The 117,500-nt window shown below is 37.2% G+C and overlaps 3 protein-coding genes and 1 long non-coding RNA gene across 10 annotated transcripts; all 4 read right to left on the minus strand.

The window, feature by feature from the left end:
• Nucleotides 1-3,650: 3,650 nt before the first annotated feature.
• Nucleotides 3,651-14,687, minus strand: scgn (secretagogin, EF-hand calcium binding protein). Its single transcript, XM_046846833.1, has 11 exons — nucleotides 14,500-14,687; nucleotides 14,347-14,417; nucleotides 12,365-12,457; nucleotides 10,587-10,676; nucleotides 10,436-10,492; nucleotides 9,511-9,588; nucleotides 7,194-7,249; nucleotides 6,353-6,398; nucleotides 6,201-6,260; nucleotides 5,612-5,680; nucleotides 3,651-5,112 (listed from the first exon to the last, which is right to left on the minus strand). Exons 1-11 carry the CDS (start codon nucleotides 14,567-14,569, stop codon nucleotides 4,984-4,986), a joined length of 819 nt encoding a protein of 272 aa, XP_046702789.1. The 5' UTR covers nucleotides 14,570-14,687; the 3' UTR covers nucleotides 3,651-4,983.
• A 3,288-nt stretch (nucleotides 14,688-17,975) lies between these two features.
• Nucleotides 17,976-67,802, minus strand: LOC124384181 (F-actin-uncapping protein LRRC16A-like). Of its 5 annotated transcripts, XM_046846831.1 has the most exons (39): nucleotides 67,399-67,802; nucleotides 65,464-65,561; nucleotides 52,796-52,846; nucleotides 51,793-51,852; nucleotides 51,456-51,577; nucleotides 51,239-51,336; nucleotides 50,033-50,103; nucleotides 49,868-49,941; nucleotides 49,656-49,731; nucleotides 46,389-46,477; nucleotides 46,129-46,223; nucleotides 45,842-45,928; nucleotides 43,765-43,868; nucleotides 43,091-43,168; nucleotides 42,786-42,862; nucleotides 42,562-42,666; nucleotides 41,272-41,341; nucleotides 39,495-39,576; nucleotides 38,334-38,433; nucleotides 37,345-37,399; nucleotides 36,353-36,525; nucleotides 36,037-36,105; nucleotides 35,036-35,129; nucleotides 34,833-34,931; nucleotides 34,570-34,698; nucleotides 33,666-33,797; nucleotides 32,115-32,290; nucleotides 31,462-31,549; nucleotides 29,792-29,932; nucleotides 27,491-27,557; nucleotides 25,992-26,185; nucleotides 25,611-25,717; nucleotides 24,938-25,322; nucleotides 22,923-22,971; nucleotides 22,162-22,374; nucleotides 21,935-22,063; nucleotides 20,985-21,107; nucleotides 20,796-20,827; nucleotides 20,308-20,446 (listed from the first exon to the last, which is right to left on the minus strand). In XM_046846831.1, exons 1-38 carry the CDS (start codon nucleotides 67,436-67,438, stop codon nucleotides 20,808-20,810), a joined length of 4,020 nt encoding a protein of 1,339 aa, XP_046702787.1. In that variant the 5' UTR covers nucleotides 67,439-67,802; the 3' UTR covers nucleotides 20,308-20,446; nucleotides 20,796-20,807. The 5 variants fall into 5 exon arrangements, with proteins under 5 accessions (XP_046702785.1, XP_046702784.1, XP_046702786.1 ...); XM_046846829.1 differs by lacking the exon at nucleotides 20,796-20,827 and having other exon boundaries at nucleotides 17,976-20,446; nucleotides 25,611-25,714; XM_046846828.1 differs by lacking the exon at nucleotides 20,796-20,827 and having other exon boundaries at nucleotides 17,976-20,446.
• Nucleotides 67,803-78,034: 10,232 nt separating this feature from the next.
• On the minus strand, nucleotides 78,035-78,931 carry LOC124384996. Its single transcript, XR_006925661.1, has 3 exons — nucleotides 78,639-78,931; nucleotides 78,388-78,452; nucleotides 78,035-78,294 (listed from the first exon to the last, which is right to left on the minus strand). It is a non-coding gene; the product is annotated as an uncharacterized LOC124384996 (long non-coding RNA).
• A 28,932-nt stretch (nucleotides 78,932-107,863) lies between these two features.
• LOC124384878 (tumor necrosis factor receptor superfamily member 6B-like) lies at nucleotides 107,864-112,126 on the minus strand. Of its 3 annotated transcripts, none has more exons than XM_046847859.1 (4): nucleotides 112,090-112,126; nucleotides 109,992-110,376; nucleotides 108,770-108,946; nucleotides 107,864-108,641 (listed from the first exon to the last, which is right to left on the minus strand). In XM_046847859.1, exons 1-4 carry the CDS (start codon nucleotides 112,090-112,092, stop codon nucleotides 108,328-108,330), a joined length of 879 nt encoding a protein of 292 aa, XP_046703815.1. In that variant the 5' UTR covers nucleotides 112,093-112,126; the 3' UTR covers nucleotides 107,864-108,327. The 3 variants fall into 3 exon arrangements, with proteins under 3 accessions (XP_046703815.1, XP_046703816.1, XP_046703814.1); XM_046847860.1 differs by lacking the exon at nucleotides 112,090-112,126 and adding an exon at nucleotides 110,622-110,642 and having other exon boundaries at nucleotides 110,079-110,376; XM_046847858.1 differs by lacking the exon at nucleotides 112,090-112,126 and adding an exon at nucleotides 110,622-110,642.
• Nucleotides 112,127-117,500: the final 5,374 nt, after the last annotated feature.

Genomic DNA, 117,500 nt, shown 5'->3' on the forward strand with positions numbered 1-117,500 from the left:
TGCTCAAATGTATGTATATATTTTATACAGGTTCATGTGATCATATTATAGGGTGACAGGTGAAATTATTAAACGCAATATATAATTAAAAGTAGTAGTATTTACAGAATAAAATATCTGAATGTACTTTGAAAGAAAACTAAAAATTACAAGTCATTCTATACTGCACATAAATCTCCTTCTTCTTTCGGCTGCTCCCATTAGGGGTCGCCACATCATCCGTCTTCATATCACCCTGTCCTCTACATCTGCCTCTTTCACACCAACTACCTGCATGTCTTTCCTCACCACATCCATGAACCTCCTCCTTGGCCTTTCTCTTTTCCTCCTACCTGGTGGCTCCATCCTCAGCATTCTTCTACCAATATAACTCATGTCCCTCCTCGGCACCATCTCAATCTCGTCTCCCTCACCTCGTCACCAAAACATCCTACATGGGCTGTCCCTCTAATAAACTCATTTCTAATCTTGTCCATCCTCGTCACTCCCAACAAAAACCTCAGCATCTTCAGCTCTGCTACCTCCAGCTCCACCTCCTGTCTTTTACTCAATGCCACTGTCTCTAATCCATACAACATCGCAGGTCTCACCACAGTCCTATAAACTTTCCCTTTTATTCTTGCAGATACCCTACTATCACAAATCACTCTTCTCCACCCATTCCACCCTGACTGCACTCTTTTCTTCACTTCTCTAACACACTCTCCATTACTTTGCACTGTTGACCCCAGGTACCTGAACTCCTCCACCTTCTCCACCTCTTCTCCCTGTAACCGCACCACTTCACTGCCCCCCCTCATTTATGCATATGTACTCTGTCTTTTCCCTACTGACTTTCATTCCCCTTCTCTCCAGCACATATCTCCACCTCTCCAGGCTCTTCTCAACCTGCTCATTACTCTCACCACAAATCACAATATCATCTGCAAACATCATAGTCCAGGGAGACTCCTGTCTGACCTCGTCAGTCAACCTGTCCATCACCACTGCAAACAGGAAAGGGCTCAGGGCCGATCCTTGATGCAGTCCAACCGACTTTCCACTCTTTATCCTCTTAATCGCTGCTCTCACTTCCTCCTTACTAATCCTATTCACATCCTGCTTCACCATCTCCACATCATCCAACCTTCTTTCTATCCAATTTTCCTCATTCATCAGCTGCTCAAAATACTTCCTCCACCTTCTCAACACACTCTCCTCACTAATCAACACATTTCCATCTCCATCCTTTATTGCTCTAACTTGCAACACATCCTTCCCAGCTCAGTCCCTCTGTCTGGCCAATCGGTACAAATCCTTTTCTCCTTCCTTAGTGTCCAACCTCTCATACAGCTCCTCATATGCCTTTTCCTTGGTTTTCGCCCATCCCTCTTTACCTGCTGCCGCATCTTCTTGTACTTCTGCCTACTTTTCTCATCACTCTGTTGATCCCACTTCTGTTTTGCCAACCAGTTTCTCCTTATGCTCTCCTGCACTTCCTCATTCCACCACCATGCCTCTTTGTCTTCCTTTCTATTTCCAGATGTCACACTAAGTACTTTTCTAGCTGCCATCATCATTACTCCTGCAGTAGTTACCCAATCATCCAACACATCTTCACCATCACCGAGCCCCTGTTTGACCTCCTCCCTGAACCTCACACTACACTCTTCTTGGCTTCCTGGTCATGACGTTACCCCTTATTCTTCTTTCAGTCCTCATTCCCTCCTCTTCCTCTTTACCTCCAAAACATCCTACAGACCACCATCCGATGCTGTCTAGCTACACTGTCCCCCGCCAACAACTTACAGTCTCCAATCTCCTTCAGGTTGCATCTCCTGCATAAAACATAGTCCACCTGTGTGCACCTTTCTCCACTCTTATAGGTCACCCTATGATCCTCCTTCTTCTTCAAATAAGTATTCACCCCTACACCATTTCTCTTTCCCTCCACACCATTATAGAACAGTTCCTCCTCTCCTTCTCCTCCTTCGGCCAACAGTAGCCCAATTTCCACTGGTACCCTGTCGGCTAACGATACCTAATGGCTGGGTTTCACTGCACATAAATCACATTTGTAAAAAAAAATGTTTGTTTGTTTGTTTGTTTGTTTGTTTGTTTGTTTGGTTGGTTGGTTGGTTGGTTGTTTAAATGCTGAACTCAAAACTGCTCTGAAACATTGTCCGTTTATGGAACTTTTTCCAATATAAATATGGCAGAAATATGTATAATGTGAAATTTATGTAATAACCCATGCTGTATAATACTTTTTTTTTTTAAATTGCAAGCACTTTATAAATTGGGGTTTGGAAAGGTAGTGGATAAATAAATAAATGTCTTTATAAAATTACACAGTCATGTACATGGAGTCAAACAGCTGATGTTCAGGATCATATCAATATTGATAATGTTATATTTAAACACACAGAGCATCATCATTTTGTGTGTTTGCTGTGGAACAGCTGCTCTACGCTATGAGCAGTAAAGCAGCACAAAGCAAACACTCATTTCTCTCTCTCTCTCTCTCCTTCACACACACACACACACACACACACACACACACACACACACACACACACACACAGTATATGCCATTAGCATGTGTGTGATATGCACTATTATTGTGGTTTCTAAGCAGCAGATGAACATTTGCAATTCACAATGTGTGTGTGTGTGTGTGTGTGTGTGTGTGTGTGTGTGTGTGTGTGCGTGTGCGTGTGTGTGTGTGTGTGTTTTCTGTCACTACTCACTGAAAAGCTTTTTTGAATCTGTAAACACTCAACAGAGTTAATTATTAAAAAAAAATATCCTGCGGGGATCAGCACTGGGTCTGTAACACACACACACACACACACACACACACACACACACACACACACACACACCTGTGTTGTCCTTGTGGCCTTACAGTGTACCTGTTGATTATAAATTATAAACAATCATAAACAGTCTTTAAATTGTTTGAATGTTTTTGATGCTTGCGATGGTTTTATTATGAATTTGATGATGTTGTCCTGCAGCCTCGAGTGTTTCTGCACATTATACACAAAACTACATCCTCTTCCATTTCTTCTTCCTCTATGTCAAATTCCTTTGCTCTTTTACTGCTGTCTTCACTGTTTCATCTCCATCATCTCCATCATCATCATCATCATCATCATCATCTTAATCGTCATTTTTGTCACCACCATTATCATCTTTTAACCCTCCTTCATTTACAGATTCCAAATAGAATTTTATAAATGTAAACAACAAAAGTCACTTTTTTAACAGTAACAGTTTAACAGTTATTTATTACTGTTTTATTCATTTATGATATCTTCTGGTTTTTATTCCTCCAAATTCCTTCCAGTTGACCTGCAATTACGTCACAATTATTTTAAGTTCTTTTATTTTTTATTTTAATAAACCCTTAAAAGATGCTAAATGCTTCAGCAGACAGACTGTAAAACCTTTCAATGAACCTGAAAATTGAATTATCCAAAATAACTTTTAAAGAACTCCTGAAGAATGCTTTTTCTTAAGAGTGTATAGGATTAGGACAGCTTGTAGATATTAAGAAGAAGCCATTAATCTTGTTTAAAACATATATTAAAATGCTTATATTAGGATATTATTTAACACAACAAATTTATTTTATTATTATTATAAATAAATAAAACAGGAGTCGCTTTATACCTACAACCTTCTTTATTCAAAATCACACCACTTCAAAGAACATGCAAAACAAGATGTGTTGCTCTTCTTTAAACATGCACTCAGTGTAGAAATAAATGGCAGGGCGTGTCGAGAATAAATATGTTGCACAAATTCTACACAGTTAAATATGTAGGGCTGCACTCAAACCACAGCACATGCAAACACTTGCTAACCGCTAACAACGCTACATGTTTTGAAACTACAGTACAGACACATGCTAATAATCACACTTTTACCATCACTTACATGGCTTCTCTAATGTTTATTCTCATATCTGTCCATCATGTTGTTTTATTTCTGTCATGGAAACGTCATACAATGAACAGAATGATGGGATTTGCTGTTGATTGCTATTGATTGATATTTTAGCATTGCTGTGTGCAATCAAATGAATTGAAGATCTGGCATGGGTAATTGTGAAAATAAATCTTTTGTGTTAAATCAGTCAGAATTTTGTATGAACAACACAGCTAACTTAAGCATTATATTCACTTCAATTGATTTTGTTAGCATTAACACATGGCAAGTAATGAAACTGAATCCGTTCCTGGACTTAAACTGTAGTTAAGGGACCATGAAATCCAGATCAATTCCATTAGGCTGATTCTCATTAGGAGCTGAAATAGTACTACAAAAGTATTTTATAGGTTTCAATCTCTCTCTCCTGTATCTTTATTAACACACATGCTTAGTGTTAGCTAGCTATTATTATTAACTATGTGCTGCTGGAGTAATACAATAATATCAACTAAGTGAACAATTCAGCTAGTTAGCATTAAAAAGGTGGTGACATTTGGACAAATTAGGATGTGTGTAAAGAAGAGGAAAAATAACACGGTTACAGGTAATGAGTTTGTATAAGCTTGTTTAGAAATAAACAATTTGAAGCCCGAAACATATTTATTATTAAACTGAATGCTGTAGCTATCATAACAAAAATGAAGAAGCTCCGGAATACAGCTGTTGTTTGTTTGTGCAGCTTTGTGCTGACACACACGCATGCACTCACATGCACACTCACATGCACACACACACACACACACACACACACACACACACACACACACAAACACAAAATAAAGGTGAGTAATGAGTGACAGTTTTTTTCTCCTGGATATTATAGCATCTGCTGAAAACTGATGTTAAATGAACCCCAGGACCAGTGATGTCAGAACAACGCTGTTAAAAACATGAAATTATTAGCATGTGTCTGTAACAGTATTTAAACAGATTATAAAAAAGCACACATTTTTGTAATAAACACTCCCACAGATTGATGTTGCGTAATTAACTCCATCTAAGATACTAGGGTTTAATTTTCACCCCTAAACACAGGGCCAGCTCATTCTTCTGAATCTTTCCATCTTTATTCATGTCACAATGACGCAGCAGCACAACTCTGAGCTGGTCCAGCTCCGGTCCAGATATACTTGGCTGAGAAAGTAGAAAGAGTTAGGAGATGTTCATAATTTTAACACTTTCATTATATTTAAAAATTATATATATATATATATATATATATATATATATATATATATATATATATATATATATATATATATATATATAGTATTTTTAACAATATATTATTATATCCATTACCAATTAGTAGATCCGTTTTTTTTTTGTTTTTTTTCCTCATGACAGATGATGAGGAGATTGTATTTCTGCGTACAGACTGTTTGGTTAAAACAGCAGGAATTTTTAAAGTTAAAAATAAACTCGTTAGATAAAGATAAAATTCTTTAGCTCAGAGAGATTGAATTAAAGTGTCTGTTAAATAAATTTAAATGTGGAGAGAAAGGAAATTTAAATGTGTCTCTTGCAAATCTGTTCCACTGTTAAGTATTCACACACACACACACACACACACACACACACACACACACACACACACACACACACACACAGGTGTAATGATTAACACGCTCACCCTGACCAGCTCCATCATGTCTTTGACAAATCCGTCCACCTCAGGTCCCTCAAGAGCACCTGTTTTACTCTGTAACAATAAATCAGCAATTTTTTTGACTTAAAGAAAATATAACAACTTACACCACAGTAATTTGAAAATAATTAGAGTTTTATTTTAAAAAGAACAACTTTTAATATGCAACACTATCCTTTAAAAGTTACAGGTCTGCTGATTATTAATTCCATTCCACAGTCAATTACATTATAGCAGCTATAAACAATCATCCCCTCAGCAACCCCACTACCTAATTCCCTCTCTTGTAATTTATAAGACAACAACGGGCCGTTCCTTCCAGCAAGAAGCCTAATTACATTACGTTACTAGGTGGGTCCTCAATCATGTTCACATTGTTACCACAAATTAAAAACCAATGCAAATTCCATTAAATATAATGAAAAAGTAAATCACAGCATGATCAACAATACAACAGGCATAAATTAACAAACTGTGAAAAAAATATTTGTATATCTGATACATAACAGTCTAGTTTACTCACCAAACAGGGCAAAATTAGAAAGAAAAGACACAGCATGCCAAAGAAACTTACAACATCGTAATGAGTGAAGATTTTTTCAAAGTCTTGTTTTCTTTCATCTAGAGTGTTTGCCTGAGGAGGAGTAAAAAGTAACAGAAAGGATAAGTGCATTCATCAAACCACAATCAGTATAATAACAAAAAGGAGGCTGAAAGAATTCTTACATCCATCTTAAACTGCAAAAGGAAGTTCTCCTGTAGAGCCAGGATTCTGAAAGACAAACAACAATGACCAAAGTAACACCATCAAAAACACAATTATGATCTAGTTTTGAGGCATCTGTGCCACACTCACTTTACTGTGTCTGACACAGAGACCACACCTCCTTCACTGAGAATGACAGGGACAGAGACTTTATCTTTTTAACTAAGACTGACAGTCACAGGGACCACATCCCCTTTACATGACTTTAACAAAGGAGTTTTAGCCACTAGCCCTGTCAGTTTCAGTGTATGATGTTGGGTGTCTGTATTAGCTGGTTCCCTTTAAGTTGTTCAATGTACCTATAAATGACAGTAAAAGGTGTGCCATTTGTATCAATTACAGTAAAAGAGATGTGGCCTAAGTGTCTATCATTTGTTATAATAGAGGTATGGCTATGTGTATCATTCACATTAAAGAAGGTGTGGCCTCTTTATGTTACCTTTATAAAGAAAATTAGTTGTAACCTCTGTGCCTGTCAATGTCAATTATAGCAGAAGGTGTGGCCTTTCGCAAACAGTGAAGGAGACATGGTCTCCAGGCCATTAATTTGCAAATAAGTATAGAACTGAATGCTTAAAAGACTTAAAAACTATATTTTGTGAACTTTTAATATGGAATTTTTACTGATTTGGACATTTTTGCATTTGTCATTTGTTAATATTAACAAATTAGACATGGCACATCTGTTTTGAGACAGAGCTTTTATTTGTGGTTGCAGTAACTGCTTATACTGTATAGTTTACCATATGCTATTTATCAACCTCATTAATCTGTCCACAAAAGCACATTAACATGTGTTACCTAGCTAAATCATTCAGATCCAAGCGGCCATCTTTGTTCTTGTCAAATATATTCATCTGCCAAGCAACAGAAGAGAGAGAGACAAAGAAAGAGAAAAAAAATAAACATCTAACACAATAATATTGAAATATATTCCAAAAATTCTGCATCTAATATCAAGACCTGCCTTAAATGGATATAAAACATTACAGTAGGAACAACACAGTGAACCTTTTGACCCTACTATATGTTCCATCATATTACTATCATGCAGCTAACACAAGACTGGAATACATTTATCCGCCCTGCCGAGCAGAGAGACAGTGATTGATCAGGTGGTGTCTGCTGCTGTGTATTCTAGTCTTATATTGAATTGTCTTCCCATAAACAGTGTCTTGGGCCATACACACACACACACACACACACACACACACACACACACACACACACACACACACACTCGAGCCAGACACACCATCATCTTTGCAACATCCATCAGGTATGGCAATAAAATACAATTTTGGTGGTTATCTGTTGCAGAATGAAAAAGCAGGGGTGTAGACCAAGGCTCATGGATGTTGAAGCAGAGATGGATTACATTAGATCAGGAGGTGTAGTCTTAGTAATTCGTGTTTCTCACAGCAAGTACATGTACTTTTATCTTGAGTTTATTGTATATAATAATCAATAAGCATCTAATAAATTAAGAACTAAACTGCCTGTTTTATGCAATGTGACCCAAATTCAATTATTATCCATATTTGGATTCTACAGTTTTTGCTTGGCATCATTAGCCATTCTTTGACAAGAAGCTATTTACATTCAAATAAAGCTGATTCTAATGTACTGTCTGCTTGGGGAAATTACTAGAAGTGTAGCTTAGGTATAGTAAGGTACCTGGGGCTACAAGCATTCAATTTGCCTCCAAAGGTCAATCAATAAAATTGTTCCATTGTTAAAATATGGATTCCTTAACAAAGAATGGAGCTGTCAACAGTGCTGCTTATAAAAGCTGGTTTACGAATTTGCAATGCACATTTTTGTTGTTGTTAAGAAAGTCAGTAAATTGCACCGTTTCACAGCTGTGTGGAACTGTGCAATTTAAAAAAGTTATGAATGTATTTGGGCCAGAAAAAAAAAAATCACAATGCAAATTAATTTTGCCTGGGGCCCATGACAGTCTCAGGAACTGACCCTGACCCTAAAACATGGTGGTGGTAGTATTATGGCTTGGACTTGGCTCTAGTGTACTTGAGTTTCTTTAGTAATTACCTGATGTACTGTGACCCACTTTTAAGCAAACTAAAGTGTATTTTATAAGACATTGTTTATGCCCTCTACGAGAAGTTGCCCCAGGTCCAGGTCTGGTAAGACCCAGTGGATCCACTGAAGTTAAAGTGAAAAATATGGTGGACTGTTGCTTCATCTTACAGCACAGGGCAATGACATAAAACAATATAATTTTTTTGTCTAGGTTCATGAGTTGCAATGATCTCAACTGAACCAACAAACACAAATCCAACAAGCTCTAAAACCAAGCAAGAACTAAAACAAAGTTAAATTACAGGTATGGCGGAGCGTTGTTTTATGCATTTCAAGACTTGACAAAAAGTTGTTAATTACAAAGACACACTAACAATGAATATTTTAATCAAGCCTATGTTCTTTGAGTCTGTATAATGTATAAAAAGTCTATGATTCCAGTATAGGTTTTAATCTCCTTCATTTATAGCTGACATTCTGCTCTTTGCCCTCACGGTCATTGTTCCATGTCATTCCACTTTTAGATATATGGGCTCGCTTTGAGTGAAAGCATACATTGCTGACGGATTAATGACTGAAATTACCGGCTTGCATTTCACCAATGTCTGCTGAAGTGAATTATAAAAAGCCACAGGATGTGAATCTGTCAAACTAGAGGCTTTTCAAAGTACTTATTCAACATACACGTCTAAACAACAAACCTCACTGCAAATTGTAATTGCTTTAAAATCAATTAGAAATAAATGTCAGTCAACAAGCAACAGGAAAGAGTATGGGAGAAAATGTTGCACTTTAAAAGCACCAGTGCATCACGTTGTGAGTTGTCTGTTCAAAGCACTGTAGGTGGTCGCTTTGAGAATTTATTAAAAGCTCTACATTCGTGGAAAAAGAGTGAATTATTGGCTTTATCTTTCTTTATTTACAAGCCAGACAATAAAAACAGACCTTATTTTCAGATAGGACTAAACAGAAGCTCTACAATGCTTATCATATCACGTTAATTAGTTTTAAGAGCTTGATATCCTGGAGACTATTGATTAGTGGGTGACAAAGAAAAAAAAAAAAGGAATGTTACCATGGCATCTGTGTATTCGTCCAGCTTGTTAGAGGACACTTCCTTTTTGTGCTGTTGAAAGAGATCCTTCAGGAAATTCTGTAAGAGGAATTATTATTACTACTGTTAGATATCATTAATAAACTGAATTTTCCTAAACCTGACAAGTTCTGCACTAGTGAGTTAGGCCATAATATTAATTGGCTTGATCTACCAACTTATTCAACCAATTTATGACTTAAATGATAGCACAAGTCTCCATCAGTTTATTTAGAGAAAAAAACAAAATACATGTATCAACAATGAAAATTTTTAAAAATCGGAAAGGTGTGACTGATCAAATTTCATTAAACGAGTTTGACATCAGTTGACATGCGATTTAGTGTTAACCGATGTGCAAGATCTCAAAGGGTTACCAAACTGTGACTTAATATTCTTTGGAATCCTTGAAGAAAAACACGTCAAGGCATAGAAAGAGAACTTAACTCGCAAGTGAGAGGCGTAAATGTAAAAACACTCACAGGACAACATAAAGAGTGGAGCAAACTCTACACATAGTACCCCAAAGACCTTCTTTGGGTTGAGGTTTTCCCAATCTGTATTCTGTATTTAAAATAAAAATAGAACTTTTGTGAATTTGTTGTGGAGGAAAACAAATTAGTATGTGTGAAACATGGTGGTGGTAGAGTTTTGATTCAAAATCAAGTCAAGTCAAGTCAAAAGACTTTTATTGTCATTTCTACTATACACAGTGGTACACAGAACACAGTAAAAACGAGACAACGTTCCTCCATCGAATACTGCTCAGCAGCAAAATTCTCAGGTAAATTTTTTATAACAATCCATGCATTGTTTGGAATCTGCCTCAGTTGAATGTCACATTAGATAAAATTCCCCATCAAATAAATAAAGGTCAATGTTACTGTGATTAGGTGCCTTTTCTTACCCTCAGCTCGGCTGCAGAAATATATCCACTGCTGTCTGCATCATACTTTCTCCAGATCTGTTAAGAGAAAAAGGAACCCGATTTATCCATGAGATAAAATATTAAAAAATGTGAAAGCATCATAATGATTATAATGATGATGATAGGGGACCTTCATAAACTCCACGCTGTTGTCCAGAAGAGCCTCACGGTGGAACAACAACAGAAAGTTCTCTTCTTCTGGTAGGATCATATTGGCGAGCTAGAGCAGACCACAACACATGGAGAAGATAATATAAAGGGTAATGCCTTAGAAATCTATTCAGGAGGTTGCCCCGAGGCCATGTCGCTTCCTCTAGTGGCTTTGTTTTTTTTTCTGGCCATGGTTTATACTTAGATTAAAAAAGCTTTTAATGTTTAAATGATGGATGGTTCTGATCTTCTTAGAGGATAATGGACAGATAAAATAAGAAGATAGAAAGTCACATAATTGTTATTATTGCCCCTGGTTCACTGAACTTTCAATTATTTTTGCTATTTTGGTACAACAACAGCCTCTGTGATTAATATTTTTTCCTTCTTTTTCTTAATACCACCATCCTACACGATGACTCACTCCTTTCCTTCAGTGAATACAAAATTTTTTCTTTTGCATTCATGTCCTATTGCTTGGCAACTGTAACTCAGATTTTTAAGGAACAACCACAACTTGACCAGATTCCACATAAGATTAGATGATGTCTTCTTTTAAGTAAAGGACAATAATAATTGTGATTGTGATTGCCACTGGCATGAACTGCACAACAGAGTATGAAATAAATGTCAACTTTTGTCTCTTTGGCTCCGTTACAGAAATCACTTTGGTCGTGATCAACTCTGTGCTACATCATGAATACAAAACTAGTCCTTTCTTCCTTTTAGGAGCCATAAAGACCTTCTGAAACATGACCATGCAAGCAGTTACCGCTTGACCTTCAACACCTAAGTGTGCATGCTTTTAGATTTCCAATGGTGCACTCAACTTATCCAGGTGAATAAGGCTACTATGATGTGGGATTTTTCTAAATAAGGTTTAAAAACCAACCCAAAATCCATGTTTTGTTCTACAGAAATCCTACTCTGGTGCATGCTTGTAGTTAGCTACCTGCACAACTAGTCGAGTTATTAAAATCTTAGTTGTGTTAGATAAGCAGTGTTTGTGATTTGAATATATACACAGCCACAGTAGTTCCTACCCCCAAAACACGTTTGCCACTATGGCAGCTGAACATTATTTTTGGAAGTAAATTACCACTCTACGTTCTACCATGCAGGAGATTAGAAGATACAAATCTTAAACAATAAACAAGATCATGTACTACTAAAAAAACTAACAAATGTGCAAAAAATCCCAGAATTTGTTGACTACCACAATGACTAAAACACTATCAATGTATCTGTCAGACCTGTTGTAAAATCACAAATCTGCTAAATAATGATTTAATGATTGGTAGACTAGTGGTCTAACCAAAAATACATAAATTAATTTATAAAAAAAAAAGCTATTATTATTCCTTAAATAGCACATTACCATAAAAATTAAGAAATATACAGTATAGTATTCTTTCTGAAGTAGCATGCTTAAAATACAAATGTGTCCAAACTATCATTATTTGTGGACTGGCAGGTTTACTAAAAACTTGAAATTTTATTATTTGGAATATGGTAGATGCTCTTATCCAGGTTTACAACGCACTTTTTACAAATGAGCAGTTGATGGTTAGGGGCCCAGCAGTGACAGATTGATGGTGCATTCCACATCATATGCTGGTGTACAAGTCACAGCTAGAGGGCAAAAACCTATTTCAAATTAAACTTTCTGTCTCTCACTGAACAATTCTGGAGCTAATCATCCGGCTGAGTTTTGCTTCAGTCTCACAATATATAAAAAATTGTTGATTAGGGTCTCACTTCCTGAATCTGCAGGCGACCATCAGCTGTAACATCGTAGGCAGACATGAACCTGGCCTTCAGCTGCTGCACCTTCTCCTCTGTTATCTTATCCTAAAGAAGCAAAGAGAAAAACAAGCTGGTTACTATGACCACTGGTCGCCTGTTTGCCCCACACACACACACACACACACACACACACACACACACACACACACACACACACACACAAAATATATAACACCAACAAATGTTTATCTACAACCACAATATCTGAATAATTATATACCTGCTTCCTTTCTTATATATTTGTTATTTGTTGATTAAAATGTTTTGCCAAATTTCTATTTTTTATGAATACACTGTCAGTACTACTGTGGTTGAGACTATGCACATGATAAACTAAATAAACATCATTACTTTAGACCAGTCATGTTGAAGATCAGACAGTTATGCTCTAAAACCTGTAAACTTGAGCCAAGCTGCAATTTTAGATTGCATAACCTAGATAATGCTAGTGTCAAACAGGGGGTTGTCATGGTAATGTTGCAATATATGATTTCTTATTGGCAATGTACCCTTATATTATATATATTATGCACATTTATTAAGGACTATACATATTCATTTTTGACAGATTTATTTTTGACTTTGATAATAAAACCCTACTCATTTGAATGTATTGAATATTTGACTGTTTGTGTGTGTGAATTAGCTAACAGCTAGCAAAGTCTTTCTAATTTGATATTTCCTGTTTCCTGTAGTTCAACCATACATTTCTGTCAAGAAGCATGCTTATCTTTTAACAGATCTGTGTCATGTTTGATGCAGGGGACTCATGTAGTGACAAAAATAAAATTATAAACTAAAAAATACAAATAATAAAGCACATGCTGAACTCATCACAATTACACATCATCATAATTTCATCTAATCAATTCCGAACAGCTCCACCAAATCAGATCATCAGAACATCAGCAGGAGTTTGTGCAGCAGTAGAGGTGAGATAATGAACATTTTGTTTATCTTGATAGAGCTGACTACAAAAGCTTGTGCACCCTTATTTTACTTAGGCTACTTCGGCATCAACAAGACACAATATAATGACAAAAGTATTGGGACACCTGATTTTCCCAGTCATATATGGTGCTTTTCCAAACAGTTACCACAAAGTTAGAGGCACACAATTATATAGGATGTCTTATGATGTAGTAGCATTACATTTTTCCTTAAATTAGTAGACTAAAACCTGTTCCAGCATGGCAATGCCCCTGTGCACAAAGGCAGCTCTATGAAGAAATGGTTTACATGGGTTGGACTGGAAGATCTTGAGTGGCTGCTATAGAGTTTTCTTCTTAACCATAATTCATCTTTGGAATGAATTTAAATGCTGATTGCACCCCAGACCTCCTCACCCTATAGAAGTACCTGATGATACCAATGCTCTAGAATGAGCACAAATCTATACAACCAAACTCCAAAATCTAGTGGAATATCTTTCCAATAGAGTGGATGTCATTACCATTATATGGGGACTAAATGTGTAATATAAAGTTCAAAAAGTACATACGAATCTTAGAGTATGTGTCCACAAATGTTTGTCCATATAGTGTATTTAATGTTTGTTTCTGGTCAACACTCTCTTAGCAGCTGTTAAAGGTACATTTTGCAGGTTAAGGGTGTGTAAAGCCATTTTCCTGATTCTCATTTTTTCTTAAATCATACTATTTGAGGGTTTGAAGTTGTTAAAGCTTGCATTAATTCTGATTAATAAAATAATTAATAAAATATTTTAACATGCCAGAGGGGGTATAACCTTTTGAGCATGTTTGTACAGAGAACTGGCAGACTATGTAGTAACAACAAAAAAAAAAGTAAAAAAAAAAAAGAAATCAGTTCTGTAATGTATAATAATCTATAAACTAAAGGGAAAGGTGGTCAAAACTTGCACCTGACTATCTTTATAAAAATAGAGGATTCATTTTAGTATTTTTGTAACGTACCCCAGGTCCCAGTTTTATCAGAAGGTGGCGAAAAAATGCATCTAGCTCGTTCCCTTCAATGTAGCCATTATCTGAAACACACAAGAGAACATCTAGAGTTCAGTCATTTAATAATTCTTTAAAAAAATTTTTTTAGAATCTTTATATTCTCACCATCTGCATCAAAGTGTTGCCAGATGCGCAGAAATCCTGCAGCATCCAGTTGGTCCAGAGCGCAGTCCATGTCCAGAGGTGAAATTTGTTATTTTTACAGAGAGGAAATAATGAACTATAGTGGAGGAAGTAATAGAATTACACTGCTGTTTCACCCACCGAGAGTCTGAGCTAAGTGGGAGGGTGAACTAACCACTAACTGTACAACTCTATCTCCACCCTCCTCCCCCTCTCTCTCTCTCTCTCTTTCTCTCTCTATCTCTCTCTCATGTTTTTCTCCCTCTAGGGCAGCATGTTTGAGTGTATATGTGTGTGTGTGTGTGTGTGTGTGTGTGTGTGTGTTATCCATTATATACAACAGAACCATCATATTGAGAATCCATTATTATAATAAACATTAACTTTACATTCAGTCTATAGATAGATAGATGGATGGATGGATGGATGGATGGATGGATGGATGGATGGATGGATAGATGGATGGATGGATAGATAGATAGATAGATAGATAGATAGATAGATAGATAGATAGATAGATAGATAGATAGATAGATAGATAGATAGATGTGTATTTCTTTGTTTGTTTGTTTGTTTGTTTATTATCCTGCACACTGTGAAGTTAAGAGTTGAGTTTAGTGTCACTTTGGCACCATCTAGTGTCAGTTCCCTGTGTGTGTGTGTGTGTGTGTGTGTGTGTGTGTGTGTGTGTGTGTGTGTGTGTGTGTGTGGTGTTTTTGTAAAGTACCCTTGACTGGACAGCTAGTGACTGATGGTCCACACTAAAACATAAATCCCACATTGCAGGCAGAATAAGCCCACAGAAAAAAAAGAAAGAGAGGGAGAGATAGAGACAGAGACGCACAGAGAGTCCGCCAGTTGGCAGGGACTCTAATGGGGGCACACGGATGGAGAGGAGAGAGAGAGAGAGAGAGAGAGAGAGAGAGAGAGAGAGAGAGAGAGAGAGAGAGAGAGAGAATACACCTCCTTTACCTATGACTCCCAGACTGTGATGACAATAAAGTACTAATTACTCACTCCACATACAGCGGCGTGTCTACGCACAAGCACACAAAGTTTTGGAACCTCTCCTAAAATTACCTGTAAAACAGTTTGTGGAATCTTATTTGTTTCCTGGAATAAAGTGAAGGTAAATATAAATGTTATTACTTTTTCAGCACCTTGTATTTTTTTTACTGCAGCTAACAGTAACTTTACTGCACCATAAGCACCTCAGTTAGAGGACATGGACTAAATTTGAAAAAAAGAAAAACTTAAAACTTAAAAACTCAGAACAGAACCTTTTTCTGTTAATATCTTACTTGTTTCTTGAGTGACACTTGTGAATGCTCTTTTGTTTTAAGTTTACTTTTTATTGTAAAGCAAGTTGTAATCGGTTCATAATACAAGGTGTTTTATACAAAGTTTTATACAATATAGAGTGACATGGAGGGAGAGAGATTAATATGTTATGATAAAAGTGGCAGGCGGTCAGGGCCAGCAAAGCGTTCTCTGCTGGCCTAAACACTATCAGAAGCATTGACCTACATTTACTACCTAAATTCTAATATTTGTTCCATGACATTGTATTAATTTATTCCCAACTGTTTATTTTCTTCATCTTGTAGAGTTTCTCTTGGCTACACTGCTTCCAGTACGTGTATGTGGAGGTTAGATTTTTTGTCCAATCAGATTTCAGCCTCTATGTTCTGCCATGTCAATCTAATCCGCCCAGGGCCTGCAAAGTCTATACTGCTGGCCTTTTTACCATAGGTTCTTTAAAAAAATAGCTCTGTTTCTTTAACCAATCAGATTTTAAATTCACCTCACAGGGCTAGCTAGCTAGAACAGAAAAGTTCGACTGGTAAAACACGTCTGTAGCTCTGCAAATATGAATACATCTGAATTAGACTTTTTTATGCCTATGGAGGAAGACAAATTGATTTGGTCTCGGACATACGTAAAAAAAAAAAAAAAATTTCAAGAAAAGCTAGACATCGTGAGAAGAGGTCGGCCAACCCCGAAGCTAGCTCGCTTGTCTCAGCCCAGGAAAGGGTTTGTTCTCCACTTCCAGACCAGTGAATGTGAGCAGTACCACTGGCTTACAGCCTCTGAGGAGCGGTGCAAATTATGAGTATGCATCTCTGGTCAGTAGGTTGTATTTTATCAAAATATTAATGTTTTTGTCTTGTTATTAGACAAATATTGATTCTGAACTGCTCCAGATGATGTAGGTGCACAGTTGCGGTTGTAGTGTAGAGGTTTGGAGTTGTCTTAATGGGGTTACTTGCTTTAGTTAAACGGTATTCACCCTCCATCTGTGAAATGTCTCTCTGTAGTGCCACGCGTTGGTATATTGCGTTTTTGTATAGTATTGGTGGTTTCTATAATTGGGACGTGATAGTGGTGGTCTTAAGAGGTGGATTAAGTTGGGTCCGTCCCCACTGAAGTCCTAGGTACCAAATGCACGGCCTGCCACTGTATGATAATCATTTAATATAATATTTATATTTTACAATAAAATTATAATAATATATTATTAATATAATACCAATAATATAAATTATAATTAGTGTAAGTATTTGGAAATACCCAAGCGGGTGCCTTTGTTTGAGCGGTACGGTAAACAGATGACCAATCAGAGTACAGGATGGATCTCATGAATTTCATGATGATAATGAGAGCAATATGAAGTGGGTGATAAATAGATTGTTGTACCATACATAAATAAATGTACTGGTAGATTGTTGTACATGAAAATATGACATCCCCATAAAATAAGCCGCATCTTTTGAAGCAAAGATTAATACAAGACCCGGTCTTATTTTCAGGGAAACACAGTAGTACATTTTATTGTAAATGACTTTGTTAAAGGCTTAATATAAAAGGTGTTTTATTAATAATCGTTTGATTGCTTGACTGATTGATTGAATTACACTACATGGACAAATGTGTTTGGACACCTGGCCATACAATTCATGTTAGATTTAAGTCTGCTTGTGAAGATTTGAACTCATTCAGCTACAGGTGTGTTAGTAAAGTCGGGTACTGATGTAGGATGAGGAGGCCTGGTGTGCAGTTAGTGTTCCAATTATCCCAAAGGTGTTTAACAGGGGTGAGGTCAGAGCTCTGTAGAAGGCCATTAATGATCATCCACTACAAATCATGTAAAGCATATATTCATGGAGCTGGCATAGCATAGGTTTGGGTCTCCTAGTTCAAGTGAGGGGAAAATGCAATGCTACTGCATCCAAAGACATCGCTTATAATTGGTTGCTTCAACTACTGCAATAACAACCACATATGGCTGTAAAAGAAATTTTAATGCCCCAATACTTTTGTCCATATAGCTTTGAGCTGAGGCTGTACTTTTAGCTCCATCTAATGGACGAAAATATGTCAAGATCAAAATAAATAACACCAGAAGCCGATATAAATGGGCTGCATAAACTTCTGCAATAAACACACTACACCACAAATGTGTAAAATCAGTTTTAATCCGATCGATAGAAACGTGTCCGCAAAATCAAACGTCCACAAACTACAGAGAGCACGAGTGAAACATTAGTTCAAACGAGATCAAAATACTGTCATGAAAAAAAGAGCTGATTTTAAAAGATCACATGATACATTATATATTAACACTGATCAGCATACATACAACAATCAGTTCATCTTAAACCATTCAGGAAAAAAAAAAAATCATTCATATCAACAACATGTACATCTTACAGGACAAGGAAAGCCTGCTGTTAAAAAAACAAAAAAAAAAACAAATGATGAAAGCACCAACTCTTTTTGAGTTGAATGTGCTTTAATACCTTTAATCGTGGGCATTAAATTAAACCTTTAAATACACCAGGAACAATCAAAACCACAATTTCTGAAAAAGAAAAAAAAAAATTTTGAAAAATAAAGAACTTGAAAAGTGTCCTTATTAAAAAAATATTTTATTAACACGAGTCTGGAAATGTACTGAAGTGCAGATGAAACATCAACATTTATGCGTGGTCAGTTATCAGTCGTTCCTTCTTGAAACACAGAGTGCAAAACTTTCGAAATCTCGACTATTTTATTTTTCACAAAGTGATTTTCTTTTTGTCATTTTTCAGATGCTTTATGTTCAGATTTCTTGCTTGATGTTTATGAAATGGTGTGTATGACAAAAATCTACTTTCAATTTTTTCTAATTACATTTGAATGTATTTAAATAACATTTTCTGCATGTTCACAGCTCACATTGGAACTCATCATAGGAGCTACATTTGTTCGTGTTTAAGAATTTTCTTGTTATTTCAATTTAATACAAAATTAAATTACTGTAACTGTGTTCTTAGTTGTAGAGTAAGACCTTGAGACCTGACAGTGTATGTGTAAATACACACACACACACACACACACACACACACACGAAAGTTTGGAAGAGAAAGATGTGATATGTGGCAGAAAAAGAAAAAGAAGACTGGATCTAGGATTATAATAAAAAGTAAAGCCTGGTTTTACAGGATTATTAACAGCCAGGAGAGTTTGTTCACTCATTACTATAACTCAGTTTTTTTTTTTTGATCAAAATTAATTCTTAGTCTGATCTTAACTCATTGCAAATAGAGAAATCACTCATCCCTATATCAGATTCTTAATGCACAGAAGAATAAATACAGGATAAACAGAATATAGAATCTTAAATCTTAAAAATATGTCCAATCTGATCAATGATCATCTTTTTTAAATGAAAGAAAATCATTATAAATAAATCCAAGTCTGAGCCTAGATGAATTATTTATCATAAAACTGGTCTGAACTTAATCAACAAAATTAAGGAAAAATATTCCTGGAATACCATAAACTGGAGTAGTCTGATCCCAGATCACCTTGAACTGAATGTGCCTAATGCCAGACCACAATTGACCAGAGAAAAACAAAGGATTAAACACCATATAAGTGGAATTATAGAGATGGATACGATCCCAAATCTGATTTTGGGTCAAAAAAGGGAGAAGTCTAATTCTAATTTAAGATGAATAATTCAGGAAGTATTTGATCTTAGATGTGAACTCAAGTCACAGCCAAAGTCAGATCTACCATGTGTAATCTTGGATCAGTTTTCCTGTATTTCTTAAAAATGTCGTCTGAGAAACAGCAGGCAGATACACGACAAACATGCATTATGACTTTAAAAAGCAGGACACCGAAATGTTAAATCTGATCTCTTACAGTATGTGGAGTCTGATCTATTCATCATAAACCACAGACTAAAAAGTCCTGACAAACACATACACACACACACACACACACACACACACACACACACACACACACACACACACACACACACACACACACACACACACACACAAAACTGAGAAATCTTTTGTACTTATTATGTTTGTTTTGTTGAAAGGATAATTAAACATGCACATAGTATGAGAGAAGCCGTCAGTGTCCTGCTTGGTCTGATCACAGTATAGTGGAGCTCTAAGGCACAAGGGCAGGAGAAAATTGCCCCCTAGTGTCGGTGCAGAAATGAGAGATCGTTCAAAGCTTTAACAGTGTTTCAGCCCTAATTAGCAAAATAGTGAGGAGGATATTAACACAAGACACGTCATACGGCAAAATCTTTCCTGTCCGGGGTGAAGACACCAGATCAGAGGTTATGGAAGAATTGAAGAAGTGTGTATTATGAAAACACACACAAACACACACTTGTGTATCCAAGAAGAATGCATAAGTACTGTTAACAGTCTTGATTCCTAAAACAGGCGAAAACCCAAAGTGTTGTGGTCTCTCTCTCTCTGATGTTATATAAAAATAAAATCTTTATCTGCTTCCTCTCCAGAATCTGCCGATTTGCTGCTCTGGCTCGAGTCCTTGTCCTTCTCGGCAGATTTGTCCTTGACTTTTGACCCGCTTTCATCTGAGCTCTGCTGGTTTGAGCTTGAGGTTCTTCTTACTGCAGTCCAAAAAACGTGCCGGAGAAAATTATTAGCAAATAACAAATCTTATACAATTTACATAAAATAAAACAGCATTATCTTTATAACAGCAACTCTCAAACACTACAAAACTAATATCAATCATATGGTTTTATTCTAGATTTGATTAAAGTGTGTATTTTCAAAACATTAGTTTGGTGTTACTTTACACAAGAAAGTACACATCAATGTGTACATCGTAAGCAGTATATTCTTGTCAGGGTGCCCCCACTTAACACAGAGTTGACAAAAAAAGGCCAAGTACAAATACAGCACAATCATCACAAAGACAAAGAGTAATGTTCCAGCTAACACTGGGACACAAACCGTTAAAGCGCATCAAGTGTCCTTTTTGTTATCTGAAACAAGGTCAAAGATAAGTCTGATTAGTCAACAGGGACAGTGGAGTCATAGTGAATCAGACTTGTCTTTGACCTAATAAATGTTAAATGATTAGAACTAAAAATTGCTGAAATGGGGTATGAGAGGTGAAAGTTCAGAGATGAGAGATCTAACCAGGTCTGGAAAGGGACGTCCTGCGCTCTCGCTCGGTCTCTGCCTCCTCTGCGGTGTGTGCTGCTGTTTTCTCCAGCTCAGGCTCCAGTTTATATACGCTAGCATCTCCACCACTCATATCCACTGGGGAGAGGATCAGCGCTTGGTTTAGCCTTTACCCTCATTCATCAGATTATCTTGAGGTTTGATTTTTTTTCATTATTTAACCTTATTCTTACTTTCTTCTTCATTTATCAGATGCTCATTTGCCCTAATCAGACTTCCTTAATTTGACTCTCTTCAGCTCTTTATCATCTGATATTCAACCAGATATTGTCCCAAAGCAGATTTACAGAAACGAATAATTCTGAACATACATTTTTAAATGAATAAATTGGTCCCTATACATTAAACACGAGTGATCGATCCAATCCAATAGCAACAGCAGAATAGAAAAACTCCCCTGAGGTATGAGGAAGAAATCTTGAGAGGAACCAGACTTAAAAGTGAACTCATGCTCATCTGAGTGACACAGACTGTCTATTCATTATAGACAATTCATTTATTGTTGAGGTTATCAACTGTTCAATGATGGATACTTGAGGGTGTGGCAATTGTGGCCCAGAGTCATTGTAGCAAACTGTTTATATTAATTACAGTCCGAATTCACCTTCATGGTACTGGAGCTTAATCCTCCACAATGGTCTCTTGAATATGACTCTCTTTAGCTCTTAATCAGACTCTAATCCTGTAGGGTTTTGTAGTCTGTATGAGATGCTGATGGAGCTGTGGCAGATGGTAGATGTTATGAGTCAATTGACAAAACAAACATAGTGACTTGGGTGAAAACATGGGAAGACAGACGTGAAACAAACACATGAAAGCAACTGGGGAAAAAAAATGGACTACTACACTGTACTATAGCTACAGGTTTGTAATTAAGATTATTAATAATGTAATTAGTGTTCTACCTTCCTGAGTGGAGTTCTTGGAGCCTGGAGTGCTCTGTGGAGGATTTAAGGATCCGTCCTTGTCCCAGGGCACTTTCCGAAGTGCAGGTGGAACTTTCTGTCCTCCTCCAGAAGACTCTGAGCTTTCGTCTGGAGAAGAACCAGTGTAAAAACGTGAGAGTAATATATATAGCAATGCATATGCTGTACTTCATACAGCATGTGTGTGTAAATGATTTAGAGTGTACCCATGTTGCGTGTGCTGCTGCTGCGGGGTTTTTGTGGAAGTGCCGGTCGAGGGCCTAGGCTAGGTTTAGCACTCTGAATTGGAGGTTTGGGACTTGTTGGCGTTGGGCCTGACCCTCGGCTTCTCTGTGCTGGCTCGGGTTTAGCATCTCCACCAATCCGAGGAATCCTGTCAGGGAGAGTCACAGTACTGCTGACTTCCACCTTACTCTGACCTGGAGAACCACAGAGAGAGAGAGAGCTGTAACACATACAATAGAGTCTCACAACATTAACTCAAAGGTTTTTTAAATTATGAATAAACACATAAGAGATAAACTTAATTGGACTGCTTTATAAACTAAACATTGTAATTTTTTTTTTATCAAGCTAGTTCTGTAAAGCTGCTTTGGGACAATGTCCATTGAAGTGCTCTACAAATAAAACTGAATTGAATGCTTTAAGGTATTAACTTTCTAACCAGCACATCTGTGATAAGGCTAATCTGTAGTGTTTACCATATACTAACACCCTGCAGAATTTTTGGTTTTGTCCATCTTCACATATACGGTCCAAAATTTTAAATGCTATAAATAATATTAGATATAGATAGAGAATATCACTCCACAGACCCTTATTGACATACAATTTGTCATGGACATGAATTCACGATCAAATATATCAATGTTAAGCAACATTGTAATAAAGATTAAATGTAAATTGTTTTAATATGGACAACCGAGAAATCAAAAGTTCTGCACGCTGCTGGGCAGAGAATCTTCACCTGATGTAGGTCCGTCTGGCTTCTCTGGACTTGATGAGGAGTCAGAGATCTGGCATTAGAGGCGTAAATAAGAACATTAGAGAGTGATGTTATGACAAAACAACAAATATCCAGTGTTTTTCTATGTCTTTACACTGTCTATGTGTAAGACAGCAAAAAGCGAACTAGCTAATGTATTAGCATCACATTAGAAAATGCAGAAACTCAGTAGACAGTAACTCATTTTATAAAGCTTCCTGAAGGAACTTGGCTCCCAGAAAAAGGTGATCAATCCAGATACATTTCCAATAAACTCTCTCTGGCTCATTATAAAAGATCCTCCTGACATGATGCCAGATGGATGCACGGAGCTTTAGGTGAGCACAGTGAAATTTTTAGCTGACAAAGGCCTGGCAATCCACAGTCTCCTTCTATGTATTGATTTTTATGTAATGAAAAAATGCATTAAATATATTAAATGCATCCTGCCAATATTTGAGTGTTCCACTACATCTTCTACTTTAGCAATGCCATTAAATATTTTGCATGACTAGGGTGTACACGTGTTAATTTAACATCAACCCACTTTGTTTCATAGTGTTAGGACATTACAAATCTTTAATAAAATGCATGGTAATTAATTTGAATATAGACTGCAGTTCGGACGATAACTTCCAGATGGCGCCATGTTTTTTTTTTTTTCTTTTTTAAATGCAGTCCGTCTGGAAAGTATTCACAGCGCTTCACTTTTTCCACATTTTGCCATGTTAAAGCTTTATTCAAAATTGGATTAAGTTCTTAATTTTTATAATAAAAAAATATATATTTCATGTACACAAGTATTCAGAGCCTTTGCTCAATACTTTGTTGAAGCACCTTTGGCAACAATTACAGCCTTAAGTCTTGTTGAGTATGATTCTACAAGCTTGGAACATCTTTTTTTTCGGGTAGTTTCTCCCATTATTTTTTGTAGAACCTATAAATCCTATCAGGTTGTATGGGGCATGTCATTGCACAGCCATTTTCAGATCTTTCCAGAGGTGTTCAATCAGGATCAAGTCTGTGAATGTCTTTAAGTGCCCAGCCAGAGCCCAGAGTTTACCGTAGACACTCCTTTGTTATCTTGACTGTGTGCTTAGGGTCATTGCCCTGTTGGAAGATGAACTGTCGCCACAGTCTGAAGTCCAGAGCTGAAAAGTAGTTGGTATTGGCCAGGTGATCAGCAGTACCTGGTTTCCCCCAGACTTGACACTTGGTATTCAGGCCAAAGAGTTACATTTTTGTTTCTCATGGTCCGAGAGTCCTTCAGGTTCCTTTTAACAAGCTCCAGTGCTTTTTACTGAAGAGTAGCTTCTGTCTGGCCACTTGACCATACAGGCTTGATTGGTGGAGTGCTGCAGAAATGGTTGTTCGTCTGGAAGGTTCTCCTCTCTCCACAGAGAAACACTGGAGCTCTTTCAGAATGACCATAAGGTTCTTGGTCACCTCCCTGACTAAGGACCTCCCCCGATCGCTCAGTTTTGCCAGGACGGCCCGTTCTAGGAAAAGTCCTGATGGTTTCAAACTTCCTCCATTTACGAATGATGGAGGCTTCAATGCTGCAGAGATTTTTCTGTACCCTTTCCTGGATCTGTGCCTCAAGACAATCCTGTCTCAGGGTGTCTGAGTTTCATGGCAAAGGCTGTGAATACTTATTGTCAGGATTTTTTTTTTTTTTTAATAAATTTGCAAAAAAAAAAAATAAAAATAAAAAATTTATTTCACGTAGTCATTATAGGGTATTTTTGTAGAATTATACAGAATTATATAAAATGATTTAATGAATTTAATCCATATTGGAAAAAGTCTAACATAAAATGTGGAAAAAGTGAAGCGCTGTGAATATTTTCTGAAATCACTGTAAAAAAAAAAAAAAAAAAGCTCTAGTGTTTGCTCTAAATAAAAATTAACCAAACTATTAAGCAAAAGTGATGAATGTATAATATAAATACAGTAATTATTCTGCTAATTCAGGACCATTTATGACCTCATCACACCTTGGCTCTCTTCTCCTGCTTGGCCTTCATCTCAGCAAGCAGGCCAGAGCCCATCACCTGGACTCCATATTCTGGCGTCTTCAGTTCCTCAGAACGCTCTGAACTGCTGCTGCGCTCTGAACGTAATGACTGGGACTTGGCTTTAGGAGACAAGGGTTCATCTGCAGCTTGGGGAACTGGAGATAGTGGTGGCACTGAAGTGGAAATCTTCTCCTTGTCTTTCTCCTTGTCCTTTTCCCTGTCTTTCTCTTTGTCCTTCTCCTTGTCTTTGTCCTTCTCCTTGTCCTTGCCTGAACGGGATTTGATGAGGTTTAGAAAGCCCCCTTTGCGCATATCACGTTTCCTTTCAGCATCTAGGGAGTCTGAGGCTTTCAAAGACAGCTTCCTGATGTAGATAAGCAAGAGAAGATCAGTATAGAAAGAAAGAGAAAAGTAATAAAAAAACATGGCCGATAAAAAAAATGTAAATGGGAAAAACAAAAACAAAACAAAAACAAATTGAGGAAAAACCAATTTAAATTATTCATTCTTGCTTATATTCCTTCTAAAAACAAATGTACCTTCTGCATTTATATTGGTATGGAACTGCAGTTTTAAGAACTTGTGCATACTAAAACAATTTTTATCTAAGTTCAATTTGTTATCATGTTTCATCAGTGAACAAAGTACTGACTTGTCCATCTTGGTCACTTTCTTAGAGAAGAACTCATCCACACCCTCATCCACCCTTCCCATTAGGCCATTCTGTTCTCCATCCTGAGATGGCATTCTGCAGACCTGCTGTTAGGAAAAAGCAAAGAAAATGTCTTCCAAAGATTGCACTACAGAAATGCTTATATGACTTGACCAGATAATAACAATTTAATAATAAAAATAATGTATACATTTAATTTAATTTAATAAGAAATATACAAAACAAGTTGAAATAATTGGAAAAAAACATACAGGTTTAGAACTTGGATTTTTTTTTTGTTAACTAATTTAAGGGAAAATCAACCCAATCAAAAAGGTCAATAAACAAAAGAAATTCAAAAGCATAAGTGAGGTCACTCACAGGAACCTTGCTCGAATGGGTCTTTTTGTTCCTCTTGGGTCGTAATTTGGTGTAATGGTGGAGTTTCTTGGCTTCCTCGGATGGAAGCTCTCCTGCAACTGCTGGCGGCTTTTTGTCCAGTTTGGCAGTAGGTAAAGGGTCCTCGACATGGATTGGAACATTCTCAAGAGCCTTGTCCAGGTCAAACTCCATCTCTAATAAACAGGATGAACCAATGAAGAACCTCAGACCTGAACAGTTACTCTTTTCAATTAAAAACAACTGACCAATTCCTTTATCATTAAACAATTTATATATATATATATATATATATATATATATATATATATATATATATATATATATATGTATAAAAATAATGTTACATTACACACACACACAAAATTTCAAAACTACATGGCTCTGTGTGAAAAAGTAATAACTGGTTGGGCGCCTTAGCAGCAACAACTGCAATCAAGCGTTTGCGATAACTTGCAATGAGTCTGTTACAGCTCTGTGGAGGGATTTTGCTCCACTCATCTATGCAGAATTGTTGTAATTCAGTCACATTGGAGGGCTTTCGATCATTAACTGCTTTTTTAAGGTCACGCCACAGCATCTCAATAGGATTCGTGAGGACTTTGACTAGGCCACTCCAAAGTCTTCATTTTGTTTTCTTCAGCCATTCAGAGGTGGACTTTCTGGTGTGTTTTGGATTATTGTCCTGCTTCAGCTTGAGGTCATGAACAGATGGACATTCGCCTTCAGCATTTTTTGGTAAACATCAGAATTCATGGTTCCATTTATCATAGCAGGTCTTCCAGGTCCTGAAGCAGCAAAACAGCCCCAGACCGTCACACTACCACCACCATATTTTACTTATGGTATGATTTATTTTTTCTGAAATGCAGTGTTACTTTTACACCAGACGTAATGGGACACACACCTTCAAAAAAAAAGTAAAATTTTTGTCTCGTCAGTCCACAGAGTATTTCCCCCAAAAGTCTAGTGTATTATTAAGATGTTTTCTTGTAAAACAGAGACGAGCCTTTAGGTTTTTACTCAGCAGCTTTTTTTCCACTTGGAACTCTGCCATTTTTGCCCAGTCTCTTTCTTATGGTGGAGTCATGAACACTGACCTTAACTGAGGCAAGTGAGGCCTGCAGTTGTTTGGATGTTGTTGTGGGGTCTTTTGTGACCTCTCGTATGAGTCGTCGCTGTGCTCTTTGGGGTAATTTTGGTCGGCTGGCCACTCCTGGGAAGTTTCTCCACTGTTCCATGTTATTGTTATTTGTGAATACTGGCTCTCACTGTGGTTCACTGGAGTCCCGAAGCTTTAGAAACGGCTTTATAACCTTTTTCAGACTGATAGATCTCAATTACTTTATTTCTCATTTGTTTCTGAATTTCTTTGGATCTCGGCATGATGTCTCGCTTTTGAGGATCTTTTGGTCTACATCACTTTGTTCTATTTAAGAGATTTCTTGATTGTGAACAGGTGTGGCAGTAATCAAGCTCACCAAATGCTCTGGAGACAGGCCTCAGCATCCGGCTATGAATGCTCTTCCTTTTTGACTTTGGAGTCATCTAGGAAAAGTATAAAAAAAAAAAAAAAACAGTCAAGTTAATTAGTCAATTCCTAATTTTCAGTTCCCCAGTCCCCTAGATTTGTTGCATTTTCTGCTACAGGCTGTTAGCTTTCCTTGGATTACAAATATTCACAAATCATTGAGGCTCCTGAAAGAATCCCTAGAATACTGGACACCTATGAATGGAATACATACTGTATGCCATGGCACCTTAAAGCTATATTAAAATTGTCATTTCACCAATCACCATTTTTGAAAAAGTTGAAAAAACCTAGAAAACCCAGAAAAAAACAGAAACAGCAACTCAAAATCAAACCAGGTATTCAGGAGCTTTGAGGCAGGAACAACGCCTGCTTTACTAATATACTGCTCTAAATGGCTAAATACAAATGGGGCATGTCCTGTTTGATTCGAGCTTTTATGGATGTTGGAATATTTTTAAACTAAATATGTAGTTGCTATAATGCAGGTCTTTTGCATATTTTGTAGTGCTGAGGTTCTTTATTAAACTTCATAAAAATACAAAATAAATAAAACAAGTTGGCACAATCATTTTCCCTCTGGCTCAAACTGTCTTCATTATCAACCCACGAAGGAGAAAAGCGATAGAGTCCTCAAATAGGGAAAAGAGAGAAAGAGAGTGACTGTGAAAGAGAAAGAATGTTGTGAATGTGACTGGGAGGAGGCTCTGAACAACTCTGTGTGCTTCTTTGTGCTAGTAACTATAGCGAGGGGTGAGAGACATTCGCAGTGAGGAAAAGAAAGAAAGAGCATGAGTGGAAGAAAGAGGGATATATTGGGGGGCAGCTTGTACTTACACTGGTGCAGCACAAAGTCTCCATGAAGCAAATAATTAAGGGGTAAAAAAAGAAAAGCGGGAAGAGAAGAAAAGAGAAGAAAAGAGCAGAAAGAGAAGTAAAAAGCTCAGCTGTTCCAGAAATAAGAGAATTGCAGAATGAGAAAAAAAAGAAAAACAATGAAAATCAAACAAAAAAACTCAGAGTAGCTTATGCACATGAGCACCAAGGTCCTTTTCAAGAACTTAACCATCCATGGAGGGAAAATGTACACACAGGATGGACATATTCAGATTAAGACACCAACAGAAATGCTTTCCGAAATGTAAATGGTTTCGTTAGCTTTTTTTGAAATTATTAAAAAACTCCCTTTCGGCTTCTCCCATTAGGGGTCGCCACAGCGGACCATCCGCATGTTTGATTTGGCATGTTTTTACGCTGGATGCCCTTCCTAACGCAACCCTCCCAATTTATCCAGGCTTGGGACCGGCACTAAGGCTTGTGCAACCCAAATGGCTGGGGTTGGTTCCCTGACAGAGGATCGAACCCAGGCTGCAGCGGTGAGAGCGCCGCATCCTAACCAATAGACCACCAGGGAACCCTTGAAATTCATAAAAATTGTTCCAAAAAATCCAAAAAATGCTAACTATTTAAAAAACTAAACACTATCCCTACTCTAACTTTCTCAGTTCATAATAATTTCACGTTTTTGTTCATTTTAATGTTAATATTTACACCAAAAAAATATCTTCTCAGTGACACAAAAGCAGATATGAACATGTCTGCCCTGTTGCTATGTCTGACATCTATGCACTGCTGAAACAGCAATTGCAACAATGTAATTTGTTTAAGAGGATAGAAAGCTGCATGTAAAAGATGCACAATCACTTCTCATAGTTTACTCCAACTCATACATTATTTGCTAAATTAGATTTATTTTTATACAGTTTTTATAACTGTTGGGACTTGATCTTCAACCTTCTTGTCATGGAAAAAGAGTCTAAACCATGGAGCTACCACAAGGATAAAAGCTGAGCTTCTCACCATCCCTGATGGATAGAATGAACATGGGAAGAAAACAACAGAGAGCATGTTGGCCAATAAACATGATGTGACCAAAGACTGATACAAGAATTTACACAGTGGACCCAGGAGTTTTCTGGACCTCTCTAAATTTTAGTACATTTTACATTTACAGCATTTGGCAAACACCCTTATTCAGAGCAACGTACAATTATCTCATTCATACAACTGAACAGTTGATTGTTAAGGGCCTTGCTCAAGGGCCCAACAGTGGCAGCTTGGTGGTGGGATTTACCCTCAACCATCAGAATATTATATACTGAATTCTAAAATTCCTCTAATTAGTCAACTGGACTGTTTCAAAACAATCACCACCAGCTTCTGGAGCACCACTAGGAGATGAGACACTCACCATGCATGTCTCAAGATAATCCAGCCTCTCAGCTTCCAGCAGCTCCATGGTGTTCCGTTTGGAGGCTCTGACCTCGGAGACATCCATGTCCAGGGACTCCTGTTGTACAAGCGGGCGCCCTTTTCTCACTAGGTGCTCCGCCTGATGGGCCCAGAGAACATATAAGAACCCCTTTGGCAATACCCAACATTAATTTAAAGCATAAAGTGATACCACGTGGATGACATGCATACCACCACAATAATTTCAATGATTTGCTTACATAATACCAGTGGTGGACAGTAATGAATTAAATGTAATATGTTACTTTAATTAAGTAGCTTTTCGTGTATCTGTACTTTACATAAGTACTGTATTTCTTATTGGGGAGACTTTTACTTTTAACTTCACTACATTTCAAAGTCAAATATTTTAACTCAACTAAATTTTGCAAAATCAGTCACTCCTTTCTATTTATGAGCAGATAAAAACTTAACTGGTCCAATTACAATAGAGCACGTTCTGCTTTTAACTTTAAACAGCATCTTGCCCGGGAACGGCACAGGGAATCCATGAAAAAAAATAATAATAACTGGCTCATTTGCACAGTTGCTTTGATTATTAGATCACGTCACGGTAAATGAACCTGGTCAGGATTTGGAGTGTGCACCCACTGCCCAGAGAAGTTCCCTCACTTACACTCAGAAAGGAGAGGCGGGGGTTGGGTGATGTCACATCAATAAGGAGAGCTGAATCCAAATTCTAATTATGGATGACTTAAAAGTCTAAATGCTCAGGATCCCAATTCACTCATCTCATTACGATGATTGTATAAGCTAATGCATTTAATGAAATAGCCTAATAACTATATATCACTTAGGTTATGCTGTGTTGCACTTATTGATTTGGTACGTTTAATTGAGGTGATGTCATAAAGGATTTCTGTGATTGTACTGAAAAGGTCCTGAACTGAGTTCAGTAAGGAGAATCTCCAGTACAGCTTAAAGGCTAAGGATTTAAAAGACATATGATAAGGATATAGATGTTGTATGTATCTTATGGTTACATGTAGCCAAGGAGTTTATGGTTCCTGGTTCTAAGAGTTTGATCAATTGTGCACAATGACAAGTGTATTTAATTGTGCAATAAATGTATCAAGGGTAAAATTTATACATAAAAGGGAGCTTGCAGAAATGTCTGCAAATTTGTGGACTGCTCGGAGAATATGTCTTACTCATCCAGTGACTGAAGCTAAAGCAGAGAGGAGTTTTTTTTTAAGCTGAAACGAATCAATGGTGGAGACGTTGGTTCATTGCGTGGTTCACCCAGGGTGGCATTCAAGCTGGAACCGCCATTGTCGCTTGCTTGCCGAACATTATAGCCATAATAAATCATAGTATTTGGATACATAAGTACATTTAAAGGCAAATACTTTTGTATTTTTAATTAAGTTTAAAGGACCGCTTTTATTTTTACTGGAGTCATATTTTACGTACTGCATCTCTGCTTTTAGTACATGATGTGTACTTCGTCCACCACTGCATGTTACAACATTCTGCATTGTTAAATGCAACAATATATGAATAAAAAGCTTAACATCATACTTTAATACATAATTACAGACTTTTTTTAATCATTGGCGATACTATGGTATAAGCACTGGGACCCATACCTCCACAAAATCCACTCACCAGTGTACTCTGAGAACAAGAGAGAGCTTCCAAAATTTCATCCACAATTCGGTCGGAGAGAAATGAAGCCAGACTCAACTTCACTTCACTGCAAGACAAAAAAAAGAATATGTTAATTATGAAACACACATTCACATGTACATACCTTCCTAAGTACCAATGATCATGAAGTAAAAAGATTGCGTGATCTTTGGAGATATTTATTCACAGACCCCACAGTTAGGCAAAGATACAGTTCCATCACAAGGAATCATAATCCTTGTGCTACAATCATATCTGAGAGATGATGGCATACTAAAGGCTAGAAAAGTGAACAGTGCAACCTCGATACTCGCAACCTATATACGTCATAATTCTGCCTGAAAAAATTCTTAAAGAAAAAAAATTCTTAAAGAAAATATCAAACCAGATCATGTGAATGCCAGTTCTGGATAGTTTGGCTTTATTAAAAAAAATGAACAATGATGATATCAACAAAGAGCTAAAATATGCAAATTTGTTTTAATCTTTCTTTAATCTTTTCCCAAATCTAGTTATTGGCTCAAGAGCAAAATCCAACATGATGCTGACCAAAACAAAGAGGACCAGTGTATGTAATTTTTGTTTTATATTCTTCACAGATTTTTAGCATCTTCCTGAGCAGAGTATCTAACCTGATCTTGTTAATGATGTCAATGCCAGACTGCTCGAGCAGTGTGTTCTTGACGAAGCTTCGTGGAACGGTCATCTTTCCTGTCCCTGCCTGGATTAGCTCATGGCGCAGGTTGGGTTTCCGCATTACGTGAGGACAGAGACTCTCTGCCCTGTCCACCATTGACTCTAAAAGGCTCTGGAGATAAAGGTGGAGCAAAAAGATTTTGTGAAGTCTGGGAACATAGTGTTTAAAATATACAATAAAGGTAATGAGGAACATACACTAGCTTTATACAATCGCTAGTGAATACATTTGCTTTCCATGCAACAAATAAGAGCTACTGGATATGGGGGCTCTAGTTTATTAAACTGAGATTAACTTTCATTAAACAAATCAATACAAATTTCCCACATCAATCCATAAATTTAATTCAACAGTCTTTTATCACTTTCATCCCTATGCCAATTCTTCCATTTATTCTTATGCATGTCCATATGCCACTTATTTATGTCTATCCATTCATCAATCCATCTATCCCCATAAATCCTTGCATCAGTCCAACATCTACCCATCAACCATCTACCAATCAAATCGCATCTACATAATGTATTCAGCTATTCATTCTCTCCTATTGTTTCACAAATTCTTCAACCTATCCCAAAATCTATCCAAAAATCATGTGTCCCTCCAATAATTCATCCATCCATCAACCTGTTTATTAACACATTGATCAACATGTCAATCAACCAATCCTTTAGTTCAGCCATCCACCCATCCATCCATCCATCCATCCATCCATCCAACCATTCATTCATCCAGTTCTTCATCCCTTTATCCATTTAGTCATCTTCCAGAATCATATACTGAATCATAAATAAAAAAATTAAAATGCAGGGTTTATGCAGGTGCTTAGACATGTGTATAGTGTCTATAATGGAAACTGGTGTTATGCGATTAAAAAGCCAAAGCACAACTAAAACATATACAAAATATATTACTGTAAGCATTTAGATAAATATTATAAACATGTGAACCAAACAACCAAAACAAAACCAAAACAAAAAGATACAGTGGTTTGCAAAATGTACTACTTAAATTTTCATTTTGTCCCATGAATTGTAGATAAGAAATTATTTAATTGGAAATATACATAAATTCTACAAAAAAACAAATTTCAAACACAATTCATTCATACACACACACACACACACACACACACACACACACACACACACACACACACACACACACACACACACTCGCATGTTTAAATGGAATTTGTACATTTTTATAAGCTGAGCATCAGTCTTTACAGATGCCAAGACTTTTAATAGCTAGCATGTAGCTGTTTGACCTTTTACATCAACCTTTTAAAAAGGAGTCATTCTTGAACACCAGCAGGTAAATTATAATTTTAAAACCTAGTCATCATAAAATAAATAGTGTGTCATACTGGAAAACAAAAGCCTCAAAAGAAAAATCTGGACTTCTATAAAACTTGTCAAGATAAATTTATTTAATTTCTGTAGGCATGGTGATGATGTTTTACATGTTGGTGTCACATTGTTACCTGGAGCTGCTCATCCATGACCTGAGCCACTTCTCCAGCCATGGACTCCAGTTTCTCCTGGATGGGACCGATTGAGGAACCATTTAACTCTTTTCGTGATGTGCCGCCTAGGTGGTACAGGTTAGGGAGGAGCTGTGGAGGGGAACAAGATGGATGTTGATGTGTTCTAAAAATATTTTATCATTGTAAATACATGATGAAAATTAAAACATGGTGGCTAGTTTTTACTTGGGACAGAATGTTCATTATCTTCAGCTCAAGTGGTCTTCCATTTAGGAGAATAAACCTTTTACTGGCTGCATGTAGACTTTATAGACAAATTTACCACAAAACTGTTATCACAAAGTTGTATGTATGCAGTCGTATGTCTGTGAATGAAGTAGCATTACATTTTCCCTTCACTTAAACGAGGACATTTAAACCTTTTCCAGCATTGCAATGCCCCTGTGCATTGCTTTGACCTCAACCCTATTAAACATCTTTGAAATAAATTCTTATGCTGATTGCACCCAAGGCCCCCCTTACCCTATGCCTATACCTGTTATTACTAACATTATTGAGAGGTCTGGTGTCCACATTTTATCCATAAGTTATGTCAGCTGCAGGATAGTCTAAAACAATATACATTAGCAAAATCCACAACCTCTCTAAATGGAAGTCTCAGTACTTAAGCAAAGAAAAAAATTCGCAAATGCATCATGCTTGCAGTTGTACCACTAGAACAATCCTTTAACACATAATATATATATATATATATATATATATATATATATATATATATATATATATATATATATATATATATATATATATATATATATATATATACACACACACACACACACACACACACACACATACACTAGAGTATATTATTTGTTTATTTATTTAATATTTTCTTTACTGTTTTTGAGTTCCTCGCATCCTTTATCAGGTTCTCTGCCATCTTGACATCTTCCAATATGGCGTCCTGTTCAGAGGTCTTCAGGGAGTTAAGATGGTCCTGAACCTTTAAGCAAATCCGGTCAATCATCTAGAGAAAAAGAGAAATTAACTCTCACATACTTCATGAGGACATGATTTTTTTTTTTAAATTTGATTAGATTTTTTATTTTTTTATTTTTTAACGGTTCTATCATTGTGAGTTGAGAGTTGAGGTGTTCTCACCTGCTGTGTGGTGGTGGTGACGATGCCCTGTTGGAGACGATATGCTTGCTCCTGAACATATTTCCTAGTTTCATGATTCCTAAACAGGTAGTTCTCCATCTGGAGCAGAGAAAAGTAACATATTTCTGTTAAGAGTCTTGTAGTGGTTGAATGTGTATCAGTAAACATGAAAGAACTAAAGAGGAACTCTGGATGGTTCTTACCCTCATTAATGCATCCTCGGTTTTCTCTGGACTGGCCTTCAGTGCCTGCGATGCATCGATAATGGGGATGGGCATAAAGCGGATGGTAAAATTCCTGCAAAATTTGGTGAGATTTATACAAGAATATGTTATAGATTATAAAATGTAATATATATTAAAAAAAGCATGTTCATACACACACACACACACACACACACACACACACACACACACACACACATATATATGTGAATGTGTGCACACGAACAAATGAGTGTGTGTGTGTGTGTGTGTGTAAATTGTAGTGTGGGTGTGGTTGTTGGTCAGATGTCAGTAATTTTATATATTTTTTTAATCAAAGACAAACCTTTGCAGCATGCTATAATATTATTCACAAAAGGTTCACATGAAACTGAAGATTCCCATCACTATAATGGTGACATCAAATCAACAAATGAAAAAATAATCATTCCTGCTATTTTTAATTTTTTATCATAACCCCACCCCCTTTCACCCTTCCTTATCCATCCTGCTGATTATTCACCTTTCTCTATGCCCTTCTCTCTTTTTTTCTCTTGCAGATTATTGATTATAATTCACAGATAAATAAATGCAGCAGCAGCCAATTACACCACTCCAGTGTTCACTATGCAAATGAGATTAAAATAAGGAAGACCGAGAAGGAAAGAGAGGGAGAGATTCAGAGCTAATATCCCATATTCTTCTCTCACCTAATCTCCTGTCATCAGTGTTGTAAATTAGAAAGCCGAGAGAATTGGTGATGATTTCAGAGAAAATGAGACGAGACACAAACACACACACTGTTTTAATCCTTTAAATATTAAATATTTCTGGGCTGCCTCTGTCAGAAGGACTCATTTATGGCTCGGTTCCCATCTAAATAGTAAAAATAGACTGCTGTTAAAAAAAAAAAAAAAAAAAAAAAATTTTTAACTTGCATGAAAAAGTACACACACACACACACACACACACACACACACAACTGTATTATCCACACATACTTCTCCAGAGCTGCAGCGACATCCTGAAGTCCCTGTGGGCTGACGTTGTTTCTGTCCCAGATGACAGTCCTAAAGAAACACAAATACTGAATTGATTAACGAAACAGAAACCAACATTTTATCTCTGTTTATAAGGTATCGCTCCTTAGATTACATACAGATTATTGCACTTTTACAAGGAGTATCCTTATCTGCTCTCAATATCTGAATATATTATCCTCTTACATCGGTTTCTCCGGGAAAACTTCAGAACACTAAGCACGGCCCCTGAACCTGCTCATAGATACTCACCTAAATGTGTGTTTAAACCTCTCACCTGAGCTTGCTGTTAATCTGCAGGGCTTTAGCCAGCATTTTAGCCCCAAGGTCCCCCATCCCGTTCCCACTGATATCTACTCGTGTCAGAGAGCTGTTACTGCCCAGAGCATTCAGCACTAGACTCAACTCCCCCTTTAGCTTCGAGTCAGCCAAAGACAGAGATGCCAAGGGCTGAAAAGAGAGAGAGAGAGAGAGAGAGAGAGAGAGAGAGAGAGAGAGAGAGAGAGAGAGAGTGGGAGAATTGTATGGGAAATGCATATAAATAAGCAACATATCAATCAAATAACAATTATGAATATTTTAAAGCTATAAAATGATTAAAAAACAATTACACCAATCAGGCATAACATTATGACCACCTGTCTAATACAGTGTTGGTTCCATTTTGATGGCAAAACAGTCCTGACTCGTTGAGCATTAACATTTAGTTCTTCAAGCAATTTGAGCTAAAGGAGCTGTTGGAGGAACGTCTGTTAGATCGTACCAAACAGCCCAGCGAGCTCCTGTACAACATGTCACCGGTTCACCACTGTTTCTTACTTGTAGCACTTTTGATAGATACTTACCCCTGCAGACCAGGAATATCCCACAAGAGCTGCAGTTTTTGATATGCACTAACCCAGTCACCTAGCCATCACAATTTGGCTTTCCCTTAAATCCTTATGCTTGCCCATTTTTTTTTTACTTTGAGGACAAAATGTGCCATGATGAAGATATAACTTTCTTTCGGCTTCTCCCATTAGGGGTCGCCACAGCGGATCATCCGTATCCGCATGTTCGATTTGACACGTTTTTACACTGGCTGCCCTTCCTAACGCAATTATCCGGGCTTGGGACCAACACTAAGAGTGCACTGGCTTGTGCCTTCCTAATGGCCATGATGAAGATATAATCAGTGTTATTCACTCACTGGTCATAATATTATAATGTAAATGTTATGCCTGGTCGGTGTACATGTGTGTCAATAAATGTGAGAGTTTAATTTCTCACTGATTCTTCCTCCTGGATCATGTGGACGAGACCGTCGAGGACCGGAGCCAGATTTCTACAGATACCAACAAACATTTAATACAACAGAATACACTCACATTCACAACACAACACACAAATCATCATCCCCTTACTCTTTTTCACTCAACCTCTTTCTCATATCCATCATTCACACACATCCTTTCACTCGTTTTCATCCTCTATTCATCCCCACTCATTTTCACTCATTCTTTCAATCATCCCCACTCCTCCTCTCACTTACGCTCATCCTCTCCATCACCACCACTCCTCCTCACTCACACTCATCCTCTCCATCACCACCACTCCTCCTCTCACTCACACTCATCCTCTCCATCACCACCTCCTCCTCTCACCACACTCATCCTCCATCACCACCACCTCCTCTCACTCACGCCATCCTCTCACTCACGCTCATCCTCCATCACCATCACCTCCTCTCACTCACTCATCCTCTCCATCACCACAACTCCTGCTCTCACTCACGCTCATCCTCTCACTCACGCTCATCCTCTCACTCACGCTCATCCTCCCACTCACCACCACTCCTCCTTTCACTCACGCTCATCCTCTCCATCACCACCACTCCTTCTTTCACTTACGCTCATCCTCTCAATCACCACCACTCCTCCTCTCACGCATGCTCATCCTCTCACTCACGCTGATCCTCTCAACCACCACCACTCCTCCTCTTACTCACACTCATCCTCTCCGTCACCACCACTCCTCCTTTCACTTACGCTCATCCTCTTAATCACCACCACTCCTCCTCTCACGCACGCTCATCCTCTTAATCACCACCACTCCTCCTCTCACGCACGCTCATCCTCTCCATCACCACCACTCCTCCTCTAAAATGTTTTAATTCTCTCAATCATTCCCACTCACCCTCTCACTCAACCACAACTTGTCCATCATACCCACTCATTCTATCAATCATCCCCACTCATCCCTCATTCAATGATTCTCACTTTGATTTGATGTTGTTGAAGTTCTTGCCGAGGGAGAGGTGTCTGATAGATCGGTTCTTGGCAAGCCAGACCAGCAGCGTGCTCATGTCTGAGTCCAGACCTGAGAAACAGAGAGCAACAATACATTACTGGAAGTTTATAACTGTGTAATTACAGTCATCACAGGGTACAGAACAAATTATTTTAATGACAATAAAATAAAGATGTTCAGCTTCTAGTTCACTTCCAAATTATCACAGCACCAGCAAAAGCTGAAAAAACAAAAAAACCTAATCTGTACTTTTTAATGTTTTAAATCCTAGTGTTAAATTTTTTATGACAGGAATTTTGAGCTAATAATCCTGCTCCGAGGCTCAACATAGTCTATAACACAAGCTAATACAATGACTGGAGGATTAAACAGAAACTTTATTGGGGGTTTAATTAGAAGCATTCGGCTTATCAGAATCGCTTAAAGAGTTTTGCATTAATCCCTCTGAATCTAGCCCAGCTCATAATGAACCACTGGAGGAATCAAGAAAAAATATGATGATGACTCACACATGTGCTAGAGCCTCATCTCATAAAATCAGAAGATAAAAAAATTCATTTCAGAAAAGGGTTTACATTTACCTTAGATTCACCTTTTACATTTGTTTACATTTACGGCATTTGGCAGACGCCCTTATCAAGAAGAGTACAGAAGCTCTCTTAATAAATACATCCCGATACTGGTTTATTAGGTTGCAGACTAAGAATATAATCAGCTCTAAAACTCTAATGATCATAGGATCATAGTAATGAAAGGTGTTTTGTGAACAGTGAAGATTCTTGAGTGCAGTGTAGGAAGTAACATGGGCTCTGAGGTAGATGGGTGCAGTTTTGTAAGCAAGCATCAGTTTTGTAAATCTGATCAGATGCAGGAAGCCAGTGAAGAAAGATCAGAAATGGGGTGGTGTAAGAGGACTTAGGAAAGTCATGCAGCTGCATTCCAAATCGGTTGTACAGATCGAATGGTGCTCTGAAACAGACCCGCCAGAAGTGAGGTGCAGAAGTCCAGTCTTAAAATCATAAAGGCCTGAACAAGCACCCGTGTGGTCTGTGTACTGGGTTTCAACAGTGAAGTGTGCTGATAACAAAAGGATCAAAATTGTGATGATTATCATCATGTTTGTATCTCACCGTTATCAGAAATATCCAAACTGGAAATGTTGGGAATCTCAGCGATACAGCCTTCCAGGATCTGTGAGCCTCCAGAGCGAAGCTGCGAGACAAAACACAAACTGATGATAATAAACACCCACTGATAGCAATAAACACACATACAGCTTCTAATAAATACACACAAACATACACTGCTGCTAATATACACACAGATACTGCTCCTAATAAACGCACACATTGCTTGTTAAAAAAAAAAAAAAAAAAAAAAAAAAAGACACCGATATTAATAAACACATACACACACACACACACACACACACACACAGATACTAAAACACACTTACTGCTTCTAAAACACACACCGATATGAAAATACACACAGGTACTAAAACACACACTGCTCATAATAAACACAGATACTAACACACACACTCTAATAAACACAATCACTGATTCTATTAAAAAACAAAAACTGCTTCTAGTAAACACACACACACACACACACACACACACACACACACACACACACACACACACACACACACACACTGCCCCTAACACATACAAACACATAAACTTTAATAAACACTCTGTAAACAAACACTAATCATTCACACAAAGAACTCTAACCAGCCAAAGTCTAAAATGACTATATAAGAAACCTAGAAGAAAAAACATAAAACATCTGAAGCTTCTTTAAAGACATTAATGATCTCTTCCAGTGCAAGAGCCCTGATTTCAGTGTAGTGTAAACCTACATTGATAGTGTGCTAATGTTACCAACAAAATCGTGCTAATGAGAAAGAAACTTGGCTCATGAAACTTTCATTGACACAAAGCTGCAGTGTAGTTTTGTATGTGTTATGTTTTAACACAGGAAAACACACAAAATCATACAAAAGATGAAATGTGTCCATGCATATAAACAAGCAATATACAAACGAACACACGACCCTGCAAAATGAGTTTTGTTGCCATGTTGCCAAAGAATCATTGATATGTTAATGTTTTCGATCATTCAGAAATGTTTATGAAAGCAGTGTGTGTGTGTGTGTGTGTTAAAGCATGCAGTTACTGCTGTCTGTACTTACACATTGGCCAAGCTTTATGATGCATCATGGGAAAAGGAGGTGGGGCAAATTAGCAAAAGAAAAATAAAATTCTAGCATCATGCATCAGGCAAAAAGCGATGTAAAAACAATGAAAATAAAAACAAATCAGGCGAAACAGCGTCATTACATACACCAGAACACACGCACTTATAATAACTCTAGCACTGGTAAAAACATGCTTTAGAAATGATGCACAACTCAAGTGATGTCATCAGTGTTTGCTTATAAGAATCAGGATCTTAGCATGTGTGAACTTGAAATGTGTGTGCGCTCAACGAACGAATACAAACACACACACTATTAGTATTGCAAAAGCGTTACTCTGCACTCTGCAGGGTTTCATTATGCTGAAATTCCCTTAGGAATGTCACATATTTGTGTGTAGGAGAGATTGTGGGAATTTTCCACTTAACCCTAACCTTTATTTCCACAATCACACACTAAAACTGCAACTGGTGATTTTTTTTTTTTGAGTACTTTTAGATTTTTTTAGTAATCTGAAAGATTTGACCTTTTATGCAGTCTCTTGGCAAAAACAAACATCAATTACTCCTTGTAAATATCTGTTACAGGAATTTATTTATTGAGCAGATTAGATATGATCTTCTGTACATGAAGCTCTGCAGATGAAATTCTGTGAGAAGTAAATAAATGATTAATATGTGCTTATCTGCATATCTCACCTCACAGCAGCTGAGATCCAGAGACACCTCTTTAAGGTTGGGGTTACAGGCCAGGCCGAGCAGGAGTGCTCTACACAAACACATGTACACACACACAGCACTTATTTCATGTGTGAAGATTTGCCCAGATTGTGGTCACTAATAATGCAGATATTGATCACGAAAATGTTTTCAAAATGCGAACATTTTTGACAGATTTCTGTAGAAATCAGTATGCAATATAAATAATATTTGAATAGCAATAAATACAAATACAAAAATAAATAAATAAATACTGGTGGTCAATGCCTGTGACCTGGTTAATTAAAAAAAAAAGATATAAACGATGGAAAATGCATCACTGCAATTTTTGTCAGAATTGTTGAACTGCTAATTGAAAACATGATGCTAATTTCCCTGCAAAATCCATAAAACATTATGATGGACAGCTGGGAGTTCAAAAATGAAAGTTGGATATAAATTTGGCTAGAATGCTAGCCTGCCAAACCACTATAAAATGGAGAAAATGTGTGTTATGCTGTACAGAAATAAAAAATATGATGGTGGTGACTGCTCAAACATAAAAAGCACAAAAAGTGCAATTTAGTCAATTTTTTTAGTAATGGAAAGGAAAATAAATATTGGCAGAAATGTAAATGTTGTCTCATGAATGGGTCTGTGTGTCAGGAGCCACCAGTCACACCTCCCTCTAATGCTCAAACTCTCACTCAGCCTCTCCCTCCTACAAAATCACCTACACCTGTCCTTCTCCTACTAATCACCTACACCTGTTCCCCATTTACCCGTCCCCTTTATAAGGTCTCTATTCTCCTTCACACATGGTCCGATCTACCAGTTATGACCATAGATCACCTGGACTTTCTACTTCTCTGAATCCCTGTGCTTCCATGCTTCTTGCTACGCTTCTAAGGAGCAATCAGTTAAGAGTACCGTTTGCTCAAATCACAGCTCAAGCTCTCCTGTGTGTGTATGTTTAAACCAAATAAATGACATTTTATTTTACTCCCAGTTTCTGACGCCTGGTCTATCCATGACACTGTGGTTGTTTAAAAAAAAAAAAAATTTTTTGGTGAAATTAAGCAAAAATAAAAAAGACATTATGCTTGTCAAAATTAAAGAACAATGAGCAATAATAGTAATTTGATTTGAAGTCAGACATGAAATTTGGAAGTCACTACAGTCAACACAAAATTAATTTTCTTTGTTGTGAACTTTGCAAAATTAATAATTATGTAGATGAAATCAATTAACGCAAAAACATGGAAAGGGATTGAGTTATATATTTTTTACTTTAAAGCCTCAGGAGGCAGTTTGGTCCCGGAGACATTGATGGTGTTGAGGCAGGCAACGCTGCTGAAGAACTGCTTGAATGCAGGAGGAATATCTTTACCTTTCCTGTATATATACACACACACACACACACACACACACACACACACACACACACAGTCTAATTGGATATAATTGTGAATTAATCTGAATGAACAAGAGTAGAAAATTCTTCAGCTCCTTACCTGTGAACGAAGATGCTCTTTGAGACATTAAGAACGGAGAGATGCTGAAGAGAACCTTTCAGAAGAGCAGAGCAAAGCTACAGCACACAAACATTAATGAGAGAAAAATGAATTGTTAATTCATTAATTGAATATGAAGAAAAGTGCAGAATAAATAGTTTTTCAGCAAACAGTTGTTTTTTTAAATGAAGATCCGAGATTTAGTGTCATATCAAATGCTAATGCAATGCCCTACCAGTATTAGCAGTGTGTGTGTGTGTGTGTGTGTGTGTGTGTGTGTGCGAGTGTGCGAGTGTTGCGCTTACCGACTCGAGCGAGCAGTCTGTGTTCGACAAGTCCAGCGTGCTTAGGCTGTTCGGCTGACCCAGGAACTGATAAAAATGCTGTGGGAAAACAAAGTGACAGTCAGCTTTGGGGCTATTTGACATACCAACAAATGAAAAGTGGAGTAAAGCTTCTAGCTCAGACACAAATTTGTAAATAAGCATAAACATTATAATAATAACGTTTTGAATAAAAAGATTTAGAACATGCTGTGATACTCCAGATCTTCAGTATTCTTAGTTGTACTTCTGGAGGACCTTAAATGCCCTGAATTGTACTTTTTGGATTTGATGTAAATATGAACCCAGAAGGTGCAAATAAAAAGGTCCTTTGTGTAGAAAAAACAAACTGACAATTTTTGTACCTTTGAAAAACCTTTAAAGCTAAGGGCCCTTAATTATTCAAACAACCATGGTAGAACCTTATTGTTCTTATAATGTACACTCCTTATAAATCCTTACCAAGGTTCTAAGAATAGTGTGTTTTATCACATGTAAAACTCTTATTTATTCAATTCATACTAAAAGGATGTTTTTAAAAAACATTTAGAAAGATTTACTATTCCTAAAAGGTTCCTATGAAAAACACTAGAACTGAATGCCATCTAATTAGCATCATTAGAGGCTCTAGCAGAGATAAATAAAGGCATACTCACAGAGAGATCATCTCCACGCAGGAGGTTCCCTGAGAGGTCCAGGTAGCTGAGCGTGCTGGGCATGGACTGGTTAGAGCTCAGCGACTGGGCGAGGCTGTTCACCCCTTAATCATGACAAATTCATACACACACACACCACACAGAGTGTCATCACACCAGCACAATGTATGGAGGAACCACCTATAAAAGCTCTACATCGGTCTCTCTGCAAAAACGTCACAGTATCACAGCGTGTATAGTTTTGTGCAAGGTTTGAGACTCATTCACATCACAGGTCACACAAGTGTGTGTACAAGCTGAGCTTTTCAGACATCTGCATTGTTCCTCACAATGTTGTAAAAAACAAAGATCACACTATGCATGTTCTCTCTTATAGAAAACCCACACAAACTAACTAAACAACTCAATTGCAAAGTTTATAATCACAATTGGGCAATTCAGGAAAGAGTTTGTACTTGGAATAATAGTTGTTTGACGAATACAGGTAATCAAACCTATAATTTTTTTGTTTTAGCCTCATGTCCAATACACACCACACCTATTTTTTATTTACCGTAATTTCCGGACTATAAAGCGCACCCATATATAAGCCGCATTTGACAGATTTTTATTTTAAACATAAATAAGCCGCACCTGTCTATAAGCCTAATAAGCCTGAAACTAATGAACTTTACACAGGCTTTAACGAAAGACAGTGTCTGTTACACGGTGTAACGGGTGAAATATGTTGCGCTTCCTTTAAGAGCAGAGCGGTATTTTGGGAATAGCCTGCTGCCGCATTTTTCCGCTATTACTGCATGTGTGCAAGACCAAGGAATATGTCCTTATTATTTTCTGATGCTAATTTTCTAAGTTTTTTTGACTAACCCATAACGCTGTTGCCAAGAAAAATAAAAAAAGCACGAGTTTTGTAAACCTGTCTGTGCTTATATGATTTCTGTTGTAACTGGAGTTAGCGAGCTCTCCCATCATCCAGACTCAACGCGCTACAACGGCTTTTATCTAAACAGTAGCCGACCAAGAAAGTCATTGTTCACTGTCTTCCTCCTTCCTTTCACAACTATTTCTCTCGGGAGTTTTTCTTTTGGCATCGTCGTGCGTTAAAAAAAAAAGTTTTTTCTCCCGATGCCGTGCAGCTCAGAACACAGGTGAGTTGTGTTTTTTCGTTTCCGGTCGGAAATTTCATTGGTCTAATGTTATGGGGTTCAGTTTTTTGGCTTGAAGTTTGTGAAACTGGGAAAAACCCAGAAAGAATTTATAAATAAGCCGCTTCGTTGTTTAAGCCGCGTTCAAAACGTGTGAAAATAGTAAAGTATAGACCGAAAAATATGGTAACTCGTCAGATACGATTTAGCCGTATGCCTACACGCCAGACTGTTACTCATGCGCCACCATATACCTCGCTGTTGCCAGGTCTTGGTTCATTTACAGCATTTTTAAGTAACAACAGATACACAGGGTCATTATGACTTCCAGTCCGGAAAAGTACTGAGGTTCCCATGGAAACTGCAGATCAATACGTGTATAAATAAGCAGCTGTTACTCAGACGTCCTAACGGGAAATGATAATGATACAGAAAGAGTTTCTCAGGACAAAGACTAACTCACACTTTATTCATCTGTAATCTGTGCGTTTTTTTTTCTTTATAAAATGTCTTTTTATTTTATCCAAGATTCTTAAGGGGCACAGACGTGTTTAGCATAATAAAATCATAATTTAAAGAAATAAAATTTGATATTATATATATATATATATATATATATATATATATATATATATATATATATATATATATATATATATACACACTGTGTGTATATATATATATATATATATATATACATATATACATATATATATATATATATATATATATATATATATATATATATATATATATATATATAAAATAAATAAATAAAAGTAAGTGCCCCAATATTTAAATGAATTTGACTACATTATTCCCCCTTGTCTGTTTTTAGATTTTCCTGAGGGGCGTGCACACAGTGTGTAATGTCAGTGTTGTTCAGTGTGTACTGAACTGGTTAAATGGTGATGAAGTGGTGAGGTGATTACCTTTGGGTGATAAGGAGGTTCTGGAGAGATTGAGGTGTTTGAGGCCTTTACGGAGTTTAGCAAACTGAGCACCTAAAAAAGCAACTCCTGAAAAAGAAAAAACACAATAATCAGTAGCAGCAACAGCAACACCATGACTGCCTATAAACACACACACACACACACACACACACACACACACACACACACACACACACACGATCTGTATTTATAAAGCAGGAACACGTAGTAAACCAACAAAATCTGACAGCCATTTTACAGACAAAAAATAGCAAACTCATCCCTACCTCTGTCCTCCAGAGGATTGTTGGCGAGGTTTAGATAATGCAGTCCTGAGTTGGAGTTACAAGAGAGAGCGTTTGCCAGCTTCTGTGCAAAATCACTGCAATAACACAGACATAGAGACACATATCTACAAATAAATCGGAAAATAATAATAATAAAAAAAAAAAATGCCCCACTCTTTAAATACACATACAGTAGGGAGTACAATCACATTCCAAGTGATTACACAGAAATAAAGCTGTGTGTGTGTGTGATTTCTTACACTTTGAGTCCTGCATTATCCAGGACAAGCTCCTCCAAACGACTGGAACGTGCAACAACTCTTAAAATCTGATCGCACACGTCTGCTGACTTTATACACACACACACACACACACACACACACACACACACACACACACACACACACACTAAAATCAAATATAGGTCCACATAATTACAGGACAATATTAATATGAACATTTTACAACTTACTTTCTGAAGTTTAAAAATTCTTTAGCACACAATAAATAAATAAATTAATTAATTAATTAATCTCACTTTCAGAATTTCTAAAGCACAATTACATTTCTCTTAAGGTATAATATCACTGTGTATGATTTGGAGAAAAAGACAGAAAACAAAGAGAAAAAAGAATGATACAAGTTCACTGTACTTTACACAGTACAAAACTTAATTTGAATTGGTTAGAAGGTAATTTATTTTCTGGTGTTTTGGGTAACTGTTTAAAAGTTGCCCAAGCCCCACCCATCTAACACACACACACACACACACACACACACACACACACACACACACACACACACACACACACACACACACACACAGTTTTAGATCCCATCCTTGAAACACAAAGACTCTTTTATGTAAAAAGAAAAAAATAAATCATCTCCAAATCCCACATAAAGGGAAAATGAGAAGGACGGCTCTGATATTTATCTTTGAATTTTCCCGGAACGCTTCTCTCCGACTGTACATGATTTTGGAATATTCTATCTATAAACTTATAGCGCTCAATTATTTATAACCCTCCTAATTCTCTGATAACCTACATTACAGTCTCACTCAAAATCCTGAGGAAACCTAACAAACCCAGTCTTAGTTTTAGTGATTATAAGAAACAAACATCATCCAGTCTCTCCAAAATAAAGTTTTTTTAACCCTGATAGAATGTATTTACTGGATCATCGATGAACAGTTTAAAGAGACTATGCCTTAATATCATCCCTCATTTCTTTCTATCAATTCCATCTAATGCAGGTGCTCGGTTTTTATCACCACTCCTAACAGACTGCCTTTATATTTAGCTGAGTCATCCCAGTTTTGTCCAAAAGCCACACACACTTTCTAAACAATAAAGCTCCAGAGAAAAAGGGAAAAAAAAAAAAGAAAAAAAAAAAAAAGAAAAACCTTTTCTGTCTCATTCTTATTTTCTCTCTCATCCAGAAAAAGAAGAAGAAGAAGAATGGTTAAAACTAAATCGCTATTGTTTAATTAAGCAAATGTTTCAATAAGAAAGCACCATTATATATATATATATATATATATATATATATATATATATATATATATATATATATATATAAACAAGGAAAACAATATCGAACATTGATTGAAGGAGTCTTCAGTGTTAGTGTCTTTTAACAGTAAGGTAAAAGATTTATCAAAAAAGAAAAAAAAGTGTTTGTGGATACCTTATCATTTATGATTATTGTGGGGTTAATAAACATTCTATTCCACATTTAGTCCCCATTTGGTGTTATAAAACCCCCACTCTTTTGTTCCACTTTTGGACTGTTTGTGGATATTTGTGCTCATTCAGCCACAAAGGAGTTACAGTATCTCACAAAAGTGAGTGCACCCCTCACATTCCAGCAACTATTTTAGTGTATCTTCTCAAGGGACAATACTATAGAAATAAAATTTGGATATATTTGAGTAGTCAATGTGCAGCTTGTATAGCAGTTCAGATTTACTGACCTCTAATAATAACTCAAAATAAAAATAACTGAGTACACCCTAAGTTAACATTTTAAAAATGCTGGAAAACAAAATATTGACACTTTGAACACAATGTCTCAATCCTCCTGGGCATGGATTTTACTAGAGCTGCACATATTGTTGCTGGAATCCTCTTTGTGACATCATTAAGTTGCTGGATGATAGACACATTGCACTCTCCAAATCCGCTTGATGATGCACCACAAATGCTAAACAGGGTTCAGGTCTGGGGACAGACCTGGCCACTTCAACACCTTCAGCTTCAGTTTCCTCAGCAAGGCAGTTGTCATCTTGGTTGTGTGTTTGTAGATGTTTTCATGTTGGAAAACTGTTGTTCGGCCCAGTTTCTTAAGGAAGGGCAGCACGTTCTGCTTTAGAATGCCACAGTACATGTAGGAATCCATGTTTTCCCTAATAAACTTCATCTTCCCAGTACCAGCTGCACTCATGCAGCCCCAGACCATGATGCTCCCACCACCATGATGACTGTAGTAAAGACACAATTTTCTTGGTACTCCTCTCTAGGGTATCACCAAACATGCTGGACACCATCTGAGCCAACAATGTATCTTAGTCTCATCAAAACACAGTACATGGTTCCAGTAATTCATGCTCTTGGACACAGTGCTGCAGTGTGTGGCATATGGTCTGAGCACTGACAAGCGGACCTTCCACTTCTGCAACCTCTAAAGCAATGCTGCAGCACTCATGCATCTGTTTTTTTTTCAAGCCAGATTCTGCACCTGACGGAAAACACAAGGACTCAACTTGTGAGGCCTGTTCTGTGTGGAACCCGTCTTGGAAAACTTCTGTATGACCCTGATCACTGCATTGTAACTCATCTTTGTGACGAGCAACAATTCTAATTCTCAAATCCTTACAAGATACACAAATTTGTATGGTCCTGTCAAGCAGACAAAAACATGAAAATTATGAACAGGACATGAGGCTTTGGATGGCTAAACTACATGCAGCTGTTATCACTTAGGGTGTACTCACTTTTGTTGCCAGTTATTTGACAATAATGGCTGTATGTTGAGTTATTTTCAGAGGACAGTAAATCTATACTGCTGTACAAGCTGCACATTGACTACTCTAAAATGTACCCAAGTATTATTTCTATATTATTGTCCCTTGAGAATTTACTAAAACGGTTACTGAAATGTGAGGGGTGTACTCACTTTTGTCAGATACTACAAGTAAATTCAGGTATTGATGTACAGCAACGTGAGGAGGACTGGGGTGCCATTAGTGTTCCAATTCATCCCAAAAGTTTCAATAGGATTGAGGTCAGTGCTCAACAGCAGGCCACTCAAGATCTTCCACTCCAAACCATGCAAGCCATTATTTTATGAAGCTGGCTTTGTGCACAGGGGCATTGTAATGCTGGAACAGGTTTGGGTCTCCTAGTTCAAGTGAAGGGAATATTTAACGCTACTACACCCAGAGATGTCCAATACAACTGTGTGCCTCCAACTTGTGTACTGAAAGTATGGCTGAAATTCCAGTGTCACAATACTTAGCTCACCAGTTTGTAGTCCTTTGTGGCGAGTTTGGTGAACCACTGGTTGAACTCTAGAACGGCGATTATTGCTACCAAATCCCTGGCAAAAAAAAAAAAAAAAAAAGACAAGATTAGGCGTGTTTAAATCACATATGTGCATTCTACCCCGTAACATTAACACCAATTCAATTGTATTAAGGGTATGATTATTCAACATAAACAAATTCAAGCTTTACCTGTTCTCTAGGTGACTGAAATCCTGAAGGTTCAGCTCGCGTGTGTCTTGCGTCAGATAAATTGTGTCCACATCCTAAAAAAGAACAAAACACACAAATACAGTTTAAGAGAGAGGGTGATATCATCATTCCTCTGTTTGTGAATGTGTGTGTACATGTACTCACCCACTGAACTTCTTCTCTGTAAGGTAAGCCAAGCCAGTCACACACACATCTGTACTGCTGAGAGAATCCACCTGTAAATCAGAACACACACACACACACACACACACACACACACACACACACACACACACACACACCCTTCAGTAAACATACAGATGTTGTTGATGTAGTTTGGCTTGATCATGCATGTGACAGCAGAGGATCGTTTGTTGTTTTGTTCTTTTAATGTCATTCCGACATAAATGGCAATTTTTATGGCAAGATCAAGGAGGTAGGATGAGAAACTATAGCAAGTGTGTCTTACAGTGTTTCGACTATGCCAAAAATACTTATATTTCTTTGGTGATGCCTACATATTTGTCTTGTGTCAAAAAGGGTATTAAAGTCCATTATTATATGTTTAATAGTCATGTTTGCTTTACAGTGATCACATGCTGGGGTTCTTCACTGTTTAGTTAGAAGACATGTACGTTTTCAGTATGAAGGCCTATTACCATCCATTACTAAACAGCAATAATTCAAACCAGAGAACTTTATGATATGGACAAAGCTGTAATAGCATCTGAATTTAGACAATGAGATGTAACCAACATAAAAAGAATTCAATCGAAAAAGAGGACTAGATCATCAAAACAGGCACTTAAATCCTAACATTCAATAAACCTCAACTACTGGAGAAGATTCAACTAGGATATTTAATTGCATCTATCATTTTCTTTCTCCACTGAGGAGATGTTTTAACTGCCAAAAATTCAGTAATGGTTCTGCTGGCTGTAAAAATAAACCCATTTGCTACAAATGCGGGAAAGCTAAATATGAACCAGCCTGTAGAAGACCTGAAATGCAGCAAATGTTTGGTTAATTTCCCAGTTCCATTAACTAGTTTGGATAAAAGAATAAGAGATTCATAATGTAAAAGTTTACTGGTACTGGGTGAGCACAGAAGCATGTAAAAAAGGCAGTAATTCATCACCCTTTCTTTCAAGAAATTCGTATGCTTTTATGGCCAAACCCAAGAGGAGGACTCCCAGATAGACATGAGGGGCGAACAATGAAAAACCCATAACAAATCAACAAACGTTTGACTCCATCTAAAAAGAAGACTCAAAGCACCCAACACAAAAATTATTAATGAAGCAAAGACATGGAGCTGTAAATTATGTGTTTCAAGTTTAACAATGTGTGTGCGTGCATGTGTGTGTTTACCGCAGGGTCCAGGATCTCCTGCACTCTGAGTCTCCCAGATGCTCTGTAAAGTCGCGACTCTCTCTGGAGGCTCCATGGACAATTTCTTCATCACCTTACTGACACACACATACACACACACAGTTTTAAAAAACATTTAATTTTTTATTTTTATATATATTTATTTGTGTGTGTGTGAGTGAGTAAGTGAGTGAGTGAGTGAGAGAGAGAGACTTACACAGGAGACAGAGCAGGACAGATCCTCTGCACGCATAAGCCAATCTGACCCACAACCTCATTCACCTCTTCCATGGACACCAGTCTAAGAGAGATCTGACCTTTCTCATGCTCCAACACACACTGAGGTGCGGGTACACACACACACACACACACACACACACACACACACACACACACACACACACACAGTTTAACACACCTTTAAATATGATGCAAATACACATTTATTGGGCAGAGTGATGACCTTAAATTATACTTGATAGTGAAATCCCCTAAACTGTGTGTGTGTGTGTGTGTGTGTGTGTGTGTGTGTGTGTGTGTGTGTAATAAATTACCTGTGTGGGTTTGGTACATATGATGCCCTGAATCTCCAAATAACTGAATGTCTGTTCTACCTGAAAGACATATGCACGCACAAACTAACAAAAAAAAAAAGATTTTGCAAACAGAAAAAAGATTCTGAAGAAAAAAATAAATAAATAAATTTTTTGTTGACAAGCAAAACGACTGGATCCTCTGGGAAAATAATTACTAAATAAATAAATGGTTAAACAAATCTGGTTAATCCAATATATTAATATGTACAGAACAAACACAACCGATTATTTATTATGAAAACAAACAATTATTTACTAGAATTTTCTAAACTTAAAAACTAAAATAATATAAATACAATATAGCTAACATTAGAAAATAAATAAGCAATTATTGTATATTGTAAAGTGAGATCTACTACATTTTTGAGTACACCAAAAGAAATACACTCACACACTGCTTGCATTGCCTGTGTGTGTGTGTGTGTGTGTGTGTGTGTGTGGATGACTAACAGAAGAAACAAGGAAAGGAAATTAGCTGTAAATGATTCATTGGGAGAACTGTAATGAGTACACTTTGAGAACACGATCTAACAAACACAAGCACAAGCATGCATGCTTGGACGTTGAATAAATAGTCGATGACTAACAGAGAGACACAGACTGACAGACATATAGACAGAGAGAGAGAGAAAGAGAGAGAGAGAGAGAGAGAATGAGAGAAAGAAAAGAGGAAAGATGGTGCCTGAAGGTGGATTCTAATTAAAGGAAAATGAAATCAATATTTGGAGAGTTTTGTGTGTTTCCGGGTGCACACACACACACACACACACACACACACACACCCACCCACCCCTTAGGCACACTGTGAGGTGACCTTGTGACCTTTCCTTTTGCTAAATCAGACTCCAAGTGATGGTGAAGGTGTTCATGTGTGACAGTCAGAGGGCAAGGAAAGCTCTCACAGTGTCTAAGTATTTAATTTAAAGAAAAGTGTGAATGTGTGTGTGTGTGTGTGTGTTACCTTGGCGGGAATGCGAGCGGTGAGAAGATATCCACGGAACGATCCCAGAGCCTGTGAAGGACAAAATCCACAAACACATTAGTGCACACATTATGACTTAATCTTTCTCACACACACCCACACACACGCACACAGTGTGTAATATGCCATTTTGCTTTATTTATTTACATTTATTTATTAGTTGATATACATATACATCTCACAACTGTCTTGCTATGCTTTTCTTTTCATTTTTTTTTATTTCACCCAAAAATAGTTTTATTAAGCACCCTGCTCAAACGAGGACATCCAGCTGAGACAGACCATTCCAAATTTAGACTAAGAGACCTGCGGGAGAATGTGTGTGTGTGTGTGTGTGTGTGTGTGTGTGTGTGTGTGTGTGTGAGAGAGAGAGAGAGAGAGAGAGAGAGAGAGAGAGAGAGAGAGAACCATTAAGTGAGACAGAAAAGAGACAGATGGAGATAGGAAGAGAGACAGCCCAAATGATAAAATAGCTTCATGAAGCAGAGTAAAAGAGACAGTGAGACAGTTGAATAAATAAATGATGGAGAGATTCTTTTGATGTGGCAAAACAAAGGAAGAAGAAATTTTCATGAAATCAGCATGGATACAGAAATATATTTTTCTCTCTTTCTGTCTCCCTCTCTATCTCTCTTACACACACACACACACACACACACACACACACACACACACACACACACACACACACAGCATTAACTCAGCATGCGTAGTCATTTCCCAAAAAGGAAGTGATAAATTCATCACCAATAAAAACACGGCTGCGAGATGAAAGAGGGAAGTGTGTGAGAGGAGAGAGATAAGCAGGATAAAGATATATACTGTATGTGTCAAGTGAGACAGTACAACAGACATTGTCACAAAGCAGTGAATGTGGTTATGTGTTTCATTTGCCCATAAGTCAAAAAGCTGAGAGATATGTTTGAGTTATGACTAGAGGAGTGTCTTTAGGCTCCACCCCAATGCTTTCATCAAATCATTTATAGATTCAATAAGGCAGGACAAACACACACACAAAAAAAAAAAACTGTGTGCGTGTGTCTGTGTGTATATGTTTTCCCACCTTACAGTCAAACCCCCATCCTGGCCCCTACTAAACCAGCGTTGCCATGGTTACACCCCCTTACATGGATATGGTACTTTTGCTCTTGGCATTAATACCGTGGCGAGGTTTTGGCTTCACCCCAAAATCCTCCCAGCTCAACAGTCGACACAAACCAGTGCTGTAACAATTCACTGAGGCAAATCTGTATAAATGCTTTAGAACAGTGTGCTAGTGAGTAAATGAATAAATCAGAGTCTATTCAATTACTTAAACATGGCAAGCCTGAGCCGTTTGTGGTACTTCACCTCAGTCCTTATGTGTAACCAGCAACAGCAGATTATTTAGTCACATGGACACATGGCTGAATGCTCACAGTGAGAGTCAGGGAAAGTCACTGAAGCATGACTCGTCACGCTGTTCAGTCTGGCCATTTTGGCAAAATCTGGCACTGATTCCAATATATCCAGCTCTCTCTAGAACCAGTTGGACCGTTAATTTGGAACAAAAACCGAAAGCTGACACAAGGAGTGCACATGATCCACAATCCCACAAACAGCCAATAAACAGCACAGGAGGAGAACCTGATCTCTAGTACTTCGTCTTGTATCAGACATGGCGCAGGTTGTCTGAATTCCTTAGAGGTCTAAACATTAACCTACTTTCACCAAAAACACTGCTGAGCAGACACAGATACAGATGCATGGAATGACTAATTCCGTACATGAAGAACCCAGGAAGGAAAATTAACCCTCCAATACTGTCAGACGAAGTGCCTTTAAACCCGCATCATCATAATCATTTCACCACAGAGTTATCTGTTAATCTCACTCTTTCATCATGAGGGCATAAAAACCACAAAACTCCATTCACTCAAGGAAAATCTGACCAGAGTCATTTTTGTTACTCTTTGCCTCGATTTGTAATTAGTCCAAATGTCATTTATGTTACTGTTTGCCATGACTTCCATTACCCCATCCAATTGCCCCACTTCCAAAGCTTCCTTCTTTGTGTTTTCATCCAGGAATATTCGTTTAACCTTGTTTAATGACTCTGTTGATGAATGTTAGATTTACGGTATGAAGGCACCAAAAATTACTGTGACAAATGACATTGCAGCTCATGTCTAATTAAAATCTGCAGTTTTAACCAGACCATGCATTTTTCACATACTTCATAGTTGTGTTTTTTGTTTTTTCAGATTTAGATTTAAATGTGATGTGACAGATGTTTTAGTTTAAACCAGATCATTTCTTTAGTAAGCCGTTTTTCCCAGCACAGGGAGGAGCAATCATTCTCCCAGTCACTCTCTCGATCATTAATTCCTCTTCATCATAAGCAAACACTATAAAGCAGATGGTACATGATTCTTATCCCCAAGCACTCTCATGAAGTCTCTTACATGATGTAATGCACCGTAAAACACGCTCTGGGCTGTGTTTACCACACTACAGACGTGACTGAAAAATAAAAAGCACAAATTCATTCTACAGGCTGGTTTTCCTGTCTGATAAACTGCTTCATATCATGTGTTTCTTGAGAGATCCATTATACGCTGAATGTCTGGTCGTGATAAGTTGCAAATAAACCAAATATAAAAGCTATTTTTAACTAAAATTCTCAAATTCACCTGTGACAGACCTTTATGAATGTTCAAGAACTTTTGATTATCCTTTAAAAGATCAACCTTTAGCTGTGTAGCATTCTGAATAAATATTTTGCTAATAGCCTTAAAGCCAGATGAACACTAAAACTCACAAAAGTAATTTTTAAAATTATAAAATCATTATAAATAATGAAATACAGGCAAAAACAAGTACAGGCCCTCTACTACGGCCATGCAACCGAAACAAAATAGGGCTAGCTTAAAATTCAGAAGCTCCTCTGTTGTTTTAACTAGCGATGTGACTAAACTAAACTACACTCTGTTATTGTTGCAAGCTAATATTCTCTGCATTAAGAATAGAATGTTATTCAAGTTTATTTGCAAGTGAAGGCAGTCGAGCAAATTATTTTGCAATATATATATATATATATATATATATATATATAGTGATTCTCTCTCTCTCTCTCTCTCTCTCTCTCTCTCTGTACAGTTTGGTATGGTTTGGGGTCATTTGTGATCATCAACTGTTTAAATTTTTAGAACAATTTGAAATAAAATGCCCACTTGATTTAAAAAAAAATATATATAAAATTATATTTTATAAAAAGAAAAAAAAAGAAAAAAAAAAGAAAGAGAGAGACAGAGAGATGTACACTTATACTTCTGCAGAGATCTAGCCATGTCCCAAGTTCCCCTGATGCAGGAGACAGCTGCCCTGTCCTCTAGTGAGGTTCTGTTCTGTGGCTCTTCAGTACAATAAAAAAAAAAAACACAAAAACTGCCATTAGTGCAGCTTTCATCATTTTCCCTTTAGTCTGATTTATAGCTGCTTGCTGGAAGACAGCTAATTTACACTGAGTGCATGAGGAGGTAAAGCACACGCAGGCTGCAAGCATGTTCCTTTCTGTGATCTTATGAATGTATAAATCATTCCAGTCTGAAGATGAAACTTTCAGGTTTAAAGATTCTGAACAAGGATTCCAGGCTTTTGAAATGTTTCATCGATTAGCTAAGGGTTCTTCTTAGAGAAAAACATGTTGCTGAAGGTTAAGTTAGTATGGAATGCTTCACTGCGTGGCTTGACCTGCCAGGTGCTGTTTCAGGTGTCTTTTCATCGTACTCAGATTGCACCTCCTGAAAGACTTTATTGTTTCATACTCCGAAAGGGTCCAGGTTATTCCCTTGCCGTTCCTTTGTGGGAGGAGATTACGTAGGTGCCTGCCTTACCTTACCTCATTGCCTCACCTCAGAGATAATACAGCTCTTTGAACAAGCAATAGAGCTGGTCTTTGATATAGAGGTCTCTTTGTTAAAGTTCGGATCCAGAAAGACAAACTGGAAGAAGATGGAATCAGACACAGTTTGGAGCAAATCGCTACTTTGCTAACTGTCCATGCTAGTCAAAAAAAAGAGAAGAATTGGATCTCTACCAGGAAGTTCCTCCACGTATTTGTTGACTCTTTGGTGCTCAACATGCTGATACAGAGTAGTGTTTGATGGTCTTAGATGTTTCTTGATCAGTCAGCTTTGTTTCAAACAGCCTCAGGTTAACCAAGTGATAGTTCTATGAGAGCGAGTGCTAATCAGACAGCATGCAGGAAAGATAAATCTCATTACACAGCTGGGGAATGAAAACACAAAGTCTACTCAGGGGCCTGTGTGTGTGTGTGAGCCTGCTGGGAGATTACATTGTCTAGACGAACACCGGTTATATGCCAAGTTTTGTTAAAGCCAAGAATACAAACGGTCCTTCAAAACAGGACAAAACCATAGCAAACATCTTATACTGAGAGGCAACAGGAAAAAGACTCAATAGCAAATTGAACTAATGTGATCTCAGTGTTTTAACAGAAAATTAGTCTTTCAGGAGGTCTGATGGTCACATGTCTATGACTTAAGATTAAAAAAAAGTTCCTTTTTTTTTTTTTTTTAAACTCTGTTGAGCTAATATATCTGAATCACCGGCTTAACAATCATCAAAACAAAAGAAATTGCTGGGTCTTTAAACCTGGACTTTTTATAGTCACAAAATCTGACAGACCCTATGGGAGGTTTAATACATTTCCTTCACACCTCTTTATACATTTTCAATGTAACCATGTAATGCCTGTAATCAGTCAGCGCAGTTAAATGTGTCAGTTAGTGGAATGGAGCTTTCATGAGCTAAGAGTCCACTAACTGACAAATTCAACTGAGCTGAAGTGTGCCATGATTTCTATTGGAAAAATGTCCCTTGCTAGCATTAAAGCTTATGAGATATATTGTTTTTTTCCCCATAGATTATACAAATGGCTAAACAAGTGATACACAAAGTTGAGCTATTTTATGAGTTGCTCAGTAGCTCCTGGTTCCACATCATCATCTGACTGTATAAGACTGTAGAAAGGGCATTACTCATAATCACACACTCTGGTATTTATGGTAGTAGTTCTCTCTCTCTCTCTCTCTCTCTCTCTCTCTCTCTCTCTCTCTCTCTGGCGTTTTGTATTGTTTTAAGATTTATAATCGCACTCTTGATATCACTCAAATGAGGATGGGTTCCTTGTTTGAGTCTGGTTCCTCTCAAGGTTTCTTCCTTCTCTACGATCTAAGGGAGTTTTTCCTCGCCACAGTCGCCTCTGGATTAGTCATCAGCGATAAATACACATAATTCACTTTAAATCTTCAGTTCTGTAAAGCTGCTTTGAGACAATGTCCATTGTGAAAAGCGCAATAGAAATAAATTTGAATTTGAACAAAGTGAATAAAATGTTGCAGTTGACAGAAAAAGGGTTTTTTTTTTTTATTGCCTCCATGTTGGCAGGATTCTCCTGGCAGTAGTGCACAAGGGCAGGTGTCTCCCTGTAGGCAAGAAGAGCTGCTCAACCTGTCTTGTCCCAGACACACAACACTCAACACAGAGTGGGAACAAGGCGGGATTCGAATAAGAATGATTCAAAGAAAGGTGGTTAACTCCCAGTTTCTGTGGCATATCAGGATATCAGTCACCGTAAAAGATCAAATGCATGACGGTCATTTCAAACGTAAAGTATGTAATAAGCAAAGCATGTACAGTGTTGATCAGGTAAAATAATAAATGCATCCTTTTATACTACAGTTTTCCAAAAAATACACTGTTAAAAAAACACATCAACTGAACTAGTCTCAACTGTACTGAAGACGACTGGAAAAAAAACGCAGTGTTTGTAAAAGTCAAATTTGAAGCATCAACAGTGGAGACTCCTTCCATAAAGGTACTGTCCTGTGAATGAGCCATTATTGCAGAAACAATGACATACAATAACATACAATATAAATAGTAAAATGTTTGTGGACACACAGGGTCATAGGTTTCGTATATGCTTAATGAACAGTTCATTCCATATTTAGTTCCCATTTACGGTTATAATATCCTCCACTCTCCTGGGAAGATGTTGCAATAGATTTTAGAGTTGGCTTGTGAAGATGGTGATCATTCAGCCACAAGGTTTCTAGTAAAGTCAGGTACTGATGTATGGTGCAGAAGCCTGGAGTGCAGTCAGTGATCTGATTCATCCCAGAGGTGTTCAATATGATTGAGCTTTAAAGCCGGCCCCTCAAGAGCTTTCACTCCAGCCTGTCTAAAACACATCTTCATAGAGCTGGCTTTGTGCACAGACATTGTCATGCTGGAACAGGTTTGGGTCTCCGAGATCAAGTGAAGGAGAAATCTATGCTTCCAACTCAGTTTGGAGGAAGAACCACATATGGGAGGAAAATTCAGATGTCCCAACACTTTTGTCCATATAGAGTACAAAGTATAAACTAGAATCCATAATTCAACAGGACTGAGAAAAAACAAAATTAACAATACCACTCACCAAAGACCATTTATAGAGTGAATGCGACTCTTAAGACAGATTCGAATTGAAGCCTCAACAAACACAAAGACCTCCTCTCAGGAACACCCTGATGGAAACAGTACTGTATTGCCTGTATTATAAAGATCATGTTAATAATGTGGGTATACAGCCAACATGGATGTGAGTCACTACTGGGTTTCTGCTCTTGAAGCTGACGCAAAAGGACGAGGAGACGTGTTGTGTAAACTTCAGTCAAAAGTGTACTAAAAAAATGATAGCTATAGGATTTTACATCACTTATGTCGATTTATTGGATCCAAAGATAATAATAAAACTTCAACATTTGTGCATCACAAAAGGATTTGAAAATTTCCACCACATCCCCATGGTGAGATTCTGTCTTCAGGAATATAACTGGTACAGCAGCAAAAGCCTGAGACCTTTAAACCAATCCCAAAGAATCTTAATGTATGGAGGCGTGGCTCTTTATAATAATGTTTACCCAGAGATCTCAAACAAACACACACACTGTTCTGGTCACTGAAATGCCACCATTTCCACTCTCGTTATGCTGAATTACACTAAAAGCTGTATATAAACCCCCAGACAGCAAGGGACGCCCAGAAAACACAGTTCTATCAGAGATCTCACACACCTTCTAAACACTTCCCCAGGAACAGATTAGATACATGTGGAATTCCCCACTGCAGAGAAGTTTATAAGCTTTCCGATAAAAAAAAAAAATGTGTAAAGAGCTTAAGGAAAAAATGAAAAGAACACAGATTAGTGGTGATTCTATTCTGGTTGTCAGGCTGTTTAAATAAAACCTGGGGGTGCTCTCCACTCTGTGGTGTTCTTTAGCCAGATGAGAACACAGCAGTCCCAATTCAGTGGCTGTAAGTCTCTTAGTGAGGTTACGTATTATACCAAATGAGAAAAGTCATTTGAAGCATTTGCTGTAAGATTATTGCAATTTCTGCCATAATTCTGACCTAATTCTTACTAACTGATTCTGACTTATTTTAACCCAGACTCATGCAAGTTCGAGTTCATTTTCACCGTTCACATTCCTTACTTACTATCTTAAAATGCTGACTTGTTATCTCAAAGACATGTCCTATCTCACAATCCTGAATGATTATTACAATATTATCTCACATTTCTGAATGAATAACCTTTCAAAATTCAATATTCCAAGTTATAACCTGAACACTGTCTTATTTCTGACATCTCTATTTTGATTCATCTCAAAATTCTAACCATCTACTTTAAAATATTGACCAATTTACAGAATAACGTGCTGTGAGATAGGGATTCAATTAAATCATAGCGAGAAAGGGATGCATTTTGATCATGGTGAAAAATAATTTCATCTGCAAATATAGAAAAAGATATATTTGGCACAGGAAAAAGGCAATTGTGGAAAGAAAGTGAATCAATTCAACGGCAGCAGGAAGTCGATTTAACTTGACTGCAGACTACATGTGTTTACAAATACATACAGAGAGGATTAGAAGTTTATCGTTCCACTGGTGCTTGAGCACACCTTCAGAGAGAAGAGGGGATTACGATGGCATTTAATTCCCTTAAGGACTTGTTACAGGTGAATGGTAATGGGAGTATGGATCAAGTCTGTGTGTGTGTGTGTGTGTGTGTGTGTGTGTGTGTGTGTGTGCGCTGCAGTCTAGGTGATAGTGAAAGTGCTGACAATTTAATTATGCTTTGACATTCACTGTTCCTGAGAGCAATCATGTACAGATGTCCATGTTTAAAGCTAATCTCTCTCTCTCTCTCTCTCTCTCTCTCTCTCTCTCACACACACACACACACACACACACACACACACACACTTTCCTCCACCACGACACATCCTGGAACCATCATTTTAATAACTATTGCACTATACAGATAATTTATTCAAAAGCAATAAACATGTCTTGGCTGGGCATTAGGACCCTGAATTGCAGACTTGCCTCAATATCCTAGTCCTCTAAAATCAAGCCAAGAGGCTTGCTCACTCGCATGTGAAATTTAGCAGAAGACACACTCCCCATGACACACATTTGATGCAATGCTAACAATTCCACTGTGCTAGCAAGTCTTTCTCCTTTCAGAACTTTCAAGACATGCTCAACTAAATATTTTCCACTGGAATGTTATAAATAGCCAGTAGGCTAATCAGAGGAGGTGTTTACAATAAACAAGAACACACACACGAACACACACACACACACACACACACACACACTCACTACAGTTTCCCTCTACACTCTGAAATTCCACCCTCCATTCTATTGATCAGATTTAAATAACCCTGACTTCCAGATCTCATACACCTTCTAAATACTTCCCCAGAAAGTCTATTCTGGGAGAAGTAACCACTTTTTATTTATAAACGAGGAGGAACTCACATTTTATTTATCAAGCCAAAAGCTTATAATTCAACAAGCAGAAAGTTTAACAATGAGAATTTTTTCTTATCTCAAAAAAGCAGGAACAGAGCCTCTGCATTAAAAACACTAATCACTGAGTGTCACATGGAAATGTATAGGAATGTATTACATGTTCTCATGAAATATACGCCATTCAGCCAGTGAACAATCTTAAGTCTCTTCATGAACACAATAAAAACGTTTATTTCCAAAAAGCGGTACTCACCACCTGTTTCCACATTCCCAATAGCTAATTCCGAACTGCTAGACAAGGTTTTTGCAAAAGACTATCCCAGGAAAACCATCACAAGCAATAATGGACCAGCAATTCCATCATAAACCATCATATCAAAAGGCCATTCTCAGAAATGTTAATCAAACTAGCATGTGTTTAGGAGGTGGAAGGAACCCTGAAAAGAACCTAAACACACACAAGGTTGAAAAAAACATGTGAAACTTTACAGAGATTTGGGACAAATACGTGTAGCAGAGAAACATCCTGCAAGAGCTACACATATCAGCATATCTGGATTAGAACCTGTAACCTTCTGATCAAAACAAATCTTTATCTAGTGACTTTTTATTTTGGATGCATGCTTGGTTGATTATGTACAAATCCCAGACCAAATTAAAAGTGTATATGTGGATTTATTTATTTTTTTGTTGCGATAATTTACATTCCAAAATTATTCATTGGTTATAAAATTTTATATCATTTTAAAGCTCTAATTTCAACCTTGTCTGAGTTGAGTGGCAGCACACACATGCATGCACACACAAAGAACGGGAATACTGTTTTATAAACAGTATTCCCGCGATATCCTCTCCAGATTCACCATCGCCAGGATAAAGCTCTTAATGAAGACAAATGATCAAACCATCTTTGAATGGACAGATGTAGCTTATATTTCTGATTATGCCAACAGCACAAAAGCAATATTATTGAGGCTGTTGTTTTTATTCCTTTCGCACGTTAAATGTTTTAGTCAAACAAAAACAATTACCTACCATAAGAATGAGTAGGAGTCTAAAACGTCTGGAATACATTTTGTAATGTTCTACAATAGAATATTTTCAATAAAATTTACATTTAAATTACTTTAAAAGATTGGATAAAATTACTTTATATAAAAAAACACTGCTCTGGTCTGCTTGTGATACAAAGTAATGAGAGTGTGTAGTGTAAATATAAATCTATTGGAAAAATAAACTGTTTACTCCCCATGTCCAAAATTACTCTGGGATTAGGAATATGCGAGAGCACGGAATCCGGGGAAAGTCCAGCGATTAGCCAGAACCAAATCAAATTAAAAAAAAACAAAAAACAAATGTGTGTACATACAAATAAATTAATTTTGGGCAACTGCTGGTAAGATGAATAAATATATATTTTTAAACATACAAATAAATAAACAAATAGGAGCAACAGAAAACCCCAGTCTCATCCTGTTCCAGGTTTCACTATGCATCTGAGGCTTGGGATAAACCATTAAGATCTACAGGTGCTTTTTTATACAATAAAATATCACATCTCACCAAAACAACACCTCACTTCATTTCACCCCGACTAAAGCTCAGATTTCCTGCTGACAGTGCACATTTTTTATGAAAACTTACATTTCCTGAACTTTCCTCAGACTAAGTCATGAAGATGAAATAAAAGCTCTCCTGGTCATGTTTGTGTCAGAACTTTACACCCTGAGCTGACAGTTGTGTGTTTGTTAGCTCAGTAAGAGGGAAATGCCCGAGTCAGTGTTTTATTTTCACAGCTGAAGAGGCATCGTGAAATTCTGGGAAAACTCAAGGGACATTCCAGCATTGTATTTTTCTCTCTCTGACAGACACACACACACACACACACACACACACACACACACACACACACACACACACACCTCTTTTCAGAATTAGAGTCAATAAATATAAAAGGGAATGCGTGTTGAATACAGCAGCAATTATAATCCGAAAGAGGAAAACTTGAATAGAAGACGTTAAAAGTGCCCCAGATGCACACGTAAAAGAAATGACATGCTTTAGTGTCTAGAGCAAATAAAACCTTAACACCTCACAGCTCTATACATGACCAACATTTTTTGTTTTTAAATGCTGACTAGCTAACAACCATCTCAACATTATTAATTTCTATATATTACCGTAATTTCCGGACTATAAAGCGCACCCACTGAATTTTACAAATATTTATATTTTTAACATAAATAAGCCGCACCTGTCTATAATGAACTTTACACAGGATTTAACGAAAGACACGTTACACACGGTGTAACATGTGAAATATGTTGCGCTTCCTTTAGGAGCATAGCGGTATTTTAGGAATAGTGTGCCACTGCATTCCCCCGGTATTACTGCATGTGTGGAGACCGAGGATTATGTCCTTATTTTTTTTTTGATGCTCATTTCTAAGTTTCTTTGACTAACCCATAACGCTGTTGCCAAGAAAAATAAAAAAGCACGAGTTTTGTAAACCTGTCTGTGCTTATATGATTTCTGTTGTAACTGAGTTAATGAGCTCTCCCATCACCCAGACTCAACGTGTTACAACAGCTTGTATCTAAACAGTAGCCAAACAAGTAAGTCATTGTTCACTGTCTTCCTCCTTCCTTTCACAACTATTTCTCTCAGGAGTTTATCTTTTGGCATCGTCGTGCGTTTAAAAAAAACGTTTTTTCTCCCGATGCCGTGCAGCTCAGAACACAGGTGAGGTGCGTTTTTTCGTTTCCGTTCGGATATTTCATTGGTCTAATGTTATGGGGTTCAGTTTTTTGGCTTGAAGTTTGTAAAACCGGGAAAAACCCAGGAAAAATTCATAAATAAGCCGCTTCGTTGTTTATGCCGCGGGGTTCAAAACGTGGGAAAAAAGTAGCGGCTTATAGTCTGAAAAATACGGTAACTATAATTCTGACATAATTCATACTAACTGGGATTCTGAATGCTTATAACCCATACTCTTTTCTGAATTCATTTTTACCTTTCACAATCCTTTCTTTCTATCTTAAATTCCTAAATGATTATTACAATATCCTATCAATTTTTCTTTCAAATTTCTGAAGGAATCTTAAAATACTAAACTAATTATTTATATTGTTGAGTTAAAACTCAGACTAGCCCAATAATCCAAGTTATTACCTGAACACTGTCCTGACATCTCTATTTTGATTTATTATCTCAAAAGTCTAACCTTCTACTTCAACATATTGGCTCACTCTATAAAAACATGCGCTTCATCCCTGCACTGTTTGGATTGGGATTGGAAGTGTGGGGTTGTGGTTGGAAGAACGCTGCTCTAAGTGAAGCTAAACCACAGTGTGGACATGTCGGAGCTCCATCTCTATTAATAGCACTAAAGAGCCTCAAGGTTCTTCATCTCTCCCCTAACATCACCACCAGAACACACTCAGCACTCTGCACTGAGAGACTGCCTACAGGCTTGACGCTTTGAATCAGGTGACCTGCCTCCAGGTTTCACCTCAGAGACGAGTTAAACGTGTTAATGCGAAAGCGTTTAGCCTGAGTATACGCCGTCACTCTCTGATGGAGGTCTGACTCGACTTCATGGAGGATGTTAGGGAGTGAATGTGCAGAGACATAGGCGTAAAGCAAAAATCAATCTTGAGAATAGGTTTAGAAACAAGAGCTGTGTGTGTGTGTGTGTGTGTGTGTGTGTGTGTGTGTGTGTGTGTGTGTGTGTGTGTGTGCGCATGCGCTCACGTCCTGGAGCAGCTACTCACCAGCACTCTGTTCTCCACTTTATCACCTTTGACCTCCAGTTTGACTTTCTTCTTAAGAACCAGCTTGATTTTTCTCCCCACTGCATCCCGAACACTCTCTGAAACACGACCAGAAAAATTATAAGAACGGTTTCAGTTACAAACAAAAGGATTTGCAGTGTGATCAGTTTTCTGAAGCTCAGTATCAGTTTAATGTAAAGTTCACAATTTCCAGTTGGTATATCAGCATTTAGTATTGCTAACCGCTATGACCATCTCCCATTTCCTCATCATGCTGTACAGCCATAGCCTTACAGAAAATCTCAAACATGAGAATTAGAATAAGAGGAAGAAAAGTAAAACCTAAGGAGACTCTCATTTATATTTATATATATATATATATATATATATATATATATATATATATGTATACACACACACACACACACACACACACACAGACTCACACACACAGAGAGAGAGAGAGAGAGAGAGAGAGAGAGAGAGAGAGTAATCATAATGGTCATAATCATAATAAATTATAAAAATAATGGAAACAAAAAGCAAAAACAGCAGGAATGAATAATATATTTTAGAAAATAGAGAATGAATAGAATGGAAAGAGAAGAATGAGGATATTAAGATGTTAAAATTAAAAAAAGCGGGTTAAGGAATGAATTATGATTAATAAGAAGGAAAGGAAGAAACATGAGAATGAAGAAAGAAATATTTTTTTGCTGTCTTTTTTTTGGTGTGTCTCAAAAAAAAAAAAAAAAAAACAGATTCTATATCCATCCATCCATCCATCTTCTCTTTTCATTCTGGATCTCAGTTTGATTCTCCACACCTCTAATGCAAGAAAACTGGGTCACGTCTGCTGTCATGCTTCAGAGCTGATTTAACCTCATTAAAGCAGTATTGGTTTAAAGAAGCTGCAGCCTCAAGCATGTTAGGTGTGTGTGTGTGTGTGTGTGTGTGTGTGTGTGTGTGTGTGTACACACAGATAACCTGGGCAGAGCATTCCAAAACAATCTAGCTACAAGCCATGATCAACAATTATGACATCAATCAACATTTTAATCCTGATATTGCTGCATTAAAAATGGGGTGTGTCTTACTTTAAGTTTAATTAAAATATTAATCATGTGACATCATTGATAGCTTTCTTTTGCCCCCCACTTTTTTTAACTCAACACAGAGTACAAAGAAACAAACACAATACTGTAATGTGATCATGTTTCTGATTGGCTGAGGTGACTGCATTATGCTCCACCCATTTTGACCCAAAGATTCCTGTCAGTCAACAAAGCCAGTATGTGGACACAGACAGACACACAGACACACACACACACACACACACACACACACACACACAGAGAGAGAGAGAGAGACAGTATCACAGCCCTCTGTATAGGGAGAACAATAATGCTCTGTCCTCATCTGCTCGTGTTTGTCCACTGAAACAATTCGTTCACTTTCTCTTACACGTTAAACTGAAGACACACACACACACACACACACACACACACACACACACACACACTCACCCTGAAAACATTCTAGCTTGCTTCAGAACACTTTATATGCAGAGTCAATATTTATCACAAACACTGTTAGGAAATAAAGTGAAGATGCACATGACAGCCTCATATCAAAACATCATAATAATGACAACATTTCCTATATTAATAACAATAATACCAATCATCATCATCATCATCATCAATCATCACCATCATCATATATTCTTTACTCATTCTGCTGCTTATTATTTTCATGTATCCTCTAAATATGAATATAGCCATAATATCTCTCTCTCTCTCTCTCTCTCTCACACACACACACACACACACACACACACACACATTAATTACTTTGTATATATACACTGTGTGTGTGTGTGTGTGTGTGTGTGTGTGTGTGTGTGTGTGTGTGTGTAAGAGAAGTTGTCCTCACCGAGCAGCTCTCTCGGTACATTGCTCGCCTCCTCACTCATCCTCACTGCCAGATTATCCACACACACACACTACATACACTACACACACATACAACACACACATTCCACACACACAGTGCAGGTCCAGAGGAGGAGAGTAGTCATCAACACTGCTGCTGCTGGAATAAAGCCTTAATCAGGGGCGGGGGCGCGCACACACTGCGCGCCACCGTTAAGCGCTCCTCTCCTCACGGCACCGCACTCTCCGCTCAGATCGGGAAGACATCATTTTCAACCTTCATCCTAATCATACTTCTTCTTATTCTTACTATTCTTATTATTATTATTTCTTTCTCCCGGTGATCTGCTGAATCTCCGTCACTGAACCCTCCGGAGAGAGAAGGACCTACCGGAAGCGCTTGAAACGCCCCGAGCCCAGACTCCGCCCCCTACTTCCGCTTTATTTACATATCAGATTGAAATATTGGGAGAAAAATGTAAAAACGGCGACAGCTGCTGGAGGAACGCAGAAACACACACACACACACACACACACACACGCACTCGCACACACACATACACACATATACGCACTCGTACACACACACACACACACACACACACACACATATATATATATATATATATATATATATATATATATATATATATATATATATATATATATATATATATATAAAGGATAACATGAGACAAGGAAAAACAGTAACACAGTAGCGCCGACCAGTATAGTATAGAAGGTTGTGCAAAATGGATTATCCATATACAAATTAAAAACAAATATTGTACATGTAAATACATTTGGTTGCATGTAAACTTTTGATTCAACTAAAGTGTGCAAACAGCAGTTTTGTGCAAACTGTTTTTTTTGTTGTTGTTGTTAATTGTGTATCTGCATCAGTCAGTTCCTTCATGTTGAGGAGTCTAATGGCTTGTGGAAAGACACATCTCTAGGTTACGTATGTGACCCCAGTTCCCTGAGGGAGTGAGACACTGCGTTGCAACACTTTTGGAATGTGTCTGTGTTGTCCATGCTCTGAATCACATGTGTAATCTGTTTAATTGAATGCACGCCATCACCATCACAAACAGGTGATGTCACAACCAGGAAGCTATAAAAAGCACATGGAGTGAAGCCAGGGCTACAGTGACACTCCAGAGGACCAAGCCTTAGAGGCTGCCATACTCCGGGTCGAGTGTGCTCTGACCCTTAACAGAGCAGGCCACCAGAGGACTCATAGGAGTATGCAATAGCATCGATAATCCACCTGCTCAATATCTGCTTGTTCACAGAGAGGCTTCTCCTCTGAGGGCTGTAGCAGATGAGCAGTTGTTCCGACTTCCTCCATGGACTCGTCCTGCATGGTATGGAGGACATGATATGCTGAAAAGGTGGGAGATTTTAAGGGGGAACGGAGCCAAACCTTTGGCTAACTGTTCTTAATGGATTTCCAGCACTGAACCAACTGAGCAGTTAACTGGATCCAATCGGTGCTGCTCGCACCACACATTGAACAGGCACCATCTCTTGCCATACAACCTTGCCGAATTTCTCCCAAATCCACTTCACCGCATGGGGATGGAGCCGCCATTCCCCAGGTCTTAACCACTGTCTCGACAGGGTGTCTGCTGCTTTGTTCAGGCGGCCTGCAATGTACACTGAGAGCAGCTTCCCTTGGGCCTACAGAAGGATCTGACATGCCAGACTGTACAGGGATCGTGGGCGCCGACCCCCCTGATGGTTGATGTATGAAATGTTGTTTGGACGGATCAACACATGGTGATCTACGAGGTCCAGAATAAAATGCTTTAATGCTAGGAGCACAGCCAGCATCTCTAGGAAATTGATGTGCCACAGTAGATGGGGGCCCTTCCCATAGACTTTGGGTGGAGCGGCCACTCATAAATGCTCCCCACCCCGTAAGGGATCCATCATAAGCATTACATCATAAGCAGACTGGGAACTCACAAGACGGGGCCCTGAGATAGGAACCTATTATCTCTTCAAACATCTAAGCCACGTAGGGCTCCCCACGTGACCTTGATAGTATGGAGGGGCTTGCTCTTCCGTTAGAACCCTCAGGTCCTGAGCCACCACTGAAGGGGTCTCATGTGCAGGAGGCCAGGTGGAATCACGTTGAACGCTGCTGACATTAACCCGAGCAGTTCCTGGAACTGCTTGACAGTGAGTGCTTGATCCAGCTTGGCGACTGCATGAGTCACAACCCCCATGAGCTCCTCGACCTTGGACTCGCAACCGCCGGTGATGCCGCGCCTTTCCTTGGACAGATTGCACGCGTGATTTAGAGTGTGGACAACGTGGAAGCATTCCCAAATCGTTGCGACGTAGCTCGAGTTCCTGAAGGGGGACTGTTACACAGTCTGGATGTGAGGGCCCGGATGCTTCTGTACCTCTTTCCAGTTAGGAAAGGTTATCAAACAAACTGTTAATTTTGCATACAGAGAAACTCTAATTAATTCCATAAAAGCTCACAAAAAGTTTGATAAATCTATTCAAAGTTGTGTACTAGTATAGGAAAAAAACAACAACCCCATACCATCGTCATTGATTCACAAATAATAAAAAACTTAGGAATAAAACAGAAACAAAAGTTGAATGAATAAAAATTAAACATACTGTGGTACAAAAATAGCCAATGTAAAGAGAGTAGAGTATGGTGCAGTTGATTTAGTCAAGGAGGGTACAGTAAAATACAGCAAAGCACATAATTGTTGAGTACAGTAGAGTAAAATACCGCATATTAAAGTAGATGAGAGTGCATTACAGAAAAGTAAAGTATAGTGCATTTGAGTAGAGTACGGTATAGAATAGTATTTATAGCATAATACAGTACAGTGCAATGTGGTACAGTCAAGTAGAGTGCAGTACAGTCTAGTAGATCACAGTAGAGCACAATGCAGTGAAGTACAGTACAGTAAAGTAGAATAGAGTACAGTAAAGTAAAACAGAGTACAGTACCATATAGTACAGTAGCATAGAGTACAGTAGAGTAACATAAAGTAGAGTACAGTAAAATTGAGAACAGTAGAATAGTATGAAAATGATAAATAAATGAAATCAATGAAATTGATAAAGCTTGGTGATTAAAAGGAATCATTACACTGAAGATGAATTAATAAAGAACAAAGTTAGGTGGAATGAATCGGTGTCCGTAGGGTCGCCGGGGCCATAAATTCTGGACAGGGCATCGTCTTTCCCATTCTTCGAACCTTGACAGTTACCTGTATGTTGGGATAAACCGGCTCCTGTGCCTGTGGAGGGATCCACCGCCACTATAAATGGGAGCTGGGGATCCGGGTGGCGTAGAAGAGGGGTGGTACTGAACCTCCTTTTAAGCTCAAGTAAGGCTTTCTTGGACTCCTGGTTCCACCCAATGGTTTTGGTTTTTCGCCTCAGGAGTGAAGTGAGCGGGGCGGTGACCAAGCTGAAGTTACAGATGAACCGTTGAAAGAAATTGGACAACCCTAGGAAGCATAGGAGCTCCTTTGTAAAACCTGGGCGAGGCCAGTCCAGAACTGCCTTAACCTTTCACTGGTCCCTGGTTCCCTGGGGGTCTTTGTATCCCCAAAGAACTGATGTCGTACCCCAGGAATTGTACCTTGGACTGGTGGAACTCACACTTCTCCAGCTTTTAGTAGAGGCGGTGCTCCCGTAATCGTCCTAGGACCTGGGTGACATGACTTCGATGTTCCATTAGGTCTCGGGAGTAGATGAGGATGTCATTGATGTAGAACGATGATGAACCAAAGGAGGAACGGTCGGAACACCTCATTCATAAACATCTGGAATACTGCTGGAGAAATGGACAGTCCATACGGCATTACTCGATACTCATAGTGCCCTGAGGGGGTGATACACTGTAAAAAATTATGTGTTGAGTTTACCTAAAATATATATGCACCATTTTTGCATAATACTTCTTAAGTTAATTCAAATTTTGTAGGTTTTAAGTAAAAACTAGCAAGAAAATATTTGTGCCATAAACTCAAATGTTTGAGTTTACTCAACTTTAATATTTAAAAAAATATTTAAGACCAATAATATTTGACAATTAATTACAAGTTGTGTCAATTTAAACGTTAAGCTTCTATGTACAAACCCGATTCCAAAAAAGTTGGGACACTGTACAAATTGTGAATAAAAACAGAATGCAATGATGTGGAAGTTTCAAATTTCAATATTTTATTCAGAATATAACATAGATGACATCAAATGTTTAAACTAAAATGTATCATTTTAAGGTAAAAATAAGTTGATTTTAAATTCATGGCATCAACACATCTCAAAAAAGTTGGGACAAAGCCATGTTTACTACTGTGTGCAGCATCCACTCTTCTATTTTTAACAGTCTGTAACCATCTGGGAACTGAGGAGACAAGCTGCTCAAGTTTATGTATAGGAATCTTGTCCCATTCTTGTCTAATACAGGCTTCTAGTTGCTCAACTGTCTTAGGTCTTCTTTGTCACATCTTCCTCTTTATGATGTGCCAAATGTTTTCTATGGGTGAAAGATCTGGACTGCAGGCTGGCCATTTCAGTTCGCGGATCCTTCTTCTACGCAGCCATGATGTTGTAATTGATGTGGTCTGGCACTGTTATGTTGGAAAATGCAAGGACTTCCCTGAAGAGACGACGTCTGGATGGGAGCATATGTTGTTCTAGAATTTTTATATACCTTCCAGCAATAATGGTGCCTTTCCAGATGTGTAAGCTGCCCATGCCACACGCACCCATGCAACCCCATACCATCAGAGATGCAGGCTTCTGAACTGAGTGATTGTGTTCATCAACAATGTTTTCTGGAAGTATTCCTGAGCCCATGTTGTGATTTCCATTACAGTAGCATTCCTGAATGTGATCCAGTGCCGTCTAAGGGCCCGAAGATCACCTGCATCCAGTATGGTTTTTTCGCTTGGCCCTTATGCACAGAGATTGCTCCAGATTCTCTGAATCTTTGGATGATATTATGCACTGTAGATGATGATAACTTCAAACTCTTTTTCCATTTTTTTCTTTGTGTGTATATATATACTTGTCTGTTATCTGCATAAAATTAAAGAAAAACATATACACCATTCTGTGTGCTGTGTGATTCTTCCCTAATCAGAAAAGGCACCACGGGCATCGCAAATCGCATGGAAAACCTCTCCAAAAAGGTTTTGTTTGGTCATAATAAAAATCTAAAATTATATTTGTTTAATTTTTTCAGCTGATTTCACCAAAATATCAGATTTTATACATGGATTGTCCAGAAGAGTACCATCCCTTCTAAATGTCATTGGCAGATTTTAGACTCAGCTCAGTGCCATAAGGAAACTCTGGAATTGCAAAATGTGATGGCTATTGCTCTGTTCTTTGGCCCTGGCTCTCTGGAGAAGAAAGCAGCACTGCAACATCCGATGAGCCAAATGATGAAGATGCAGTTGACAAAGCATTTAAACTTTGAGGGTTAACACTCTCTAAGCTGTCAGTTGTTAAATTTAACTCAAACACTTGCTCAACTTGCACTACTTTGATAGTTCCTTTATTTTGAAGTGCATCTGTTGAGGTTAAAGAAAATAACACTCCAAAATCATAGTCTTTGTAATGTAGAGTAAAGCTTTCTTGTATTTTAAATGTGTCTCTAACAATTGACACCAACTCTCAATTACTGAAGGCAGCTGAAGCTTGTGAATGAAATGCTCATCAAGGATCACCCGTAATTGTGCCAACTGAGCCATCTCCTTTTTAAAAAAGAAAGACAGATTAACTATTAATTAATAGAACAGACACGTATTTGAATTAAGCCATGTTCTCAGTGTTTACTAAAAGTCTGCAATGTTTAGTAAAAAGATAAATACATTTATAATGACCAATTAAATACTTCCTCTAAAGTGCTTACCTAGAATTGTATAGAAATGAAAAGTTTTAAAGTAACCATACACTTTCCCTTAACCACGTATGTGGCTAATAGCACATCACCACTCAGGTCCTGCTGAAGAAGTACTTGAATATGACCAGGGGCATCCAGATCAAAAGACCTAAAGTGCTCATTGTACCAGGATTTGCGTGTTTTTACTATAAACTCAACTGTGTTTTTCACAACCATCATATGGTGTATTTGTATAAAATCAGGGAGTCCGCCAGTGGAACCATAAGGCAGAACCATACCTACACGGTATTTTGTTCCATAAGAGGATACAGTGTTTGCCAACAGAACTGATGCTTCATTTGGGAATTTGCTACAAACTGCTTCCTGTACAGCATTATGTGGCAAATCCAGCTGAAAATTGGACACGTGACCCAGAAAGAGCCGGATTCAAAGACTCAAAATCATGGGAATGAAAAGCCAAGAACTAATGTTTTGCTGCAAGGAACAGCAAGATGTTTCTAAGGATTTGGTGTGCTGTTCAACATGTTTAAAAAACTGTGCTTTGCCTCGAAGCACATGGTCCACAAAGCCACCAAAGGACCAAAAGCCTCTATCAGTTCTGAATAATGCTCCAAGAAATTATGCTTGGGGAGCAATTTCTGCGTTGAAAAAACACCAACCAATTTGTGTTTGTGCTCAGATATTTTGATGTCAAGGTAAGAAATGGACTCCTGTGAAAGAACTGGTGCAACTATCAATTCTAAAATTTCTTTAAGGTCCATAAGAATTAACCACACAGGTTCGTCAACTGGAATTTTTTGACCTATAAGAAATGGAAGAAATCTGAGCAGGGCCTAGTTTTCATGAGCATTTCCCCCAATACTCTTTTGAGTACCAAATGACAGAAGTACTGACTTTGGACTGTTAATCTTGTATGTCCATTTAAATGAAAACTGTTGGATGGCAACATTTATTTCACTCACTGTCGTTCCTTTTTGATGAAAACATCCAAGCATAAGGCCAGTTCTATAAGAACAATCCCTTCCAGCACATCGTGCAGAAGATCTGGTGAATATCCAGATAGAAAATGAAAAAGTTTTTCTGTCAAGGGACATCAAAACCAAATGAATGTTCGTTCCTGTAGTACAGACTGAATATGCAGCTCGAATAACCCAAGATAATTTAAAATGGGATCTTGTACAACTGAATATCCATGCTGTTTGATGTCTTCTGTTTTGTAAAGCAGTGCCAAATAAATGGATGACAACTCAGAGCGGCGTGGTGTGGGTACATTTCCGAACACACAGTAAACTGCAGTAATTTTATGTTTCTTTCGTGACTTTACAACTGAGTCCTATCACTGGGGCGTCGACATTCTCAACAGCATAGATCAGAACAGTTCATGCTTGAACTGAGCCGATAAACAGTTTTCTCTGTTGAGGTGGTGAACCATTTTCTTATATCCATTGTTAAAGATTTTTCTTAAAAACAGTGTTTTGGTAAATGTTTAAGACAAACTTTAGAATAACGATTTCACTGACCATTTAGCCTACTGATTTACGTTACTGACATCGTGGCAGCATGTATGTAATTGGCTTACTATGTTAGCACTGCATTATGGGTTAGTAACTTTTTTTTTAACTAATACTCTTCATTCTTTAACCAGTATTCATGGTAAAATAAAATCAATTTGTAAAACATTTTTTAAAAATTATTAAGTAGTTATTATTTTGAGAAGTTAGAGGGCACAGTGATTCAAGTGGCTGGGCCACACCCCCCCAGGTCCCGCTCGTGGCACCGACACTGATGTTCAGAGGTCTGAAAGCTTTGAGAACTTTTCTTCTCATTCATTAAATGAGACAGAACATTAAGAATAGAAACATACTGAAAACTCTGATTTTCTTTAGCAGATAGAATAAACTCAACAGGTTCCACAATGTTGAAGTTGTCTTTGCAATACTCTTTCTTCTTGTAAGAAGACCTAAAAAGCCCATCTGGTCCAAGAGATGCGCTTAATGGGCTTGCTTAAAAGGTCCTTTACCAAGTCTTTGATTACTGAAGTGTCAAGAACACACGTTTGTGTGTTTTTCCAATAAGATCTCAAGATCTCAACTGATCCCTCTGTGGAAATAGACCAAGTACTCTACCAACTGTTCAATGCACCTCTCTAATACATGAAAAGGGCATTCCAATTTCAGCAGAAAAAAGAACCAATTTTCCCCCAAGAAACTGACACACATTCGGCGACAAACTCCTAGAGTTTCTTCCCCGATCAGAAAAGGCAGCACTGAGGGTAATTGGAACCAACTCCAACACAATCTGTGGAGTAAAGACTCCCTGACGTTCCTACTTGGAAAAATATTTTTTTCTTTCAATAACTTACTGCAAAACTTACTCCATTACAAATTATAAGGTAGCTAATTCCAGTATGAATTGAATAAAATGCAGCGGACATGGCGTTAGCTGCGCTTGAACCCACAATCTTCTGATTAGTAGCTTATCACCATAACTACTGAGCTACCACTCCACACCTGAGCAAGCAGTCACTGTACCTAATGAACCAACATGGTTTACTTTCCATCGTTCAACGCCATAATATTCTGTCTGGACTGCGGCTAATTGGAACCAATTTCACCACAATGTGTGGTGTAAAGACTTCCTGATAATTCTACATGTGTGATAAGTAGGTACCTTACTGCAATTCTTACTCCATTACAAGTTAAAAGTGACCAATTCCAGTATGACTTGAGTAAAATGTAGAGAACATGGCAGTACCAGTGTTTGAACCCCTATCCTGCTGATTAGTAAGCAAACACCTTAACCACTAATATAACCCACCAACCCTGAGGTAACAGTCACAGTACCTAATGAACCAACATGGCTTCCTTTCCATACTTCAACACCATGCAATTCTGTCTGGACTGCAGCTAATTGGAACCAACTTCACCACAACCAGTGGTGTTTAGACTTCTGGATAATCCTATTTTATGAAAAGTATTGATACCTTACTGCAAAACTTATCTAATTACAAGTCACCAATTCCAGTATGACTTGAGTATAATGCAGAATACATGGCGATAACATGGTTTGAACCCACTGACCCCTGATCAGTAACCAAACACCTTAATCAACAAGCTACCCCTCCACCCCTATGCAAATAGTCACTGTACCTAATGAACTAACATGGCTTCCTTTCCATGCTTCAACACCATGTAATTCTGTCTGGACTGCAGCTAATTGAAGCCAACCTTACCACAACCTGTGGTGTAAAGACTTCCGGATAATCCTATTTTATGAAAAGTATTGATACTTTTCTGCAAATCTTATTCCATTAAGTTGATTCACCAAGTCCAGTATGCCTTGAATTAAATGTTGAGTATGTGTCAACATTGGGGTCTGAACCAACGACTTCCTAAACACTTACCCAACATCATAACTCTTTAAATGTAGGCCAAACAAGTATTTGGAGAAAAAAAAAAGAGACAACGAAAAAGCAATATTTTAAACAGGTCTCTTTAACAAATAGATGTGCAGTTTATCAGAAAGCAGACAAACCATTTCAAAACAGAAATAAAAAGTTTACCTTGATGATGGCCTAATGAACCAACATGGCTTCTTTCCATACTTCAAAACAATGTAACTCATTAAATGTAGGCCAAACAAGTATTTGAAGAAAGAAATAAAGCAATCTTTTAAACAGGTCTATATAATTTGTGTGTGTACTGTGATGTATTTACCCTGTGTCTATTGTGATGTATATATGCTGTGTGTGTATTGTGATGTGTGTGTTTGTATGTATGTGGGTGTCTGATTTGTGTGTGTGATATTTGTGTGATGTATGTAGTCCAGGCCAAGTCACAACCGCACAGCTTAATGGACAACATCCATCAGAACACAGAACCCACCTGGCTCCGACTGTCACGACACCAAGGCCCAGACCAACACATGGGTAGGGGAGACAGCGAAACACCACCGTGCCCTAATCTCAGCTCACCTGCTGTGGTGGATTTTATACAATTAGGTTTGGATAAGATGGATGGAGGGATGCAGGTGATTTGTTAAACAAAACTATCAAACGGCGAGCAGGATTGTTTAATGTGGGAGTCAGCTCCAGGAGCAGAGCTAGATTTAATTCAATCTATTGTTGGGGTGGAGTCTGATTTAAAAGATTGCAGAATATTTCCCAGGTAAGAGAAAGGAGTTAAGTACAGGAGGTCAAAGACTTCAAACTGCAGATGGATGACTCTAGGAAGTCGTTCAAGAGAAACTTCAACAGTGTGTATTGTGATGCATGTATGCTGTGTGTGTGTGTGTGTGTGTGTGTGTGTGTGTGTGTGTGAGATACATGTGTGTATTGTCATGTGTGTGTGGGTATATTATGTATGCATGCTGTGTGTGTTGCATGGTGTGTTGCATGTGGGTATATTGTTATGTATGTATGCTGTGTGTATTGTGATGCGTGTGGGTATATTGTGATGTATGTGTATGTATGTGGGTGTCTACTGTGATATTTGTGTGATGTATGTAGTCCAGGCCAAGTCACAACCGCATAGCCTCATGATAGACAATGTCCATCAGAACACAGAACAAAGGCCCAGACCAACACATGGGTAGGGGAGACAGCGAAACCACACCACCGTGCCCTAATCTCAGCTCACCTGCTGTGGTGGATTTTATACAATTAGGCTTGGATAAGATGGATGGAGGGATGCAGTTGATTTGTTAAACAAAACTATCAAACAGTGAGCAGGATTGTTTAAGGTGGGATTCAGCTCCAGCTCCAGGAGCAGAGCTAGATTTAATTAAATCTATTGTTGGGGTGGAGTCTGACTTAAAAGATTGCAGAATATTTCCCAGGGAAGAGGAAGGAGTTCAAAGACTTCAAACTGCAGATGGATGACTCTAGGAAGCGGTTCAAGAGTAACTTCGACAGTGTGAGGGCGAAGTCGGTATTTTACACACGAACAGATGAGTTCCGGCACGGCACCGCCTTCTGCTCACTGGCACACCATTCAGAACAACCTGCGGGAGATGTGGGCGCTGTTTAAAGTTAAAAAAGTTAATAGAAATTAAACATCCCCTTGAGTATTACAAACAAATTTCACAGACACTTACCCTCTCGGTTTCATCTCCTGCTGCACAGCTGGCTACAACTTTTGTTGTTCCAGCTCAGCAGTTACCTGTGCAAATTCAAAATAAACTGGTAACACTTCCCCACATAAACGAAAAACCTTTTAAAACAATAAACTGTCCGTTCATATGAGTTCAACAAATGTTACACATTTTGGGGTACAACATGCTTAATATTGCTTTGAAAGGATTTGGAGTCAAATAACATTTAAAAATTGAGTTCAATCTTTAAATACCTTGCTTCTCCATGGCCAGTCAGAATCTCTGTAGTTATCAGTAATCTCTTCCCCAGGACTTATATCCCTTAGTGCAAATAAGCAGAGATGGGGCTTTCCATCCACTCTTTATTTTGCTGTTGGGGTTCACATCATCATTGACAAGTCTCCCTAAAGAGCCATCTTCTCTGTCAGCATCAGCCCTGAAACAGCAACAATGCTAACTACATTTATAATCAAAATTCAAATTGAAGGTTTTTCACATACAGAACCAAACACAGTGTAGTGAGGTGGTTGGCTGGTGTCAAAGTTTAAAAAAAAAAAAAAAAAAAAAGGACATGTTTACAAAACCTAAAAACTGTATGCAAAGTATACACAGTTTTTAGGTTTTTAAATATGTATTTTTTTTTCTTTTTACTTTGTATGACACCAGCCAACCATCTCACTATGCTGTGTTTTGTTATGTCATACAGGTTAATAGAAGACATTTGCAAAAAGCTCAAATGTACAAATCATTTCTTAAATAATTATACACACATTACTGCTTTGCTCCAGATCTTTAAATTTCAAAAACATTTTCTGAGTGGAGCCTACACACACTTTCAAAATCAGGCCACAGCACAGTTATGACAAGTGTCTCTGTTTTGATTGATCCGTTACCCACATATTTTCATGACTATTTTTAGAAATACATTGCAACACATTATATTCAACAGATATATTTTGCAATAATACAAATCAGGAGAATTTGCACAAAACAGAAAATATTGTGATTCAGTAACCATTTGTCCTTCTAACATATTTTAAATGTACCATTTGGATAAAAAAGTCTTACCTATAAAAAAAAGATTGGCAGACTTTTCCTAACTATTGCTTTCTCTGTGTTACATTCCCACCTTGGCTAGACCTAGGGGAGTGTGGGAACAATAACTATTTAGATGTTACAGGTTGTTTGGACAAAAAGCAGGACCAGAGTTTAAAGTAGTTATTGTTTTAATGGTCAAGTGCAGTAAGGTAACCAACAATTTCAAAGAGTGTTTCACAAGTCAAGAAGACTAGACTCACACTGGCAAAAGAACATGAACAGTGCCAAAGAAATGAACATAGGAAAAAGGTCTACTCTAGGCTGTATTGTGGAAGCTTAACCTAACTAACAAACAGCAACAGACTAGCTGACTACTCTAGGCTATGCTACCAGAAAACAGTGGGTGGCACCTGCCCGCTACCTAGGGTGTCAAAACCTACGTGGTGGAATGTAGGTGAGCACACATTCTTACCTGTTCTTCAACCAGCTAGCAACCAGCTAGCAATTCTTCTTCCATTCCCCCTCACTGGGGACTCCAGGAGCTGCTCCTCTGGTCGGGCTCTTGCTCATCATTGGTCCTTTTTTTCCAGGCCTCCATTTCAATTACCAGGTGGCTCCACCTATAGACAGTAAAGAGCTGAAGACAGAGCCCACACAGGGGGGGGGGAGAGCAGTAGGGAAAAAAAAAAAAAAAGCAGACGCGTAACACTGATTAAAACATTTAAAATTCCCATGTAATATTTATTTTTTAAAGATATGACAAACATAAATAAAGGTGCAAACTACTTCGTGGTGAAAATCCACGTCGCACAAATAAAAAAATATGATATAATACCGTTAAAATAACAGTGAAATACTGTTGTTGCTCGACCACTAACCTGAAGTGAACAAGTCTTCCCACAATGCACTGCAAAAACTGCAATCTACTGATATTTCATGAAAACAGCAATTTGCTGTTAAATTGCTATGTAAATTTACAGAAATTTTATACAGTGTAGTTACAAATCATGACAAATGTTTTAACATCAAAAACAGCTTTTTCCTGGCCATTTTATACCAGTGACACAAAAATGAAGAAAAAATCATATACCTGAAGAGGTCTGCTGGAATCACCAAGGAGCTGCAATCAAAAACAGAATCAAAGATACTGAACATCACATAAAATAAACTTGATCTAATTTCTATTAATTAACACAGGATACTTAAAAGGTGATCAGTTTTTACTAATTGACCAAAACATAAGCACTGACATTTGAGCCTTGAGAACATTCAAATTTTGAAATTACCTCAAATGTCTCAGTCGCAAGTATCAGTGATCTGAAAAAGGCAGAAAAAAAAGACAAAAAAATTCAATTACGTTTAATATTTGACAATCTTCGAATGGTGTTTCTGTTTGCTTGTGTGTGTGTGTTTGCTTGTGCGTTTATTCATTCATAAATGAAGCAGAGAGCGGACATTTTTGTGCAATTTTGATATACCGTATATTTAATTTTGAAGAAAAAGATATTAGAGGTGTAAAACTATACACATCTGCACATTCTAAATCAGTCAAAGAACAAACAGGCACGAGCACAGTTTGACCTCCAAACCTTCCAGACATTGTTTTGACAATTGTTTTTGTTTAAAAAAAAAATGTATTCGGTGCACGCGTGCTTTTACACGCGGGGAAAATAGTAGAAAATAAACCCATTTTTTTTGGGAAACCGCTTACCACAAAAAGGAACAAATATTTGCATGAAGAATAATTTTAATAGGTTATTTGATGCATTTTACCACAAAATAAAGATAATTTAAATTTACATGGGGCTATAACTCGTAAGATAGCTAGCATATGCTGTAGCTAACACCTGATCTGTTCTGAAGCAAATCCAGAATTTTAACTAAAAATCCTAAATAACGGAATTTTATGTAATTGTGCTGATTTTTTTCAACGAATCGCACGGCAAGCAAAGATCATACAAGTTAATATAAATTTCACCGAAAGACTTACTGCACACAAAATAAGAATTTAAGGTAAAAGTCAATAAATAACAAACATTTAGAACTTTATCAAACTTAACTGAACTTAACTTAAATGAACTTAAATAATAATGCCAAAATTATAATAATACTACTTTGCATTACAAGCGCCACTAAAACTGTTCATTAATAGAAACACGTCTGTACTCACCAGAAAAAAGATTCTGTCTGAAGATCTCTGTGCCTCCGTGAGGATGGAAGACATTGATTCAGCTAATCAATGAACGCTCTGATAATCATGCCTTAAATCCAGCTAATCCTCATGACGTCTTACTGATTCTCACATATTTTTCTAACAACTTTATTCCTCATCTGAACACAGACTGACAGGAGGTGTGCAATAAACACAACACCAAAAAAACACTGTTCTATTTTTTATTTCTATGTATAAAGTGATTAAAGTGAACACTTCTGTATTTCACTATTTTCCACACACGGTCCATTAAAGTCCCAATAGAGGTGAAATCCATAGACATATGACACAGACGCCTCATTGGACGCTTTGGTCAGTTGCTGTGATACGCCAATGCTGCTGCAATCTTGGTCCAGGCGAGAGTTCCCTGTAAACAAATACAACTACACAACATATATAACAACATAACTATAATAGAGTGATAAAAACAATAAATGTACAAACAATTAGTGATAATAGATGATTTAGAGATATTATATAGCCTTTAATTTATTATTATACTCATGTATTATTGAACAATTATTTACTTTTCTTTTTGTCTGTATTCTATTGTAATTGACAGTACATACTATTAGCATTTTATTTAATATTACATTATAAAGCATTATTATTATTATTATTATTATTATTATTATTATTATTAATGTTATTACTATTATTATTAATGAACAATTTGCAATTAGCAATATATTAGTTATTTATATAGTTATACTACTGTACATTATTTTTATTCCATTTTACTTAATACGGGAATACAATCTCAAAGATTTGAGAAAGAAAATTTTTATCTTGGCTACAACGAGGATGGAAATCACAACCTTGTGGGGACCTGCTAATCGGTAAAGCAACACCTTAACCCAATGAGCTAAGACTTCTGATTTGTGTGAGTAGTTAATAAGCCTAATGAACCAACATGGCTTCTTTGCCATACTTCAATACCATGTAACTCATATTTAAAGAAGGCCAAACAAGTCTTTCACAAAAGACAAATAAATAAAGCAATATTTTGAACAGGTCTCTGTAATTAACAAACACATTTACAGTTTAATGTCACAAAGTAGACAAACTGTTCAAGTGAAAGAAAATGTTATGCTGGCTATGTCAGGGCTTGAAACTACAACCTTGTGGGGACCTGCTAATCTGTAAATCAACACTTTAACCCACTGAGCTACCACTTCTGAGTGCTGGAAATCTTACTTCAACACCATGTAACTCATATTAAAAGTAGACCGAACAAGTCTTTCACAAAAGAAAAATAAATAAAGCAAAATTTTTAACAGGTCTCTGTAAATAACAAACTAATTTACAGTTTGATGTCACAAAGTAGACAAACTATTAGATTTCAAAAAAGAAAGAAAAATTTTACGCTGGCTATACCAGGGCTTGAACCCACAATCTTGTTAGGGTTTGCTAATCTGTAAACCAAAAACTTAACCGAATGAGCTAACTCTTCTGACTTATGCATGCAGTCAATAAGCCTAATGAACCAACATGGCTTCTTTGCAATACTTCAACACCATTTAACTCATTAAAAGAAGGCCAAACGATTCTTTCAAAAAAGACAAAGAAAAAAGCAATCTTTTAAACAGGTCTTTTTAATTATCAAATAGATTTACAGTTTAATGTCACAAAGTAGACAAACAATTAGATTTAAAAAAAGTTTTACTTTGTCTGTGTCAGGGATTGAACCCACAACCTTGTGGGGACCTGCTGATAGATAAACCAATGCCTTAACACATTTAGCTATTCTCTCCCATTTGTACAAGCAGTCAATAAGCCTAATGTACCAACATGGCTTCTTTTCCATACTTCACTACCATGTAACTCATTAAAAGAAGGCCAAACAAGTCTTTCAAAAAGGACAATAAAAAAGAGCAATCTTTTTAACAGGTCTTTTTAATTATCAAATAGATTTACAGTTTAATGTCACAAAGAAGACAAAATATTAGATAAAAAAAATTATTGTTTACCTTGTCTGTGTCAGGGCTTGAACCCACAACCTTGTGGGGAACTGCTGATAGATAAACCAATGCCTTAACACTTTGAGCTATTCTCTCTTGCTTGTGCAAGCAGTCAATAAGCCTAATGAACCAACATGGCTTCTTTTCCATACTTCACTACCATGTAACTAATATTAAAAGAAGAGAAAACCATTCTTTCAAAAATGACAAAGAAAAAAGCAATCTTTTACACAAGTCTTTTTAATTATCAAATAGATTTACAGTTTAATGTCACAAAGTAGACAAACTATTAGATTTAAAAAAAAAAAAAAAGAAGAAGTTTTACCTTGTCTGTGTCAGGGATTGAACCCACAACCTTGTGGGGAACTGCTGATAGACAAACCAACGCCTTAACACATTTAGCTATTCTGTCCTGTTTGTGCAAGCAGTCAATAAGCCTAATATACCAACATGGCTTCTTTTCCATACTTCACTACCATGTAACTCATATTAAAAGAAGAGAAAACCAATCTTTCAAAAATGGACAATAAAAAAAGAAATATTTTAAACAGGTCTTTTTAATTATCAAATAGATTCACAATTTAATGTCACAAAGTAGACAAACTATTAGATAAAAAAAATAAATAAATAAAAGTTTCACCTTGTCTGTGTCAGGGCTTGAACCCACAACCTTGTGGGGACCTGCTGATAGATAAAACAATGCCTTAACACATTGAGCTATTCTGTCCTGTTTGCACAACCAGTCAATAAGCCTAATATACCAACATGGCTTCTTTTCCATACTTCCTACCATGTAACTCATATTAAAAGAAGAGAAAACAACTCTTTCAAAAAGGACAATAAAAAAGAGCAATCTTTTAAACAGGTCTTTTTAATTATAAAATAGATTTACAATTTAATGTCACAAAGTAAAGAAACTATTAGATTAAAAAAAAAAAATTTTCTTTACCTTGTCTGTGTCAGGGCTTGAACCCACAACCTTTTGGGGACCTGCTGATAGATAAACCAATGCCTTAACACATTGAGCTATTCTCTCCTTGCGTGTGCAAGCAGTCAATAAGCCTAATGAACCAACATGGCTTCTTTTCCATACTTCACTACCATGTAACTCATTAAAAGAAGGCCAAACCAGTCGTTCAAAAAGGACAATAAAATAAAGCAATCTTTTTAACAGGTCTTTATAATTATCAAATCGATTTACAGTTTAATGTCACAAAGTAGACAAACAATTAGATAAAAATAAATAAATAAATTTGACCTTGTCTGTGCCGGGGCTTGAACCCACAGCCTTGTGAAGACCTGCTGATAAATAAACCAATGCCTTAAAACCTTGAGCTGTTCTGTCTTGCTTGTGCAAGCAGTCAATAAGCCTAATAAACCAACATGGCTTCTTTTCCATACTTCACTACAATGTAACTCATATTAAAAGAAGAGAAAACCATTCTTTCAAAAAGGACAATAAAAAAAGAAATCTTTTAAACAGGTCTTTTTAATTATCAAATAGATTTACAATTTAATGTCACAAAGTAGACAAACAATTAGATAAAAATAAATAAATAAATTTTACCTTGTCTGTGTCGGGGCTTGAACCCACAACCTTGTGGGGACCTGCTGATAGATAAACCAATGCCTTAACACATTGAGCTATTCTCTCTCGCTTGTGCAAGCAGTCAATAAGCCTAATGAACCAACATGGCTTCTTTTCCATACTTCACTACCATGTAACTCATTAAAAGAAGGCCAAACCAGTCTTTCAAAAAGGACAATAAAATAAAGCAATCTTTTAAACAGGTCTTTTTAATTATCAAATAGATTTACAGTTTAATGTCACAAAGTAGACAAACAATTAGATAAAAATAAATAAATAAATTTGACCTTGTCTGTGCCGGGGCTTGAACCCACAGCCTTGTGAAGACCTGCTGATAAATAAACCAATGCCTTAAAACCTTGAGCTGTTCTGTCTTGCTTGTGCAAGCAGTCAATAAGCCTAATAAACCAACATGGCTTCTTTTCCATACTTCACTACCATGTAACTCATTAAAAGAAGAGAAACCATTCTTTCAAAAGGACAATAAAAAAGAAATCTTTTAAACAGGTCTTTTTAATTATCAAATAGATTTACAATTTAATGTCACAAAGTAGACAAACAATTAGATAAAAATAAATAAATAAATTTTACCCTGTCTGTGTCGGGGCTTGAACCCACAAACTTGTGGAGACGTGCTGATAGAAAACCAATGCCTTAACACATTGAGCTACTCTCTCTCGCTCGTGCAAGCAGTCAATAAGCCTAATGAACCAACATGGCTTCTTTTCCATACTTCACTACCATGTAACTCATTAAACGAAGGCCAAACAAGTCTTTCAAAAAGGACAATAAAATAAAGCAATCTTTTAAACAGGTATTTTTAATTATCAAATAGATTTACAGTTTAATGTCACAAAGTAGACAAATAATTAGATAAAAATAAATAAATAAATTTTATCTTGTCTCTGTCGGGGATTGAACCCACAACCTTGTTGGGACCAGCTGATAGATAACCCAATGCCTTAACACATTCAGCTATTCTCTCCCATTTGTGCAAGCAGTCAATAAGCCTAATGAACCAACATGGCTTCTTTTCCATACTTCGGTACTATGTAACTCATTAAAATAAGGCCAAACAAGTCTTTCAAAAAGAACAATAAAAAAAAAGCAATCTTTTAAACATGTATTTTTAATTATCAAATAGATTTACAGTTTAATGTCACAAAGTAGACAAACTATTAGAATAAAAAAAAATAATAACAGTTTTACCTTGTCTGTGTCAGGGCTTGAGCCCACAAACTTGTGGGGACCTGCTGATAGACAAACCAATGCCTTAACACATTGAGCTATTCTCTCCCATTTGTACAAGCAGTCAATAAGCCTAATGTACCAACATGGCTTATTTTCCATACTTCACTACCATGTAACTCATTAAAAGAAGGCCAAACAAGTCTTTCAAAAAAGACAAAGAAAAAAGCAATCTTTTTAACAGGTCTTTTTAATTATCAAATAGATTTACAGTCTTTCAGATAATTTAATAGTATATTAAATTTAATAAATCTATAATTCAATAAATCTATTTGATAATTAAAAAGACCTGTTAAAAAGATTGCTTTTTTCTTTGTCTTTTTTGAAAGACTTGTAAATCTGTATCTAAAAGCAATCTTTTAAACAGGTCTCTTTAATTAACAAATAGATTTACAGTTTAATTTCACAAAAGTAATCAAACTATTAAATTTCAAAAGAGAAATAAAACTTTTATCTTGGCTATACTGAGGGGTGACCCCACAACCTTGTGGGGACCTGTTAGTCAGTTAATCACCAGCTTAACCCACTGAGCTACCACTTCTGACATTTACAAGCAGTCAATAAGCCTAATAAACCAATATGGCTTCTTTTCCATACTTCAACACCATGTAACTCATATTACAAGCAGGCTGAACAAGTATTTAAAAAAAGACAAAGAAATAAAGCAATCTTTTGAACAGGTCTCTTTAATTAACAAATAGATTTACAGTTTAATGTCATAAAGTACACAAACAATTACATTTCTAAAGAGAAATTTTCCTCCAAGGCTCACATCTTTTTCTTCTTTGCCTCCTTCCATGTTTTCAATTCTTTTTAGCCATTCTCGAGGTACAGCGTTTTTGATTACATCATATTTATTTTCTATTTCTTGTCTGCCAAAATCCTCCTTTGCTCCTCCATTATGTCCACAATGTATTGTGTTGGTAAAAACCCCTCTTTGAATTCATATAAAACATCTCTTACTTTCATAATACCCACATCCCTCCATTTCATGAAGAATATCTCTTTCCCCTGATTTAAAATGCCATTGTTTAAGAATAAAGACTGATTTAAAATGCCATTGTTTAAGAATAAAGACTGATTTAAAATGCCATTGTTTAAGAATAAAGACTGATTTAAAATGTTCTCACTTCCTTGTTGATTAAAATGTACATGAGTTAAAAATTTACCCCAGGCCCTCAACAGTTCTTTATAAAAGTCTGGCAACCTCTCAGTCATCCAATTCTTTGTTTTCATCCACAGTATGTTGTCTCCAAGATTGAAGTTGCTACACTTATTTAGGAAAAAAAACATTGTTGCTTTCCATGCCGCATTTCTTTCCTCATCCATGTACGTTTTTTATCATTTTCACCCCAGACTGTATTTTCTTTGTTCCACATCCATTAACTCCAGTCCTCCCTTCTCTATTGCTCCTATTAAAGTGTTGTATGCAATTCTTGCAGGCTTCCTTCCCATAAAAATCTAAAAACATTTTTACCTTGTCTGTGTCAGGGCTTGAACCCACAACCTTGTGGGGATATGTTAGTCAGTTAATAACCAGCTTAACCCACTGAGCTACCACTTCTGACATTTACAAGCAGTCAATAAGCCTAATGTACCAACATGGCTTATTTTCCATACTTCACTACCATGTAACTCATTAAAAGAAGGCCAAACAAGTCTTTCAAAAGGACAATAAAATAAAGCAATCTTTTAAACAGGTCTCTTTAATTACCAAATAGATTTACAGTTTAATGTCACAAAGTAGACAAACTATTAGATTTCAAAAGAGAAATTTTCCTCCAAGGCTCACATCTTTTTCTTCTTTGCCTCCTTCCATGTTTTCAATTCTTTTTAGCCATTCTTGAGGTATAGAGTTCTTGATTACATCATATTTATTTTCTATTTCTTGTCTGCTAAAATCCTCCTTTGCCTCCTCCATTATGTCCACAATGTATTGTGTTGGTAAAAACCCTCTTTGAATTCATATAAAACATCTCTTACTTTCATAATACCCACATCCCACCATTTCTTAAAGAATATCTCTTTCCCTGATTTAAAATGTTCTCTCTTCCTTGTGGATTAAAATGTACATGAGTTAAAAATTTACCCCAGGCCCTCAACAGTTCTTTATAAAAGTCTGGCAACCCCTCCGTCATTCAATTCTTTCTTTTCATCCACAGTATTTTGTCTCCAAGATTGAAGTTGATACACTTATTTAAGAAAAAACCCATTGTTGCTTTCCATGCCGCATTTCTTTCCTCATCCATGTACGTTTTTATCATTTTCACCCTCAGACTGTTTTTTCTTTGTTCCACATCCATTAACTCCAGTCCTCCCTTCTCTATTGCTCCTATTAAAGTGTTGTATGCAATTCTTGCAGGCTTTCCTTCCCATAAAAAATCTAAAAAACATTTTTTCAGCCTTTTTTCTGCCCACAACAGCATAAATGATGTGTATAAAATGTACCACAGTTTAGAAATCATTAAGACGTTAAGAACTAAAACTTTCCCTTTTAGTGTTAATGTTCTCATTTTCCAAAATATCAACCTCCTTTCAATCCCTCCTAATATTTCCTCCCACATTGTTTCTTCTGCTTTCTTTTCATCCCTCCACAAATTAAACTCCTAAAATCTTTATTTCTTTTGCTTTCATACAAGTAAAATGCTTTGTTAAAACCCCCACCCTTCTGAATCTCATGTATACCGTTTTATCCTTGTTTATTTTGGCTCCTGATCCCCTACAGAACTTTTGCATGATTTGCATTGCTTTTTTTCACCCCTTCCAGATCTTTGACCAATAGCGTTGTGTCGTCCGCATATTGAACTATTTTATTCTTTTCTTCCTCGATTCCTAAACCTTTTATTCCTTGCTCTTGTTTTATAGTTAGTCCTAAAGGTTCCACAATTAGAGAATATAAAAGTGCTGACAGCGGCATCCTTGTCTTATTGATCTGGTTATTTTAAAACACTGTGTTAAAAACCCATTGCATTTAATTTTCGTTACTGCACCCTTGTACAAGATCCTAATCCATTTAATAAAATGTTCTCCAAACCAAAACCTCTTCAAAACGTCAAATAAGAAACTATGTTCCACCCTGTCAAATGCTTTCTCAAAGTCTAAACTTATAATAAAACTGTCATGTATTTTTTTTAGCACCATCTTGTGGCAGTTTGGTGTAACAACAAAGAACATTGATGACTGTGAGCTGTTTTCTTAGTGGTTGGTTTCGGTCATGTGACTCTTGGGTTAGAGATTAACTAGGAAATAACCGCAGTGTTCCAGATTCTTTCCATGCGGTTGGCTCTCTGTTAACTTTTCTTAATGCATGTATATATTTGTGATTTATAAGTATGACTTTAAATCGAACTATTCTCCAACAATGGTTATTTGTGAACATTCTGTAACAAGACATTGTAATCTTTGTATATTTCAGTTTTACAAAAAAAGAGAACGAACACAACAGTAAAAACTCTCAACTTTACTCCTGCGTCTGACCTTTTCTGACTCCTGTTAGCTATCTTTCAGTTTTGCGTAGATGAAACACGCATCTGGGACAGAATAAGAAACATCTTTATTCTGCTCACGCATGTAACTTATCGTATCTTTTATACTAATTGATGTGTCTGCTATATCTCTACCCTTTACACCGCACACATTTAATTTTAATTATGCACGGCATCACTTCCTTCAATCTGTTGGCTAAGATTTTGGATAAAATCTTAAAAATCTTAAAAAAAACAATATTCAGCATAGTGATTAGTCTGTAGTTCTTAAGATCTGTTTTCTCCCTTTTTTTCTTGTATATCAATTTTATTAAGCCTATTCCCATTATTTGATTCAACTCTCCTTTATTAAAGATATCCACATATGCTTCTTCCAAAATACTAGTAAAAAAGTCTTGAAAAACTATATAAAATTCACTCTCCAAACAATCTATTCCAGGACTTTTCTTTTTGCTTAATTCACTTATTGCTTTATTATAATTTTTTTTATCTCTCCTTCTCTTATCTCTTTATCACATTCTTTTGTCCACTTCCAATACTGTTGTTTTTATTTGTTTCAATAGATCCTGTTTCTCTTCTTCTTTCACCCCCTCCGCTCTAAACAAATTCTAATAGTATATCTTTATTCCTTTTAATATTTCATCATTTGTTTTTACAACCGTTCCATTTTCCCCTCATTTCTTTAATTATTTTTGCTCTTCCTCTTCTTTTTTCTCAGATTCAAGAAAAACTTTGTAATTTTTTCACCCTCCACAATGTATTTCGCTTTACTTCTTAGTCTTGCACCATCATATTTCTTCTTTTCTATTTCCTTCTAAATTCCCTCTAATTCTTTTATCTTTTGTATATTGTTCTAATTCTCATTTAATTTCATTTTCCAATTTTTCTCTTATTTCTCTCTCCTTATTTCTCCTATTTTTTTGTATTAGCTTGCAGTACTTTATAGTAAACTTTTTGATTAAATATTTAAAGTTTTCCCACCAAATTCTTATATTCTCAGTGTATATTTTGTTCTCCTTCTCTTCTTCAATGATTTATTTGATACTTAAAACATAATAATTATTTCAAATTTCTGTATTTAAGACCCATACTCCCGGCCCTCTTTTCACAGAACTCCAGTCTATTACTATAAAAATTGGTTTATGATCACTTAAGCGTGATTCTTTGTATTTGATATTACTGATAAAACTTTCAATGTTTCTTGTACATAAAACAAAAAGAAATGAAAAAATAAAGGAATATTTAAGAAGGCAATTGGTAGGGAATTTTATGTGCAAAACTAGAATTGATTGTCTCCATATACCAATCATGTTGTGTTCTTCCATTAATACCTTTGATTCTATTCTTCCTTTATCAGTTTTAAAAAACATTTCCTCATCCATTTCAAATTTACTGAAAATGGTATTAAAATCACCCATCATAACAATTTCTTTGTAATTTCTTGACAAAGCTCTTAAGGCACTAAAATACTCTTTCTTTGTTTTCTTCCGTTGGCGCATGAACATTAACCACAACAACGACTTTCCCCTCATACTCCATTTCTACAGCCATACATTTCCCTACTTCATCGATGTATATTATTTTACGTTACGCCACTGTTTTCCCTTATTAAAAATGCTACCCCTCTGCCCATCCTATCATCCCCATTGTTAGATAACACCTCTCCTTTCCACCTTTTCTTTATTCCTGTCATGTGGCCTTCCCTCCAGTTAGTCTCCTGTAACAAAATAATATTTTCCGCTTTGCACATTTCCTTAATTTTCTCAAATTTTCATATATCTGTCAATCCTCTGGGATTAAAAGTCACAATTCTTAGCAGCATAACGCATATAAGTGCAATGACAGATACCATCATCTCAGTCCATCTCCTCCAAGTCCTTTAGCGAGTCAAACCTGTTTTCAGTTTTTAGTATGTCTTGTTTAAGGACCTTCTTCCTGGCAGCATCTATATTGGGCATTGCCTTTACTGACCTCCTTCTTTTCGTTGGTTTTGCTTGTTTGTCCTCCTTTTCTTTTCCCTCTTCACCTTCCATTCCTGTTTCTCGTTCCTTACATGCTGGATCGTCAGATTCCATCGCGTTCAGGTCATTCTGCAGGCTGTCCGTCAACTCCATTTGAGTCCATGAGTCTCTGTCCTTTTGTGGGTCCACTGATGTCTCTTTCTTTTGGTCCTTTGGTCCAAACCTCGTCCCGTCCTCTATGTTGGTGCCCCGATAAACTCCCCATCCCTCCAATTTTTTTACAATTTTGTTGTCCACAATGTAGACAGGCAGATGCATGAAGGAGACCACATAGTCTCTATTTTGCACTCTTTTTACCTCACAGTTGGTTCCATGGATAACCAGACCGTCCAAGAGATACTCTGTGTCGTCGTCTTGTTCTAGGGTGAACTCATACTCCTTATTTTGTTTGTTGCATTGCGAGAATCTTTTCTTCACCAATCTGCTTTGTTATTGTTTTTATCATGTCAGATACTCTATAATTTCTTTTCTTTCTTTTTTGTTGATTTCTTTAGCAACTTGTCATCGTTTTACCAGTCCATCGTCAGTTACCAGGTGTATTTCCTCCGCCATAGCCATGCCAGTCACCGAAGATCCGTCCATTACAAACAAAGAAAACCACAAAAACAAAAACCGAGGAAAAATAAATAAATAAGGTTAACCCAAAATCTCTCCCAAACAGCCAAAGCTGCTGAGAGGATAAGATTAAACAAATAGTACAAAGCACTGAACAAAATAAAGACAAGAACAAAAAACACTACAAACAAAAACAAGGTGTGGTGAGCCTCTCTCACCTACTGCAGCCAAACACTTCCTCGAACAAGGTGGGTTTAAACTGTTGCTGAAGAGAGTACAGTAAGAGTGTAGTGGAGGTAAAGAGAGTTTCTGATAGGGTGATGAACGTGAAGCTAGAAGTTGAAGGTGTAATGATAAATGTCATCAGTGGTTTGTGAGATGGAAAAAAAGTAAATGAAGATTGGTGATTGAAACAGATTTCAATGGGCATGTAGGTGAGGGGAACAGAGGTGATAAGATGATGGGTAGGTATGGCCTTAAGGAGAGAAATGTGGAAGGCTAGATGGTGGTAGATTTTGATAAAAGGATAGTGGTAAATACTTATTTTAAGAAGAAGGAAAAGCATAGGGTGACGTACAAGAGTGGAGGAAGGTGCACACAGGTGGACTATGTCCTATGTATGAGATGCAACCTGAAAGAGATTGAAGACTGTAAGATGTTGGCAGGGAATAGTGCAGCTAGACAGCAGGTGAAGAGGAATGTGGCTGAAGCAAAGGAAAATGCATATAAGGAGCTGTATGATAAGTTGGACACTGATAAAGAAGAAAAGGATTTGTACCGATTGGCCAGGTAGAGGGACCAAGCTGGGAATGATGTGCTGCAAGTTAAAGCAATAAAGGATGTAGATAGAAATGTGTTGACTAGTGAGGAGAGGGTGTGGAGGGAGTATTTTGAGCAGCTAATGAATGAGGAAAATAATAGAGATAAGGTTGGTTGACTTGGAGATGGTGAACCATGAAGTAGATATTATTAGTGAAGAGAAAGATGTTTAGGAGAGATGGCAGTGGAGTTTTTAACAAGATTGTTTAACAAGATTTTCGAAGGTGAGAGGATGCCTGAGGAATGGAGAAAGTGTGCTGATACCAATCTTTAAGAATAAGGGAGATGTGCAGACCTGCAGTAACTACAGGGGGATAAAGTTGATCATTTACACTATGAAGTTATGGGAAAGAGTAGTGGAAGCCAGGCTGAGAGAAGAGGTGACCATCTGTGTGCAAAAGTATGGATGCAACAGTATGCTGAGATAGAGCACTACAGATGCAATTTTTTTTTTTGAGAATGTTGATGGAGACGTATAGGGAAGGTCAGAAAGAGTTACATTGTGGGTTTGTGGATCTAGAGAAAGCGTACAACATGGTGCCGAGAGAAGAGTTGTGGTATTGTTTGAGGAAGTCAGGTGTGTCAGAGAAGTATGTGAGGGTGGTGCGGGACATGTATGAAGACAGTGTGACAGCAGTGAAGTGTGCAGTAGAAACAACAGACTGCATCAAGGATCCGCTCTGAGCCCTTTTCTATTTGCAGTGGTGATGGGGACAGGTTGGACAAGGTCAGACAGGACGCCCCATGGACTATGATGGTTGTGGATGATATTGTGATTTGTGGGGAGAGTAGGGAGCAGGTTGAAAAGAGCCTGGAGAGGTGGAGGTACACGCTGGAGAGAAGGGGAATACAGAGTGCATGTGTGTGAATGAGAGGGAGGGCAGTGGAGTGGTGTGGTTGCAGGGAGAAGAGGTGGTGAAGGTGGAGGAGTTTAGGTACCTGGGGTCAACAGTGCAAAGTAATGGAGACTGTATAGGAGAAGTGAAGAAAAGAGTGTAGGCAGGGTGGAGTTGGTGGAGAAGAGTGGCAGGAATGATTTGTGATAGATAGGTATCTGTAAGAGTGAAAGGGAAAGTTTATAGGACTGTGGTGAGACCTGCTATGTTGTATGATTTTTAAGACAGTGGCAGTGAGTAAAAGACAGGAGGTGGAGCTGGAGGTAGCAGGGCTGAAGATGCTGAGTTTTTCATTAGGAGTGACGACGATGGACAGGATTAGAAATTAGTTTATTAGAGGGACAGCGCATGTAGGACGTTTTGGAGACAAGGTGAGGGAGGTGTGATTAACATGGTTTGGACATGTGCAGAGGAGGGACACAGAGTATATCAATAGAAGAATGCTGAGGATGAAGCCACCAGGAAGGAGTAAAAGAGGAAAACCAAGGAGGAGGTTTAAGGATGAATGAAGACAAGGAAGGTATTTGGTTTGAAAGAGGCAGATGTAGAGGACAGGGGCGTATGAAGATGAATTATTCGCTGTGGTGATCCCTAACAGGAGCCGAAAGAAGTAGAAGATTACATTGGCTAAAACACCAGAGTGTTCTCTGATGCACACCTTCCTGTGAGTTTGAAAAAGTAAAACAATCTTAAGTTACCAGACTAGGGTAAGAATAAAACATTTGGTATCATTCCTTATTGCAGATGTATGCAAAGCTCAAATGTTAAAATCTCTTTTAGTTTGAGCTGAGATGTTGCACAATCCCTTATTATGATATTATATATCACATTCACAGTGTGTTATACTGTAAAAGAATACTTTATAAGAATACTTGCTATTGAAAATGCTATTAAAATAAGTCTATCCCTCACAGATAGACTCTTTCATACCTGTCATGGTGCTGCTCAGAAAGTCTTTTAGCCAAAAGGATTAAGAGCATAACATTTATTTTGACATGTTAACAAAGAATCTATTGTCTGATATCTGCCCCAAATGTTGGGACCCACTATTAATTTCATTGGGAAAATCTGACATTTCAAAGTACATGGTTGGAGCTCTGGTATATACTGTACATTGGAATAATTTTGTATTTATTATTATTATTATTATTATTATTATTATTATTATTATTATTATTATTTTCAACAATTCATCATTTACTGTAAAAGTGTAGTTATTTGTATTTTGTTTACATTGTCTTTGCAGAGACTGCCAAATGAGGAATGATGAAGTGGTGGAGAAAAGTTAAGTAAATTATTCCTCTTAAAGACAATTAGAGATTTCTTACAAAGTTTCTCCAAAACTGCATTAAGGAAAGATATAAATATATCAGGAGTTAAAACAGAGGTTGGCAACTTGTATGGTAATCATAATGTCATACTCATATTAGATAGATATATAGATATCATATACACACACACAAACATAGAGAGAGAGAGAGATCTGGAGACTGGCTAGGCCACTCCAGGACCTTGAAATGCGTCTTACGAAGCCACTCCTTCGTTGGCCGGGTGGTGTGTTTGGGATCATTGTCATGCTGAAAGGCCCAGCCACGTTTCATCTTCAATGCCCTTGCTGATGGAAGGAGGTTTTTACTCAAAATCTCACGATACATGACCCCATTCATTCTTTCCTTTACACGGATCAGTCATCCTGGTCCCTTGGCAAAAGAACAGCCCCAAAGCATGATGTTTCCACCCCCATGCTTCACAGTAGGTATAGTGTTCTTTGGATGCAACTCAGCATTCTTTCCCCTCCAAACACAACAAGTTGAGTTTCTACCAAAATGTTCTATTTTGGTTTCATCTGACCATATGACATTCTCCCAATCCTCTTCTGGATCATCCAAATGCTCTCTAGCAAACTTCAGACAGGCCCGGACATGTACTGGCTTAAGCAGGGGGACACGTCTGGCACTGCAGGATTTGAGTCCCTGGCGGTGTAGTGTGTTACTGATGGTAGCCTTTGTTACTTTGGTCCCAGCTCTCTGCAGGTCATTCCCCCTGTGTGGTTCTGAGATTTTTGCTCACTGTTCTTGTGATCATTTTGACCCCACAGGGTGAGATCTTGCGTGGAGCCCCAGATCGAGGGAGAATATCAGTGGCCTTGTATGTCTTCCATTTTCTAATAATTGCTCCCACAGTTGATTTCTTTACACCAAGCTGCTTACCTATTGCAGATTCAGTCTTCCCAGCCTGGTGCAGGTCTACAATTTTGTTTCTGGTGTTCTTTGACAGCTCTTTGGTCTTGGCCATAGTGGAGTTTGGAGTTTGGAGTCTGACTGTTTGAGGTTGTGGACAGGTGTCTTTTATACTGATAATGAGTTCAAACAGGTGCCATTAATACAGGTAACAAGTGGAGAACAGAGGAGCCTCTTAAAAAAGAAGTTACAGGTCTGGGAGAGCCTGAAATCTTACTTTTTTGTAGCTAACCAAATACTTATTTTCCACCATAATTTGCAAATAAATTCTTTAAAAATCAGACATTGTGATTTTCGGGATTTTTTTTCTAATTTTGACTCTCATAGTTGAAGTGTACCTATGATGAAAATTACAGGCCTCTCTCATCTTTTTAAGTGGGAGAACTTGCACAATTGGTGACTGACTAAATGTTTTTTTGCCACACTGTAACATATTGGTCTCAGAGACCACAGCACATCTTCAGGTTTAGTTATGTCCATGCCTTGAAAAGTCAGGACTGCTTTGGCAGGAAAAGGGGGACGAACACAATATTAGACAGCTGGTCATAATGTTATGCCTGATTGATATATCTATGCTATATAAGAGTACCACAGCTTGGCCAAATGATTTGTGTAGTTTGTAATTACAATCTTGCACCATAACAAAAGTACAATATTACATGGTAATATTTCTGGACATCACCACACAACAAGCGAAGAAGATGATCAATCCCGCTTTTTGCCCTCCCCTTTCAGTAACTGGTACTTCATTGTAAGAAAAACCCTGTGTACCAGAGATAAGGAAGGTATAACATTCCTAATGTTATTGATAATGATATAATATTTGTCCTGAATATTATCTTAAATACACTATATTTTCAAATAAAATGAGGGCATGGTGTAATTTTAATAGTTGACTTCTTTGCCTAGTTGTTGGTTTCGCTGGTATGGTGATAGAATGACCTGCCAAAACTGGACAACAAATCTCCCAAACAAATCCACTGACTTTTGAGGTAGGTAGATACATGTTACCTGCCCAGACAACTATTGAGCTCTTTGCACTTTCTAGCTGAAATGCTATTGAACTCCTCTTCCTGTAAAGAAAAACATTGTACATTTACGGCAGTTTATAATAACACACATTTAAGGCTGAAAATTGTCATTTTGTGGTAAAACTCATTTGGGATCTTCTGTGATAATTTCTTTACCTTCATGTCAATTTAAAGATATGACTTTATTTCTTCTGTAGGACTGGCTTTTAGATTCTATTGTCTGCTGGCTTTTAGATTCTCTAGTTAGAAGAATTATAACATCCTTTTCACACACAACAAGATTAAACAATATATAAACTTAACCAATCTCATAAAATCCATAGTTTGCATCTAATAAAATGATTTCTCAAGAATAAAGTGATTTATGATATTTAAAAATATTACAGTTAAACAGGATTACATTGACACCATTGCTTGAATTACAATATTTCTTTCATTCACTGACAAGTTTCCTCTGTCTCTTCTAACAATCCACCTATGCACGGCCTACAAAACATTTAAATGATCAAAATCAAGTCATTATGTTAGAATTTTTTTATGACCCTTGTAAAGGTCAAATTATTAGTTTAAAATTAATAAGTCTGTGACAAGTGAAACAATCCTTAATCTAAATTACGTTGGGGGTTTTTTGTACTAAAGATGTAATGAACCTACCTGGAGTTCCTTAAGGTAACGATCAATCATTATTGACCTACATGATAAAGAAGTGAGAAGGAATGTTCTAAGCATGTTAATCTAGTGTAAAAACATAGTTTACATAAGTACATTAGCAAACATTGTTGCCAAAAATTGACTGCCCTATATTTTTAACTTCTGACCTAGGAAGAAATCCAGGGTTGTGCATTGCAAGCATTTTCAAGCAAAAAGTTTTTCTGCTGATTTCTGACTGACAATAAGGTAAGCAAATGGGACTGCTCTCCCAATACTGTTTATCAAAATGCATAGCCATATGATGTCATGGCTTTGTAAGTAGCATCCATGAATACCATGGCATGTGGAGGTTCTCTAAGCATATTTTTTTGCCAAGGTGTTTGCACTACAATTATTAATGGAAAACTGAGAGCACTGATCTTGATTATTTGTTTATCTTCCGGGTGTAACATAATATCGGTGATTGTATTTGTCTATATGTCCATGCCGCTCTGCCCAGTCCACACATTTTAAAAGTGTTTCAGAAATTGATAGTCCTTGATCAAGTCACATTTAAATTAACCGTAATATCTCTGGGTCAATGTGAGTTTTTATTCCCTCTATTTTCATGCATACATCATGTCCACTGTGTTGAAGCATTTTGTTTACCACAGCACCTGTGAAACTACCATCTTTGAGGATTTTGAATGACACATATGCTTTGCAAGAATTAGCTCTTGTCTTTGTTGGTTCTCCTTTGCTTTTTCCATTTGCTTTGGCTAATCTTTCACATGCAGAGTAAAAATTTTCTTTATGAGTTGACACAGGGGACCTAAAGATGCCTTTTGCTACCTCTTCCAAATTCATAAGGTAATTCTGCATGAAATCAGTCTCCTTTTCAGAAAAACATATGACATCGCAAATGACTCTAACATCCTTTAATTTCTTTAATTTTCTTCATATCGCTTCAAGCCAAAATTTCTTCATTGACCTGGAAAATTAAAAGTAAAAGAAAAACATTTAGGAGGCAAATACAAATTAAACATACAAACCTCCATGTCCTGAATAAAATGTACAGAATGATATCACTAAAAAATATGACCTTATATTGAGTACTCCTGCTCTGAGATCAGCACATAATCACTAATATTAGAAGCATTAATATGAACATATTAAGTTCTGCTGCTCTAAGTGCAGCACATACATGGGCATAAATTTAATTTAACAGTAGGGGGGACAATAAATATAAAATTTCTCATGAGCAATTTTTGAAGGGGACACAAATAATACAGTCAAATTGTATTTATAAAGACACAGTGTCCCCACAGTGAAAAACTTTGCTTTTATCATTATTATTGTATCATGGAGACTGCATCATTATGGTTATTTTCAAAGTTTTTATTAGGTTCAATGACAAAGCAGATTTTTCTTAAACTATTTATTGCATTGTTTGTGTTGTTTACAGTTAAGCCATCAACATACATAAATAAATTATAAACATGACTGTTATTTTGAAAAATATATAAAATAAGTGATGTTTTGTAACATAATCAATTTACAGTAACTGCACTATGTATAAAAACAAAACGAAAAAAATCTGCAATTTAAAGCAAACTTACATTAATAAATGGACACTAAACAAAAGTTCCAAATGTGTTTTTCCTGGTATCACTGGGCCCCACACACTCTTGGCATATGTTGTTTATGTTAAGGTTGTCGAGCTTGTCTTTGTGCATGTTGCAGACTACCAGACTGTTAAGTCTGTCTTGGCCCATAGTAGCCCTTAGCCACATCTTTAGTCTCTGCAATGCCCTAAAGCTCCTCTTCACATAACACTGGAACCACCAGCAAAATTCTGACAAGGACCTTAACTTGGTCAAACAACTTAGGACCACTGCTGCCTCTCTACTGCTGCTACAGGAGAATTTCTGGTGAAAGAAAGGCAACTGTACTGCAAGAGTACCTCTGTGCAACTCTGGGTACTTATCTACTGAATCAGTTAACAATCCAGTCAAAAGGACATTTTCTAAGCTTTGTAGAGACTTTAGACTGTCTTGGTTGAAATGCTCACGAAACTGAACCTCCACACAATCCAATACTTTTACGAACTCTGCCCTGTAATGGTCCACTGCTTTGCCAGCAAAACGCCTTGAATTTGCTGTCTCAATAGGGTCAACTAATTCGATGGAGTTTACCAATGATGTAGCTTTCTCTAACAATTCAAGATAGCTATTGTCATTTCTCTTTCCCTGAAATTTGGATTGTAACAATCTACTGCATGCTGCATACCAGAGACAGTCTGGGTCTTCTGCAGTGAAATGTTTAGGCACTCAAGTTCTCCAACAACAGCAGAAGCAAGTGTAAGACTCAACACAGTCTTACCTTTACTAAAGTGCTTAAATAAGCCACTGGCAGTTGAAGCTGTCCTAGATGCACTTTTTGCCATCTCTTCTAGACTAACAAGGACCCGCTCATACTGCCCTAGCACAGCTATTATAGCAGAATTACGCACAGTCCACCTGGATGGACATAGAGGTTTCAGTGTGGTGATGGGTTCATTTTCAGAGGTAACTATGTTTTCAAACATTCTCTTAAATTTTCCTAACTGGTTGAAAAGGAGGCCCAACTGATGGACCCAAAAAAAGGCAGTCCCGGATCATTGGGGAGACTGAGCAGCCAGCCTGTATTATTAAATTGACACAATGTGCCCCACAATGCACATAGAGGGCTAATGGCTGCTGCTCCCTCACTACTGCCTGTGCACCACTGTACTTTCCTGCCATGTTGGAGGCACCATTGTAACTTTGCCCACATAAAGCAGACATTGGCAGACTAAGCCTCAACAACACATCAGTAACCATTTTGGCAATGCCTTGGCCTGTTGTCTCTGATAAACTGTACAACCCAAGAAACTCCCTGTGTGGCATAAGGTTATGGTCCACATAGCGCAGACAGACACTTTCCTGCTCAATACCAGAAATATCCTAGGTGCCATCAACTATTACAGAAAACTGAACAAGGGCTGGAGACCTAATCTCACTTGCAATCCCTTGGATTATTGTATTGGCCATAATGTTCAGGATTTCATTCTGCAATTTAGGGCTTACATATGCAGTGGCACGATCTGTTAACATTTTCAATAAAACTGGATCATCCTCTTCTGCCCTAAGTTTTATGAGCTGATACAGTTTCCCACTTTCTTCAGTATGGCCTCTTAAAGATTGTCCTTGCCTTGCCACATGCCTCACAGAGCTAACAATTTTCCTCAAGCAATGTCTTGCCACCTCCTTCTGTTAATGCCATGCACTAGATAACTGGGCGCTGATTGGGTTTGGCTGATGTGCAGTGACAGTCACATAATGTTGCTGGGCTTAAAAGGTCTGGTGTGGTGTAAATTTTTCAATGGATTTCTTCCAATTTCTAAAGCCTGTACTAACAAAAGCAGCATCAGGTCTATGGCCTAAAACCATTTCTCTTGAAATGTCAATGACTTATTTGAAAGTATTTGTTTTTCGATACACTGGGGAGGTGGGTGGTACGACTTTGTGCAGGCACTGAGATCTAAAATAAAAACTGTGCTCAATGTGCTGGTGCTGGCAATATCATCTTCTTGTTCTACTGTCTCCGGCTCCCTCCCTGGTTCTGAATCTGCCCCTTCCTCCACTCTCACTGTCTCACTGTCAACAGACTGACTCCTGAAGCAGAAAAAATTCAGGAAAAGATGTTTTCCATACTGATAATAACTAACTTGTTTACATTACACTTGTTAAATTGACAGATCATACTGTAAATTGGTGAGCCTGTGATGTTCATCTGCTGACATGAACATTAAAGAAATTGTTCACCCCCCCCAAAAAATGTTCATTATCCCTTCAATAAAAGCACAACACACTTACCTGACACTGTACATCTGATTGACCCTGCTCTACCTGTCCCTCAATAATTTGTCTCCTTTGCCTGTGGTTGATATAGTGACATTATTATTTTCATAAGCACCCATTCTTAAAACCAAATTGCCTTTATATGTGAACTTTTTGTACTTACTTGGCGTCTAGGTGCACTGAAAAATGATCTTATGTCCATTTTCCTTTTCTCCGTCATTTTATCTAGTCTATGACACTGCAAGGCAAGGCAAGTTTATTTGTACTGTAGCACATTTCATACACAATGCTAATTCAAAGTGCTTTACATAAACTTTCTTTCGGCTTCTCCCATTAGGGGTCGCCACAGTGGATCATCCGCATGTTTGATTTGGCACATGTTTTTATACTGATGCCCTTCCCAACGCAACCCTCCCCATTTATCCGGGCTTGCGACCGGCACTAAGAGTGGCTGGGGTTGGATCCTCAAAGTGCTTTACATAAAGAAAGTAAAACTATCATAAAAAATGTATCACAATAATAAAAACAAGGAATTAAAAAAAAGTTTAAAATTTTATTTAAAATAGATTAAGACACTTAAGAACAGATTAGAAATTGATTATACAAAAAAATACAGTGGGGTCAGTTCGGACATAACACAGTGCTCATTTAGTAAATGCACAGCTAAACAATATGCTAATTGTGGCCGTTAATGTTAACATTATGCCCCAACATTATCGTCCCAAATAAAACACTGCATGGGAAACGGCTTTGGCGTGTTAGTTGCAGTGCACTATGCAACAAGCTATTGTAATATTTCTTTCTAAGTAATATTTTAATCGCTAATATAGCAGATTCATGGAAATCAGCATTTTTGCCGCAACTCATTTATGAATGAGTCTGCATCAACTACATTAAAGAGAATCGCTTTATTTAAAGTGAATAAAATACCCTAGTTAATGGAGTTCAACATTAACTGAGCCGCAGCCACACAGCTGACTCGTGTGTGTAGAGTAGGTGAGATGAACTGGGAAAGCAGGCAGTGGGTCAAACCACTGTGAGGAAGAAGAGGGGGAACTCAACTGTTTCTAAATGTGCAGCGCACATATACTAACAATAGTTGCAGTAATATGAGCATATTGAGTACTGCTGCTCTGAGAGCAGCACATACACACTAATAATAGAAGCAGTAATATGAACATATTGAGTACTCCTGTTCTTGGAGCAGCACATATACACTACACCCTCACCCTCAGCACTGGAGTTCCCCATGGTTGTGTTCTGAGCCCCCTGCTGTTCTCACTGTACACATACGACTGTGTGGCCACTTCCAACTCCACAACCATCATCAAGTTTGCTGACAACAATGTTGTGGTGGGCCTGATCTCCAATAATGACGAGACAGCCTACCTACAGGAGGTTAAAAACCTGGAGAGATTGTCCCAGGAGAACAACCTTCTCTTCTCTCTGCTCTAAAAGCAGCACATATAGAATAATAATAGAAGTAATATGAGCATATTAAATACTGCTGCTCTGAGAGCAGCACATATAGAATTATAATAAAAGCAGTAATATGAACATATTGAGTACTGCTGCTCTGGGAGCATCACATATACACTAAAATAGAAGCAGTAATATGAGTATATTGAATACTGCTGCAGCACATATACATTAAAATAGTGCAATAATATAAGTATATTGAGTACTGGTGCTCTGAGATCAGCACATATACACTAATAATAGTAGCAGTACTAGCGCGGAAGTTTGACCGACGAAATATCACAGAGACCTGAACCAGTTATTGTTGCTCAAATCAGGTTCATAAACAGCAGACCAACAGGGAGACCGATGAAGGAGTCGAAACAGATGCATACGATAGGCTATACAATGATACTTATTCTTAAATAATTATTCTTAGCACCTTAAGTTTGTAATGTTCGGCAATCATCTCTGTAAATATCAGATGTTTTGAATTTGAACAAAACTACAATTTTACTTAATATTTGAGCTCTCCGCGAATGCAACGCTAATATAGCTGTTTGAAGGATTCCCTCCACACGTCTGAACGCTCTGACCCTGCCTCTCCTTTAATTTAATTGGTTGAATCTTTAAACCAATCTTTTTATTTTTCTTTTTTCATTTTCCTTTCCTGCCCTCAGAATTTATTTGAGTACGTAAAACTCCCATCTGCAAAAAATCCTGCCAAAAAAATAATCAATTGAGATATTAAAACCCAATAATTTAGTAAAACAAATAAATAAATAAATCGAGTTACCACTAGAGGGTAGCACACAATTACTTTTAACTTTATGTCACCAAACAAAAGTGTACCAGGTGAAAAGAAAATATCAGAAAATAAATAAATAAATGGCATGTTTCTTCACCAAAAATGTTCTAAATCATTTAATAATACTTAAATTTGCCTCAGTCTCTGAGGTTTGTATTTTTTTGTCTCTGGCTCAATTTGTCCTTTTACCCTTAAAATGAATTTAATCCAATAAATAACTGGTTTAAACTGTCTAGATTTTAGAGAAGACAGATGTCAGTCATCATCAAGTTTCTTTTACAGTTTTGGTTTTATCAGGAGTTGATAAAGGAAACAGGAGTAAAGAGTTTATCTCACATTCTTCTAATTCCTTTCACAGTTTACACAATCCTAAAGCTAAGGAACCAAGCCAATTCAGTGAACCCTTAAGATCCCACTGTTTATTATTTTGTAGTTTTTAGCAAGTATAAATCGTTATATTAGCATGTGATTAGCACGTAAAGGTTGTTACATTTGCATGTGTATTTAAAATTGTTTTTTGAAAGGTCAGTGATTAGCATATAAAGTTGGTTACGTTAGTCGTTTGGAAACCGAAAGATTGCAGGGAAATTTTATCCATTAAAAAAACTATTCCTTCTGCCTGTGACCCTTCAGTGTGTACCATCTCTTATATTGCACTTGTAAAATCATGGAAAGGTGCATCGATGCAACAGTACCAACAGGGTAGAACTCTCAGAAACATTATTTAAACACATATGGGTCAGATTTAAAGTTTTTAAGGTTTAGGGCAACTCTGGATTGGATTAAACTGGACTACTGATCTGAACTGGACAGGATTGGCCTGAACTGCACTGCACTGGGCTAAACTGAACTGCACTGAACAGGACAGGATAAACCTATATTTGTCTGAGATTGTCTGGATTGAACAGAATTGGACTAGACTGAACTAGACTAGATTGGAATCAACTAGACTGGACTGGACTGGATTAGTCATGGATTTAGTGGAATAACTCAGATGAGCTTAATAGTTTCTGTTGTGTCTGTGATAGTCCTCATATACCCAGAGTTCATTTCATAAATAAAAAGAATTGAGACAGCAGAGTACAGTTTAAGGGAAGTTATTTGACCCAAGCTTGAGCAGGTCAACAGCCGGCTGATCTCATTTCATATTTCATACACTGTGTTAGAGCTGTGAAGCTGTCACAAAGCAAAGCATTCACATTAGTGTGATGGAGTAGCTCAGAGCATCGAAAGCCAAAATCATGCGTGTTTGTCCTCACTCATGTCATTTCCTCTGGTGAATTTGTGTGTTAGAGAGGTGTGTTGGTAGGACCGATGCCAGCATTTGTGGTCAGTTGGAATGTTTAACTTTACTGACTTTCATCTCAAATGAATTTTCTAGATGGAAGACCTGATGTAGATGATATTAAAAAAAGCAAAGTCTCAAGGTCATGCCTGCTTTTTACCTTCCAAAACATTTCCCGTATGAATGCTTGGCCCAAAGTTGGAGCAGAAGAATGCAATTAGAACGAGAAAGAAACACTAAAATTCATAATTAATGTACATAGGAGGCCAATGTTCTTTCTAAGAGATTAGAGAAGAAAACATCAGTGTCCTGTTTATCGTCCACATGGCAGGAGATCCAGGAAAAATTCATGAGGAGGATTAAATTAATCATAATTTTTATCTTTCACATGGCTTTAATGGCAATTATTATAATAATAATGCAAAATATTATTAATGTGTAAAAAGAAAACAGTCACTACTGAAGTGCACAACTCAATTTAATGATTTAAAGCATTTAATTGGCACATTAAAATCATCGAACTTGTAATCTAACAGATGTAATTGTATGTGTTTATTTGCTTTTAGTTTTAGTTCCTGGTTTATCACTGATTGTGGATCTTTTTTCATGATGCTGCTACAATATATATTTTGTTTCAATACTGATGATATCACAAAAATAAAAGTTACAGATACCTATCTCTCGTACCTCTTTCATGTAGTGATGATGCTGGAGACTCTTTCCACAGATGTTGATTAAATAAGTTGTGTTACCATGGAAACAATAACACATTAGAACCGAGCTCAACACTATAAACCTGAATGACTGTAAGAGCTGCTGTTATAGACAGCTAATCACATTTGATATAAATGTCTAATTTTGTCTCGAATTTGGATTCTTCTATGTTTCTCCGATAAATTATGTCTCTTTTGGTATCATTCTGAGGACATTCAGTCTGAGGACACTGAGGCTCCTGTTCTACTAAGAAAGAAATTCTTTTGGACAGATAGTGAAAAAGAAAACTCACAAGGTTGAAAAAACATGTGTCAGTGTTTGTCCAGGCTCTGGGTCTGAAATGTCTGGAACTTTCCAGGCATTGTGAATAAAGAAAAAAATAAATAAGTGTCCCTGTAGCAGAGGGCAGCGAGGTGAATCACACCGTCTGACAGGGCAGAAGTGTCTCGTCTCATCCGTCTGCTGCGACTCGGCTTCTTGGCAAGGTCTTTTGGCTTTGGTCCTGCTTGCCAGCTTCCTGGGGAAATTCCTCCCACAAAAAATATAACGACTTTCACTTGTCCCTCCGTTTTTTTTTTTTTTTTTAATGTGGCCTTGGGCCGGGCTGGAAACACTTTCTCTTCCAAAGAGCAATAAAAGGGTTTGGTCGAGACGTTTGGTGGAGTTCCCCCTCCTGTAAACTAACTAACAGACTAGTGTTTGTGACTTTCAGGAGGATGAGCCGAGGAGCTGAATAACGGCATGCAGGAGAAATAGGAGGCTTAAAACTAAAATAATGGCTGTGTAATTCCCTGTAATTGTATATATGACATCCTGTTTAAATAACCACATCTTTTTTGAGGTTGACATGCTGCTTAAACTGAGGGACAATGACGAACCAAAACTGTGTCCACTAATTCCTGTCCCTCATTCTTGTTTTCTTATAGTTTTTTTATTTCTGTCCACCTGTCCATTTCTTGTCCCCTATAGCTCCTTTATTTCTTTTTCCAATTCTTTGTGCTCTTATTCCTGTCCCTTTATTCTGGTCACTTATACTTAAACTATTACTTTGTCCCATTACTGTCCCTTATTCCTGTTCCCAATGTACGTTCTTAGTGCATTTCTTCCTAGTTCTCTTGCTATTTTTATCCTCTTTAATTCTGCCCACTGTTTCTGCCTCTTATTTCTCTCTGCTATTCCTGTCCTATTATTCTGTAATGCAAATAAAAGCTAGCTACAGTCTAAATGCTATGATGTTTTCTTATTCCTAAATCAAACAGATATTATTCCATTTAAATTGGTAATGTTGAATAAGCATTTTCAAAAAGAAATAAACCAAAATCTAAATATATAACTAATTTCTTGACAATAAAATTAATTAAGATGCACAACATTTATAACATAAACTCCCATGTAAATGATAATAAAGCAACTTGACTATTTATGGACAGTTTAAATACTTATTGTATCGTGAATTTCAAGTACTGACAATCTCGAGCTGACATCATCTCAATATGTCAAACCTTTTGTTAAATGAGACACAAAAAAAAAAAAACCAGACCACATCAGGCTCCCCTCCTGTCAGCCTGAGAACATGAGACAAAAAAGAGACATGGTTTGAGTGTAAAAATCTTTGTTCAGTGAGAGGTTGCTTGGTAGTTCAACTTTTTAATGATTGTAATTAATTACACAGGAGAGTAACTGTTATCTTTTATTACTACACAATGTGTCTTGGCCAGTGTTCAGTTCAGAAAAAGAGATAGAGAGAGAGAGAGAGAGAGAGAGAGAGAGAGAGAGAGAGAGAGAGAGAGAGAATATTAAGTAATTTTCCTCAAGAACATTCCTTTTCTTCTTTTTGTGCCAAAATAATTTCACGTCAAAGAGAACTGATTACACAGGACGGAACAAAAACCTGAGTTTCTGTGAGATTAATTGCACTGAAGGATATGTTTCAAAAGAACTAGAGAAAGATGTGCATTTTTGGGGGGAATTTGAAAGAAAAATGAATAAAGTAAATTGATGAGCAGCTTATATAGGATATAACTTAACATACAATTTATTCCTTAAATCTTTTGTACTACTATATATTTTGTGCTAGTATATATTTTGACACACAGATATCCTCTCCTCTATACTCTTCACCATGTCCTGGACCTTTTCAGCAGTTCTTCTAAGACCCGATCTGAGAAGCATTTTCGGTAAAGCGTTCAGCTGGTGTTTGTGAGCATTTCCAGCCCACTGAGTGATGTAATGAAGAAGCAGTGTTCTTGTGTGGAGGGCTCTTAATAGACGTCTGCTGTCCTTTCCATTGAGTAATTGAACAAATCTCCTAAGTTGCCTCATTTTGATATTCTGGTGGTAGAAAAATCCTGGCAAGATGTCTTGGAGTACTTTTAATCCACCTGTGTCTGAATGAGAGGAAACACACACACACACACACACACACACACACACACACACACACACACACACACACACATGAAATTTTCACTTTTGATGTTAATTTATTTACACCCATAACACCTAAACACCCTACCTTTGTCTGTAAGGTTAGCACATGAGGAACAGATGCGGTCATGCCACCTCCTGCCTGGAAGAAGAGCATAAAAATTCCCGCAGTCTGTGTGTTTTATACACTGAGCACTGGAGGATGTCACTGCTGAAAACGTACCCTTGGGACACTTCCCGCATTGTGTGTTCCTCTGAATGGTCCCTGTGGAGAACAAACAGTGTGACTGTACAATAACGTAGTTATTATATTTTTATATTGCCTTAACAATTTTTGATTAATTCTTCAGTTCAGCTTTGTAAAAATGGAAGCCGGTACATTTTATAGTTATTAATTTGACTGCATCAAGTGTATTGTGTTTCATATTGTTCTAAAATGGTCAAAATAGCAAACATCCTCTATATGCAGGGGTGTGTAAATGTTTTAGCCCTATAACGCCAAATGTATCATATTTGATACATGAGTTTCTAAAACCTCTGCACCACCTGCATTAACAATACTTTCCTCAAAAACCTATCTGATGCAATCCGAGATCTGTCTTCTGCCCCCTATTGGAGTCATCTATGCTTTGCAGTCAATAGCAGGCTTTAGGTAGGTTTTAGGTAGGCTTTAGGTGGGTTTAGGTAGATTTTTCCAATATGGTAGGTTTTTCCAATATTTATATATATATATATATATATATATATATATATATATATATATATATATATATAAAAATTCAGAATACAATACAATACACAAACATTATTTTTCTGTATGTATTCTTAGATGTCAAAAAAATATAGTGTTGAAACTGTCATCGGCGTGCTTATGGATGGCAATTCAAGTGACAGTTAGGGGAAGATAAGAATGATAATGATTAGGAGTGGACATTCCAAATTCAATAATCAGTCTTTGTTTTTTTGTAATAAAATAAACATAATGCCCAACGTATCAAATATTTAAAAAAATCACATTTGTAAATAGTTATCTATTTTTTTTTTTTTTTAATAAAATGATTCAATTCCCTGACTTCAGGGGCCCAAAAGTTGATAATGCATTAAGAATTGGAATTATTAACTCATTTTGTGACCCAATATGAGTTAATATTTCCATTTCTTGATGCAATTCTTGATTCTTGTGATAGACTTCTGAGTGAGTAAGGTTTAATAGTTATCAGAGTCTTTATACATACTGTAATGCATATATTTGTGTGTCTATAAAGATTTATCCATTAAAATGAGGTTGTGTTCGCTCTGTTTCTGATTACCGATTACTTTGGCACCCTGTCCAGGAGGACACTCTGTATGTGGGACGCAGAAGTCATCCTGCCAGTAGTGTCCTTTTTTACACTCACATACTCGGTTGTGTGTGGCTGAACACTGATGTTTAACCTTTAGATTTCCCTCGCAGATGTTGGAGCAGAACAGGCAGTTGGGCATAAAGTTCCAGAACTGTGTGAAGTGTTCCTTGGGACATGGCAGACACACAGTGTTTTGAGTGCTACTACACGGTAAGGACACATACGTGCCCGGAGGACAGAGTGCACAAAGCAGTGTGTTGCCTGTGTCAGGGTCATCATACTCAAAGGTGGTACCGTTATCCATGGAGGCATCGGTGGACACCAAGAGCAGAAACACGGCCATCGGGGGCAACTGGAAAAATTACAAGAAAGTGGTATTGGCTTACATCTAATGCTATATGGTCAAATTTCTATTACATTACAATTTTAACATTGCTGTGTGAAAGAAAGTGGTTAAAAAATACCCATAAGTTAAAACAAATAACTTGCTATACATTTTTAACAAAAGTAATAACAGCCTTTAAAATAAGGCAGAGTTTGTGTGAATAGAGTAGATTAGCTGCAGTGGCTGAATTTACAGGAAAATTTAGCACATACCATGCTATTTCCTCATTTAGTCACCATGTAGTCATCATTTACTGAAATCTGGGTGTGAATAAATATAAATTTGTGGGTAAATTGATCTTTATCACCATACTCTTAAGAGTTCAAAGAAAATAAAATTTTAGCAATAATTTTTACTAAACAATTGATATATGAAGCTGTTTTTCTGTATATCAGCAGAGCAGTCTGAATCACTGCTCGATAATATCAGAACCCCAAAAGCACGAATTACACAGTGCGTTTACTGGCAGAGATTTTTTTCCTTGTGCACTGCTATTCACTCCCTCACATCATAACATTTTTTTTATTGGCTTTTAAGATTTTAAACTCTGTACTTTTTCCACCCTTAATGTCAATTTCTGGGGAAAAAGAGAATACTGTATAAAGTGTCTATGGTATCTCAGATGGTCATGAGAGGTACATAAAAAAAGAATTTCCATTTATTAGATGCAACATGGTGCACAGTAAAAACCTGCAAGCCTGTATTATTGTACAAGTGTAGCCCACGTGGCATCTGAAATGTCAGTAGAAAAAACTGAGACATTTTAATAGAAAAAATTAATTGTGGTATGTTCTAGACACCTAACCCAGGAAAATTTGCATTAGGCTCAAAAACAACAACCCTGACTGTATGAGGTTGGTACACTGCTACAGAAATCTGCACTTATTTTGCTACCCTTGTTTTTACTCACAAAGTGGCAAGGGCATTTAGGAGTCACTTGGCTAGACAGGGAAGTCGACTTTGAGCTCACATGGATAAAGCAATTACACAAAACATACATCTAAATCAACAAAAATCAAAGACTTACATGAAATAAGCAATTTCTGTTTGGACCTGAATCCAAATATAAATCTGTAAATTAGATAAAAGATCTAAAATAATTATATATAATAATAATCTGTGGTGACCTAAAGTAGGCCGTGAACAGGAGATTTACAAGGAGATTTTCCTTACAATTTGATGGGTCTAGAAATTTACCCACGTGAAAGAAACTTCAACAAAGTACTTGTTTAAGGGTGTGCACACCTCTGCCACTAAGATAGATTAAGTGTATTATTATTTATTTATTTTTTTTACAACTAAAACAACGTAAATTTTTTACATGTACATTTTTATTCACATCACAGAAACTTGCCATTTTAACAGGGGTTTGTAAACTTTTATATTAATTCTAATCTAATATTTCTCATTTTTGCATTTGTATATGTATTTTTTATACATTTTTATAATGTTCTAGGAATGTATACGTTTATTTCTAAATAAAATGTTAATACAACAAAATAATTTGGTAAAAAATCTCACATCTCACAAATGATACATTATTTTGAAACATTCCACTTAATAAGAATAAGAATAAATGTTTATCACCTGCAGTGAGATATGACAATTCACTCAATGATATTTAATACTGTGCTATGTACAGGAGTGTGTGTAAAGCAAATAAAGTTGAAAGAAACTCACCATGTTTTCTCTGTTTAGAACAAGAGGGAAGTAACAGCACAAATTCCACCACTTTTTTTTCTACTCATAGCCTGGAGGAAGTGATGGGGATGGCTCACTGAGACCACGCCCACAATGAATTAATAATTGATCATGAACATTTGTTCACGATCAGATACTCATATAGATCAGATCTCATTTAACCCTCATATTCCACTGTATATATGGTAGGGGGCACAATCATGTTTACACTGTACTAGCATTATCCTTGCACAACCTCTTATACATACAACTTTTACACTTCACTTACGTAAAATTCACACTATACACACACAACCTTCACACTGCACTCACAACCTTCGCACTGTACTCACAATATACTCACAAAACCTACACACTATTCTCATCCTATATTCACACAAACTTCACACCACATCCACACAACCTCCACACTATCTTCACGTAACCTTCACATTATACTCACGCAACCTTCACACTTAACTCACACAACCTTCAACCTGTACTCATACTATACTCACAAAACCTTCACACTGTTCTCACACTCTACTTACACAACCTTCAATCTGTACTCATACTATACTCACACAACCTTCACAGTACGCTCACAATATTTTAAAAAAACCTTCACACTATTCTCACACAACCTTCACATAATTCTTACACTATACTCATACAACCGTCAACCTGTACTCATACTTATCTCACACAACCTTCACAGTATACTTACTATATACTCACAAACAGTGTTGGGCATTAACGCGTTACTGTAACAAAGTTAATTTTGACAGTAACTAATACTGTAACGTGTTACTTTTTAAATGCATGAATTTCGGCTGAAGTGTAGACTACAGTCTAACCTGCTTACAGCAGGATGCATTGTATGATTGGTGGATGAACTATTGTAAACACGAAGAAGACGCACTGTGGCCGTGTCTCCGTTTATTCAGGTCTGTCCGGCAGTAATGTCAAGTCGAGGCGAGAGCAAGACGAGTTTCCCAAAGTGGAAATATGCTCATTATTTCACTTTAGTTGAGTATAAAGACAAAAACTTTTAAGTCAAATGTAAGCTGTGTCTTTCTGGTTCGAAGCTCGTATCTACTGCGATAAACAGCAACTCCAATCTGTTGAAGCTCCTCCAGGACCCCCATGCCTGAGGAGCTAGAAGCTAGAAGCTAACCCGGTGTTCTGTTCTACATTGTTGATAGTTTTCATACTTCAGCTGTGAAAGGAACATTTTTAAGAGCTCAACACAACAGCTTTTATGATGCAGAAGCCACTTTTAATTGTGAATATATTATTCAGCTTGTTTTGTTATTTATTTCAAAAATCCTTGTGATATATTCAGTTTGTGCTGGTTTTGTACGTCGCTCTGGATAAGGGCATCTGCTAAATGCCGCAAATGTAAATGTAAATGTGGTCTGACTTTAATAAAATAGTGTTTAAAAATTACTTTGTGTTTAAGTCAGTTTTGTGTTTGTATAGACCATAACGCATAAAAGGGCATTAATGGGAACATTAAAAAACATTGTTTAAAAAAGTAAGTAAAAAGTTACTTTTAACAGTAACGCATTACTTTTTGGTGTAAGTAATCAACGAAGTAACTGAGTCACTTTTTGAATGAAGTAACGAGTAACTGTAACTAGTTACTATTTTTTAGTAACTAGCACAACACTGCTCACAAGACCTTCACACCATTCTTACACTATACTCACAAAACCTTCACACTATTCTCACACAACCTTCACACCATTCTTACACTATATTTACACAACCTTCACATTGTACTCAGACTATACATTTAAAACCTTCACCCTATTCTTACAGTATACTCAAACCACATTTAACCTGTATTCATACTATACTTGCACAACCTTCATACTGTACTCACAATATACTCCACAACCTTCACACTGTATTTACACAACCTTCACACTATTCTCACACAAACTTCACACCGTACTTACACTGTACTAACCCTATACTCACACAATCTTCACATTACTCACTGACACAACCTGCACACTATACTCACACAACCTTTCATGCAGTACTCACACTAAACCCACACAGCCATTTCACTAAACTCACACAATTTTTACGCTATGCTCACATAACCTTTATACTACACTCATATACATTCTTTGCACTATTCTCAAACTGGACTCACATAGCCTTTATATTTTACTCACACAACCTTCACACTGCACTGACACTATGCTCACACAACCTTTACTCTGTACTCACACTACACTCACATAACTGCACTGAACTCACACTATACTACAGAGACAACCAGATTAACTTCACACTGTTTTTACACATGAAATTTAAGTCTTTCACAAAAAAAATTGATTTGACCTTATGCTTTGTGGTCTTTTTTTTTTTTTTTTTACTTAACCTTTTCATAGGGAATTGTATATGTACTGTATTGTAAACTCAAATTGTGAATTACTTTTCATAAATATTTTATTTACTACTTTAAATGAATAATACAATTATAAACTAGGTTATATTACATTTTCATGTAATTTATTAGTACAAACTCTGTTTTGAAATGTTCTCACAAACTATGGGATTCAAGTCCGGTTCCAAATGAAAAGTCGTGAACTATTAAGGTCGTGAGTGTCAAGGTCGCCAGTATCAAGGTTCCACTGTATATAATTTAAATTCAGGGAAAGATTCATGACATTTATAAACCCTTTGTGTTTATGGTATTTTTGTTGCTTCAGAGGTTCTGGGAAGCTCTGTAGATTTGCTTGTGTCATCAAGTTTTTAGAAGTTTGCTGATCTAAAAACAAATTGGAAGCAGTAAACTAAATGAGTGTTTGAGAGTTCACCTTAAAGCTAACCTATTAAAAAAACACAACAACCAAATGAGTGCAATACTTCATTTACAGTAGTTAATAAGTAATTTGAGCTCCACAATTTGGCCAAAACTATGGCCTAAATTTGGCCAAAAACTATTCCACATCTTGTTGAACATATTATTCCAGATGTATTGCTCCTTTGCGTTTGTAATAAGCTCAAATACCCTGGGAATGCTTTTCACTAAATTCTGGGGTGTGGCTGTCAGGATTTGTGTTCATTCAGCTACAAGGGCATCAGTAAGATGTTGGGAAGGAAATTCCAGTTTCACCTGTTCAGTAAAAGATAATTGGTTTGCTTAGTTTTAGTTAACAGACAATGTAATGCTACAGCAAACATAGATATTCTGTAGACACAGTATTTGTGCTTTTTACTTTGTGGTAACATTTTTTCAGAAGAAGCACATTTACTGTAGGTGTAATGGTCAAGGGTGGACATAATTTTCTGTGTTTGCTTCCTCATATATTTACGTCATATATGAGGAAGCATTTATGTGATTGAGTACTACACTAAATGATTAACATTATATTAAAATCTCTGATTTCTGCATCAATATCCATCTACTTTTTCGACTTCTACTCACAATTTTAATACTTTCAATCATTTTTATTTTTTTTTCAAAGTTGAATCAATCATGAGGTCAGTGTAATTTGAGAAGCAAATGGTTGTGGTCACAGGCAGCTTCCTTCTTCCGATCTATATTTAGCCTTAAACTTTTACTTTACATTTTAACCTCAGAAGGTTTTCCACAAAGTAGAGTAACTGATACGAGGAAGTCTGCTATGTGCATTCTCCTATCCATACACAAACACCAATACACAAAAAACAATATACACACATCCCCTGATGGATAACATGCACGTAAAGGTCATCTTTACTTCCCAGTCCTAACAGTGGAACAGAGAGATTTTTATAAATTGGTAAACTTCCTTAGAGACGATCCATCACATCACAGTTCACCACATTACAGGAAACTGATTAAAGGTCAGCTTTTTTTTTTTTCTTATTTACTTTTTTTTAAGAGCAAACAATGAAATGACAGAGAAAGCAGTGAAATATGTTAGTATTAGTCATTTGATGTACAATAGAAGTTTTCTTTAATTACCTGAGAGCCAATCAGGTTTTACCTATAACAGAATAAAAGCACCTTGTCAATTAAAAAAATGTGATTCAAAGTGTGTAGAACAACTATGCTTGCTAAGCAGTCTGTGCTAGCATTCAATGATGAGCCTTCCTAACCAAGAAGCAAAAAAAGTGCATCCAAGAAAAAAATGACTGGAGAGTTTCATTTAATCCCTGACACAGTTTTATAGGAAATAGACCATATGGAAGCACCTCTATAATGAAAAAGTCAGAGAATCACCAGCATTGTGAACCAAAAAATTGATGCAAATTTCATTGCTAAGTCAAAGTGAGAGACAGTCAACCAGCTCCTGAAAAAGTTGAGTTTGTTTAAACACGTCTCTTGGAGCAAAGAGTGCAAAATCTGAACAAAGTGTACACAGTGAGGCACTACAAAGAACTTCCCTCTCTTTCGCAAAGTCCTGACCCCTGAAACCAAGTCCTACAATGTAATTACAAGATAAATGAGTGGTACAGCATGAACAATAATGGGTTCCACCATTCTCAGAGTCCTGTGTTTGTTTGGAGAAGTTCTTTATTTTGTCCAGTCCAGGTCCAAGCACAAACAAAAATGTAGGCCAGGAGCAGGCGTGTGGACAGAGCCATGGAGAAATTTACCTGAGCATGTTATCATGTCTACTTGAGAGGATATACATGATATCTTAGACCTGTGATTATCCAATGTTTGTCTCATCATTGGAATTATAGTGGGGACATCCAGGGCACTTACAGGATACAGGACACTCAGGGAGCTGTCTAGTAAAATGGCACTGGAAAACACAAGAGCACATGGACAGCAAGCAGCAGAGTTCTGCACAGTTTTCAAAAGTGTGAGAAGATCTTCTCACAATTTTATCTACTGAATGTCATGGAAAATATGTGTTATCGGATTTGAGTTTTATGGAGGATGCTAAACAGAAAACACCAAAGACTTGTATGGCTAATGATGAACAGAAAACACCAAAATGATGAAGATTAGATTTTGCTCATCACATAAACAGAAATGGTTATGGTGAGACATGTTGACTCTTTGCTTGCTAAATCTGAGTAGTGGAAGTGATGCTTTTGTCTGCATCCCTTTAAATCAGCTTCCTCTTTCGGAATAAAAAGGTTTTATACCACAAGTCGTTTCAGATCAGCAGTTCAAATTTAAAAGCATCTGATCAAAGACGCATAACTTAAATCATTACGTTCTGCTTCTTCTTTAATCTCACCCAAAGACACTACTCATCGGCATAATCTGGAGGATTTCGGCACCATTGTTCTTTCATGTGGCTTCTCAGGAAATAATAAGGAACAACATTAACAAAAAGCCTTCATTCACACACACACACACACACACACACACACACACACACACACACACACACACACACACACACACACAGAGAGAGAAACATATTTACATTTGACGTATATGGTGA

This window comes from Silurus meridionalis, chromosome 4 (genome assembly GCF_014805685.1).
Source record: "Silurus meridionalis isolate SWU-2019-XX chromosome 4, ASM1480568v1, whole genome shotgun sequence".
Lineage (NCBI taxonomy): Eukaryota > Metazoa > Chordata > Actinopteri > Siluriformes > Siluridae > Silurus > Silurus meridionalis.

What these genes read in the sequence shown, in the direction of transcription:
- LOC124384181 (XM_046846828.1), bottom strand. Translation starts at nt 67,438, where the DNA reads ATGAGTGAGGAGGCGAGCAATGTACCGAGAGAGCTGCTCG. An exon ending in CCGCTCGCATTCCCGCCAAG is followed by an intron (nt 51,853 to 52,795) that starts GTAACACACACA and finishes TATGTCTTTCAG; the next exon opens with GTAGAACAGACATTCAGTTA. An exon ending in AAGAGCATCTTCGTTCACAG is followed by an intron (nt 42,667 to 42,785) that starts GTAAGGAGCTGA and finishes GTATATATACAG; the next exon opens with GAAAGGTAAAGATATTCCTC.
- LOC124384878 (XM_046847859.1), bottom strand. An exon ending in ACAGGGTGCCAAAGTAATCG is followed by an intron (nt 108,947 to 109,991) that starts GTAATCAGAAAC and finishes TGTTCTCCACAG; the next exon opens with GGACCATTCAGAGGAACACA. An exon ending in TGCTAACCTTACAGACAAAG is followed by an intron (nt 108,642 to 108,769) that starts GTAGGGTGTTTA and finishes CCTCTCATTCAG; the next exon opens with ACACAGGTGGATTAAAAGTA.
- scgn (XM_046846833.1), bottom strand. Translation starts at nt 14,569, where the DNA reads ATGGACTGCGCTCTGGACCAACTGGATGCTGCAGGATTTCTGCGCATC. An exon ending in GTCGCCTGCAGATTCAGGAA is followed by an intron (nt 10,677 to 12,364) that starts GTGAGACCCTAA and finishes GGTCTGCTCTAG; the next exon opens with CTCGCCAATATGATCCTACC. An exon ending in ACATGATGGAGCTGGTCAGG is followed by an intron (nt 5,113 to 5,611) that starts GTGAGCGTGTTA and finishes CTACTTTCTCAG; the next exon opens with CCAAGTATATCTGGACCGGA.